Source organism: Dipodomys merriami, unplaced genomic scaffold, assembly GCF_024711535.1.
Source record: "Dipodomys merriami isolate MVZ:Mamm:240054 unplaced genomic scaffold, mDipMer1.0.p SCAF_323, whole genome shotgun sequence".
Classification (NCBI taxonomy): domain Eukaryota; kingdom Metazoa; phylum Chordata; class Mammalia; order Rodentia; family Heteromyidae; genus Dipodomys; species Dipodomys merriami.
The window spans coordinates 81,899-226,077 of NW_027204749.1; the positions used below are offsets into that span (position 1 = coordinate 81,899).

Genomic DNA, 144,179 nt, shown 5'->3' on the forward strand with positions numbered 1-144,179 from the left:
CTGAGCACCAGATTCACGTGGTACTCTTTCCTACACCACTCTCAATCACTTTGTGTTGTTGCAAGATTAAACTAATTTCTAGAAGGCATGATGAGCTGGATTGAGGAATAAGCCAGAGCATAGTTATGAGAGGGTACCTGAGGCTGTGGTTTGGGATGGTGGGGTAATTGTTATGACTGAAAGTATCTATTCATGTAGTAATCCCTAATCCTCTTCTTGCTCATTTATTCAGCCTGTTAACACTGTGATTTTTAGTATGTAATCATGCAAACTTACATTAAATGTGCCATCTATGGATTTGCTAGTGCTAGCTCTAATTGGTTGGTTGTGCTTGGTTGTACAGAAAGTTTTGGTCTGGGACATGTGGCTAAAAAGAAAATTCACAGAAGGAAACTTGAGGTAATATGTCTTACTCAAGGTTGTATGCTTTGTAGGTGTTACTTATTTTCAAGTGTGTCATGCCTATATCGATTATTTTATATTGTATCTTTAGGATGGCCAAGGTTCTTCGCATGACTGTTTAGGGAAATGAACATTAGGGACTTCTCAAACCTGGGTTTACCTCATCTTTACTCTTTTCCCTTTGGCCAAAGCATTTTAAATGGCAAATTGCTAATCATTGCATATGTGTGCAATGGGTAGAGTGAAATGTGCGATTTGACACCCACTATTGAAATAGTATAACATAAAAAATATACTCTATAAACAGTTTTATCTCTAACTTTGGGTGAAAATTACTGAGTTACATCATACATGTTATCCACAGTGTTTAAATATGTAAATGAATGAGGTAGAACACAAAATACAATGGATGCCTAGGATACTTTTGTATTAAAAAAGCAGTTCATGGGCTTGAAAGGTGGCTCAGTGGTAGAGTGCTTGCCTTGCATGTATGATGTCCTGGGTTCGATTCCTCAGCACCACAGAAGCAGAAATCGCTGGAAGTGGTGCTGTGGCTCAAGTGGTAGAGCACTAGCCTTGAGCTGAAGAGCTGAGGGACAGCACCCAGGCCCAGAGTTGCGGCATCTTGTCTGGCAAAAAAAAAAAAAAAAAAAAAAGAGGAAAAAAACCCAGTTCATACATCCTGAAGTATATTCAGTAATAATAACGTTTAGTGGAAATATATGTTTTTGCTTTCAATTATTCAATAATTTCAGTGGGAACATTCATTTTTTGAATTTACTGTGTACTTAAACAAAGAAATTAGTTGCTTTAATAATATCTAACAGGAAATTGACTGGATTTGTGTTTATTGGACACTTTAATGCTCTGCCTGAGAAATTAAAGTTTCTTTGCTTATAAAAAGGCTTTACGTTTTCAGGAAAAAATAAATGAATTTTTTTAAAAAAGTTTATGGTTTTGCATCCCATGTATCATGTTTGCAAGAGGAAATTCTGGGCCCAAAATCTCACAGATTCATTTCTGAATGCATCATTTCCCTTATATCCCAGCCATGTTTCCAGAATCTTCTGCTCATTGTCAGCAGCAAGACAGAATGAATGGATCTCTGGTGAGTTGTTTTATTATTTTCATTTGTTTTCCATTCCATTATATGAAACTAAAGATGTCCAAAAATTAAAAACATTACCAACCAGACAGATTCAGCCTCAGGAGCATATTCATAAATCAGATAAAGAGGGCTTGTAAATTAGCAGATAAAGATTGCTTGTAGGTTTCGCAGATTAAATCGTTATATTCTAAGTTGAATTCAGATTGGCTTCAGAATGTCTAGGTTTCATCTTGTTATAAAATGTAGTCATACCTGTTATTTGGTGTAATGACACCAAGCAGGTTACTTCTCATGGAAGTTGAAGGATAGATTGCCACCAGATCATTTCCTCATGAGTAATATTAAACTATCTCAATGAAATTTTCTTGGAATTGCTGAAATAATGTGGTCATACATACCTTCATGTGTTCTTAAGGAATGATTAACCTATATGTACTTAAATTACTCTCCATATATAGTTCTTGGACTGCTTCATGGTCTTGGTCTTACTTGAAACTTAGCCTGTATTTGTTGCTAAGCTTTATGGTCTTTCTACAAATTCCTGTTTGTTTTCTAAAGTATTCTCACGAGATTTCTTTCCTCTATTTTCTCTCTCTATTTTTGATTTTCTACTCACTAGTGTTGGTTATTTTTCTCTTTCTCTCTCTTTGTACCTATCTTTCTATCATTTTTTTCTTTTTTCATTCCCTCTTTCCTCCATATGTGTCTCAGATTTTCTTAGTGATCAGCTTTAAGTTGCTGACATGGCTCTTAGGATTGACATTTTTTTTACCTGTAGTATAGGAATATTATTGCCTAGAGAGTTCTACAGGATTCCAGAAACAAAGAAAATTAGAGAAACACAAAAACACAAACAGATAGATGTATGGAAAACCAGGGTTCCAAAGGCTCTCTGGCACTTTGTCCCTGTGCGCCAGAAAGCTAGCATAGTTCCTTGAGTGCACACTGGGAAGATTACCATTGATAACATGCAAAAATGAATTATCTATATTAATAGTACAATCAGAGCCACAACAGGTTGTGAGGAAAACATGTTTTCTTATTCTCCTGAAACAGTAGACTGTCACCCAGAGAAAATGCAGACATGGAGTTCACCTTACCTAGCCTTCAAGGTGAACAGCAGCTCAGTTTCAGATGCTATCTTTCCAACAGTAAGGAAAAGGCCTGCACTCCAGTCTCTTAACCCTCTCCATATTTCTCTTTTAAGCCTTCTGCAGCCAGCTCTCAGTGCTCTCAATTCTGTCAGGCTGGAATTCCAACCTCTCAAACCTTTTCCCCCTTCAGCTCAACTTCAGAGTTCCGTACAGAAAAGTACATCTTTCCCCCAATTGATAAACTACAAGGAAATTTGATTTCACCTGATTCTGTTATCTTTGGACTAACTTCATTTGTCGTGGTATTCAGTTTTGTTTTTCCATACCACTACTTTTTTTTTATATTTTAAACATAGAATTATGCGTTTTAATTTAATTATGCATTTATGTTAAAGTAGTTGTCGTGTTGTGAATCATTAAACAAAACTCTGACATGTTATATCTATCAACCATGCCTGAGGTAGCTGAGATGCCAACAAGCCTCTGACCACTTTTACAGGCAAAATGACGGTGTACAAGGAACTGTTTATGAACATATTCACTTAAGCATGTGTTTTGTTTGGCGTGCTGCATTTTGAACATACAGGCAGGTGCAGATATATTATGCAAATACCCGTATATCCCCCAGTTTTTTTTTGTTTCATAATTTTCTTTTATTTTTTTTTAATTTTTTTATTGTAAAGATACTATACAGAGGGTTACAGTTACATGAGTGAGCCATACCACTACTTTTAACTATTTCACTCACTGCCAGTATAAGATAGGTAATTTTCATAAAAAAAAATACAGTGACCAAGTTTTCCCTATTAGAAATATCATTTGTTGCAAAATCCCACATATGTTTGCTCAGGAATTGATTTTGATCTCTGAGGAATTTCGCTATTAACTAACACAAGGGAAAATGTATCCTTAGGGCTCTACTGGAGAAATGACTGAGGAATATGTAACACATTTGAGCATTTGGTCATATTTATCATTTTTGTCATCTTGAGGTTTCTTGAGCCTATATTAATTTGCCTCCACCTTCCATGAAGAACTATTAAAATGAAAATCTTCTGAAGGAACATTTTATTCTCCTCCCACCTATATTTTGTATTGTAGAATGTAGAGAAAGTTTACAAAACGTCATGATAGCAGTTCTTTTTTACATAGGAAGGAAATATCAGGGAATCTATGACCACATTTCAATATTTAGTATTTAAACCAATCATGTTGAACCTAGGATACTTTTATGTGGGAACTAAATCAAGTCTTATAAGGGCTCAATAAATCATTAGCTACTTTCTGGAGTACTGTTACTGTTTTTTAATATTCATGTGGACACTGCTTTTCCTTGATCTAGTAATGTTGTAGGTTCTGTATCCCATGTGATATCCTGAATGTGTTCTGCTTGCTTATGAGAGTACTTGTTAATAGAAGGTCTAAATAGGATTTATGGTGAAGCAGTATATGTAAATGCAGAAAAAATGTTTATTTAATTCATTTTTATGCTGATATGTACTAAAATATTACCAAAAATAATAATATAATTTTTTAGACACCACCTTAGACTTAATTTCACTATGCCAGATTATTGTCTCCTTAGAGTTTTTATCTTGTCTCTATTGCTAGCAGCAGAAATGTGTTTGCATGCATTAGGAAATCTGTAACTTTTTATTGGTCTTGGGGCTTGAATTCTAGACCTGGTTGTTGTCCCTCAGCTCTTCAGGTCAAGGTGAGTGCTCTACCACTTGAGTCACAGTGCTACTTTCAGTTTTCTGGTGGTTTATTGGAGATAAGTGTCTCATGGACTTTCCTGCCTGGGCTGGCCATGAGCCTTGATCCTCAGACCTCAGCCTCCTCAATAGCTAGGATTACAGGCATCAGCCACCAGGTGCCCTGCAAATCTGTGTATTTGAATGGCCAGGTTTATGTATTGTCAAATATTTCTAATTTGCTATTTAATTTTCGCAGTTAAAAGATAACACAGCCAGCTGCAAACATTTTATGTAAGATAAAAGCATACCTGCAGCGTAATGGAATTCCAGATTGGAATTCTCATGACTCTGGTCTAATTTCTTGATGGAAATGTGCCATTACAGAAGCTGATCTCATTTGACGATGTGGCTGTGTACTTCACCTGAAAGGAGTGTCAGGATCTGGATCCTGGACAGAGGAACCTTTATAGAGAAGTAATGCTGGAGACCTATAGCAACCTAATGTCCTTGGGTGAGCAAAGGTCACTTTTATTTGGAAGATCAAGTGCTTTTATTTTAGTAGACATTTGACTGTTTATGTTATTTAGGTATAATATTCTAGTCCATTCCCAGGTAGAAAACTGCTAGTATAAAAGCCAACCAAAGTCAGGTCTGGGAGCTTGATATTGTTTGCCTTTCACACTACTGCTTCAGCCACAACACCATTTTGGCTTTTGTTTTGGGGTATAGTTTGAATTTCCATTCCAGGTTGGTTTCAAGCCTGCCTCTTCTGATATTACCTCCTAAATGTAGGGTTAGAAGTGTAAGCCTTTGGACCATTACATTTTGTTTAAAAAAAAAAAAAGATTCCAGTCCATGGGAAGTGTCATTTCTTCGTAAGGGAAACTTCAACTTCATTATATGTAACTCAAGAGCTAATTTTATTCTCATTCTTTAACAAGGCAAATTAGTAGTTGGACAAAAGTTGTAAATTATGATCCACTAACAGGAAACTGACTTCCCAGACGTGGGGTGATTATTATAGGTGGATCTGCAGTCTAGAAAGAATATATATTACTAGTGTCAGTACGATTTGGAAATAAGTAGTTGTAAGTGTGAAAGTGTGTATTTGTAAGCCAAACCTGACATAGGTTGCATTGCTTCAAGCTTGGAATCCTAGATACTCTGGAGGTGGAAATCTCAAGATTTTGGTTTGAAGCCAGCAAGTGTAGAAAATGAACATGAGACTCTTATCTCCAATTAACCATTCCAAAACTAGAAAGGTAGCCAAGACTCAAAGTAGTAGAATGCTAGATATGAGCAAAATAGCTGAGTTCAAGCCACACAATTGGCAAAATAAATGCGTAGCTGGGGAAAAGTCCACCATGGAGCTGTTAGAATTGAGACACCATGGGTTGGGAAGGTGGCTCAGTGGTAGAGCGCTTGTCTTGCATGCTTGAGGCACTGTGTTTGATTGCTCAGCACCACATAAGCATAAAACAATCCGGAATTGGCGTTGTGGCTCAAGTGATAGAGTGCTAGCCTTGAGCTTAAGAGCTGAGAGACAGCTCCCAGGTCCAGAGTTCAGGCCCCACAACAGAACCCACCCACCAAAAAATAAAACAATTGAGAAACCAGATTTAGGAGCAACCTTGTGAGCAGGATGTCTGCAACCTTCTATTAATGATGACCCAGCAAGAACAATAGTTCTCCACTATTTCTTAATCACAGGCCTCTGTGTTCCTAAACCTAAATTGATTGTCAAGCTGCAGCAAGGTACAGATCCATGGATAAGAGAAGACTCAGAAGAGAATTTCACAGGTGAGTTAAAGCATCTTGAAGGTGATGATTGGTCCAGAGCCTATTGGTCTGTTTATCTTGAGCTGTTTAGAGGGAAATATGCCTTGTACACCTGAGTCATGTGAAGCAGAAAAGTAAGTGATCTTTTGTCTCAAGGAATTGTAAATCCAGAATTCACGTAGAGACAAACTGAATTTGGTGTGCCAGTGTAGTTAATGTTAGCAATTCTCTTTTTCTGTAGAGAAGTCATTCATAAAGAGAAAAAGACAATAAAAAATGTAGAAAGGAGATCTCATTTTCTTTTAAACTAGTATTATGAAGTTAGGAGGCAAATAGGAGTATGCTAGGGCTGCTATCCTCTGCTGTGACAATTTCTCATCAGTTATGCTGTGCATAGAGTGAGATTCAGAATGGAAGCATTAAAAGTACATAGATGAATAATTTGAGTAAATATTTCCTTGACAAAAAAGAAAAATCTGAAATACAGAAAAACATTATTTTCCATTGTAAACTGTCAGTACTACTTTCTTAATTACTACATTGTATAGAAAATATATATATATATATATATATATATTTTTTTTTTTTTTGTCGCCGTGGGGCTTGAACTCTAGGCCTGGGCGCTGTCCCTCAGCTCTTCAGCTCAAGGCGAGGGGTCTACCACTTGAGCTACAGCGCCACTTCCGGTTTTCTGGTGGTTTATTGGAGATAGGAGTCTCACGGTCTCTCCTGCCCGAGTTGGCTTTGAACCACGATCCTCATATCTCAGCCTCCTGAGTAGCTAGGATTACAGGCGTGAGCCACCAGCGCCCGGCAGAAAATATATATTCTGAATAAAGGAATGCTTTGATATTTGAAAATTTTGTAACAGAGTGTGAGAAAATACCTTTACATTAAGGAATTTATGGATCTCATTTATGTTTTTGTCTATTTTCCTGTTATTCATTTTAGATGTCCCAGAAATGGAGGATGAAATTAGCACCTGTCAGGAAAGTCACAATAAATATCTCTCTGAAGTAGCAGTCATGAATAGTAACCCAGGGGAGGAAAAAGTGAGACTTATAATAAGTTTTAATTTGAGCTCAAAACAGAAGTCAGAACTGATTAAGAATAATGGGAACTCCTTAGAGATGAGGACAGAAAAGGTCACTGGGTGTCAGAACATGGATGTTTTCAGTGAACCTGGTAAGATGTGTGCTGCATATCGTCCTCATGTGCCTTCTGTAGTTGAAGAATATAAACAATGTGAAAGGTCTTTCACTGAGAAGACATACCCTATCATCCCTCAGAGAAAACAGACAGAAGAGAAACCTTATGAATGTAACATGTGTGGAAAGATTTTCACCTGTAAGGCATACCTTACTGTGCACCTGAGAATTCACACAGGAAACAAACCATATGAATGTAATGTGTGGAAAGTCTTTCACCCAGGAGTCACACCTTACTGTCCACCAGAAAAGACACACAGGTGAGAAACCTTTTCAATGGAACATGTGTGAAATGTCTTTCACCTGGAAGTCAAACCTTACTACCCACCAGCGAACACACACAGGAAAGAAACTTTATGAATGTAACATTTGTGGAAAGTCTTTCAACTGGAAGTCAAACCTCACTGTCCACCAGAGAACACACACAGGAGAGAAACCTTATGAATGCAACGTGTGTGGAAAGTCTTTTGTCAAGAAGGCATGCCTGGCTGGGCGCTGGTGGCTCACGCCTGTAATCCTAGCTACTCAGGAGGCTGAGATCTGAGGATCCCGGTTCAAAGCCAGCCCGGGCGGGAGAGACTGTGAGACTCCTATCTCCAATAAACCACCAGAAAACCGGAAGTGGTGCTGTAGCTCAAGTGGTAGAGCGCTCGCCTTGAGCTGAAGAGCTGAGGGACAGCGCCCAGGCCCAGAGCTCAAGCCCCACGACCGACAAAAAAAAAAAAAAAAAAAAAAAAGAAGGCATGCCTTACTGTCCACCAGAGAACACATACTAGAGAGAAACCTTATGAATGTAATATGTGTGGAAAGTCTTTCACCCAGAAATCAAGGCTTACTAGACATCAGAGAACACACTGGAGAGAAACCTCATGAATGTAACAGGTGTGGAAAGTCTTTCACCAAGAAGTCATACATTACTGGCCACAAGACAACACACACAAGAGAGAAACCTTATGAATGTAACATGCGTGTCATCTATCACGTGGAAGTCAAACCTCACTGTCCATCAGAAAAGACACACAGGAAAGATACCTTATGAATGTCATATGTGTGAAAAGTCTTAGCCAGAAGCTACACCTTACTGTCCACCAGAGAGCACAAAAACAGGAGAAAAATTTTATGAATGTAAGCTATATGGAAAGTCTTTCACCCAGAACATACAACTTTCTGTCCATCAGAAAAAAACCCACCAGAGAGAAATGTTATGTATGTAGCAGGCATGGAAATTCTTTCACCTGTAAAGCACACCTTAACATCCATCACAGAACACAAGGAGAGAAACCTTATGAATGCAACCAGTGTGGAAAGACCTGGAGGTCACAGCTTAATACACATAAGTTGATTCACACAAATGAAATGATTTAGGATTGTACCAAATGGACAAAGTTTTCGATATGTTAGAAAATTGAAATTGCAATACAGAACTAATACAGGATAGAGACCTTATCATATAGCAGATGTGGAGTCCTCCAACTAGAAGACACAGCTCAGGGTTCATCACAGAACACACAAAACACACAGACAGAGACACACCCTCTCACACAAAGAGGAGAGAAATCCTAAATAGGAAAAATAAATGGAAAGGTTTTCAAGAAAAAGTCCTAACTCAGTTTGCATCAGAGAACAGACACAGATGAGAAAATACAAATGTAACAAATGTGGAAAGTCTTTTACCAAGTATTCATGGATCCAAGTTCATAGAACACACACACTGAAGAAATCTTACAAATATTACAAATGTGGAAATCCTTTGATCAGAAAGGAATACTTCATGTTCATCAGAGAACTGACTCACATAGGAGAAAAGAAAGTAGTGCATAGAACCTATGTGAAATGACTTTCAATCAGAAATGAATCCTGAGCATATGTGAGAGCATAGACAGGAAAGAAATTATGAGTATAGAAAACATTTTCCTGGAAGTCACATCTGTACAGGTTCCAGAGACCGGGACACATGGCAGAATTTCTGTAAATATAAACATGAGAGGAAGTGTTTCAACCAGAAGCCGTCCTTTAGCAATTAGTAAAACATTCACCCAGGAAAATAGCCCAATGTAGGAAAACATTTGTCATAAAACCTCTATAAATTATATAGAGAAATGCTTCCTGACAGAGGTAAGCTAGGTGTGATGCGAAACCATTCTTCACTCTTCAGCTTTCTTTGAGCCAACATTTCTCATCCTCTCATCGTGTTGAGTGGATATGGTGTCCTTCAATATTATCCAAAGCATGTGGAAAGAACCAATCACAACAAGTAATTCAGAGATTGAAGTTATTAACTTGTGTCTTTTATACTAAGGAATGGTGTGTCAGGGTAATTTGATAAACTCTTCTTAGAAACATGAGCTCTGGCCCTTTGGGACTGGATTCAGGTCATCTCCAAAATGGTTAGAGGAACAATAGATAGGTAAAGAATGTGATGATTGGAGGCAAGAACATGAGAACAACCATTTTTCTACTGCTCCCTTAAGTCTCCCTCCGTATGTGTGATCCATGCCTTATAGGACAAAGGCCTAACTTATTCCAGTTCAGTTTCTGAATGGAAGATCTAATGGAAGATATTAGTCCTTATTGCAGTACATACATAGTAGTAAATTCTTTCTCAGAGGGGTAACAATGCTCAATAGGAAATGTATTCATGACCTAACTCCTATAATGGTATAACGAATCTATATAGTATATCTACAATATATACTTTAAAAAATATGGTGGGGGGCTTGGAAGGTGGATTAGTGGTAGAGTGCTTGCCTTGCATGCATGAGGCCCTGGGTTCAATTCCTCAGCACCACATAAGCAAAAAGAAAAAAGCTGGAAGTGTTGCTGTGGCTCAAGCTGTAGAGCACTAGCCTTGAGCTGAAGAGCTGAGGGAGAGTGCACAGGCCCAGAGTTTAGGCCCCAGGACTGGATGAAAAAAAAAAAGAAGAAATGAAAAAATATGGTTGATAAATAAAACAAGAGTCTCTGCATTTTGCCTTGGGGCAGAACCCCAAAGTGTCTTCAGTGCTTGATCTTTTCTTTATTTAATCACTGTTGATGAGCAACTTGTGATTGATTCACTCTTAGCCCATTTAGTTGTTCTGCTGAGTAAGCTATAATGAAACACCAGTGTGGACGATGTGTCATGCCTGTGTTATCTCATAGAGGGCCAATGTAGATATGACATTAGGGAAAATAATCAGGCACAAAAAGATATTGATCAATCTCACAAAAATTGAACTTAAAAAAAAAATAAAACCATCTGCCACTTGAGCTACAGCATCACTTCTAGGCCCTGAGACAAGGGAAGGAAGGAGGGAAGTGAGAGAGGGAAAGAGGAAGGGAAGGAATGAGGAAGAAGGAAGAAATAAACTATTCAAAAGAAGAATGTTTAATTTTTGGTGAATGTGAGAATTATTCTTTCATAGGTGGGGCTCAAGAAAAATGGCTTTTACAAAAAGCAAATTCTTTAACTGTTTACAAAATGATAAAGAGGATGTAACATTTTGCAAATTAATTTAATAATTCAGTAATATTAAGTAAGGAAGTCAGGTGTTGCTGGTGCGCTATTTGCCACAGGGTGGTTGGTGGGGTCTGCCGTCTGGTATTTATGTTTGGGGAAGGAAATGACAACATATATCACTTGCCAACCAACAGATGGGTGTGTCTGGTTTCCTGGAAGCAGGGGTGAGCATTTGGCTGATATGTTACTCAATCTGTTCGTCTAGTGCCTGGGACTGGAATTTCCTGTAGACCTGCCTCGTTCTTAGGTCCTATTTAGGCTTGACCAGCAGTGGCACCAGATACAATGCCACATGTCTCTGTGATCATGTCCTGTGTCCTTTCCCCTGGCTTGTCTCTGGTCATCCTAGTGTCCCAATTCAACACTCTCTTGGTGCTGATTGGTTTCTTGGTGTTGGTTTTATTCTTTTTTTTTTTTCCTTTCTGTCCTATTTCCAAGCTGTCTAAGTGTATTTGTGGACTTCAAGTCTTTGTTACTACAGGCTGCTTGCAGACTGCTAGCTGTGTAATAAACACTGTAGTATTCCATTTTCCAAAATGTGGCTTCCAACAAATATACTGTCTTCTTTTACAGAAACACAAAGGTGGACCTAACATTAGAATTTCTAGAGCCAAGATAGATGCCACAGTATAGTGATGTAATTAAAGATATCCTGGAGGCATTTACAAAATATGTCTGTTACATCAGAAAGTGCTTAATTAGTAAACCAAGACCAAGACTCCAGATCCTATATAAGCCAATCATTCTAGATATGTCCAGAGCTGTTTGGTTACATGAAGAGCTCTACTTTCACACTTTCTTTTTTTTTAATTTTAATTTATAATTTTATATTGTGAAAATACTCTACAGAGGAGTTACAATTCAATGGGCGATATAATGAGTACATTTCTTATCAAGCATTGTAGCCTCTTCCTTTGTTTCCTCTTCCCATACCTTCCCTTCATCCCCGCCAGCTCCCCACCTAATCATCCCCGCTTACCCACCCTGTCCCCCCCCACCAAAGTTGTAAATTTCATTTTTCGACATAACGACTTGTACATCTCATTGTTGCAATGGGTCCACCTGTATCCCTATTTACTTTCACACTTTCACGAAGGAATGCTTTTGTGCCAATATAGGTGTTGAACTCAGGAACTGAGTTGAAGCCAAGCTGGCTTCAAAGGAGATTCTTTCATCTTGGCCTCCATAAAAGCTAGGAATCAAAGCATGAGCTCTGTGGGCTGTTCTGAAGAAATCTCTCTCTGGTAACAGGAGGTTTCCTTCAGTGCTTTACCTCATGCTTCCTGTGCCTTCAACAATTTCAGTATTTATTTTAATTGTTCAAAGAGAATCCTTAAATCCAGCTTATGATTCCATGTACAAGAAAAGGACAGTGGACTTCACATTGCAAGATTTAGCTAGTTGCTAGCTTAACCTCTTCCGTCACACTGTTCACCCTTTTGCTTTTTTGCGGGGGGGAAGATACGGTTGTGTGGCCTGAACTCTGGGCCTGGGTGCTGTCCATCAGCTCTTCAGCTCAAGATTAGCACTCTACCATTTGAGCCACAGCACCACTTCCAGCTTTTTTTTTCTTTTTGCTTATGTGGTGCTGGGGATTCGACAGGGCCTCATGCATGCAAGGCAAGCACTGTACCACTGAGCCACCTTCCCAGCCCAACACTTCTGCTTATCTACAGAGGAATAGTGAAAAAAATTGGGGGATTGGGAGGCACCTGTGCCCTTGCTCTTCCTACTTGTACCCCCCCCCACACACACACCATCCATTTGGAAATGGCTCATTCTCCCATGTTTATAAACTGGATGCTTTCTGAGAAGGGATGGTTCACAGACTGGAGTCCTACCTTGGCCTGTTTTATAGCTCAATTTATGAACCAACATACCACATTCATTTAAAGTATGCCTGATGATAACATTTTATTAATGTTTTCTATTATTTTGTTATTATCATGTGGCCAACTCTTTGCTTGAACTCACAATTTAAGGGACTTAATGCTCATTGAATTGGTAATGTACCCTATCCTTCTTTTAATTTAAGACCAGCAATTAAAAATGAGCAATTACACTCCCTCATGTGTGGAATCTTAGCAACTCAGGAAGCCGAAATTAGATAGAATTTGTAGGGTATCCCATGGAAAAGCTTAATGAAAATGGTATCTTAGCCAATAAAAGTGTGGCTCTGGTTATATGTGACTATCTTGTTTGCTACTTGTGATATGTAATTATAAAATTAGTGTGTCGAAAGGCCAAGGCAGAGAAGCAAGACCCTAATGTGAAAAATCAGTGATACAAAGGGCATCTGGTATAGAAGGTAAAGGAAGCCTCACAAATTTTTGCCCCTGAATTCACCTTGAGGACCAATAATAGGATCTGTGCAAACAATACATTCTTCCAAATATTTAGTGGAACCATTTGAATGTAGTTTACAGAATGATAGGTAAACAGTCCTTTACCAAGTAATTGCAAAAGGAACTTTGCATATGGCTATATGATGTTATGAATTTTATATCCTGTTATGTGGACACCATGAGTCCTGCTTGGATCAAGAAATTAAGATCTCCTGATCTAACAGGACACTGATGCTTCACATGTGAATAATTAGTTGCTCAATAGGATGAGCTTTAAGGATCACAATTGAAAGGCAAACTAGGTAGGAATAGCTGTAAGAGTGTTCTGGCCAATTATCACCAAATTTCCCACAAGTAGTGCTGTGAATAAAATTGATAGATTGTCAACACATTTGTTCCTTTATTACCAAAGCTCAGGGACAGTACCCGGGTCCTGAGTAGAAGGCACTCCAAGGCTAGGGAAGATATTTTGTAAAATGGGTTCTTTGGCCCTCATGCAGAAAAGTTACCATTCCTGAGAAAGCCTAAAGTCCTCCATATTGTATAGTCATTGACCTCAATTGAAGTTGATATTGAAATGTCTGATAGATTGTCATGAATAGTTTGGTATCTTTTTTCATGTGAACCCACATGCGCATAACTTTATATTTCTGACTAGTTCATAGGTCCTTGCAGAGGTTCAAGTTACTATGTAGGACAATGGGGTCCACGTGTGTAAAGTGCAGAATGAGACCTTCAAAGAGAGATCTCAACAGAAAATATGGCCAAATATTTCAGTATCCTTGAAACAGTATCATAAGAAAAGCCATTTGAAGAAAAGTAAAATTAAGAGAAAAATGGAGGAAAGAGAAGCAGAGAGAATGAAAGAGAAAAAGAGACAGAGAGAGAAATAGACAATGAGAGAAGAAAGAGAGAAATAAAACTAGTGAAGCCACATGGTGGTGGCTCATGCCTGCAATCCTAGCTAGTCAGGAGGCTGAGATCTGAGCATAGAAGTTCAAAGCCAGCCCAGGCAGGACCATCTGTGAGACTCTTATCTCCAATTAACCACTAGAAAATTGGATGTGGTGATGTGGCACCAGTGGTAGAGTACTAGCCTTGAGCTGCAGAGTTTAAGTATAGCGCCTAGGCCCAGAGTTCCAGAACTATGACTGAAAAGGAAAAAAAAAAAAAGAAAGAAGGGATGGTAAATGGAAACAAAGGAGGAGGCAACAATGTGTGATAAGAAATGTATTCACTATCTTGACCATGTAATTGTAACCTCCCTTTATGGTATTTTCACAATAAATAAATGTAATGCAAAAGAAAGAAAGCTTAATAAAGATGAAAAATAGAATGAATTGGGAAAATAGGTAAGAGAACTCCTATGAGAGCACCATAGAGAAAAACAGATATTTCTATAAATACCATCAAGCTCAGCCTAAGTTTCAAGTAAAACAAAGACCACAAAGCAGTCCAAGAGTATTTACAGAGATTACTTGAAGTACTTAAAGCTCACTCAGTCCTGTAGAATATTTGAAGTTATGTTTGACCACACTATTTCAGCAAATCCAGTAAAATTTCATTAGGATAGTTTAATATTGCATATGAGGATGTGATGTCTGAGCAGTTGCTAGCCATCCTTCACCTTCAATGAGAAGTCATCTCCTGGGTGTCACTGAATCACATAACTAGTGGGACAACTTTCTCTCACACTAGAAAATGTAGAAACAAACAAGCATATCTTCACTTAACTTGGAATGTCAGTTTTTATAATCTTCTAAATCTCCAAGCCATCTTTAGTTTTTGTTTTTGTTTTTTTTTTTGTCCATCGTGGGGCTTGAACTCTGGGCTTGGGTGCTGTCCCTGTGCTCTTCAGCTCAAGGTGAGTGCTCTATAGCTTGACCCACAGTGCCACTTCCCTTTTTCTAGTGGTTTATTGGATAAAAGAATCTCACAGACTTTCCTGCTCGGGTTGGCTCTGAACCCTGATCCTCAGCTCTCACCTCCTGAGTAGCTTGGATTACAGGTGTGAGCCACCCGCGTCTGGCTACATCTTTAGCATTTTTAGAAACATGTTCCTGAAGCTGAATCTTTTTTTTTCTCTTCATCCATCTTGGACATCCTTAGGTTCATAATGGAATGTCAAACAAAGTGAAAAATAAAAGAATCTCACTAGAGATCCTTTCATGCTTTCTTGCTGTTGACAATGAATAACGATTCTGGAACCATGGCTAGGAGTGAAGGCAAATAAGGGAGTCAGAAAAGAACCTGTGTGATTTTACCCTAGATGTTCCTGTTCAAAACATGATATGTGGCCTGGAAGAGCCTTCCTATGGGAGAAGAATCATTCCTGTCTTAAGAAGAGCATTAAATTGTCGACTAAAGACATATGCATGGGGGCTGGGAAGATGGCTCAGTGGTAGAGCACTTGCCTTGCATGCCTGAAGCCCTGGGTTCGATTCCTCAGCACCACATAATCAAAAAGAAAAAAGCTGCAAGTGGCACTGTGGCTCAAGTAGTAGAGCGCTAGGCTTCAGCTGAAGAGCTAAGATACAGGGCCCAGGCCCAGAGTTCAGGCCCCAAGACCAGACCCTCCCCCCCAAAAAAGAACAGAAAAAAAAACTAAAGCTCCTACAAAAGATTGTTGAAAAATTGAAACCAAAAAGGAAAACATGTAACGTGTTCACTAAAAGTAATTATCACTGAAATACACCTAGGGATATATAAACTATTTTTCTATTAATATAAAGATATCTTAGGACGCCATTGATTATTTGTACTCTACCTCATTTATTTACATATTCAAAGACATGTATGTTATGAACAGTATTTTCACACAAAGTTATAGAGATAAAATATATACAACACATATTTTTGTTTTAGAATATTTCAGTAATGGTTGTCATATGGCACATTACCCTTTATGCAAATAATTAGCATACCTTGGTACAATGAATTGCAATTTGAGTTTGAACCTGCTTTGGCCAAAGGTACATCAGTACTGATGATATAAACACAGATTGAGAAGTCCCTCACTTTCCTAAGTAGTCATATTAAGAATCATGTCCATTCTGCTGGAGATACAGGGCCTAATAAAGATGCAACATAAAATGCTGGTCGGAGGAGTGACAAAATCCCAGGCAACCATCCCCAGCCACGGCACCAGTAGATTGAAGTCTTATGTGTTACTAAACAATCTTAACAGAAAATACACCCCAAAATGTACATCCATCAAAATTAAAACCAACAAATTATATCACAATGTGCTTTTGCTTGTACATATTGTTTGATTACACAGGATATTCTGTTATCGAGTAGTGATGTAGTTTCTACAATTACATAGAATGGTAATTGTTAATATAAAATACATGACCTTTACAGTGACATATACAGAAAGTGAAAATCTATTCTGTATACATCATTGAGGTTGTTTTTGCTCAGAAAGACACTATGAATCCTTTAAAAGCAATACTTGCACATTACTACTCGGTTTTTCTGTCACAAGAATGTTTTCTCACTGTGAAAGACTTAAAAGAATTTATTTTAGACTAAGTGTTCACATTCACAATTCTTAAGATCAGGAGTGTTACAGATTTCAAGGTGGGGGCATTTTCTGTGTGTTTTGGGATTTGGACTGTCCTCATACACATTAGTGACTGAACATTGTGCCTTAAAACTTTCAAGTTTTCTATTTCATATTATTTCATTAGAATATAATCTGAATTTTAAAAAGAGCATTGTAACTGGGCTATCATGTGTAATAGCTGTAATCTTAGTTACTCAGAAGGCTGAGATCTGAGGAAAGTTAGTATTATCCTCACCTTTACTTCTCAGCTCCACCAAGACCTGAGCTCTTCCCAGACCTAGAGTCCCTCAGTACAGCTGGCCACTCCCTCTCTCATCTCAGACTCACCTGAGCATGTATTTAATTCACATCCTGCCCCCCAGATCCTGTTGCAACCAGAAGAGGGACAAATGCTTGTGCTCCCTGTCCTGGGAAATATGGTCCTTCTAATAAACCTTATAATAATTTTTCTCCCGTGCCTGCTTGTGGTTCCCTGGGATGGACATGAAGGAACGATACAAGGATCACAGATTGAAGCCAGGGCATATGAAAGTCTGAGAGACTTATCTCCAATACACTACCAAAGTAGTGGGAAGTGCAAATGTGGCTTAAGTGGTAGAACATTAGCATGGAACCAAATAATTTCAAGGTCATTTTCAGACCCGGAGTTCAAGAATCAGGACAGGCACACACATATCAAGTGCATTGTATTGTATTCAAATTATGTTTTAACAATTTTTTTTGGTGTACATGTATAGGAAATCTCTCTGATATTTTTTTTGTCAGTGTGGGGCCTGAACTCTGAGCCTGGGCACTGTCCCTCTGACCTTCAGCTGAAAGCTAGCACTCTACTACTTGAGCCACAGTACACTGCTGGCTTTTTCTGCTTATGTGGTTCTGAGGAATAAAACCCAGGACTTCATTCACGCAAGCCAAGCAGTCTACGACTGAACCACCTGCCCAGCTAGTCTCTCACATTTTAAGTGATGTAATATAGGCTAATTAAATTAGTGGAGAAATTGTAATTTGTCAAGAACAGACACATTAATTGGAGTATATTGGTGCCAGCAGCATTTTGAAAGTTTCAAAAGCCCTAGAAAGTGCAGAGGATGAAAAGAGGATCAATATGTTTATATAAGACTTTTTCAAGGAATGTTTACCATTCATTGACTTCAATTCAAAAAACCAAGTTCATAAAGTCATATGTGTGCATACCAGAATCTCTAGGTTCAGGAGTATAAACGCACAACTCCTGACTCTCCTTGTCTCAAAAATCAGAGTTTTGTGAGCCACTTTCTGGCACCTGGAGGAACAAGTGCTAATGGCAGCACAAACCTATGAGCTCATAAAATATCATCCACCCCAGACTGGGGAAAGATGGGAAGGGCAGACTCTGGCTAGGAGCCTCAGATCGCTTCCAGTTAAAGCTCCCAAGATCCCCTGAAAAAGAGAAGCTGGGCTTCTACCTCTTGGCTCTGACTATGGAGTGCAAAGCTCTACTTCAGAGCACTTCCAGCAGCAAGGGAAAAGCAAAGTATCCCGGATTTGCAAACTAAAAACACCAACAGTGGGCAAGGAGGGACTGGTGCCCCCTCCCCCCACCCCTGCCTCCCTGATTTCCCCCACCCCCGACCGCTACTGCCCCCTCTCCCCCACACACACTTTCAAAGGATCTATACCCCCATAGAAACTACAATTCCCTGAATGCATGCACAATTCACCTAGAGGAAGTGGTCTTGTTACAGGGTTTTGATTGGCACAAGGCACATGGTCCTAAGTGTGCAAGGATGCCTGGGGACCTTTCTCTTCCAGCTGGGGAATCTTAGGTGAGTTTCTTCTTGAAAATTCAGTTTACCAACATAAATATTGTGAGACCAATTAAAAACACAAATGTATTAGGAGCACTGCATAATTTGGCTTTTTAATTCTTAGTTCTTTTAATATAATTGAGGTTATGAAACTACGTAGTTTTTGTTTTTGTTTTTGTTCAAAAAGTACGTTCTGCTGAACGTAAATTATGTCTCTGTTTTTCCTTAAATTGTTGAATATCTCCCCTCTCATTTTACAACAGTATTTGCAGCTGGGTGCCAATGGCTCATGCCTGTAATCTTAGGTCTCAGGAACCTGAGATATGAGGATCCCAGTTCAAAGCCAGCCTGGAAAGTTCATAAGTCCTATCTCCAGCTAACTACCAAAAAAAAAAAAATGGAAGTGGACTTGTGGCTCAAGTGGTAGAGAGCTCACTTTGAGCTAAAAATGCAGGGAAAGCGCTCAGGCTGGGTTCAAGCCACAAGATCAACCAAAAAAAAAAGGTACTTGCCGACACTAAACTGATTGATTCTGGCACCATCATCCCCTGCTCTAATATATATACTGGAATAAAATAACAGAATTTAAAGACAGATATACTTTATAATCTTTGAATTAAATGGATTTGTCAAATTCTACTCATTACTTTCCAAGAAACTCCCAAATTCCATCTTTGAAATTTTAAGGAGTTTTTGGTTATTTGTGTCTGAAATTTGTCTTTCCTTATAAAGTTTTTCCCCCTTTTGTTGTTGGTCCTGTGGCTTGAACTCAGAGCTTGGGCACTCTCTGTGAGCATTTGCTGTGCTGTACTTGCCTATCTTTTATTAATTGCTTCAGGGGACTAGTGAAAACTTTTCCTCCCAAGGCGTTCTTAGAAAATGGTACTCCTCCTCCAAGACTCTTCAAAAAAAATGGTTGTGTAGGTAGATCAGGATGAATGTGGGAGGAAGTAGAGTTCAGGGCAGGTCCATGATCATGTGAAGCTTTATTACTTGCTCGAAACCAGTCTGTTTTTACTTTTCTGTTTTGCATATCCTATTTTGTTTTGCTTTTCTACCTCTTCTCGAAACCTAGAAGCTCCTGTCAGCAACTCTAGGCCACATATCTAGGGGTCTTCAGACTTGTCTTCCCATACTGTATCCATTACACTATGGAATAAATCTTTTGCCTCCCTTCCTCATATCAGACATTCTAAGCTTGTCTCTTAAGGGTTTGTTGTGATTGTTGATGATCCTTTCCCCACATCATGATTTGGAAGGATTGTGTAGGAAATTTTTATGCTTGATATTCATTCCTCCAGTGTAAGGGTTTTCCATCCCTCTTTTAGTGGACCTGAGCTTTTCCTCATGAAAATGGAGATCGTGAGGCACTTTTGGTTGTATAGACGGCAACATTGGAGCACCTATAAAATATGAAGGAAAAATAATTCTTTCTTTCTGTAAAAGTTAAAAGTAAGTTCCTGAGAAGCAAGGACATAAGGATCAGGTAAAAATGGGTGCTTCCTGGACTAGCTGTGTCCCATAGTTGTCATTGTTCTTGGTTACATTTTTCAAACATTTATTTCTAAGCATTATGTTTATTATAGTAGTTTAAATAGAATTTACTTTGTACATTATTTTTGAATTGTTCATTGCTCACAGATGTAAGTCTCATTATTATACAAATATTATATCCTCTTACTTCATTGATCACAGTTATTGACAATTGCTGATCCTGAGGTAGAAGGTACAAGTATGGTAAGGTATTCAGGGATAGATTATGGTTCTGACTTCCTCTGGAGGAAAAGGTGAACCAATGGAAAAAGATGGAGCTTATGCATAACACTTGTAGAATTCCTTAGGCAGGAGATGTCATGCATCCCTCTTGGGTTCCACTATGCCCAGTGATTCCCATGGTTGTGATGATCATAGCCCTGGATGGCCTGTGAATTTCACACCTTGTCCACAGTTCTGGTGGTAGGAGTCTCCCAGTATGTAAAGCAGGAATGGTCTCAGAGGAGTGATGTGATCAGTGGTAGCTTGCTGGCTCCCATGTTTGTCAGTTTGTATGGACAAGCTCACCCTGACATCTTGAGCCTGGCTGCTGCCATGAGGCCTATTTGAACCAATGCCTCTCACCATCCCATACCTCTGTTTCAGAGACCTGTCCTGTTTCATGGTTTTGTATCATTTACTGTGCAAGCTTGTGTTATGTATCCATACATGCTACTAGTTGGGCTGGGTATGGTTTTCAAAGGTGGGGTGGTTTTTCCTGCCTCTTGCAGGAACAATTGTGTTCTCACTAACTGCATGAGTAATCCTAGCTTACTATGCAATCCCCTTAACTTACATTGCACGTTCACTTGATAGAACAATTGTATAATAAGTTTGGGTCTCTGTTTGCTAATGAGGTTGCGAGGACTCTTAGCCATTGCTGCAGATTTTGGGGAATATGGGTTGCCCTCATTATTGCTACCGTGACACTCCTTGCTACTTCCCTCTCCACACTTTACTCCAGTCTGGGGTTTGATAATTTGCTTGAGGTTCAGGAGTTTGTGCTGTCCTTAGCTTCTGGGCCTTCAGATGCAAGAACCTGGTCCCAAATATCTGAGAGCAAGCTGGGTGATTGTCCAGACCAGGAGAGCCCAAGAGCCCTGCATTTGTATTCCAAAACCAAGGGATTCTTCTATTAACCCATGTGACTTTATTTTCTTTGCCCAGGTATAAGAGGAGTACAGGAAAAATTCTATTGAAATTGTGACAAATATGCCTGCCTTGAGTTCTCTTACATTGCACTTGTATTTGGGGCTTCTGTGTTGTTTCTCCTAGGGATAAGTTAATCTGTTTGGCTTGAGTTTTTAATCTCTTGGCTTGAGTTCACAAGCATTTGTACATGACTCTGTTTCTAGAGACAGTTGTACATGGGATATTGGAGTAGTGAGAGTTGGTCCTGTATTTTTAGGAATGAAGCCTAGCAATGTTTGAAGCAGAGCACCCTATGAATAGGAATCTCCATCCTAAATGGACAGACCTTGTCAATTCTGAGAAGCCCTAAAGGCAAGAAGCAGAGAAGCACAGTAAGAGAAAGATGTTACTAGCTTCCCTTGCCTTATGCAAAAATTGTTGCTACTTCCCTGAGCACCAGATTCACGTGGTACTCTTTCCTACACCACTCTCAATCACTTTGTGTTGTTGCAAGATTTAAACTAATTTCCAGGAATTGTGATGCGCTGAATTGAGGAATAAGCCAGTGCATAGTTACCAGTGGGTACCTGAGGCTGTGGTTTGGGATGGTGGGGTAATTGTTATGACTGAAAGTATATATTCATGCAGTAAAGTAATCCCTAATCTTCTTCTTGCTAATTTATTCAGCCTGTTACCACTATGATTTTTAGTATTTAATCATGCAAACTTATGTTAAATGTCCAATCTAAGGATTTGCTAAGGCTAGCTCTTATTGGTTGGTTTTGCTTGGTAGTAAAGAAAGTATTGGTCAGGGACATTTGGCCTTAAAAGAAAAATCACAGAAGAAAACTTGAGGTACTATGTCTTACTCAAGGTTGTATGCTTTGTAGGTGTTGCTTATCTTCAGGTGTGTCACTCCTATATGCAGTATTTTATGTTGTATCTTTAGGATGGCCAAGGTTCTTCCCAAGACTGTTAAGGGAAATGAACATTAGGGACTTCTCAAACCTGGGTTTACCTCATCTTTACTCATGTCCCCTTGGCCAAAGCATGTTAAATGGAAATTGCAAGACATTGCATAGGTGTGCAATGGGTACAGTGAAATGTGCCATTTGACAACCATTGTTGAAATATTATAACACAAGAAATATATTCTGTAGACATTTTTTCTCTAAATTGGGTGAAAACTACTGTGCTACATCATACATGCTTTCCCTGGTGTTAAAATATGTAAATGAATGAGGTAGAACACAAATTCCAATGGATTCCTAGGATACCTTTGCATTCAAAAAAGCAGTTCCTACATACCGAAGTATATTCAGTAATAAATACTTTTAGTGGAAATGTGATATGTTTTTGCTTTCAAGTATTCAATAATATTTGTGGGAATATTCATTTTTTCAAATTGAATGTGTACAAAAACATAGAAATTAGTTGGTTTAATAATATCTATCTGTCAGGAAATGGACTGCATTTGTGTTTCTTGGACACTTTAATGCTCTGCCTGGGACATTAAAGATTCTTCTAAGACAGCTTTATGGTATGGCAGTCCATGTATCATGTTTGCAAGAGAAAATTCTGGACGCAAATCTCACAGATTATTTTCTGAATATGTCATTTGCCTTATATCCCAGCCGTGCTTCTAGAGTCTTCTGTTCATTGTCAGCAGCAAGACAGAATGAATGGATCTCTGGTGAGTTTTTTTTTAATTTCTCATTTTTTCCATTCCATTATATGAACCTAAAGATTTCCAAGAATAACAAACAATACCAACCATACACATTCAGCCTCAGGAATGTATTCATAAATTAGAAAAATTTGGCATGTAGATTAGGAGATAAAGATTACTTGTAGGTTTAGCAGATTAAATGGTTATATTCTTTCTAAGTTGAATTCAGATTGGCTTCAGAATGTCTAGGTTTCATCTTGTCATAACATGTAGTCATACCTGTTATGTGATGTAGTGACACCGAGCAGTTTACATCTCGTGGAAGGTGAAGGGTACATTGCAACCAGGTCTCATTCTCATGAGTAACATTAAACTATCTCAATGAAATTTTGCTGGAATTGCTGAAATAGTGTGGTCATATCCACCTTCCTGTGTTCTTAAGGAATGATTAACCTATATGTACTTAAATTACTCTCCATATATAATTATTGGACTACTTCATGGTCTTGGTCTTACTTGAAGCTGAGGCTATATTTGTTGCTAAACTTTATGGTCTTTTTTCAAAATCTTGTTGGTTTTCTAAAGTATCCTCACAAGATTTCTTTCCTCTATAATCTCGCTCTACTTTTGGTTTTCTACTCACTTGTGTTGGTTATTTTTCTGTTTCTCTCTCTTTGTATCTATTTATGAATCATTTTTTCTTACTTTTCTTTTTCTCTCTTTCCTCCATATGTCTCTCAGTTTTTTCTTTTCTTCAATGATCTATCTGTGAACTAGTTTTTCTTTGTGATCAGCTTTATGTTGCTGACATGGCTCTTAAGATTGACATTTTTCATACCCACTGTATAGGACAATTGTTGCCTAGAGAGTTCTACAGGATTCCAGAAACAAAGAAAATTAGAGAAACACAAAAACATAAACAGATAGTCTTAGGGGAAACCAGGGTTCTGAAGCCTCTCTGGCACTTGGTCTCTGGTTGCCACCAAGCAAGCAAAGTTCCTTGAGTTCACACAGGGAAGATTACCATTGATAACATGGAAAACTGAAGTATCTATATTAATATTACAATCTGAGCCACAACACATTGCGAAGAAAACATGTTTCCTTATTCTCCTGAGACAGAAGACTGGCACCCAGAGAAAATGCAGAGATGAAGTTCACCTTACCTAGCCTTCAAGGTCAACATCAGCTCAGTTTCAGATGCTATCTTTCCAACAGTAAGGAAAAGGCCTGCACTCTAGTCTCTTAACCATCTCCAGAATTCTCTTTTAACCCTTCTGCAGCCAGCTCTCAGTTCTCTCAGTCCTGTCAGGCTGGAATTCCAAACTCTCAAAACTTTTCCCCTTTCAGCTCAACTTCAGAGTTCAATACAGAAAAGTACGTCCTTCCTCCAACTGATAAACTACAAGAAAATTTGATTTCACCTGATTCTGTTATCTTTAGTCTAACTTCATTTGTTGTGGTATTCAGTTTTGTTCTTCCATACCACTACTTTTAAATATTTTCATTCACTGCCAGTATAAGATAGGTAGTTTTGATAAAAAAAAAAATAATACAGTGATGCGGTTTTCTCTATTAGAAATATCATTTGTTGCAAAATCTCACAGATATTTGCTAGCAATTGATTTTGATCTCTGAGGAATTTCACTATTAACTAACAAAAGTGGAAATATATCCTTAGGGATCTACTGGAGAAATGACTCAGGAATATTTAACACATTTGAGCATTTGGTCATATTTATCATTTTTGTCATCCTGAGTGTTCCTTGAGTCTCTATCAATTTGCCTCCAACTTCCATGAAGGCCTATCAAAATGAAAATCTTCTCAAGGAATATGTTATTCCCTTCCCACATATATTTTGTGTTGTAGAATGTAGGCAAAGTTTACAAAACTTCATGGTACCAGTTCTTTTTTACATAAGAAGGAAATATCAGGGTATCTAAGACCTCATTTCAATATGTAGTATTTAAACCAAACATGGTTAACCTAGGATATTTTTATGTGGGAACTAAATCAAATCTTCTAAGGGCCCAATAAATCCTTAGCTACTTTCTGGAGTACTGTTACTGTTTTTTACCATTCATGTGGACACTGCTTTTCTTTGATCTAGGAATGTTGTACGTTCTGTATACCATGTGATATCTTGAATGTGTTCTGCTTGCTTATGAGAGTACTTGTTAATAGAAGGTCTAAATAGGATTTATGGTGAAGCAATAAATGTAAATGCAGAGAAAATATTTGTTTAATACATTGTTACCTACTGATACATACTAAAATTTTATCAAAAATAATAATATAATTTTTTAGACACTACCTTAGACTTAATGTCATCATGCCAGATTATTGTCTCCTTAGAATTTTTATCTTGTCTCTATTGCTAGCAGCAGAAATGTGTTTGCATGCATTAGGGAATCTGTAATTTTTTATTGGTCTTGGGGCCTGAATTCTCAGCCTGGTTATTGTCCATCAGCTCTTCAGGGCAAAGTGAGTGCTCTACCACTTGAGTCACAGTGCTACTTTCAGTTTTCTGTTGGTTTATTGGAGATAAGTGTCTCATGGACTTTCCTGCCTGAGCTGGCCATGAACCTTGATCCTCAGACCTCAGCCTCCTCAATAGCTAGGATTACAGGCATAAGCCACCAGTTCTCTGAAAATCTGTTTATTTCAGTGGCCAGGTTTATGTATTGTCAAATATTTCTAATTTGCTATTTAATTTTCCCAGTAAAAAGATACCATAGCCAGCTGCAAACATTTTATGTAAGGCAAAAGCATACCTGCAGCATAATGAAATTCCAGATTGGAATTCTCATGACCCAGGTCCAATTTCTTGATGGAAATGTGCCATTACAGAAGCTGATGTCATTTGATGATGTGGCTGTGTACTTTACCTGGAAGGAGTGGCAGGATCTGGATCCTGGTCAGAGGACCCTTCATAGAGAAGTAATGCTGGAAAATTATAACAACCTAATGTCCTTGGGTGAGCAAAGGTCACTTTTATTTGGAAGGTCAAGTGCTTTTATTTTAGTAGACATTTGACTATGTTATTTAGGTATAAGATTCCAGTCCATTCCCTTGTAAAAAAAACTGCTAGTATAAAAGCCAGCCAAATTCAGGTCTGGGAGCTTGATGTTGTTTGCCTTTCACACTACTGCTAAAGCCACAACTCTATTTTGGCTTTTGTTTTGGGGAATATTCTGAATTTCCATGCCCAGGTTGGTTTCAAGCCTGCCTCTTCTGATCTTACCTCCTAAATATAGGGTTAGAAATGTAAGCCTTTGGACCATTAAATTTTGTTTAAAAAAAAAAAAGATTCCAGTCCATGGGAAGTGTCATTTCTTCCTAGGGAAACTTCAACTTCATAATGTGTATCTGAAGAACTAATTTTATTCTCCGTCTTTAAGATTTCTAATCAGTAGTTGGACAAAAGTTCTAAACTATGATCCACTAATAGGAGACTGACTTTTCAAACTTGGGGTGATTATTATAGGTGGTTCTACACTCTAGATAGAATATACATTACTACTGTCAGTATGATTTGGAAATCAGTAGTGAAAGTGTGAAAGTGTGTATTTGTAAGCCAAACCTGACATAGTTTGCATTGCTTCAAGCTTGGAATCCTAGATACTCTGTAGGCTGAAATCTGAAGATTTTGGTTTAAAGCCAGCAACTGTAGAAAAATGAACATGATACTCTTATCTCCAATTAACCATTCAAAAACTAGAAATGTAGCCAAGACACAAACTAGTAGAATGCTAGATTTGAGCAAAAGAGCTGAGTCCAAGACACACATTGGGAAAATAAACCCAAAGCTGGGGGAAAGTACACCATGGAGCTGTTCAGAATTGAGACACCATGGGCTGGGAAGGTGCCTCAGTGGTAGAGCGCTTACCTTGCATGCTTGTGGCCCTGTGCTCGATTCCTCAGCATGAAAAAAGCAGAAAAAAAGCCAGAATTGGCATTGTGGCTCAAGTGGTAGAGTGCTAGCCTTGAGCTTAGGAGGTGTGATACAGCTCCCAGGCTCATAGTTCAGGCCCCAAAAACGATCCCACCCCCCAAAAATAAAACAATTGAGAAACCAGATTTAGGAGCAACCCAGTGAACAGGATGTCTGCAACATTGCATGAATGATGACCCAGCAAGAGCAATAGTTCTCCACTATTTCTTACTCACAGGGCACTGTATTCCTAAACCTATATTGATTGTGAAGCTGGAGCAAGGTGCAGAACCATGGATGAGAGAAGACTCAGAAGAGAATTTCACAGGTGAATTGAAGCATCTTGAATAGTGATGTTGGGTCCAGAGCCCAGTTGGTCTGTTTATCTTGAGCTGTACAGAGCAATAGTATTCCTAGTGCCCTGAGTCATGTATGGAAGAGAACTAGGTGATCCTTTGTCTCAAGGAATTGTCAATCCAGAATTCTTGTGGAGAGAAACTGAATTTGCTGTTCCAGTGTAGTTAATGTTAGCACTTCTATTTGTCTGTAGAGAAGTCATTTATAAAGAGAAAAAGACAATAAGAAATGTAGTAAGGAGATCTCATTTTAAACTAGTATTTTGCAGGAGGGAGGAAAATAGGATATGGACAATTTTGTATCAGTGGTGCTGGGCATAGAGGTAGATTCAGAATGGAAGCATTAAGAGTACGGAGATGAATAATTTGAGTAAATATGTCCTTGATAAAAATATAAAAATCTGAATTAGAGAAAAACATTATTTTCCATTGTAAAATGTCAGTACTACTTTCTTAATTACTACATTGCAGAGAAATATATATATTCTGCATAAAGCAATGCTCTGATATTTGAAAATATTGTAACAGAATGTGAGGAAATATCTTTATATTAAGGAATTTATGGATCTCATTTATGTTTTTGTTTATTTTTCATTTTAGATGTCCCAGAAATGGAGGATGTGATTAGCACCTGCCAGGAACGTCACAATAATTATCTCTCTGAAGTAGCAATCATGAATAATAACACAGGGGAGGAAAAAGTGAGACTTATAAGAAGTTTTCATTTAAGTTCAATACCGAAGTCAGAACTGATTGAGAATAATGGGAACTCCTTAGGGATGAGGATAGAAAAGGTCACTGCCTGTCAGAGCATGGGTATTTTCAGTGAACCTGGTAAGATATGTGCTGCATATAGTCCTCATGTGTCTTCTGTAGTTGACGAATGTAAACAGTGTGAAAAGTCTTTCACTGAGAAGAAACAACCTGTTGTCCCTCAGAGGACACACACAGGAGAGAAACCTTATGAATGTAACATGTGTCAAAAGTCTTTCACCAAGTAATCAAAGCTTACTGTCCACCAGAGAACACACACAAAAGAGAAAACTTTTCAATGTAACATTTGTGGAAAATCTTTCATATGCAAAGCATATCTTACTAGACACCAGAGACCACACACAGGAGAGAAACCTTATGAATGTAACAAGTGTGGAAAGTGTTTCACCGAGAAATCAAAGCTTACTGTCCACCAGAGAACACATACTAGAGAAAAACCTTATGAATGTAACGTTTGTGGAAAATCTTTCATCCAGAAATCAAAGCTTACTGTTCACCAGAGAACACACACAAAAGAAAAACCTTTTGAATGTAACATTTGTGGAAAATCTTTCTCCTGGAAGGAATATGTTACTAGACATCAGAGAACACACATAGGAGAGAAACTTTATGAATGTAACATGTGTGGAAAGTCTTTCACCTGGAAGACACACCTTACTGTCCACCAGAGAACACACACAAAAAGAAACCTTTTGAATGTAATATTTGTGGAAAGTCTTTCTCCTGGAAGGCATATCTTAATCTGCACCAGAGAACACACACAGGAGAGAAACCTTATGAATGTAAGATGTGTGGAAAATCTTTCACCAAGAAATCATATCTTAATCTCCATCAGAGAACACATACTAGAGAGAAAACTTTTCAATGTAAGATTTGTGGAAAATCTTTCATATGCAAGGCATATCTAACTAGACACCAGAGAACACACACAGGAGAGAAACCTTATGAATGTAACAAGTGTGGAAAGACTTTCATCGAGAAATCAAAGCTTACTGTCCACCAGAGAACACATACTAGAGAAAAACCCTATGAATGTAATGTTTGTGGAAAGTCTTTCATCCAGAAATCAAAGCTTACTGTTCACCAGAGAACACACACAAAAGAAAAACCTTTTGAATGTAACATTTGTGGAAAATCTTTCTCCTGGAAGGGATATGTTACTAGACACCAGAGAACACACACAGGAGAGAAACTTTATGAAAGTAACATGTGTGGAAAGTCTTTCACTTGGAAGACACACCTTACTGTCCACCAGAGAACACACACAAAAGAGAAACCTTTTGAATGTAACATTTGTGGAAAGTCTTTCTCCTGGAAGGCATATCTTACTAGACACCAGAGAACACACACAGGAGTGAAACCTTATGAATGTAACATGTGTGGAAAGTCTTTCTTGTGGAAGGCATATCTTACTCTCCACCAGAGAACACACACAGGACAGAAACCTTATGAATGTAACAAGTGTGGAATGTCTTTCACCCAGAAATCGACGCTTACTCGCCACCAGAGAACACATAATATAGAGAAACCTTATGAATGTAACGCGTGTCGAAAGTCTTTCACTGAGAAATCAAAGCTTACTCGCCACCAGAGAACACACACAAAAGAGAAACCTTTTGAATGTAACATTTGTGGAAAGTCTTTCTCCAGGAAGGCATATCTTAATCTGCACCAGAGAACACACACAGGAGAGAAACCTCATGAATGTAAGATGTGTGGAAAATCTTTCACCAGGAAATCAAATCTTAATCTCCATCAGAGAACACATACTAGAGAGAAAACTTATTAATGTAACTTGTGTTGAAAGTCTTTCACCCATAAAGGAAACCTTACTATGCACCAGAAAACACAGACATTAGAGAGACCTTATGAATGTAACACGTGTGGAAAGTCCTTGTCTTAGAAGTCAAGCATCAATGTCCATCAGATAATACACACAGGAAAGAAACCTTATGAATGTAACATGTGTGGAATGACTTTCACCTGGAAGTCAAACCTCACTGTCCATCAGAAAATACACAGGAAAGAAACCTTATGAATGTCATATTTGCAGAAAGATTTTCAGCCAGAAGCTACAACCTACTATCCACCAGAGAGCACACACAGGAGAGAAATTTTATGAATGTGACCTATGTGGAAAATCTTTCATGCAGAACATACACCTTTCTGTCCATCAGAAAAAAACCCACGAGAGAGAAATGTTATGTATGTAGCAGGCATGGAAATTCTTTCACCTGGAAGGCACAACTTAACATCCATCACAGACACAAGGAGAGAAACCTTATGAATGTGACCAATGTGGAAAGACAGCTTAACACACATAAGTTGATTCACACAAATGAAATAACTTAGGATTGTACCAAATGGGAAAGTCTTTGATCTGTAAGAAAACTGAAATCGCAATACAGAACCAATACAGGATAGAGACCTTATGATATAGCAGATGTGGAGTCCTCGAACTACAAGACACAACTCAGGGTTCATCACAGAACATACAAAACACACAGACACACACAAACCGTCACACACAAAGAGGAGAAAAATCATATGTAGAAAAAATGGAAAGGTTTTCTAGAAAAAGTCATAACAGTAGTAAAGTCTTTCTTGGAGGGGTAACAATGCTCGATAGAAAATGTATTAATGACCTAACTCATATTATGGTATAACCAATCTATACAGTATCTTTACAATAAAATATATATTTAAAAAATATGATGGATTAATAAAGACTAGAATCTCTGCATTTTGTTTGTTTGTTTTTGGGTCCGGTCGTGGGTCATGAACTCTGGGCCTGGGCGCTGTCCCTCAGCTCTTTAGCTCAAGGCTAGTGCTCTACCACTTGAGCCAGAGCACCACTTCCCGCTTTTTTTTCTTTTTGCTTATGTGGTTCTGAGGAATCGAACCCAGGGCCTCGAGCATGCAAGGCAAGCACTCTACCACTGAGCCACCTTCGCAGCCCTGCTTTTTGTCTTGGGGGAGAACCCCAAAGTGTCTTCAGTGCTTGCACTTTTCTTTAATTAATCACTGGTGATGAAAAACTTGTGATTGATTCACTCTTAGCCCATTTAGTTGTTCTGCTGAGTGAGGTATAATAAAAGACCATGTGGACGATGTGTCGCACCTGTGTTATATCATAGAGGGCCAAAGTAGATATGACATTAGGGGAAATAATCAAGTACACAAAGATATTGATCAATCTCTCACAAAAATTGAAATTAACAAAGAAATAAAACCATGTGCCACTTGAGCTACAGCATCACATCTAGACCCTGAGAGAAAGGAAGGAAAGAGTAGGGAAGTAAGAGATGAAAAGAGGAATTGAAGGAATGAGGAAGAAGGAAGAAATAAACTCTTCAAAAGACGAATGTTTAATTTTTGGTGAATGTGAGAATTATTGTTTCAGAGGTGGAGCTCAAGAAATATGGCTTTTACAAAAAGCAAATTTTTGAATGTTTACAAAACGATAAAGAGGATGTAACATTTTATAAATTGATTTAATAATACAGTAATATTAAGTAAGGAGGTCAGGTGTGGCTGGTGCCCTTTGGCCACATGGGGTCTGGCATCTTGTTTTTATGCAGGGGGAAGGAAATGCCCCATCCATCACTTACCTCCCAACTGATGGGTGTGGCTGGATCCCTGCAAGCAGGCATGGGCATTTGGCTGATATGTTACTCAATCTGATAGTCCAGTGCCTGGACTGGGAATTTCCTGTAGACGTGCCTCCTGCTTAGGCCCTATTTAGGCTGGCCTGTTGCTACCGCCTCGACCAGCAAGGAAGACGCGACACCGGACTCTTCTCTCTGCAGTTTATTCAGGACCTTTGAGTAATCTTCTGACCCCCACCCCGGGGAGAATTCCCCACAGCCTTAAGTACCGCTGGGTAGCCAACCCTGATACGCCACGTGGGAACCACCAATAGGTTCAGGTGCGCGGAAGCAAGCCAGATTCTTTGCCTTAGCCATATAAGGAGTTGTTTATAACAGAAAGCACTCGCCATCGGGAAGGCGGAGGGCGGAAGCCAGCGCCATCTTCCAGGTGCGGCCTCTCGCAGGTCTCTACAGTTCCCCCATTTTTTGTTTAAAGAATACAGATGAGAACAGAGGTCTGATCCCTGTTGTGCAATGCAAGGACTGCATACAAGCCTTCTCCCAGAGGGTACTTTCTCTAGGGATGACTCAGCCTGTCCATTGATTCGTTTTTCACAAGGACGGGAAAAGGTGAATCGAACCCGTGTGCAATCAAACATGCTCTCCTCGAGGGCAAAACTCACGCCTCTCAACTGCAGTACTTTGGCTTTGCAATCTGTGTTCATTGTTTTAGGGTGGCAAGCCACGCTTGGGGGGACTGACCTGCTCCAATGACTGTAAAGGCTTGGATAATCATGGCTGCACTGCGACGCTGAGAACCTCTAATTTGGCAAATGCACCACAGACATACCAAGGAGGTTAACACCAGGAGGCCTGTCAGGGCTCCCAAACCCGCCCATTCCTTAAGATGATTCATAGCAGCGGAGATCCATGAAGATAACCCCTTCGCCAATCCGGCATCCACTTGGGTGGAGTTCACCATGAGGATAGCAACCCTGAGCTGTTCCATCAGGCTGTCGAACTCCCCAGTTCAATTACCTAAAAGATAACTAGACAACTGTTTAGACAAATTTGCAGCGATTTTTGAATAGGTTTTTTTCCTGGGCCTGAACTCTGGGTCTGGGCACTGTCCCTCAGCTCTTCAGCTCAAGGCCAGCGCTCTACCACTTGAGTCACAGCGTCACTTCTGGCTTTTTTCATTTCTTTTTGCTTATGTGGTGCTGAGGAATCGAACCCAGGGCCTCATGCATGCAAGACAAACGCTCTACCACTGAGCCACCTTCCCAGCCCCTTTCTTCTGGGTTAATTGCACCACAGCAGCAGCTAATCCAGCATTAGTTAGTGGTCCACCCAGCTCTCTGCAAACTTTCATCCATGCTTCTAGTCCCCTATTCTTATATGGGGTTATGGCGGCTCTGCATTCCTTAGTGCACTGCTCATAAACAAGCTGTTTAATTAATGGCATGGCTGCGTCTGGGTCACCAAAAATTCTGCCAGCAGCCTCGACCATATGAGCAACAAAGTCCGAAAACAGCTCTGTAGAGCCCTGCAGGATTTTGGTGAGATTGCTACTCACCTCGCCTTTATTTGGTAAGGCCTTCCATGCCTTTATGCCAATTTTATTGATTTGTTCATAAACTTGAACCGGGTAGCCTATCTGCTGATTGGCGAATCTCCCCTGTCCAAGCAGCACATCTCTGTCCCAAGCTGGGTTTCCCGCAGCCTGATTGGCTGCAGCCTCTTCACTAGCAAATTCAATCAAAAAGGCCTTCCAATCTAAATACTGACCTGGGCTCAAACAAGCTCCTGCAAGCCCACTCCAATCACCGGGTGTCATGCAGTGTCTGTTTAGGGCCTCCACCTGGGCTACAGTAAAGGAGGCCGTGATTCCGTATGTCCGCACAGACTCCGCTAAAGATTTTATAACCTTAAAATCTAAGGGTTCATGATACTGCTGTCCCTGTGGATCCTGAAATATTGGACAGGCTAGATGTAACTCGGTTCTGACCGCTTTCCACACGCCTGGGCTGAAAGAACAGCCGGGGCTGCCACTTCCGGGGTCCTCCGCATAGAGCTGAGGGGCCGAAGGTGTGGGGCGGTGCATGGAGGGCGTGCATTCGTCTTTATCTGGGTCCTCTCTCTCCTTCCCTTTCCTCCTCTTTCTTATCTTTGTTTTTTCTATTTGTTCTATGAGTGATTGTAGTTCCTCTGAGTCTGTAGACTCAGAGGTCTCTAGTTCGGCAAAATCAGGGTATAACTCCCCCTGCTCTCCTCCTTTTCACTGTCTGCCCTTTCCGATCTTTCTTCCTGCAGCATTTCTAAGGCGGCCTGACCATTCTCTACCGCCTCACTGCAACGCTGGTCCTCGAGACAGCCTCTTATCAGTTTCCATATTGGTCTCACTCCGCTCTTAAGCGTTCCTTGTTCAGAGGCAAAATCTAGGTCCCTCCCTAGTTTCTCCCAAGAGGTCACCTTGAGGCTTCCGGAGACAGCGAACCACGGGGCAACGATGTCACATTCATTCAAAAATCTCTCTAAAGTACTCTTTTTTATTTTTAACTTTTTTGAGTGCAGTAGCTCATTGAGAGCCAAAAAAATTGGGTGCGAAGAAGAAGCGCCCATGTTTTAAACATTTAAAGCTGGTAAACAAACTTTTACTTTCACTTTTGGCTACTCTACTGACTAGCCCCGGGTTCTCACTCTCTCTATCTACCGAGAAGAGCAAAAATCCCCCCGCTCTTGTCGCGGATTCCCCTTTTACCTGGGAACTTACTCCCCGCTCTTGTCGTGGATTCCCCTTTTACCTGGGGACTTACCCCGCTTTTGTTGAGGATTCCCCTTTTACCTGGGGACTTACCCCCGCTTTTGTCGCGGATTCCCCTTTTACCTGGGAACTTACCGGTGCACCACACTGACCGCAGAGAGTTCTGAGTCCTCGTTGGGGTTATGGCTGAGTTCCCCGTACGGGCCACCACGTGTCGCTACTGCCTCGACCAGCAAGGAAGACGCGACACCGGACTCTTCTCTCTGCAGTTTATTCAGGACCTTTGAGTAATCTTCTGACCCCAACCCCGGGGAGAATCCCCCACAGCCTTAAGTACCTGCTGGGTAGCCAACCCTGATATGCCACGTGGGAACCACCAATAGGTTCAGGTGCGCGGAAGCAAGCCAGATTCTTTGCCTTAGCCATATAAGGAGTTGTTTATCACAGAGAGCACTCGCCATCGGGAAGGCGGAGGGCGGAAGCCGGCGCCATCTTCCAGGTGCGGCCTCTCGCAGCTCTCTACACCTATATAAGTTGTTTCTGTTACATTTTATCGATCTACATTTTGGAGTGTATTTTCTGTTAATACTGTTCAGTAATACATAAGACTTCAGTCTTCTGTGGATTTGTCTTTAGAGGAGACTTTAAAGCTCTACATGATTCAGGAATGTTTCTTCTCGCATAAGAAGGCTTTATGCTTTTCCAGTCCACCTATCATGATCTGACCAGAAGCTTCTAGGGTAAAATCACACAGGTTCTTTCTGACTCTCTCATTTGGCTTCTCTCCACACCATGGTTCCAGAATCTTTACTCATGGTCAATAGCAAGAGAGAAGAAAGGATCTCTGACGAGATTCTTTTCTCACTCTGTTTGACATTCCATTTTATGAACCTAACTGTGTCCAAGATTAAAAAACAGAAAAAAAAAAAGATTCGGCTTTAGGAACATGTTTCTAAAAAAGCTAAAGATGACTTGTAGATTTAGCAGATGATCAAATCTTGCCTTCTAGTTAAGTGCAGATTTGCTTTAGTTTGCTTCTCATTTTTTAATTTGACCACAATGTTGCCTCACTTTTTTGGGATTCAATGACACCTAGGAGGTAAGTTCTCATGGATGGTAAAGGTTGCCTAAAATCTTGTCAGACATCACATTCACATAACATTAGACTATCCTAATGAAGTTTTAATGGATTTGCTGAAAAAGTGTGGTCAAACATAATTTTGACTGCTGTACAGGACTGAGTGTGTTATAAGTAGTTCAATAAATCTCTGTAAAGACTCTTGGACTTCTTTGTGGTATTTGTCTTTCTTGAAACTTAGTCCGTATTTGATGGTATTTATAGAAATCTTTGTTTTTCTCTAAGTTATGTACAAGTGTAGAAGTACTGGACAATATTTCTATGTAATTCTATATTCAGTTCTTTTTAGGACTTTTCGTCCCATCTTTGATAGTTTTACATACCGGAGAGAAATGCACCAAGTTCACATTGTTGTCACATCTTTCCTAGATTTTGTTAGACTTTGGAAGGATTTTCGTTGTTTTGTTTAAAACTATGGCCACACTAACATGTATGAAATTGTTATTTTATTGTACTTTTGATTGGAATTTTTCTCATGAGTATTGATACTACTTTTATATGTTAATCTTCACAATAAAATTTTTTTAGAATGCAAAAACAAGAGAAACACAGAGTAAGTTCTCCAGTGGATGTAGGTAGCAGTTGCTGCAGGGAGGGAGAGCAGACATGGTAAAGGAGAGGAATATGGTTTGATAAAAGTCTACTTGTGTATGTGTGTCTATGTGTGTGTTTGTGTGTGGTGTTTATCAATGAAACTTGCTGACATGGGGTTTTTTGTTTTCATTTGCTCATTTCATCTTCTTTCTGTTGGTCTTGTTTGACATTCCTGGGGCTAGAACTCAGGGCTTGAAAACTGTTCCTGAATTTCATTATGATGAAGGCTACACTCTACCATTTCAGCTACAACACCAGTGCTTCTAGAGGTATTTGGGGGCTGTTGTTGTTTATTAGGTACCGAGATATCAAAATTAGTGCTCCATGCATGCTAGGCAATCACTTTATCACTAACCCACATTGCCAGCCCCATCCACACTGTTTTAAGAAAGGAGACAGGGCTGCGAGTGTGGCTCAATGGTAGAGGGTTTGCCTTGCATACATGAGGCACTGGGTTCCACTCCTCAGCACCACATCAGCAGAAAATTCATTGTGACTTATCACCAATTAAATGCCAGAAAACTAGAAGTGACATTCTGGCTGGAAGTGGTAGCATGCCAGCTTTCAGTGAAAAGCATAGGGAATATACCAGGCCCTCCCTGAGTTTAAACCCCACAGCTAACAATTGAAAGAAAAAAGAAATAATCCCAAACAAACAAAAACCTAATTACTGGCTCATTGCCTTTGTTCTTCTACTTTTCTTTGTAGTTGTAACTGTATACTTCCTGTCATTCCATTTTCTACTTTCTTCCTTTCACTTGAGGGGTTGAGCCTTCAGACTTTCACATGGAAAGTGGATACTACATACAAACCTATTCTTTCTTCTTTTAACACAAAAAGTCTGTTTACAGGACAGGGAAGGTAGCTAAGTGGTACAGTGCTAGTATCGCAGGAATGAGAAGCTGGGTTCTATTCCTCAGGTTCTCATACACAGAAAAAGCCAGAAGTGGTGCTGTGGCTCAAGTGGTAGAGTTCTACGCTTGAGCAAATGCAGCTCAGGGACAGCACCTGACCCCTGGGTTCAAGCCTAAAGACCAGCAAAACAAAAAGTCTGCTCATTTAAATTAATCAATGCTTCCTCTGGAATTTAAAAGACAAACTTACAAGTGACATAAGTTCACTTCCAATAGTATTGCCCTCCTTTCCAGAGAGTTCAGGGACCGCAAACAGAACTCTGCTGTCATTTATAAACTAGCTGTTGTACAACATTAAGCATTAACGCATACATTTCTGTTATTATTTTGAACACAATGGGATTTGTAAGGGTTGGTAAAAATAAGTGAAGGAAACCCTTCCTTTTCACCTATTTGTTGTGATAATAATGGATCTATTTTGCTGTGCACTCAAGTCCCAGACTTGTCATTGAATTTCTCTCTGAACTACTTTTCAATTTCTTTTCTTCTTAGGGCACACACATTCACACACACACCCTGAAGAATTTTTACTAGTTCATCTAACAATGTTTTACTACCAATTCTTCTAGTCCACAAGTAATTGTATCATCTACATAGGACAAGACTATTACATTAGGCCACTGACTGCTCTGACAGGTCCCTGTGTCAACAGTCAGCCCTGCAGGAAACACGTGTGCACCTTGGCCCATGCTGCAGGTGCCATGCTGTGCTGGTGGTGGACTGATGAGGAGCACATACCCTGCTCTGGGCTTCTCACTCCTGTCCCAAGGGGCTTGCCAGGTTTGCCTATTGCATGAAGACTTTGGCACTGCTCTCCTCTCCTCAGCTGGCTCCTTACCAAACTTTTTTTTCCTGTACCTTCCATTTTGAGTTCTGGCATAGACCATGAGCCGAACCAACTTCCACCACATCAGATGAAGTCTCCACATTAAACTTTTGGTAAAAAAAAAAAAAAAAAAAACATTTAAGTTAGAATGTACATATACAGTTTTGGCTGGGTTTTTCTCAGATCCCATATACAAGTGAGGCAAAGATGGTTGGCTGTGGATGCTCCAGGTAGTCATCTACTCAAAGTACTGAGACGTCTATAACAGAGACTTCATACAAGGGTGTAAGTGATCCAGAAAAATGAAAGATAATTTTAAAAGAAGTTCTCAATTCATTTAGCAAACAAAAAAATGTACACTTAATATTAAGCTAATTATGGGAGGAAAAATGACCTAGAGCTGGACAAACATAAAGATATAAGTGCTCAAGGTAAAGCAAGGGGGCCTTGGGTGGTCCCTGAGGGTCTCGTGAAAATCCTGTGATAGCCTTGTTCAGTACCCACTGTGCTCAGTATCCCAGCTTCTTTCCCTTCCAGTCACTCTGAGGTATATCATTCCAGGTTAACCTGAGGAAGAAACAAGGGTTCACCTAACATTTTGTTCTCTCATTAGGGTTCATATAGCTAGGGAATTAGAGGTTCTTGGTTAAATATTTAGATCTCTGGAGAGCAGAATCTTTGGGTCCTCAATTTGAGTCATATTAACTGCCCCTGCTGATGACATCAGAATTTTCTCTAAAATAAATATGAGTTTATTTGTATACTTTATCCAGTAATATTCACTGAATGGCTATTGAAAATAATCTAATTTAGAACTGAAATATTCATACAAAGGCAGAACTCTTAAAAAGCCTAATTTTGAAAAGGGCGACAGGATGAACCGTGTGGTAGGACTCTTGACATTTTGAAAACTTGTGTAACTTAACCCACTCTTAGTGATTATGTCTAGGGTGAATATGTACTCATCATGGATGACCACTTCTCTTCTGAGGACATAGCTTTTAGAATGAGCTGAAACTAAATATCCTGTCATTCGCACCTGGGAGTGGCCTTGAAATAAAGTGCAATCAGAAAGGGAAAAACAACAAAAATGGTCTGAACAGCTCAGACTAAAAAGAGGTTTTCTCCTACATCTATGTACACACAGCAAAAGACCACAGTCTTCTCGTTCAAATATATTATTATTCTGGGACCTTAAATCATCACTACTTGATTCCTTCTTTTCTTATAATACTGTTTCAAGTATACTGAAATATTTGGCCACATTTTATATGTTGGGTTCTTTCTTTGAAGGTCTCATTGTCCTGCATAGTAACTTGAACCTCTGCAAGGACCTATGAACTAGTCAGAAACATAAAGATATGTGCATGTGAATTCACATGACAAAAGATAGCCAACTATTCATAACACTCTATCATTACCCTGGCTAATAAGATATTTCAAAATCAACTTCAATTGAGCACAATGACTATACCCTATGGAGGACTGTAGGCTTATACAAGAATGGTAACTTTTCTGCACAAGGGCCAAAAATCCATTTTACAAAATATCTTCCCTGGCCTTGGAGTGCTTTCTACTCAGGGCCTCGGTAATGTCACTGGGCTTTGGTAACAAAGGGACAAAATTGTTGACACTACTTGTAGGAAATATGATAATTGGCCATAACACTCTCACAGCAAATCCTACCTAGTTTGCCTTTCAATTGCGATCTTTAATCCTCTTACTCTTGGGCAACTAAGAATTCTGATGTGAAGCACCAGTGCCCTGTTAGATCAGGAGATCTTAATTACTTGATCCAAGCAGGACTCATGGTGTCCACATAACAGGATGCAGGTCCTTTTGCAATCACTTGGTAAAGGACTGTTTACTTATCATTCTGTAATCCATATCCAAATTCTTCCACTAAATATTTGGAAGAATGTATTGTTTACACAGATCATATTATTGGTCCTCAGGTTGAATTCAGGGCAAAAATTTGTGAGACTTCCTTTACCTTCTATACCAGATGCCCTTTTGTATCACTGATTTTTCACCTTAGGGTCTTGCTTCTCTGCCTGGGCCTTTCGACACACTAATTTTATAATTACCTTTCACGGGTAGTAGAAAAAGATAGGCACATATGACCAGAGCCATACTTTTATTGGCTAAGATACCATTTTCATGAAGATTTTGCATGGGATGGCCTAATAATACTATCTAATTTCAGCTTCCTGAGTAGCTAGGATTCCACACATGAGGCAGTTTAATTGCTCATTTTTAATTGCTGGTCTTAAATTAAAAGGAGGAAAAAGTATTTTACCCATTCAGTGAGTATTAAGTCCCTTAAATTCTGAGTTCAAACAAAGTGTTGGCCAAATGAAAATAACAAAAATAATACAAAACATTAATAAAATGTTATCATCAGGCATACTTTAAATAAATATGTTGGTTCATAATTTGAGCTATATCACAGGCCTAGGTAGGACTCCAGTCTGTGAAACATCCCTTCTCAGAAAGCATTGTTTGTAAACATGAGAGAATGAGTGATTTCCAAATGGATGGTGTGTGTGCGTGTGTGTGTGTGTGTGTGTGTGTGTGTGTGTGTGTGTGTGTGTGTGTGTGTGTGTGTGTGTGTGTGTGTGTGTGGTACAAGTAGGAAGGCCAAAGGCACACACAAGTGCCTCCCAATCCCCCTATTTTTTTGGGGGGGGGGTCCGGTCGTGGGGCCTGAACTCTGGGCCTGGGCGCTGTCCCTCAGCTCTTCAGCTCAAGGCTAGTGCTCTACCACTTGAGCCACAGTGCCACTTACGGCTTTTTGCTTTTTGCTTATGTGGTGCTGAGGAATCCAACCCAGGGTCTCAGGCATGCAAGGCAAGTTCTCTACCACTGAGCCACCTTCCCAGCCCAAAATTACATTAATTTTTTTTTTTTGGTCGGTCATGGGGCTTGAACTCTGGGCCTGGGTGCTGTCCCTCAGCTCTTCAGCTCAAGGCAAGCGCTCTACCACTTGAACTACAGTGCCACATCCCCTATTTTTTTTTTACTAGGCCTCTGTAGATAAGTAGAAGTGTTGGGCTGGGAAGTTAGTTCACTGTTAGAGCACTTGCCTTGCATGCATGAGGTCCTGGGATCAATTCCCCAGCACCACAAAAATGAAAAGAAAAAAAATTCTGGAAGTGGCCCTGTGGCTCAAGTGGTAGAGTGCTAGCCTTGAGCTGAAGAGCTGAGGGACAGCACCCATGCCCAGAGTTCAGGCCACAAGACTGGACCTCCCCCTCCCCACACACACAAAAAAGCAGAAGGGTGAATAGTGTGAGGGAAGAGGTCAAGGGAGCAACTAGCTAAATCTTGCAATGTGAAGTCCACTGTCCTTATCTTATAAATAGAATCATAGACAGGATTTAAGGATTCTTTTTTTATTGTGAAAATACTGTAAAGAGGAGTTTTATTTTTGAACAATTGAAATAAATACTGAAATTTTTGAAGCCACAGGAAGCCTGAGCTGAAGCACTGAAGGAAACCTCCTGCTCCCAGAGGTAGATTTCTTCAGAACAGCCCACAGAGATCATGCTTTGATTCCTAGCTTTTATAGAGGCCAAGATGAGAGAATCTCATCTTGAAGCCAGCTCCACCTGGCTTCAACTCAGTTCCTGAGTTCAACACCTGATATTGGAACAAAAACATTCCTTCATGAAAGTGTGAAAGTAGAGCTCTTCATGTAACCAAACTGCTCTGGACATATCTAGAATGATTGGCTTATATAGGATCTGGAGTCTTGGTCTTGGTTTACTAATTAAGCACTTTCTGATGTAACAGACATTTTTTTCTAAATGCCTCCAAGATATCTTTAATTACATAACTATACAATGGCATCTATCTTGGCTCTAGAAATTGTAATGCTTGGTCAACCTTTGTGTTTCTGTAAAAGAAGACAGTATATTTGTTGGAAGCCACTTTATGGAAGATGGAATACTGGAGTCTATTACACAGCTAGCAGTCTGCAAGCAGCCTGTTGTAACAAAGACTTGCAGTCCACAAATACACTTAGACAACTTAGAAACAGGACAGAAAGGAAAAAAGGAATAAAAACTACACCCAGAAACCAATCAGCACCAAGAGATTGATGAATTGGGACACTAGGATGACCAGAGACAAGCCAGGAGACAGGACACAGGATATGATCACAGGGACATGTGGCATAGCATCTGGTGCCACTGCTGGTGCAGCCTAAATAGGGCCTAAGCAGGAGGCAGGGCTACAGGAAATTCCCAGTCCCACAAACTGAACTAACAGATTGAGTAACATATCAGCCAAATGTCCATGCCTGCTTCCAGGGATCCAGCCACACCCATCATTTGGGAAGCAAGTGATGGATGGGGAATTTCCTTCCCCCTGCATGAAGACAAGATGCCAGACCCCACCATCTACCATGTGGCCAATAGGGCACCAGCCGCACCTGACCTCCTGTGTGTGTATGTGTGTGTGTGTGTGTGTGTGTGTGTGTGTGTGTGTGTGTGTGTTTCGTGTGTTCTGTGATGAACCCTGAGCTGTGTCTTGTAGTTGGAGGACTCCACATCTGCTATATCATAAGGTCTCTATCCTGTATTGGTTCTGTATTGCAATTTTAATTTTCTTACAGATCAAAGACTTTCCCATTTGGTACAATCCTAAGTTATTTCATTTGTGTGAATCAACTTATGTGTGTTAAGCTGTGACCTCCAGGTCTTTCCACACTGGTTGCATTCATAAGGTTTCTCTCCTTGTGTTCTGTGATGGATGTTGTGCCTTCCAGGCGAAAGAATTTCCATGCCTGCTACATACATTTCTCTCTGGTGGGTTTTTTTCTGATGGACAGAAAGGTGTATGTTTTGGGTGAAAGAATTTCCACAAGCTTACAAGCATAAAATTTCTCTCCTGTGTGTGCTCCCTGGTGGACAGTAACTTGTAGCTCTTGGCTGAAATACTTTCCACACATATGAGATTCATAAGGTTTCTTTCCTGTGTGTTTTCTGATGGGCAGTAAGGTATGACTTCTTGGTGAAAGACTTTCCACACATGTTACATTCATAAGGTTTCTTTCCCGTGTGTGTTCTCTGTTGGACAGTAAGGTTTGACTTCTTGGTGAAAGACTTTCCACACATGTTACATTACATTCATAAGGTTTCTCTCATGTGTTTTCTCTGGTGGACAGTAAAGTGTAGCTTCTGGGTGAAAGACTTTCCACACACGTTACATTCATAAGGTTTCTTTCCTGTGTGTGTTCTCTGGTGGACAGTAAGGTTTGACTTCCAGGTAAAAGACCTTTCACACATGTTACATTCATAAGGTTTCTTTCCTGTGTGTGTTCTCTGGTGGACAGTAAGATGTGCCTTCTGGGTGAAAGACTTTCCACACACGTTACATTCATAAGGTTTCTTTCCAGTGTGTGTTCTCTGGTGGACAGTAAGGTGTGCCTTCTGGGTGAAAGACTTTCCACACACGTTACATTCATAAGGTTTCTTTCCTGTGTGTGTTCTCTGGTGGACAGTAAGGTTTGACTTCTTGGTGAAAGAATTTCCACACATGTTACATTCATAAGGTTTCTCTCCTGTGTGTGTTCTCTGGTGTACAGTAAGGTGTGCCTTCTGGGTGAAAGACTTTCCACACATGTTACATTCATATGGTTTCTTTCCTGTGTGTCTTCTCTGGTGGACAGTAAGCTCTGACTTCCGGATAAAAGACTTTCCACACATGTTACAGTCATAAGGTTTCTTTCCTGTGTGTCTTCTCTGGTGGTAAGTAAGGTGGGACTTCTGGGTGAAAGACTTTCCACACACGTTACATTCATAAGTTCTCTTTCCTGTGTGTATTCTCTGATGGACAGTGAGAGTTGACTTCAGGGTGAAAGAGTTAACACACATGTTACATTCAAAAGGTTTTTCTTTTGTTTGTGTTCTCTGGTGAACAGTAAGCTTTGATTTCTGGGTGATAGACTTACCACTCATGTTACATTCAAAAGGTTTCTCTCTAGTATGTGTTCTCTGGTGGATAGTAAGCCATGCCTTTTTGGCGAAAGACTTTCCACACATGTTACATTCATAAGTTTTCTCTTCTGTGTGTGTTCTCTGGTGGATAGTGAGGTTTGATTTCCAGGTGAAAGATTTTCCACAAATGTTACATTCATAAGGTTTCTTTCTTGTGTGCGTTCTCTGGTGGAGAGTTAGGTTTGACTTCGAGGTAAAAGACATTTCACACATGTTACATTCAAAAAGATTCTCATTTTTGTGTCTTCTCTGGTGGACAGTAAGATATACCTTACTGGTGAAAATCTTTCCACACATTTTACTTTCATATGGTTTCTCTCCTGTGTATGTTCTCTGAGGGACAATAGGGTGTGTCTTCTCGGTGAAAGACCTTTTACATTGTTTATATTCTTCAACTACAGAAGAGAAATGAGGACTATATACAGCATACATCTTACCAGTTTCACTGAAAACACTCATGTTCTGACTCCCAGTGACCTTTTCTGTCCTCATTCCTAAGGAGTTCCCATTATTCTTAATCAGTTCTGACTTCTGTTTTGAGCTCAAATTAAAACTTCTTATAAGTCTCACTTTTTCCTCCCCTGGGTTACTATTCCTGACTGCTACTTCAGAGAGATATTTATTGTGACTTTCCTGACAGGTGTTAATCACATCTTCCATTTGTGGGACATCTATAATGCATAACAGAAAAATAGACAAAAACATAAATGAGATCCATAAATTCCTTACTGTAAAGGTATTTTCTCACATTTTAAGTGTTACAAGATTTTCAAATATCAAAGCATTGTTTTAGGCAGAAAATAAAACTTTTCTCTGCAATATACTAACTATGAATGTAGTACTGACATTTTAAAATGGAAAATAATGTTTTTCTGTATTTCAGATTTTTCTACTTTTTTCTAGGAAATATTTACTCAAATTATTCATCTACGTACTCTTAATGCTTCCATTCTGAATGTCACTCTATGCCCAGCACAACTCATAAGCTATTGTCCTGATGAGACAATAGCAGCACTACCATTCTCCTATTTTCCTCCTACCTGCACAATACTAGTTTAAAAGAAAATGAGATCTTTTGTACATGTCCTATTGTCTTTTGCTCTTAAAGAATGACTTGTCTACAGACAAAGAGAGTTGCTAATATTAACTACACTGGCACACCAAATTCAGTTTGTCCCCAGTGAATTCTGGATTGACAATTCCTTGAGACAAAGGATTACCTAGTTCACTGCCATACATGACTCAGGGGCATTATGAATACTATCGTTCTGTACAGCTGAAGATAAACAGATCAACTGGGCTCTGGACCCATCATTAGCATTGTAGATGCTTTAACTCACCTGTGAAATTCTTGTCTGAAGCTTCTCTTATCCATGGTTCTGAACCTTGTTCCAGCCTCACAATCAATTCTGGTTTAGATACACAGTGCCCTGTGAATAAGAAATAGTAGAGAACGATTTATCTTGGCTGGGTCATCATTAACGTAAGGTCGCAGACATCCTGTTCACAAGGTTGCTCCTAAATCTGGTTCCTCAATTGTTTTTGTGGGGACAGTCTGGTTGTGGGACCTGAACTCTGGTCCTGGGCGCTGTCCGGCAGATCTTCAGCTCAAGGCTAACACTGTATCACATGAGCCACAATGCCAATTCCGGCTTTTATTTTCTGCTTATGTGCTGCTGAAGAATCGAACACAGGGCCTCATGCAGGGAAGGCAATTCCTCTACCACTGAGTAAACTTCCAAGCCCATGGTTTCTCAATTCTTAACTGCTCCATTGTGGAGTTGCATCCAGCTTTGGGTTTATTTTGCCAAATGTGTGGCTTGAACTCAGCTCTTTTGCTAAAAGCTAGCATTCTACTAGTTTGAGTCTTCACTACATTTCGAGTTTTTGAATGGTTAATTGGAGACAAGAGTCTCATGGTCAATTTTTTACAGCTGCTCATTTCAAACTGAAACCTTCAGATGTCACCTCCGGAGTATCTAGGATTTGTAGCTTGAAGCACTAACCCCTGTATCAGGTTTGGTTTACAAATACACACTTTCACCTACTGATTTCCAGAGCATACTGTCAGTAGTAATGTACGTTCTAGACTGCAGATCCACCTATAATAATTACCCAAGTCTGGCAAGTCAGTCTCCTATTAGTGGATCATAGCTTAGAACTTTTGTCCGACTACTGATTTGCCTTCTTAAAAAATGAGAATAAAATTAGCTCTTGTGTTAGATATAATGAAGTTGAAGATTCCCTTAGAAAAAAATGACACTTCCCATGACTCCTAATCTTTTTTTTTTTTTTTTTTTTGAAAATGTAATGGTCCAAAGGCTTACACCTGTAATCCTACATTTAGGAGGTGAGATCAGAAGAGGCAGGCTTGAAACCAACCTGGGCACGGAAATACAGAATATACCCCAAAACAAAAGCCAAAATAGAATTGTGGCTCAAGCACTAGTGTGAAAGACAAACAGCACCAAGCTCTCAGACTCAAATTTGACTGGCTTTTATACTAGCAGTTTTTTACCTGGGAATGGACTGGAATCTTCTCCCTAAATAACATAGTCTAATGTCTACTAAAATAAAAGCACTTGATCTTCCAAGTCAAAATAACCTTTGCTCACCCAAGGACATGAGGTTGCTATAGATCTCCAGCATTACATCTCTATGAAGGGTCCTCGACCAGGATCCAGATCCTGCCACTCCCTCCAGGTGAAGTTCACAGCCACATCATCAAATGATAAATTCTGTAATGGCACATTAACATCAAGAAATTAGACCTGGCTTATGAGAATTCCAACCTGGAATTTCATTATGCTGCAGGTATGCTTTTGTCTTACATAAAATGTTTGCAGCTAGCTTTGTTAGCTATTCACTGGGAGAATTAAATACCAAACTAGAAATATTTGACAATACATAAACCTGGTCATTGAAATACACAGATTTGCAGGGCGCTGGTGGCTTATACCTGTAATCCTAGCTATTCAGGAGGCTGAGGTCTGAGGATCAAGGTTCAAGACCAGCCCAGGCAGGAAAGTCCATGAGACACTTATCTCCAATAAACCACCAGAAAATGAAAGTAGCACTGTCACTCAAGTGGTAGCACTCACCTTGACCTGAAGAGCTGAGGGAAAATAAACAGACCCAGAATTCAAGCCCCAAAAGAAATAAAAAATTACAGTTTCCATAATGCATGCAATCACATTTCTGCTGCTAGCAGTAGAGACAAGATAAAAACTCTAAGGAGACAATAATCTGGCATGATAACATTAAGTCTAAGGAGGTGTCTGAAAAATTATATTATCATTTTTGATAAAATTTCAGTACATACCAGGGTAAAAATGAATTAAACCAATATTTTTCCTCATTTAAACATACTGCTTCACTATAAATCCTATTTAGACCTTCTATTAATAAGTACTCTCAAAAGCAAGCACCACACATTCAGAATATCACATGGAATACAGAACATAGAGCATTGCTAGATCTATGAAACGCAGTGTCCACATGAATGTTCAAAAAACAGTAACAGTACTCCAGAAAATAACTAATGATTGATTGGGCCCTTATAAGATTTAATTGTGGCTCTGATTGTACTATTAATATAGATACTTCATTTTTGCATGTTATCAATGGTAATCTTCCCAGTGTGCACTCAAGGAACTATGCTAGCTTTCTGGCGCACAGGGACAAAGTGCCAGAGAGCCTTTGAAACCCTGGTTTCCCGTACGTCTATCTTTTTGTGTTTTTGTGTTTCTCTAATTTTCTTTGTTTCTGGAATCCTGTAGAACTCTCTAGGCAATAATTTTCCTATACTACAGGTAAAAAAAAATGTCAATCCTAAGAGCCATGTCAGCAACTTAAAGCTGATCACTAAGAAAATCTTGTTCCACATAGATCATTTGAAGAAAAGAAACAACTGAGACACATATGGAGGAAATAGGGAATGAGAAAAGAAAAAAATGATAGAAAGATAGATACAACGAGAGAGAAAGAGAAAAATAAACTACACTAGTGAGTAGAAAATCAAAAATATAGAGAGAAAATAGAGGAAAGAAATCTCGTGAGAATACTTTAGAAAACAAACAGGAATTTGTAGAAAGACCATACAGCTTAGCAACAAATACAGGTGAAGTTTCAAGTAAGACCAAGACCATGAAGTGGTCCAAGAACTATATATGGAAAGTAATTTAAGTACATATAGGTTAATCATTCCTTAAGAACACACGAAGGTGTGCATCACCACACTATTTCAGCAATTCCAAGAAAATTTCATTGAGATAGTTTAATGTTACTCATGAGGAAGTGATCTGGTGGCAATCTATCCTTCACCTTCCATGAGAACTAACCTGTTTGGTGTCATTACATCAAGTAACAGGTATGACTACATTTTATGAGAAGATGAAACCTAGACATTCTGAAGCCAATCTGAATTCAACTTAGAAACAATATCACCATTTAATGTGCTAATCCTAGAAGCAATCTTTATCTGCTAATTTATAAGCCTTCTTTATCTAATTTATTAATATGCTCCTGAGGCTGAATCTGTGTGGTTGGTATTGTTTTTAATTCTTGGACATCTTTAGGTTCATATAATGGAATGGAAAACAAATGAAAAATAATAAAACAACTCACCAGAGATCCATTCATTCTGTCTTGCTGCTGACAATGAGCAGAAGATTCTGGAAGCATGGCTGGGATTTAAGGGAAATGATGCATTCAGAAATGAATCTGTGAGATTTTGGGCCCAGAATTTCCTCTGGCAAACATGATACATGGACTGGAAAACTGTAAATCCTTCTTTTTTTAATTTTTATTTATTTTTATTGTGAAAACGTAAAGCCTTCTTATAAGCAAAGAATTTTTAATGTCTTAGGCAGAGTGTTAAACTGTCTAATAAACACAAATCCAGCCCATTTCCTGATAGATAGATATTATTAAACCTACTAATTTATATATTTATGTACACACTAAATTGGAAAAAATGAATGTTCCCACTTAAATTATTGAATAATTGAGAGCAAAAACATATATTTCCACTAAAAGTCATTCCTTATTACTGAATATACTTCAGGATGTATGAACTGCTTTTTTTTCCTTTTTTTTTTTTTGACAGTCCTGGTTCCTGAACTCTGGGCCTGGGTGCTGTCCCTCAGCTCTTCAGCTCAAGGCTAGTGCTCTACCACTTGAGCCACAGCACCACTTCCAGCCTTTTCTGATTATGTGGTGCTGAGGAATCGAGCCCAGGGCCTCATGCATGCAAGGCAAGCACTCTATCACTAAGCCAACTTTCCAACCCATGAACTGCTTTTTTAATGCAAAAGTATGCTAGGCATCCATTGTATTTTGTGTTCTACCTCATTCATTTACATATTTAAACACCATGGAAAGCATGTATGATGTAACTCAGTAATTTTCACCCAAAGTTAGATAGAAAAATGTATATAGAATATATTTCTGCCGGGCGCTGGTGGCTCACGCCTGTAATCCTGGTGGACAGTAAGATATGCCTTACAGGTGAAAATCTTTTCACACATTTTACATTCATAAGGATTCTCTCCTGTTTGTGTTCTCTGAGGGAGAATAAGGTGTGTCTTCTCGGTGAAAGACCTTCCACACTGTTTATATTCTTCAACTACAGAAGACACATGAGGTCTATATGCAGCACATATCTTACCAGGTTCACTGAAAGCATCCATGTTCTGACACCCAGTGAGCTTTTCTATCCACATCCCTAAGGAGTTCCCATTATTCTTAATCAGTTCTGACTTCTGTTTTGAGCTCAAATTAAAACTTCTTATAAGTCTCACTTTTTCCTCCCCTGTGTTATTATTCATGATTGTTACTTCAGATAGATATTCATTGTGATTTTCCTGACAGGTGCTAATCACATCCTCCATTTCTTGGACATGTTAAATGAATAATAGAAAAATAGACAAAAACATAAATGAGATCCATAAATTCCTTAATGTAAAGATATTTCCTCACATTCTGTTACAAGATTTTCAAATAATAAAGCATTGTTTTATGCAGAATATATACTTTTCTACACAATGTAGTAATTAAGAAAGTAGTACTGCCATTTTACAATAGAAAACAATGTTTTCTGTTTTTCAGATTTTTCTATTTTTATCCAAGAAATATTTACTCAAATTATTCATGTATGTACTCTTAATGCTTCAATTCTGAATCTCACTCTATGCCCAGCACCACTGACAAGAAATTGTCCTGATCAGAGGATAGCAGCCCTAGCATACTCCTATTTTCCTCCCACCTGCATCATACTAGTTTAAAGGAAAATGAGATCACCTTTTCTACATTTCTCATTGTGTTTCTTTCTTCAAGAATGACTTCTCTAAAGACAAGAGAATTGCTAACATTAACTACACTGGCATACCAAATTCAGTTTGTCTCCACGTAAATTCTGGATTGACAATTCCTTGAGACAAAGGATCACTTACTTCTCTGCCATACATGACTCAGCAGCACTAGGAATACTATTGCTCTGTACAGCTCAAGTTAAACAGACCAACTGGGCTCTGGACCCATCATTACCATTCAAGATGCTTTAACTCACCTGTGAAATTCTCTTCTGAGCCTTCTCTTATCCATGGTTCTGCACCTTGCTCCAGCTTGACAATCAGTTTAGGCTTAGGAACACAGAGCCCTGTGATTAAGAAATAGTGGAGAACTATTGCTCTTGCTGGGTCATCATTAATGTAAGGTCGCAGACATCCTGTTTCCAAGGTTGCTACTAAATCTTATTTCTCAATTGTTTTTTTTTTTGTGGGGGGGTGTGTGTTGGGAGTCAAAAGTTAAGTCTCTCAACATAATAGGCTTAACTATCTCACTGGAATATCTTGAGGCTGAGTTTACAGATCCCACCTTTTCACCCCGCCCTAAGTAAACACCCTGCAGCTACTAACAACCACCTTTTCACCTTGCCCTAAGCAAACACCCTGCAGCTGCTTCGGCCAAGGAAAAAGCTTACTTATTCCAAGCATATAAATACCCTTGTGTGAAAAATAAAAATTGGCAGCTTGATCAGAATCCCTGTCTTGGTGTCATTCTATCACTTGAGCCACAGCATCACTTCCAGCTTTTTTTTCTGCTTATGTGGTACTGAGGAATCAAAGCACAGGGCCTCAAGCATGCAAGGCAAGCGCTGTACCACTGAGCCACCTTCCCAGCCCATGGTTTCTCAATTCTTAACAGCCCAATTGTGGAGTTTCCCCAACTTTGGTTTATTGTGCCAATTGTGTGGCTAGAACTCAGCTCTTTTGCTCAAAGATAGCATTGTACTAGTTTGAATCTTAGCTACATTTCTAGTTTTTGAATGGTTAATTGAAGATAAGAGTCTCATGGTCATTTTTCTACAGTTGCTGGCTTCAAACCAAAATCTTGAGATTTCAGCCTCCAGAGTATCTAGAATTCAAAGCTTGAAGCACTAAACTCTATATCGGGTTTGGCGTACAAATACACACTTTCAACTACTGATTTCCACATCATAATCAGTAGTAATGTATATTCTATCTAGACTGCAGATCCACCTCAATAATCATTCCAAGTCTGGGAAGTCAGTCTCGTATTAGTGGAACATAGTTTAGGATTTTTTTCCAACTACTGATTTGCTTTCTTAAATAGTGAGAATAAAATTAGCTCTTGAGTTACATATAATCAAGTTGAAGTTTCCCTTAGAAAGAAATGAAACTTCCCATGGACTGGAATCTTATCTCTAAATAACCTAAACAGTCTAATGTCTAATAAAATAAAAACACTTGATCTTCCAAGTAAAAATGACCTTTGCTCACCCAAGGACATGAGGTTGCTATAGGTCTCCAGCATCACATCTCTATGAAGGGTCCTCTGACCAGGATCCAGATCCTGCCACTCCTTCCAGGTGAAGTCCACAGCCACATCATCAAATGATAAATTCTGTAATGGCACATGTCCATCAAGAAATCAGACCTGGGTTATGAGAACTCCAATCTGGAATTTCATTATGCTGCAGGTATGCTTTTGTCTTACATAAAATGTTTGCAGCTTGCTGTGTTATCTATTCACTGGGAGAATTAAATAGCAAATTAGAAATATTTGACAATATATAAACCTGGTCATTAAAATACACAGATTTGTAGGGTGCTGGTGGCTTATGCATGTAATCCATACTACTCAGGAGGCTAAGTTCTGAGGATCATGGTTCAAGGCCAGTGCAGGCAGGAAAGTCCATGAGACACTTATCTCCAATAAACCACCAGAAAACTGAAATTAGCACTGTAACTCAAGGGGTAGAGCACTCACCTTGACCCGAAAAGTTGATTGACAACAGCCAGGCCCAGAATTGAAGCCCAAGACCAATAAAAAATTACAGTTTCCCTAATGCATGCAAACACATTTCTGCTGCTAGCAATAGAGACAAGGTAAAAATTCTACGGACAGCTGGGAAGGTGGCTCAGTGGTAGAGCACTTCCCTTGCATGCATGAGGCCCTGGGTTCTACTCCTCAGCACCACATAAGCAAAAAGAAAAGAGCCAGAAGTGGCGCTATGGCACAGGTGGTAGAGCAATAGCCTTGAGCTGAAGAGTTGAGGGACAGCGCCCAGGCCCAGAGTTCAGCCCCAGGACCAGACCCCCCGCCAAAAAAAAAAAAAATTCTAAGGAGACAATAATCTGTCATGACAACCATAAGCCTAAGGTGGTATCTTAAAAATTATATTATCATTTTTTGATAAAATTTTAGTACATATCAGGGTAACAATGAATTACACAAATACTTTTCCTGCATTTACATGTACTACATGACCATACATTCTATTTAGATCTTCTATTAACAAGTATTATAATAAGCAAACAGAACATATTCAGAATATCACATGGAATACAGAACATAGAACATGACCAGATCTATGAAAAGCACTGTCCACATGAATGTTAAAAAACAGTAGCAGTACTGCAGAAAGAAGCTAATGATTTTTGGGGCCCTTATAAGATTTGATTTAGTTCCCATATAAAAATATCCTAGGTTGGGCTCAGTGGTAGAGCGCTTGCCTTGCATGCCTGAGGCCCTGGGTTTGATTCTTCAGCACCACATAAGCAAAAAGAAAAAGCCTGAAGTGGCACTGTGACTCAAGTGGTAGAGTGCTAGCCTTGAGCTGAAGAGCTGAGGGATAGCGCCCAGGCCCAGAGTTCAGACCCCACGACTGGACCCCCCCCCAAAAAAAAGAAAAAAATATCCTAGGTTAACCATGTTTGGTTTAAATACTAAATATTGAAATGTGGTCATAGATACCCTGATATTTCCTTCCTACATAAAAAAGAACTGCTACCATGAAGTTTTGTAAAGTTTGCCTACATTCTACAATACAAAATATAGTTGGGAGGGGAATAAAATGTTCCTTGACAAGATTTTCATTTTAATAGGCCTTCATGGAAGGTGGAGGCAAATTTATGCAGGGTCAAGGAACACTCAAGATGACAAAAATGATAAATATGACCAAATGATCAAATGTGGCACATATTCCTGAGTCATTTCAACAGTAGATCGCTAAGGATATATTTCCACTTTTGTTAGTTAATAGTGAAATTCCTCAGAGATCAAAATAAATTCTGGAGGAAACATCTGTGAGATTTTGCAACAAGTGATATTTCTAATAGAAAAGACCTCATCACAGTATTATTTTTTTTTATCAAAAGTACTTCAAATCTTAAACTGGCAGTAAATTAAAATATTCAAAAATAGTGGAAAGGAAAAACAAAACTGAATACCACATCAAATGAAGTTATACCAAAGATAACAGAAGCAGGAGAAATCTGATTTTCTTGTAGAGTATCAATTGGGGGAAGGAACTACTTTTCTGTATGGAACTCTGAAGTTGAGCTGAGGGGGAAAAGGATGGAGAGGTTGGAATTCCAGCCTCACAGCACTGAGAGCACTGAGAGCTGGCTGCAGAAGGCTTAAAAGAGAATTCTGGAGAGGGTTCAGAAACTGGAGTGCAGGCCTTTTCCTTAGTTTTGGAAAGATAGCAGCTGAAACTGAGGTGCTGTTGACCTTGAGGGCTAGGTAAGGTGAACGTCATGTCTGCATTTTCTCTGGGTACCAGTCTCTGTCTCAGGAGAAAAAGGAAATATGTTTCCCCCACAACCGGTTGTGGCTCTGATTGTAATATTAATATAGATACTTCATTTTTACATGTTATCAGTTGTAATCTTCCCTATGTGCACTCAAGGAAATATTCTTGCTTGCTGGCACCCAGGGACCAAGTGCCAGAGAGCCTTCAAAACCCTAATTTCCCCTAAGTCTATCTGTTTATGTTTTTGTGTTTCTCTAATTGTCTTTGGTTCTGGAATCCTGTAGAACTCTCTAGGAAACAATTTTCCTAAACAATGAGTAAGAAAAATGCTAATCATAAGAGCCATGTCAGCAAAGTAAAACTGATTACTAAGAAAAACTAGCTCCCAGATAGATCATTTGAAGAAAAGAAACAACTGAGACACATATGGAGGAAAGATGGAATGCAAAAAGCAAAAAAAAAAAATGATTCAAAGATAGATACAAAGAGTGAGGAAGAGAAAAATAACCAACACTAGTGAGTAGAAAATCAAGAATGGAGGGAGAATATAGAGGAAAGGAATCTTGTGTGGATACTTTAGAAAACAGGGTTTTGTAGGAAGACCATAAAGTTTAGCAACAAATATAGTTTCAAGTAAGACCAAGACCATGAAGTAGCTCAAAAAGTAGATATGGAGATTAATTTAAGGACATATAGGTTAATCATTCCTTTAGAACACATGAAGTTCTGTGTGACCAGACTATTTCAGCAATTCCAGGAAAATGTCATTGAATTAGTTTAATGTTACTCATGAGGATGTGATCTGGTTGCAATCTATCCTTCACCTTTCATGAGATATAACCTCCTTGGTATCATTACATCACATAACAAGTGTGAATCAACTTTATGACAACACAAAACATAGACATTCTGAAACAAATATGCATTCAACTTAAAAAGAATATAACCATTTAATCTGCTAAATCTACAAGCCATCTTTATCTGATTTAAGAATATGTTCCTGAGGCTGAATCTGTGTGGCTGGTATTGTTTTCAATTCTTTTTTTTTGGGGGGGGTCCAGTCGAAGGGCCTCAACTCTGGGTCTGGGCGCTGTCCCTCAGCTCTTCAGCTCAAGGCTAGCAATCTACCACTTGAGCCACAACTTCCGGCTTTTTTCTTTTTCCTTATGTGGTGCTGAGGAATGGAACCCAGGTTCTCATGCATGCAAGGCAAGCGCTCTACCACTGAGCCACCTTCCCACCCCCTTGTTTTTTAATTCTTGAACATCTTTAGGTTTATATAATGGAATGGAAAACAAATGAGAAATAAAAACTGAAAAAAAAACTCACCAGAGATCCTTTCATTCTTTCTTGCTGCTGACAATGAACAGAAGATTCTGGAAGGATGGCTGAGATATAAGGCAAATGACATATTCACAAAAGAATCTGTGAGTATTTTGCCCCAGAATTTCCTCTTGCAAACATGATACATGGTCTGGAAAAGCATAAAGCTTTCTAATAAGTGAAGAATCTTTAATGTCTCAAGAACATTAATTTCTCCTATAAACACAAATCCAGCCCATTTCCTGATACATAGATATCATTAAAGCAACTAATTTCCATGTTTATATACTCACTAAATTTGTAAAAATGAAAGTTCCCCCCAAAAATGAATAATTGAAAGCAAAAACATATCACATTTGCACTAAAAGTAGTTATTACTGAATGTACTTCAGGATGTATGAATTGCTTTCTTTTAATGCAAAGGTATCCTAGGAATCCATTGGAATTTATGTGCTACCTCATTGATGTACATATTTAAACTCCATGGAATGCATGTCTGATGTAACTCAGTAGTTTTTATCAAATGTTATAAAGGAAAATATATACAGAACATATTTCTGGTGTGATCTTATTTCAATAATGATTGTCAAATGGCAAATTTCACTGTACCCATTGCACACCTATGCAATGACTTGTAATTTGACATTTAGCATGCTTTGGCCACAGGAACATGAGTAAAGATGATGTAAACCCTGGATTGAGAAGTTCCTACTGGTCACTTTCCTAAACAGTCATGGGAAGAACCTTGGCCATCCTACTGGTGATAAAGGGCTAAAAAAATGTACAGCATAAAATACACAATATAGGAGTGACACAACTGATGATAGGCAACATCTACAAAGCATACAACCTTGAGAAGACATATTACCCCAAGGTTTCTTCTGTGATTTTTCTTATAAGACCAAAGGTCCCTGACCAACCTGAACTACCAGGCACAACCAACTGATTAGAGCTAGCATTAGCAAATCCACAGACGGCATATTTAAGAGAAGTTTCAATGATTACATACTAGAAGTCTTAGTGGAAACAGGCTGCATAAATTAGCGAGAAGATTAGGGATTTGTACATAAATAAATACTTTCAGTCAAAATCCTTGCCCAACCATCCCAAACCACTGCCTCAGGTACCCTGTGATAACTACGCTCTGGTTTATTCCTCAATCCATCACATCACACTGCAAGAAATTAGTTTAAATGTTTCAACAGCAAAAAGTGATTGAGAGTGGTGTAGGAAAGAGTACCAGGTGAATCTGGTACTCAGGGAAGTGGCAACAATTTTTGCATAAGGCAAGGGAAGCTAGCAACATCTTCCCCTTCCTGTGCTTTTCTGCTTCTGCTCTATATGGCTTCCCAGAATTGACCAGGTCTGTTCATTTAGGATGGAGATTCCTTTTCATAGGGTGCTCTGCTTCAAACATTGCTAGGCTTCATTCCTAAAAATACAGGCCCAGTACTCACTACTCCAATATCCCATGTACAACTGTCTCTAGAAACAGGATTGTGTACAAACGCTTGGGAACTCAAGCCGGGAAAATAAAAACTCAAGCCAAATAGATTAAAACATGTCTAAGAGAAACAATACAGAAGCCCCAAATACAACTGCAGTGTAAGAGGACTCAGGCAGGCACACACCTCACAATTTCACTAGAATTCTTCCTGTACTCCTCTTACACCTGGGCAAAGCAAATAAAGTCACATGAGTTAATAGAAGAATCCCTTGGTCTTGGAGTACAAATGCACAGCTCTTGGGCTCTCCTAGTCTGGACAATCACCCAGCTTGCTCTGAGACATTTGGGAATCAGGCTCTTGCATCTGAAGACCCAGAGGCTAATGGCAGCACAAACTCCTGAACCTCAAGCAAATTATCAACCCCACACTGGAGAAAAGCGTGGAGGGAAGTAGGCGCTTTGGCTCAAGTGTAAAGCTCTCCCTCTGAGCTGAGGAGCTCAGGAATGCTGCTTGCAGGCCCAGAGTTCACGCCCCACCAAACAAACAGAAACAGAAAAAGAAACAGAAACCCATGGAGGGGAGACTCCCCAGCAATTGCACAGTTCCTACCTGACATCAGTTCCAAAGCCTGAGATTCCCTCAAGTTACAGCTCCCAAGCTCCACTGCACAGAGCTGGGCGCCGGACTCCTGGCTCCCAAGGCCAAACTATACTTCAGGGCACTTCCAGCGACAAGGCAAAGAAAAGAATCCTGAAGAGGCAGACTTAAAAGGCCTATGGTGGGTGGGGAGACGGATGCGCAAAAGCATCTTCTGCCCCACCTCCACCCTCCGGAAAACAAAAACAAACCAGGACTTTCAAAGAAAATATCCTCCACGGAGACTATAATTCCTACAATGCTCGGTGCCACCCTGCTACATACCTGGGAACAAGTGGCTTGTGTGCATTGGGACTTTTCTCTCCCTGCTGTGGGAGTTAAGCTCAGTTTCTTCTTGAAAACCACTGTTTCCTCTTGACATACATAAGACCACCCAGAAAACGGATTTATATGGGGAGAATTGGATGTATAGGCTTTTTGATTCTTAGTTCTAATAATGAACTTGAGGTTATGAGATGGCGTTGCTTATACCTTTCAGTTTATTCAATGCCTGCCTTCTGCTGAATGTAAATTACATCTCTGTTTTGTCTTAAATTTTTTAATCCATCCCCTCTTACTTTACAAAGGTATTCACCACCACTAAACTTATACCTGGGTCATTTCCCATTGCTGAAATGTATACACTGGCATAAAATAGTGAGCTTGTTAGGTAAATATGCAGCATAATACTACTGGTGATTTGGATTTCACAAAATCTAACAATTAATTTTCCAGAAACTCCCCAATTCTATCTATTAAATCAAATGAGTTTTTATTTTTTTGCTGAATTTTGCATTTCATTTAAGGATTTTATGTTTTGTTTTGTTGTTGGTCCTGTGGCTTGACCTCACAGTTCAGGCATTGTCTGTGAGCATTTGCTATGCCCTATTTGCATTTCCTTTAATAATTTCTTCAGGTAACTAGTGAAAAGTTCCCACACAGGGATTCGTATGAATATGGCACATCACCTCCATTTCCCTTCAAAGAGATAGTTGATAGGGGGGTCAGGGATGAATGGAGGAGAGATAGAAGAGTAAAGTTTAGGCTAGGCTATGTTGATGTGAAGCTTAATCACTTGCAAACCAGTCTGCTTTTGTCTTTTCATTTTGCATGTGAAAATCTCTTTAGAATTCTTACCTCTTCTCTGATCCTAACAGTTCCTCTCAGTAGCTTTAGGCTACATATCTAGGGGAACTCAGACTTGTCTTCTCAAACCTTAACCATTAAAGTATGCAGTAAATCTTTGTCTCCTGCCCCAATGCCATCAGAGCACAAGCAAGGCTCTGAGAGCCAATGGGATGATAATTAAGGAGACAGAGAGATGGCTGATGGCACAATTCTGCTATATTTCTCAAATGCTTGGGTAATGTTGGTCTAGACCCACTGTGCCCAAAAGTGCAAACAGCACACATCTTTCCTAATTTTATTTCAATACATCTTTTCCACCCAAGCCTCCAGACAGTTAAAGCCCCAGGCCAAAAGCTAGAACACACACTTCCTCAAACCAAGAAAGGGCAAGGACTTGCAGTCCTGAGGGTGGGAGTTAATGGCTCTGAAGCTTTTGCTCCCATTTTGCCTGCTCCTGGCAGGCACCCCAGGGTCTACAACAGTCTCCCTCTCTCTTATCAGAGAACCTACACTTGTCTCTTAGGTGTTTATTGTGATATTTTGAAATCCCTTCCATAAAAAATAATTGGGAAAGACTGGATTGGAAACTTTCATGTTTGATTTTAGTTCTTCAGTGTATGGGTTCTCCATGTCTCTATTGTGGAGCTGAACTATTCCTCATGAAAATGGGAATCAAAGAGCATATTTGAATGTATAGACTTCAACTTAAAAGCACCTCTAACAATATAAAGAAAAAATAATTTCATCTTTAAAAATAAATTCCTGGGAAGTGGCACTGTGGCTCAAATGGTAGAGCGCTCGCCTTGAGCTGAAGAGCTGAGAGACAAGTGCTAAGTCCAGAGTTCAAGCCCCACAACCACAAAAAATAATCCTCCCTAAAACTAAATTCCTGAGAGACAAAGTGATAAAACTGGGGTGCTTCCAACAGTATCTGTGAAATGTAGTTTTCTTTTCTTTTCTTTTCTTTTGTTGGTCATTGGGCCTGAACTCTGGGACTAGGTACTGTTCCTCGGCTCTTCAGCTGAAGGCTAGTGCTCTACCACTTAAGCCACAGTGCCACTTCTGGCTTATTCTGCTTATGTGGTGCTGAAGAATCGAACCCAGGACCTCATGCATGCAAGGCAAGCACTCTACCACTGAACCGTCTTTCCATCCCTGAAATATAGTTTTCATTGTTCAAGCCTACATTTATGATGAATTTCTTTATTCTTTTATCCTTTTGTTTGGTTTGGTTTTGTTTTTGGTTATGCCACTTGAACTGTGAGCCTAGGAACCATCCCTTAGCCGTTCAGCTCAAGCCAAGTGCTCTACAATGTGAGCTAAAGCACCAGTTCTGGTTTTCTGGTTTTTATTGGAGATAAGTGTCTCACAGACAATGCTGCCCAGGCTGACTTTGGACTGCGATCCTCAGGTTTCAGCCTTTTGAATAGCTAGGATTAAAGACATGAGGTACCAGCACCCAGCTTGCATTTCTTTTCTTTTATGTCCCAGCCTTGGGGCTTGAACTCAGTGCCTGGACACTGTCCCTAAATTTTTGCTCCAAACTAGCACCCTAGTACTGGAGCCACAATTCCACATTTGGCTTTTTCTATGTATGTGGTACTGAGGACTTGAACCAGAGCTTCATACATGTTAGGTAAGCACTCTACCACTGTTGCGGGACAGCCACAACACCAACAGTGCTCTGGAAGGGCAATGGGATGATAATGGAACAGACTGAGAGAAGGCCAATGATGAATCTCTCTTAATTTCAGCAATAACCTTAGCTGTAGACACTTTCTAGATTGGTCCAGTGCTTGCATCACATTGTTCTAGTACTCACTGAGTCAACAAGTGCAGACCATATGCATCTTTCCTCATTCTAGTTCAACCTTAGTCCAACAAACACCTAGAGGTAAGCCCCTAGGCCCAGAAGCTAAAAGGAACACACCCTCCTATGACAAGGGCAAGTACTTATAGCCCTGAAGATTGGAGTCTGTGGTTGTGGAGCTTTTACTCACACCTTTACAGCTCTTGGCACCTCAGGGTCTGCACCACTTCCCCCTTTTTCATTTTGTAAATTGAGCAAGTGTTTATCAGCCTGAACCTGGAAAATCAGCAGATCATACATCTCAGGAAGAATGGAAGAGTAAAGAAATACCAAAACAATAAACAGGAAAATGCCTACGAAATAACAAAAAGAGTGCTATTTCCCCAGGTGAATCCCTATAGGTAATGGAGAAGTGATACAGCTAAGCCTGCATGGTGGAGTGACCAATACCAGATACCTGGAAGCTGCATAATGCCTAAGCTTAAATGATCAGAGGGCAAGGTTCCTCAAATATGTCACTGGATATTGGTACAAGTCATATTTCCATCATATTCAAGAGGGATAACACAGATGTACTGACAATTAGCATGACACATCATTTTTAACTGTGTCTTTGGCAGGTCTATGTGATTATCAACATACAACATTGCTGTTTCTAAATCATAAAACATATCACAATCATTTTATCTACTCCCACCTGAATATCAAGGGTAAAACAGAAACATTTCAAGCTAAAGTATTAACACGTTTTTCTGTATATATGGTTTCTACAAGGGTCTCAGGAGAAGCAGTAGCACTAGCAATAAGAGTCTGGGTAGCAATAATGTGGGCAACCAATATTCCCCAAAATCTGCAGCAATGGCAAAGAATCCTCTGAACCCCGATAGCAAACAGAGACCCAAAATTATGATACCAAGGTTCTATCAACTGAACATGCAATGTAAGTTAAGGGGATTGCATAGTAAGCTAGGATTACTCATGCAGTTAGTGAGAACACAATTGTTCCTGCAAGAGGCATGAAACACCACCTCAACCATGAAAACCATACCCAGCCCAACTACTAGCATGTATGGATACATAACACAAGCTTGCACAGTAAATGAAACAAAACCATGAAACTGGACAGGTCTCTGAAACAGAGGTATGGGATGGTGAGAGGCATTAACTTGAGCCAGGCTCAAGTTGTCAGGGTGTGCTTGTCCACACAAACTGACAAACATGGGAGCCAGCAAGGTACCACTGATCACATCACTCCTCTGAGACCAGTCCTGCCTTACATGCTGGGAGACTCCTACCACTAGAACTGTGGACAAGTTGTGAAATCCACAGGCGATGGATCATCGAAACCATTGGAATCGCTGGGTATAGTGGAACCCAAGAGGGATGCACCACATCTCCTGCCTAAGGAATTCTACAAGTGTTATGCATAAGCTCCATCTTTTTCCATTGGTTCACCTTTTCCTCCAGAGGAAGTCAGACCCATAATATATCCCTGAATACCTTACCATATTTTTACCTTCTACCTCAGGATCTGCAATAGTCAATAACTGTGATCAATGAAGTAGAGGATATAATATTTGTATAATAATGAGACTTACATCTGTGAGCAATGAACAATTCAAAAATAATGTAGGAAGTAAATTCTATTTATACTAGTACAATAAACATAAAACATAGAAGTGAATGTTTTAAAAATGTAACCAAGAACAATGACAACTATGGGACACAGCTAGTCTAGGAAGCACCCATTTTTGCCTGATCCTTATATCCTTGCCTCTTAAGAACTTACTTATAACTTTTACAGAAAGAAAGAATTCTTTTTCCTTCATATTTTGTAAGTGCTCCAGTGTTGCCGTCTATACATCCAAACGTGCCTCACGATCTCCATTTTCATGAGGAATAGCTAAGGCCCACTAAAAGAGGGATGGAAAACCCTTACACTGGAGGACTGAATATCAGGTATGAAAGTTTCCTACACAATCCTTCCCAATGTGGAGAAAGGATCATCTTCAATCACAATAAACCCTTAAGAGACAAGCTTAGAATGTCTGATATGAGGGAGGGAGGCAAAAGATTTATTCCACAGTGTAATGGATACAGTCTGGGAAGACAAGTCTGAGGTCCCCTAGATACGTGGCCTAGACTTGCTGACAGGAACTTCTAGGATCAGAGAAGAGGTGGAAAATCAAAACAAAATAGGATATGCAAAACAGAAAAGAAAAAAAACAGGCTTGTTTGGAGCAAGTAATCAAGCTTCACATGAACATAGACCTGCCCTGAACTATACCTCGTCCCACATTCATCCTGATCTACCTACACAACCATTTTTTTGAAGAGTCTTGGAGGAGGAGTACCATTTTCTAAGAAACCCCTAGGAGGAAACTTTTCACTAGTCTCCTGAAGCAATTAATAAAAGAAAGGCAAGTACAGCACAGCAAATGCTCACAGACAGTGCCCAAGCTCTGAGTTCAATCCACAGGACCAACAACAAAACAGGGGAAAACTTTATAAGGAAAGGCAAATTCAGACATAAATAACCAAAAACTCCTTAAAATTTCATAGATGGAATTTGGGAGTTTGGGGGAAAGTAATGAGTAGAATTTGACAAATCCATTTAATTCAAAGATTATAAAGTATATCTGTCTTTAAATTCTTTTATTTTATTCCAGTATATATATTAGGGCAGAGGAAGATGATGCCAGAATCAATCAGTTTACTGTCTGCAAGTACTTTTTTTTTTTTTTTTTGGTTGATCTTGTGGCTTGAACCCTGCCTGAGCACTGTCCCTGCGTTATTCAGCTCAAATTGATCTCTCTACGACTTGAGCCACAAGGCCACTTCCATTTTTTGGTAGTTAGTTGGGGATAAGACTTATGGACTTTCCTGCCCAGGCTGGCTTTGAACTTGGATCCTCATATCTCAGCTTCCTGAGTACCTAGGATTACAGGCATGAGCCATTGGCACCCAGCTACAAATACCTTTGTAAAGTGACAGGGGAGATATTCAAAACTTTAAGGAAAAACAGAGACATAATTTACATTCAGCAGAACGTACTTTATGAACAAAAACAAAAATAAAAACTAAGTAGATTCATAACCTCAATTATATTAAAAGAACTAAGAATTAAAAAGCCAAATTATGCAATGCTCCTAATACATTTGTGTTTTTAATTGGTCTCACAATATTTATGTTGGTAAACTGAATTTTCAAGAAGAAACTCACCTAAGTTCCCGCAGCTGGGAGAGAAAGGTCCCCATGCATCCATGCACACTTAGAACCAAGTGCCTTGTGCCAGTCAAAACCCTGTAACAAGCCCACTTCCTCCAGGTGAATTGGGCATTGCATTCTGGGAATTGTAGTTTCTATGGAGGAATAGATCCTTTGAAAGTTTGGGGGTGGGGTGGGGGATGGGGTGTGGAGGGAGGAAGAGGTGCCAGTTCCTCCTTGCTCACTGTGTTTTTATTTTGCAAATTCGGGTTACTTTGCTTTTCCCTTGCTGCTGGAAGTGCTCTAAAGTGCAGCTTTGCACTCCATAGTCAGAGCCAAGAGGTAGAAGCCCAGATTCTGTTTTTCAGGGGAACTTGGGAGCTGTAACATGAAGCAATCTGAGGCTCCTAGCCCGAGTCTGCCCTTCCCATCTTTCCCCAGTCTGTGGTGGATGATATTTTATGGGCTTATAGGTTTGTTCTGCCATTAGCACTCCAGGTGCCAGAAAGGGGTTCACAAACCTCTGATTTTCGAGACAAGGAGAGTCAGGAGTTGTGCGTTTATACTCCTAAACCTAGAGATTCTGGTACTCAGCCATGTGATTTTATAAACTAGCTTTTTGTGAATTGAAGCCAATGAATGGTAAACATTCCTTGAAAATGTCTTATATAAACAGTGATCTTCTTTTCACCCTCTGCACTTCCTATGGCTTTTGAAACTTTCAAAATGTTGCTGGCAAGATATACTCCAATTGATGTGTCCGTTCTGACACGTTATAATTTCTCCACTAATATAATTAGCCTATTTTACATCACTTAAAATGAGAGAGACTGGCTGGGCAGGTGGTTCAGTGGTAGAGTGCTTGCCTTGCATGAATGAAGCCCTGGGTTTGATTCTCAGAACCACATAAGCAGAAAAAGCCAGCAGTGTACTGTGGCTCAAGTGGTAGAGTGCTAGCTTTGAGCTGAAGGTCAGAGGGACACTGCCCAGGCTCAGAGTTCAGGCCCCAAACCGACAAAATAAATGAGAGAGATTTCCTATACATGTACACCAAAAACAATTGTTAAAATATGACTATTGTTAAATATAACAATTGTTAAAATATGTTAAAATTTGAGTACAATACAATGCCCTTTTATGTGTCTGCCTGTCTTGATTCTTGAACTCAAGGTCTGGAAACTGACCTTGAAATTATTTGGTTTAATGATAATGTTCTACCACTTAAGCCACATTCACACTTCCCACTCCTTTGCTAGTGTATTGGAGATAAATCTCTCAGACTTTCATATCCTCCTAACTTCAATCTGTGATCCTTGTAGGGTTCCTTCATGTCCATCCCAGGGGACCACAAGCAGGCACAGGAGAAAGATTATTATAAGCTTTATTAGAGGGACCATATTTCCCAGGAGAGGGAGCACAAGCATTTGTCCCTCTTCAGGTTGCAACAGGATCTGGGGGGGCAGGAAGTGAGATAAGTACATGTTCAGGTGAGTCTGAGATGACAGAGGGAGTGGCCAGCTGTATGGAGGGAACTCTAGGTCTGGGAGGAGCTCAGGTCTGGGTGGAGCTGAGGACTAAAGGTTGGGATAATACTAACTTTCCTCAGATCTCAGTATTCTGAACACTTAAGATTACAGCTAATAGACATGATAGCCCAGTTACAATGCTGTTTTTAAAATACAGATTATATTCTAAAGAAATAATATGAAATAGAAAACTTAAAAATTTTAAGGCAGGATGTTCAGTCACTAATGTGTATGAGGACAGTCCAAATCCCAAAACACACAGAAAATGCCCCCACCTTGAAATCTGTATACTCTTGATCTTAAGTATTGTGAATGTGAACACTTAGTCTATAATAAATTCTTTTAAGTTTTTCAAAGTAAGAAAACATTCTTGTGACAGAAAAACCCAGTAGTAATGTGAAATTATTGCTTTTAAAGGATTCATAGTGTCTGTCTGAGAAAAAACAACCTCAATGATGTATACAGAATAGATTTTCACTTTTTGTATATGTCACTGCAAAGGTCATGTATTTTATATTAACAATTACCATTCTACGTAATTGTAAAAATTACACCAGTACTCTGAATAATAGAATATCCTGTGTAATCAACCAATAAGTACAAGCAAAAGCACATTGTGATATAATTTGTTGGTTTTAATTTTGATGGATCTACATTTTGGGGTGTATTTTCTGTTAATATTGTTTAGTAACACATAAGACTTCAATCTACTGGTGCCTTGGCTGGGGATGGTTGACTGGGATTTTGTCACTCCTCTGACCAGCATTTTATGTTGCATCTTTATGAGGCCCTGTATCTCCAGCAGAATGGTCATGGTTGTTAATATGACTACTTAGGAAAGTGATGGACTTCTAAATCTGTGTTTATGTGATCATTACTGATGTACCTTTGGCCAAAGCAGGTTCAAACTCAAATTGCAAGTCATTGTACCAAGGTATGGTAATTATTTGCATAAAGGGAAACATGCCATTTGACAACCATTATTGAAATATTATAAAACAAAAATATGTGTTGTATATATTTTATCTCTATATCTTTGTGTGAAAATACTGTTCCTAACATACATGTTTGAATATGTAAATAAATGAGGTAGAGTACAAATACTCAATGGAGGCCTAAGATATCTTTATGGTACATTAATAGAAAAATAGTTTATATCACTAGGTGTATTTCAGTGATAATTACTTTTAGTAAACAGGTGGCATGGCATGTTTTCCTTTTTTGGTTTCAATTTTTCAACAATCTTTTGTAGGAGCTTTAGTTTTTATGTGATCTATAAGCATATTAACCTAGCTATCAATTGCTTTTATACTGTGGATCTACCTGCTAATTGACCGTGCATATGTCCTTTTTGGGGGGGGTGGGGTGGTCCGGTCGTGGTGCCTGAACTCTGGGCTAGGGCACTGTCCCTTAGCTCTTCAGCTCAAGGCTAGCGCTCTACCACTTGAGCCACAGGGCCATATCCGGCTTTTTTTTTCTGCTTATGTGGTGCCGAGGAATCGAATCCAGGGCCTCATGCATGCAAGGCAAGCGCTCTACCAATGAGCCACCTTCCCAGCCCCTGTGCATATTTCTTTAGTTGACACTTTAATGCTCTTCTTAAGACAGGAATGATTCTTCTCCCATAAGAAGACTTTATGCTTTTCCAGCCCACATATCATGTTTTGAGCAGGAACATCTAGGGTAAAATCACACAGGTTCTTTTCTGACTTCCATATTTGCCTTCGCTCCTAGCCATGGTTCCAGAATCTTTATTCATTGTCAAGAGCAAGAAAGAATGAAAGATCTCTAGTGAGATTCTTTGATTTCTCATTTTGACATTCCATTATGAACTTAAGGGTGTCCAAGATTGAAGAAGAGAAAAAAAAAGATTCAGCTTCAGGACCATGTTTCTAAAAATGCTAAAGATGTAACCAGGCACCAGTGTCTCACACCTGTAATCCTAGCTACTCAGGAGTTGAGAGCTGAGGATCAGGGTTCAGAGCCAGCCCAGGCAGGAAAGTCTGGGAGACTCTTATCTCCAATAAACCAGTAGAAAACCAGAAGTGGTGCTGTGGCTCAAGCTGTAGAGCCCTTCCCTTGAGCTGAAGAGCACAGGGACAGTGCCCAAACCCAGAGTTCAAGCCCCACGACCGACAAAAAAAAAATAAATAAAGATGGCTTGGAGATTTAGCAGATTATAAAATCAGATATTCTATATTAAGAGCAGATATGCTTCAGTTTGTTTCTACTTTTGCGAGTGTGAGAGAAAGTTGTCCCACTAGTTATGTGGTTCAGTGACACCTAGGAGATGACTTCTCATAGAAGGTGAAGGATGGCTAGCAACTGCTCAGACATCACATCCTCATATATAATATTAAACTATCCTAATGAAATTTTACTGGATTTGCTGAAACAGTGTGGTCAAATATAACTTCAAATATTCTAAAGGACTGAGTGAGCTATAAGTACTTCAATTAATCTCTGTAAATACTCTTGGACTGTTTTGTGCTCTTTGTTTTACTTGAAACTTAGGCTCTATTTGATTGTACTCATAGAAATCTCTGTTTTTCTCTATGGTGCTCTCATAGGAGTTCTCTTACCTATTTTCACAATTAGTTCTGTTTTTCATGTTTATTAGCTTTCTTTCTTTCTTTTGCATTACATTTTATTTATTGTGAAAATACCATACAGAGAGGTTACAATTACATGGGTAAGATAGTGAATACATTTCTTATCAAGCATTGTTGCCTCCTCATTTGTTTCCCTTTACCATCCCTTCTTTCTTTCTTTCTTTTTTTTTTTTTCAGTCGTAGGTCTGGAACTCTGGGCCTAGGTGCTATACTTAAACTCTGCAGCTCAAGGCTAATACTCTACCACTGGTGCCACATTGCCACTTCTAGTTTTCTAGTGGTTAATTGGAGATAAGAGTCTCACAGATGGTCCTGCCTGGGCTGGCTTTGAACTTCTATGCTCAGATCTCAGCCTCCTGAGTAGCTAGGATTGCAGGCATGAGCCACCACCATGTGGCTTCACTAGCTTTATTTCTCTCTTTCTCTCTCTCATTGTCTATTTTTCTGTCTCTTTTTCTCTTTCATTCTCTCTGTTTCTCTTTCCTCCAATTGGCTCTTAATTTTACTTTTCTTCAAATGGTTTATCTGGGAAGTAGATTTTATTACTGGTATATGTAGAATTGATATGCAACCTAAACTGAAATAGTTTATCTTTCAAATTAAGTGTTGTATTGTGTTTCTAACCATTGTAACCGTTCTAACTGTGGTAGATTTTCTTCACTAAGCAAATCGTTTATGCTGGAGGTAGTGTTTTATAATTAATGTAATTTGATGTTATTATGGAAGTCATGTTTACAGAGATTATAATGACATGAGTCAGGTAATAAATACCTTTCCTTTCATACAGTGTCTTCCATGTTTTCACTATCTCACAATCCCTTCCTCCTATCTCTACTCTTGAGTTGTATACTTCACTTTCATCACCCTCTTTCCCTCATATTCTATGGCTCTGCCATACCCGCCAGAAGATATACATGTGAAAACACCATACATAATTGAAAGCAATTGTTTTTATTTCACAAGTGAAGAAAGTGGCTCCCTTTAATATTGAATAAATCACAATGATAGCATACATTTTTACATATCCATTCTAGTTTCCTTCTGTTTGTTTTACTGTTAGATTATTAGCAACATATTGTTGGATTTCATTGTACTTATATCATAGATTTATTTGTCTTACTGATTTCAAGACAATTTGTCTTCAGATCTATTCTCAGTGTGTCTGTCTTGGTAAATATAATTGCATAGTGCTTTATAAACAGCATTTTGTAAAGATAATGTCATCCATGTGTCTCTGGTGACCTTTTGTCTAGTTATTCAGTCATTAAGAGGAGTATTACTTCTCCCATCATAATGATACATTAAAGAAATTATCATTCTTTGTCCTTTTAATCATGTCTTTGTAGACTTTACTTTTCAGAATAGAACTTTTGTTATACAGATTTATAATTTGCCTGTTATTATCAATGCTCTGTATCTGTGGTAACACAATTTGTGCTGAGGTTCTTTTCCTTTCCTATTATGACTACTTGTATTTTTCAGTATTGATTGTTGCTTATGGTATGTTTATACTGATTTACTTTTATTTCTCAATAATTAATGTATGTCTTTTTGGCTTATTGAGTTTTTTGAGTATGTTTTCTTCTGTTCAAATCAGACAGTACCTGATATATTTACTATTTTTATATTACAATATTAACATGGTTTCATTTTAGTGATTACTTTGCTATTTATTATGTTTGTCTCATCTGATGTGTATTTCTTAGTTTGTTTTCATGTAACCTGCACACATCGTTCTACACAGTGCAAATCACCTCTAATATAATTTCCAGGGAATATTATATACACCGTAAATCACCTCTGATACCTATTACAATTTAAATCCTACTAAATAGTTGTTACAATTCATTGTTCATCAGATAATGGCAGTTTTTCAAAGGCTGCATGTTTACTATAGGTACCATACTTTGTCAAGTGTTTGGGTTCTATGGTTTTTTGAATCTGTGCAACAAACAAATATCTAAGGCCTAATATATTCCTTTGAAAATGCTACTGTAGGGGCTAGAAAGGTGGCTCAGTGGAGAGTGCTTACCTTGCATGCATGAGGCCCTGGGTTTGGTTGCTCAGCACCACATAAACAGAAACTCTTATCTACAATTAATCACCTAAAAATCCAGGGGTAGAAATTGATAGATGGCTCCAGTGATAGATCCTTAAGATAAAATGGTCAGGGACAGCATCCAGACAATGAGATCAATGCCTAATATTGGTATATTTTACTGTGTTATATGGAAATAAATGCTGCTTTCCAAAGGGGATGGAAATGTACAAAAATGCATATTGTTCAACAAGTAATGAAATCAATTGAGTAATCAATCAAGTAATGAAATCAATACCTGGGTTATGTAACTTTGACATACATATATACATCTATGTATATATACATATATACACACATATGTATATATACATAGGTATATATATATGTATATGTGTATATATACACAGAGGTATATATGTATACACACATATGTATGTATACATAGATGTAAATATATATGATATACATACATATGTATATGTATGTACATACATATGTATATGTACATATATATGTATATATAGACAGATATATGTATGTACAGATGCATATGTATATATATATCACCTTTACAATAATTTTTTGGGGGGGGGTCTGGTCATGGGGCTTGAACTTGGGGCCTGGGCCATGTCCCTCAGGTCTTCAGCTCAAGGCTAGCACTCTACCACTTGAGCCACAGTCCCATTTTCAGCTTTTTATTTTCTTTTTGCTTATGTGGTGCTGAGGAATTGAACCCAGGGCCTCAGGCATGTAAAGCAAGCACTCTACCACTGAGCCACCTTCCCAGCCCCCACAATAATTTTTATAAGAATGCAAAAACAACAGAAACATAGAATAAGTTCTCCTATGGATGTAGGTAGCATTTGGAGCTGGGAGGGTGAGCACACACAGTAAAGGAGGTGAATATGGTTTTAAAAAAAAGTGTGTGTGTGTGTGTGTTTGTGTGGTGTTTATCAATGAAACTTGCTGACACTGGGTTTTTTGTTTTCATTTGCTCATTTGTTGTTGTTGTTTGACATTCCTGAGGCTTGAACTCAAGGTGTGGGAACTGTTCCTGAATTTCATTATGCTGAAGCCTACCAATCTACCACTTGAGCTACAACACCAGTGCTTCTAGGGGTGTCTGGTAGTTTTTGTTGTTTGTTAGGTATTGAGATATCAAACTTGGTGCCCCATGCATGGTAGGCAAGCACTTTATCACTAAGCCACATTGCCAGCCCCAACCACACTATTTTCAGAAAAGAGGCAGGGCTGGGAGTGTGGCTCAGTGGTAGAGAGCTTGCCTTGCATACATGAGGCACTGGGTTCCACTCCTCAGCCCCACATCAGCAGAAAATTCATTGTGACTTATCACCAATGAAATGCCAGAAAACTAGAAGTGACATTCTGGCTGGAAGTGGTAGCATGCCAGCGTTTAGTGAAAAACCTAAGGAATATGCCAGGCCCTCCCTGAGTTTAAACCCCACAGCTAACAATTAAAAGAAAAAAGAAACAATTATGAACAAACAAAAACCTAAAAACTTGCTCATTGCCTTTGTTCTTCTATTTTTCTTTGTTCTTGTATCTGTATAGTTCATATCATTCCATTTTCTACTTTCTTCCTTTCACTTTGGGGGATTGAACCTTGGGACTTGCACATGGAAGGTGGATACTACGTACCAACCTATTCTTTCTTCTTTTAACATAAAAAGTCTGCTTATAGGACAGGCAAGGTAGCAAAGTGGTATAGTGCTTGCATCGCATGAATGAGGAGCTAGGTTCTATTCCTCAGGTCCACATGCACAGAAAAACCTGGAAGTGTTGCTGTGGCTCAAGTGGTAGAATGCTACACTTTAGCAAAAGCAGCTCAGGGACAGCACCTGGCCTCTGAGTTGAAGCCTAAGGACCAGCAAAACAAAAAGTCTGCTCATTTAAATTAGTCAATGCTTCCCTGCAATTTAAAAGACAAACTTACAAGTGACTTAGTTCACTTCCAATACTACTGTCCTCCTTTCCAGTGAGTGCAGGGGCCGCATACAGAAGAGACTCTATGCCTCTGCTGTCACTTGTAAACTAGCTGTTGTACAACCGTAAGCATCAACACATACATTTCTGTTCTTATTATCTTGAACACAATGGTCTTTGTGAAGGTAGGTAAAAATAAGTGAAGGAAACCTTTCCTTTTCACTTATTGGTTGTGATTGTAAAGGATCTATCTTGCTGAGGAATTAAGTCTGACAATCTTGTCATTTGAGTTCTCTCTGAATTACTTTTCAATTTCTCTTTAGGACACACACACACACACACACACACACACACACACACACACACACACACACACACACACACACACACAAATATCCTGAAGAATTTTAACTAGTTCACCACACAATAGTTTTATTACCAATTCTTCTTGTCCACAACAATTGTATCATCTACACAAGACAAGACAATTACATTAGGCCACTGGCTTAACTTGACTAACAGGTCCCTGTGTCAACAGTCAGCCCTCCTAAAACCTGGGCACACCATGTCCCATGCTGGAGGTGCCATGTGGTGCTGGTGGTGTACTGATGGGTAGCACAGGCCCTGTTCTGGGCTCCTCACTCCTGTCCCAACGGGCTTGCCAGGCTTGCATATTGCATGAAGACTTTGGCACTGTGCTCCTCTCCTCGGCTGGCTCCTCACCAATCTTTTCTTTCCTGTACCTTCCATTTTGAGTTCTGGCCTAGACTATGAGCCCAAACAACTTCCAACACACCTGATGAAGTCTCTACATCAAACTTTTGGTAACAAACATTTAAGTTAGAATGCACATATAAAGATTTTGTCTTGGTTTTGCTCAGACCCCATGGACAAGTGAAGAAAAGATGGTTAGCTGTGGATGCTCCAGGTAGTGATTTTCTCAAAGTACTGACTTTATAACAGGGACTTCACACAAGGATGTTTCTGATCCAGAACCTTGAACAAAAAAAATTTAAAAGAACCTCAGAATTCATTGAGGAAACAGAAAAGAGAGGTTAGGGTAAGATGTTTCTCAAAGGAGCAGGAAAATTGTACACTTAATACTATGCTAATTATGGGAGGAAAAATGACCTAGAGGTGGACAACACTAAAGATATAAGTGCTCAAGCTAATGGAAGGAGGCCTTGGGTGGTCCCTGAGGTTCTAGTGAAAATCCTATGAGAGCCTTGTTCAGTACCCACTGTGCTCAGTATCCGGCTTCTGTCCCTTCCAGTCACTCTGAGATGCATCATTCCAGGTTAACCTCAGGAAGAAACAAGGATTCACCTAAAATCCTGCTCTCTCATTGGGATCAAGATTGCTTGGGAACTGGAGGTTTTGGGTTAAATACTTAGATCTCTGGGGAGCAGACTCTTCAGGGTCATGACTTTGGGTCATATGAATTGCCCCTGCTGATGATATCACAATGTTCTGTAACATAGATGTGACTATGTTTGTATACTTTATCCAGTAACATTCAATGAATGCCTATTGAAAATAATCTAATTTAGAGTTGAAATCTTTGAAGAAAGGGGGACCTCTTCTAAAGCCTAACTTTGGATATTGCTTCAGGATGAACCTTGTGGTAGGACCATTGACATTCTGAAAAATTATAGAACTTAACCCACTCTTAGTGATTAGGTCTAGGGTGGATATGTACCCAAATCATGGTTCACCACTTTTCTTCTCAGGACATAGTAGCTTTTAGAATGAGCTGAAACTAAACATCCTGTCATTCACCCCCGGGAGTGGCCTTGAAATAAAGTGCAATCCATAAGGGAAGAACAACAAAATTGCTTCTACACATCTGGACAGAATAGACTGAAAAGATTCTTTCTCCTACATCTGTGTGCACACAGTAGAAGACCATTGTTTTCTCATTCAAATATATTGGTATTCTGGGATCTTAAATGATCACTATTGACTCCTTCTTTTCTTATGATACTGTTTCAAGTATATTGAAATATTCGGCCACATTTTATATGTTGAGATCTCTCTTGGAATGTCTAATTCCTACACATGTGGACCACATTGTCCTACATAGTAACTTGAACCTCTGCAAGTATGTATGAACTAGTCAGAAATATAAAGGTATATACATGTCTATTCACATGACAAAAGATACCAAACTATTTGTGACAATTTATCATTACCCAGGCTTTAAGACATTTCAATATCAACTTCAATTGAGGGACCATGACTATACCCTATGGAGTATTTCAGATTCCTATAGGAGTAGAAACTTTCCTGCATGAAGGCCAAAGAACCCATTTTAAACAATATCTTCCCCGGCCTTGAAGTTCTTTCTACTCAGGACCTGGGTACTGTCCCTGAGATTTTGTAATAAAGGACCAAAAGTGATGACAGTCTATCAACATGATTCACAGCACTACTTGTGGGAAATTAGGTGAAAACAGTCTCAGAGCATTTCCTACCTAGTTGGCCTTTCAATTGTGATTTTAAAACTCATACTCTTGAGCAATTAAGAATTCCAATGTGAAGCACCAGTGCCCTGTTAGATCAGAAGATCTTAATTACTTGATCCAAGCAGGACTCATGGTTTCCACAGAATAGGATAAAAAATTCATATAGACATATGCAAAGGTCCTTTTGCAATCTCAGTTGAGGTCTGTTTACCTATCATTCTGTAAACCACATCCAAATTCTTTCACTAAATATTTGAAAGAATGCATTGTTTGCAAAGATCATATTAGTGGTCCTCAGGTTGAATTCAGGGACAAAATTTGTGAGGCTTCCTTCACCTTCTATACTAGATGCCCTTTTGTATCACTGATTTTTCACCTTAGAGTCTTGCTTCTTTGTCTGGGCCTTTCAACACACTAATTTTATACTTACATATCACAAGTAGCAAACAAGAGAGGCACATATGACCAGATCCATCCTTTTATTGGCTAAGAAACCATATTCATGAAGCTTTTGCATTGGATGGCCTACAAATACTACCTTTCTAATTTCAGCCTCCTGAATAGCTAAGATTCCACACATGAGGGAGTGTCATTGCTCATTTTAATTGCAGGTTTTAAATTAAAAGAAAGAAAGGGTACTTTACCAACTCAGTGAGCAGTAAGTCCCTTAAATTTTGAGCTCAAGCAAAAGTATTTGCCAAATGATAATATTGAATGACACCATCCCCACTCAACACGATGAGAGGATGAGAAATGTTGGCTCAAAGAAAGCTGAAGAGTGAAGAATGGTTTCCCTTCACACCTAGCTTACCTCTGCCATGAAGGATTTCTCTGTATATTTATAGAGGTTTTCTGACAAAGATTTTGCTACGTTGGGCTTCTTTCCTGGGTGAATGTTCTAATACTTGCTGAAGGTTGGCTTCTGGTTGAAAGACTTCCTCTCATGTTTATATTTACAGAGATTCTGTCATGTGTCCAGGTCTCTGATACCTGTACAGATGGGACTTCGGGCAAAATGTTTTCTATTCTCATAATTTCTTTCCTGTCTCTGCTCTCACATATGCTGAATACCCAGTTCTGATTGAAAGTCATTTCACATATGTTCTATGCACTACTTTCTTTTCTCCTATGTGAGTCAGTTCTCTGATAAACATGAGGTATTTCTTTCTGATCAAAGGATTTCCACATTTGTAATATTTTTCATTTTATTTTTTTGTGAACATACTGTACAGAGGGGTTACAATTACATGGGCAAGATAATGAGTACATTTCCTTTCAAGCATTGCAGCCTCCTCCTTTGTTTGCCCTTCACATCCCTTTTCAGCCTCCCCCCGCCCCACCACCCTATTCTCCCCCCCACCCAAAGTTCTAAAGTTCATTTTCGACTTGACAACTTGTACTTCTCATTGTTGCAACAGGTCCACTTGTATGCTTAAATGACTTGTTTTCCCCCTTCTCCTCCACAAATTATACTGACATCAAATATAGTAAAAGCAGGAATTATACTGTGGGGGAGGGACATACAAAGCAACAAAGAAATAATCTTATAAATGCATTAGAAAGAAATGCATGAAAGAAAAGAAAAAAACAGCTGGGCACTGGTGGCTCATTCCTGTAATCCTAGCTACTCAGGAGGCTGAGATCTGAGGATCGAGGTTCCAAGCCAGCCCGGGCAGGAGACACCGTGAGACTCCCATCTCCAATAAACCACCAGAAAACCGGAAGTGGCACTGTGGTTCAAGTGGTAGAGCACTCGCCTTGAGCTGAAGAGCTGAGGTACAACACCCAAGCTCAGAGTTCAAGCCTCACCACCGACAAAAAAAAAAAAAAAAAAAAAAAAAAAAAAAAAACATTTAAATACATAGCTAAGGGTTCATTTTCCTAACACCACATTATCTGACCTTTTCTGCTTGACTCATACATATAATAGATATTGCAAATAATAGGTCCCATGGTTTCCCTTATTCACATTTGTAATATTTTTAAGATTACTCCGCTGTGTGCCTCCTATGAACTTGGATCCATGAATACTTGGTAAAGGACTTTCCACAATTGTTACATTTGTATATTCTCGCCTGTGTCGGTTCTCTGATGCAAACTGAGGTAGGACTTTTTCTTGAAAACCTTTCTGTTTATTTTTCCTACATAGGATTTCTCTCCTCTTTGTTTGTGAGGGTGTGTGTGTGTCTGTGTGTCTCTGTGTTTTGTGTGTTTTATGATGAACCCTGAGCTGTGTCTTACAAGTCAAAGACTTTCCCATTTGGTAAAATCCTAAGTTATTTCATTTGTGTGAATCAACTTATGTGTGTTAAGCTGTGACCTCCAGGTCTTTCCACACTGGTTGCATTCATAAAGTTTCTCTCCTTGTGTTCTGTGATGGAGGTTAAGTTGTGCCTTCCAGGTGAAAGAATTTCCATGCCTGCTACATACATAACATTTCTCTCTGGTGGGTTTTTTTCTGATGGACAGAAAGTTGTATGTTCTGGGTGAAAGACTTTCCACATAGCTTACATTCATAAAATTTCTCTCCTGTGTGTGCTCTCTGGTTGACAGTAACGTATACATCTTGGCTGAAATACTTTCCACACATATGAGATTCATAAGGTTTCTTTCCTGTGTGTTTTCTGATGGGCAGTGAGGTATGACTTCTTGGTGAAAGACTTTCCACACACGTTGCATTCATAAAGTTTCCCTCCTGTGTGTGTTCTCTCATGGACAGTAAAGTTTAGCTTCTGGGTGAAAGACTTTCCACACACGTTACATTCATAAGGTTTCTTTCCTGCATGTGTTCTCTGGTGGACAGTAAGGTTTGACTTATTGGTGAAAGACTTTCCACACATGTTACATTCATAAGGTTTATCTCCTGTGTGTGTTCCCTGGTGGACAGTAAAGTGCAGCTTCTGGGTGAAAGACTTTCCACACATGTTACATTCATAAGATTTGTTTCCTATGTGTGTTCTCTGGTGAACAGTAAGGGGTGACTTATTTGTGAAAGACTTTCCACACATATTACATTCATAAGGTTTCTCTCCTGTGTGTGTTCTCTGGTGGTCAGTAAGGTTTGACTTCTTGGTGAAAGACTTTTCACACATGTTACATTCATAATGTTTCTCGCCTGTGTGTCTTCTCTGGTGGACAGTGAGAGTTGTCTTCTGGGTGAAAGACTTTCCACACATGTTACATTCATAAGGTTTCTTTCCTGTGTGTATTCTCTGGTGGACAGTGAGGTGTGACTTCTGGGTAAAAGACATTCCACACATGTTACATTCATAAGGTTTCTTTCCTGTGTGTATTCTCTGATGGACAGTGAGAGGTGACTTCTTGGTGAAAGACTTTCCACACATATTACATTCATAAGGTTTCTCTCCTGTGTGTGTTCTCTGGTGTACAGTAAGGTCTGACTTCTTGGTGAAAGACTTTCCACACATGTTACATTCATAAGGTTTCTCTCCTGTGTGTGTTCTCTGGTGGTCAGTAAGATATGCCTTGCAGGTGAAAGACTTGCCACAAATGTTACATTCAAAATGTTTCTCTTTTGTGTGTGTTCTCTGATGGACAGTAAGATCTGCCTTACTGGTGTAAATCTTTCCACACATTTTACTTTCATATGGTTTCTCTCCTGTGTGTGTTCTCTGAGGGACAATAGGGTGTGTCTTCTCAATGAAAGACCTTTTACATTGTTTATATTCTTCAACTACAGAAGACACCTGGGGACTATGTACAGCACACATCTTACCAGGTTCACTGAAAACACCCATGTTCTGACACCCAGTGACCTTTTCTGTCCTCATCTCTAAGGAGTTCCCATTATGCTTAATCAGTTCTGACTTCTGTTTTGAGCTCAAATTAAAACTTCTTATAAGTCTCACTTTTTCCTCCTCTGGGTTACTATTCATGATTGCTACTTCAGAGAGATACTTATTGTGACTCTCCTGACAGGTGCTAATCACATCCTCCATTTGTGGGACATCTAAAATGCATAACAGAAAAATAGACAAAAACATAAATGAGATCCATAAATTCCTTACTGTAAAGGTATTTTCTCACATTTTAACTGTTACAAGATTTTCAACTATCAAAGCATTGTTTTATGCAGAATATAAACTTTTCTCTGCAACGTACTAACTATGAATATAGTACTGATATTTTACAATGGAAAATAATGTTTTTGTGTATTTCAGATTTTTCTATTTTTTTCTAGGAAATATTTACTGAAATTATTCATCAACGTACTCTTAATGCTTCCATTCTGAATCTCACTCTATGCCCATCACAACTCATAAGCTATTGTCCTGATGAGAGAATAGCAGCACTACCACTCTCCTATTTTCCTCCTACCTGCATAATACTAGTTTAAAAGAAAATGAGATCTCCTTTTGTACATTTCTTATTGTCTTTTTCTCTTTAAGAATGACTTCTGCCGGGCAGTGGTGGCTCACGCCTGTAATCCTACCTACTCAGGAGGCTGAGATCTGAGGATCGCGGTTCAAAGCCAGCCCGGGCAGGAGAGACCGTGAGACTCCTATCTCCAATAAACCACCAGAAAACTGGAAGTGGCACTGTAGGTCAAGCGCCTTGAGCTGAAGAGCTGAGGGACAGCACCCAGGCCCAGAGTTCAAGTCCCACGACCGACAAAAAAAAAAAAGAATGACTTCTCTACAGACAAAGAATTGCTAACATTAAATACATTAGCACACCAAAGCCAGTTTGCCTCCATGTGAATTCTGAATTGACAATTCCTTGAGACAAAGGATCACCTAGTTCCCTGCCACACATGACTCAGGGGCACTAGGAATACTATCACTCTGTACAGCTCAAGATAAACAGACCAACTGGGCTCTGGACCCATCATCACCATTCAAGATGCTTTAACTCACCTGTAAAATTCTTGTCTGAGGCTTCTCTTCTCCATGGATCTGCACCTTGTTCCAGCATCACAATCAATTTAGGTTTAGGAACACAGTGTCCTATGATTAAGAAATACTGGAGAATTATTGCTCTTGCTGGGTCATCATTAACGTAAGGTCGCAGACATCCTGTTCACAAGGTTGCTCCTAAATCTGGTTCCTCAATTGTTTTTTGGGGGTTGGGGGTCCAGTTCTGGGGCCTAAACTCTGGTTCTGGGCACTGTCGGGCAGATCATCAGCTCAAGGCTAGCACTGTATCACAGGAGCCACATAGCCAATTCTGGCTTTTTTTTTTTTCTGCTTATGTGGTGCTGAGGAATCCAACACAGGGCCTCATGCATGGAAGGCAATTCCTCTGCCACTGAGCCACCTTCCCAGCCCATGGTTTCTCAATTGTTAACAGCTCCATGGTGGAGTAGCATCCAGCTTTGTGTTTATTTTGCCAACTGTGTGGCTTGAACTCAGCTCTTTTGCTAAAATCTAGCATTCTACTAGTTTGAGTCGTGGCTACATTTCTAGTTTTTGAATGGTTTATTGGAGATAAGAGTCTCATGGTCATTTTTCTACAGCTGCTGGTTTCAAATTGAAACCTTCAGATGTCAGCCTCCAGAGTATCTAGGATTGGTAGCCTGAAGCACTAAACCCTGTAGCAGGTTTGGCTTACAAATACACACTTTTACTTAATGATTTCCAGAGCATACTGTAAGTAGTAATGTATGTTCTATTCTAGACTGTAGATCCACCTATAATAATTACCCAAGTCTGGGAAGTCAGTCTCCTATTAGTGGATCATAGCTTAGAACTTCTGTCCAACTATTGATTTGCCTTCTTAAAGAACGAGAATAAAATTAACTCTTGTGTTACATATAATGAAGTTGAAGTTTCCCTTAGAAAAAAATAACACTTCCCATGGCCTCTAATCTTTTTTTTTTTTTTTTTAAGAAATTGTAATGGTCCAAATGCTTACACCTGTAATCCTACAGTTAGGAGGTGAGATCAGAAGAGGCAGGCTTGGAACCCACCTGGGCACGGAAACTCAGAATATACCCCAAAACAAAAGTGAAAATAGAATTGTGGCTCAAGCACTAGTGTAAAAGACAAACAACACCAAGCTATCAGACTCAAATTCGACTGGCTTATATACTAGCAGTTTTTTACATGGGAATAGACTGGAATCTTCTCCCTAAAGAACATAAATAGTCTAATGTCTACTAAAATAAAAGCACTTGATCTTCCAAATAAAAGTGACCTTTGCTCACCCAAGGACATGAGGTTGCTATAGGTTTCCAGCATTACATCTCTATGAAGGGTCCTCTGACCAGGATCCAGATCCTGCCACTCCTTCCAGGTGAAGTACACAGCCACATCATCAAATGACATCAGCTTCTGTAATGGCACATTTCCATCAAGAAATCAGACCTGGGTTATAAGAATTCCAACCTGGAATTTCATTATGCTGCAGGTATGCTTTTGTCTTACATACAATGTTTGCAGCTAGCTTTGTTAACTATTCACTGGGAAAATTAAATACCAAACTAGAAATATTTGACAATACAAAAACCTGGTCATTAAAATACACAGATTTGCAGGGCGCTGGTGGCTTATGCCTGTAATCCTAGCTATTCAGGAGGCTGAGGTCTGAGGATCAAGGTTGAAGGCCAGCCCAGGCAGGAATGTCCATGAGACACTTATCTCCAATAAACCACCAGAAAATGAAAGTAGCACTGTCACTCAAGTGGTAGCACTCACCTTACCCTGAAGAGCTGAGGGAAAACAACCAGACCCAGAATTCAAGCCCCAAGACCAATAAAAAATTACAGTTTCCATAATGCATGCAAACACATTTCTGCTGCTAGCAATAGAGACAAGATCAAAACTCTAAGGAGACAATAATCTGGCATGATAACATTAAGTCTAAGGAGGTGTCTGAAAAATTATATTATCATTTCTGATAAAAATTTCAGTACATACCAGGGTAAAAATGAATTAAACCAATATTTTTCCTGCATTTACACATACTGCTTCACCATAAATCCTATTTAGACCTTCTATTAACAAGTACTCTCAAAAGTAAGCAGCACACATTCAGGATATCACATGGAATACAGAACATAGAACATTGCTAGATCTATGAAAAGCAGTGTCCACATGAATATTAAAAAAAAATAGTATCAGTACTCCAGAAAGTAACTAATGATTGATTAGGCCCTTATAAGATTTAATTGAGTTTCCACATAAAAATATCCGTGGTTTAACATGTTTGGTTTAAATGCTAAATATTGAAATATGGTCATAGATACCCTGATATTTCCTTCCCATGTAAAAAAGAACTGCTACCATGAAATTTTGTAAACTTTGCCTACATTCTACAATACAAAATAAAGGTGGAGGGAAAAAAATGTTCCTTACAAGGTTTTCATTTTAATAGCCCTTCACGGAAGGTGAAGGCAAATATAGAGAGGCTCAAGGAACACTCAAGATGACAAAAATGATAAATACGACCAAATGCTTAAATGTGTTACATATTCCTGAGTCCTTTCTCCAGTAGATCTCTAAGGTTATATTTTCACTTGTGTTAGTTAATAGTGAAATACCTCAGAGATCAAAATCAATTAGTGAGCAAACATCTGTGAGATGTTGTGACAAGTGATATTTCTAATAGAGAACATCTCGTCACTGTATTATTTTTTTTCAACACTAGTTCCAATCTTATACTGGCAGTGAATTAAAATATTCAACAGTAGTGGGAAGGAAAAACAAAACTGAATACCACATCAAATGAAGTTAGACCAACACAAAATCTGGAGAAAACAGATTTTCTTGTAGTGTATCAATTGGTAGAAGGAAGTACTTTTCTGTAGGGAACTCTGAAGTTGAGCTGAAGGGGAAAAGGTTTGAGATGTTGGAATTCCAGCCTGACACCACTGAGAGAACTGAGAGTTGGCGGCAGAAGGGTTAAAAGAGAATTCTGGAGAGGGTTAAGAGACTGGAGTACAGGCCTTTTCCATACTGTTGGAAAGATAGCATCTGAAACTGAGCTGCTGTTCACCTTGAAAGCTAGGTAAGGTGAACTCCATGTCTGCATTTTCTCTTGAAGCCAGTCTTCTGTCTCAGGAGAATAAGGAAACATGTTTTCCTCACAACCTGTTGTGGCTCTGATTGTACTATTAATATAGATACTTCATTTTGGCATGTTATCAATGGTAATCTTCCCTGTGTGAACTCAAGGAACTATGCTAGCTTGCTGGCGCCCAGGGACAAAGTGCCAAAGCGCCTTCGAAACCCTGGTTTCCCCTAAATCTGTTTATGTTTTTGTGTTTCTCTAATTTTCTTTGTTTCTGGAATCCTGTAGAACTCTCTAGGCAACAATTTTCCTATATTATGGGTAAGAAAAATGTCAATCCTAAGAGCCATGTCAGCAACATAAAGCTGATCACTAAGAAAATCTACTTCCAGATAGATCATTTGAAGAAACAACTGAGACACATATGGAGGAAAGAGGGATTGAAAAAAGAAAAAAATGATAAAAGATAGATACAAAGAGAGAGTAAGAAAAATAACCAACACTAGTGAGTAGAAAATCAAAAATGGAGAGAGAAAATAGAGGAAAGAAATCTTGTGAGAATGCTTTAGAAAACAAACAGGAATGTGTAGAAAGACCATAAAGCTTAGCAACAAATATAGGCTAAGTTTCTAGTAAGACCAAGACCATGAAGCAGTGCAAGAAGTATATATGGAGAGTAATTTAAGTACATATAGGTTAATCATTCCTTAAGAAAACACGAAGCTGTGCATGACCACACTATTTCAGCAATTCCAGGAAAATTTTATTGAGATAGTTTAATGTTACTCATGAGGAAGTGATCAGGTGGCAATCTATCCTTCACCTTCCATGAGAAGTAACCTGCTCGGTGTCATTACATCACATAACAGATGTGACTACATTTTATGCAACCATTCTGAAACCAATCTGAATTCAACTTAGAATATAACCATTCAATCTGCTAAACCTACAAGCAATCTTTATCTGCTAATTTACAAGCCTTCTTTATCCGATTTTTGAATATGTTCCTGAGGTTGAATCTGTGTGGTTGGTATTGTTTTTAATTCTTGGACATCATTAGGGTGATATAGTGGAATGGAAAACAAATGAAAAATAAAAAAAAATTAACTCACCAGAGATCCATTCATTCTTTCTTGCTGCTGACAATGAGCAGAAGATTCTGGAAGCATGGCTGGGATTTAAGGGAAATGATGCATTCAGAAATGAATCTGTGAGATTTTGGGCCCAGAATTTCCTCTGGCAAACATGATACATGGACTGGAAAACTGTAAATCCTTCTTTTTTTAATTTTTATTTATTTTTATTGTGAAAACGTAAAGCCTTCTTATAAGCAAAGAATTTTTAATGTCTTAGGCAGAGTATTAAAGTGTCTAATAAACACAAATCCAGCCCATTTCCTGATAGATAGATATTATTAAACCTACTAATTTATATATTTATGTACACACTAAATTGGAAAAAATGAAAGTTCCCACTGAAATTATTGAATAATTGAGAGCAGAAACATATATTTCCACTAAAAGTCATTCCTTATTACTGAATATACTTCAGGATGTATGAACTGCTTTTTTTTCCTTTTTTTTTTTTTTTTTGCCAGTCCTGGTGCCCGAACTCTGTGCCTGGGTGCTGTCCCTCAGCTCTTCAGCTCAAGGCTAGTGCTCTACCACTTGAGCCACAGCACCACTTCCAGCCTTTTCTGATTATGTGGTGCTGAGGAATCGAGCCCAGGGCCTCATGCATGCAAGGTAAGTACTCTACCACTAAGCCAACTTTCCAGCCCATGAACTGCTTTTTTAATGCAAAAGTTTCCTAGGAATCCATTGGATTTTGTGTTCTACCTCATTCATTCACATATTTAAACACCATGGAAAGCATGTATGATGTAAATCAGTAATTTTCACCCAAAGTTAGATAGAAAAATGTATATAGAATATATTTCTACCGGGCGCTGGTGGCTCATGCCTGTAATCCTAGCTACTCAGGAGGCTGAGATCTGAGGATCGCGGTTCAAAGCCAGCCAGGGCAGGAGAGACCATCAGACTCCTATCTCCAATAAACCACCAGAAAACCGCTGTAGCTCAAGTGGTAGAGCGCTCGCCTTGAGCTGAAGAGCTGAGGGACAGCGCCCAGGACTAGAGTTCAAGCCCCATGACTGACAAAAAAAAAAAAAAAAAAAGAATATATTTCTTATGTTATACTATTACAATAATGGGTGTCAAATGGCACATTTCACTCTAACCATTGCACACCTATGCAATGATTAGCAATTTGCCATTTAAAATGCTTTGTCCAAAGGGCCTTGAGTAAAGATGAGGTAATCGAGGTTTGAGAAGTCCCTAACGTTCATTTCCCTAAACAGTCATGCGAAGAACCTTGGCCATCCTAAAGATACAACACAAAATAATCGATATAGGCGTGACACACCTGAAGATAAGTAACAACTACAAAGCATACAATATTGAGTAAGACATATTGCCTCAAATTTTCTTCTGTGAATTTTCTTTTTAGGCCACATGTCCCAGACCAACACTTTCTGTACTACCAGGCATAACCAACTGATTAGAGCTAGCATTAGCAAATCAATAGATGGCACAATTAATGTAAGTTTGCATGATTACATACTAAAAATAACAGTGTTAACAGGATGAATAAATTAGCAAAAACAAGATTAGGGATTACTACAAGAATAGATACTTTCAGTCATAACAATTACCCCACCATCCCAAACCACAGCCTCAGGTACCCTCTCATAACTATGCTCTAGCTTATTCCTCATCACGCCACCTAGAAATTAGTTTACTCTTGCAACAACACAAAGTGATTGACAGTGGTGTAGGAAAGAGTACCACGTGAATCTGGTGCTCAGGGAAGTAGCAAAAATTTTTGCATAAGGCAAAGGAAGCTAGCAACATCTTCCCTTCCTGTGCTTTTCTGCTTCTTTCCTTTAGGGCTTCTCAGAATTGACAAGGTCTGTCCATTTAGGATGGAGATTCCTATTCATAGGGTGCTCTGCTTCAAACATTGCTAGGCTTCATTCCTAAAAATACAGGACCAGCACTCACTACTCCAATATCCCATGTACAACTGTCTCTAGAAACAGAGTCGAATACAAACGCTTGTGAACTCAAGCCAGGAGATTAAAAACTCAAGCCAAACAGATTAAAATATCTCTAGGAGAAAAATCACAGAAGCCCCAAATACAACTTCAATGTAAGAGGACTCAAGGCAGGCACACACCTCACAATTTCACTAGAATTCTTCCTGTACTCCTCTTACACCTAGGCAAAGCATATAAAGTCACGAGTTAATAGAAGAATCCCTTGGTCTTGGAGTACAAATGCACAATTCTTGGGCTCTCCTGGTCTGGACAATCACCCAGCTTGCTCTCAAACATTTGAACCTCAAGCAAATTATCAACTCCATACTGGAGAAAAGTATGGAGAGGGAAGTAGGCGCTTTGGCTCAAGTATCAAGCTCTCCCTCTGAGCTGAGGAGCTCCGGAATGCTGCTTGCAGGCCCAGAGTTCACCCCCCACCAAACAAACAGAAACAGAAAAACAAACAGAAACCCGTGGAGGGGAGACTCCTGCAGCAATCACACAATTCCTACCTGACATCAGTTCCAAAGCCTGAGATTCCTTCAAGTTACAGCTCCCAAGCTCCACTGCACAGAGCGGGGTGCAGGGCTCCTGGCTCACACCTATGGAAGGCAAAACTGTATTTCTGAGCACTTCCAGGGGCAAGGCAAAGGAAAAGAATCCGGAAGACGCAGACTTAAAACGCCCATTTTGGGCGGGGAGACGCATGTGCAAAAGCATCTTCTGCCCCACCTCCACCCTCCAAAAAACAAAAACAACCCAGGACTTTCAAAGAAAATATCCTCCATGGAGACTACAATTCCCACAATGCTCGGTGCCACCCTCCTACATACCTGGGAACAAGTGTGCTTGTGTGCATTGGGACTTTTCTCTCCCTGCTGTGGAAGTTAAGTTCAGTTTCTTGAAAACCACTGTTTCCTCTTGAAATACATAAGACCAACCAGAAAATGGATATATATGGGGAGAATTGGCTTTTTGATTCTTAGTTCTAATGATGAAATTGAGGTTATGTGACTGCGTTGCTTATACCTTTCTGTTTATCAATGCCTGCCTTCTGCTGAATGTAAATTACATCTCTGTTTTGTCTTAAATTTCTTTTAATACATCCCCTCCTACTTTACAAAGGTATTCACAGCCACTCAACTTATACCTGGGTCACTTCCCATTGCTGTAATGTATACACTGGCATAAAATAGTGAGATTGTTAGGTAAATATGCAGAATAATACTTCTGGTGATTTGGATTTCACAAAAGCTAACAATTAATTTTCCAGAAACTCTCCAATTGTATCTATTAAATCAAATGAGTTTTTGTTCTTTTCTGAATTTTGCATTTCATTTAAGGATTTTATGTTTTCTTCTGTTGTTGGTCCTATGGCTTGAACTCAGAGCTTGTGCACTATCTGTGAGCATTTGCTGTGCTCTATTTGCATTTCCTTTAATACTTTCTTCAGGTAACTAGTGAAAAGTTCCCACACAGGGATTCTTATGAACCAGGCACATCACCTCCATTTCCCTTCACAGAGATAGTGGTGAGGGGGGTCAGGATGAATGCAGGAGAGATAGAAGAGTAAAGTTTAGGCTAGGCTATGTTGATGTGAAGCTTAATCACTTGCAAACCAGTCTGCTTTTGTCTTTTCATTTTGCATGTGAAAATCTCTTTAGAATTCTTACCTCTTCTCTGATCCTAACAGTTCCTCTCAGTAGCTTTAGGCTACATATCTAGGGGACCTCAGACTAGTCTTCTCAGACCTTAACCATTAAAGTATGCAGTAAATCTTTGTCTCCTGCCACAATCCCATCAGAACACAAGCAAGGCTCTGAGAGCCAATGGTATGATAATTAAGGAGACAGAGAGATGGCTGATGGCACAATTCTGCTATATTTCTCAAATTCGTGCGTAATATTGGTCTAGACCCACTGTGCCCAAAAGTGCAAACAGCACACATCTTTCCTCATTTTATTTCAATACATCTTTTCCACACAAGCCTCCTGTCAGTTAAAGCCCCAGGACAAAAGCTAGAACACACTTCCTCAAACCAAGAAAGGGCAAGGACTTGCAGGCCTGAGGGTGGGAGTCAATGGCCCTGAAGCCTTTGTTCACATTTTGTCTGCTCCTGGCAGGCACCTCAGGGTCTGCAACAGTCTCCCTCTCTCTTATCAGAGAACCTACACTTGTCTCTTCGGTGTTTATTGTGATATTTTGTAATCTCTTCCATAAAAAATAATTGGGAAACACTGGATTGAAAACTTTCACGTTTGATTTTAGTGTAAGGGTTCTCCATGTCTCTATTTTGGACCAGAAATATTCCTCATGAAAATGGGAATCAAAGAGCATATTTGAATGTATAGACTTCAACTTAAAAGCACCTCTAACAATATGAAGAAAAAATAATTTCATTCTTTAAAACTAAATTCCTGGGAAATGGGGCTGTGGCTCAAGTGGTAGAGCACTCACCTTGAGCTGAAGAGCTGAGGGACAAGTGCTCAGGCCCAGAGTTCTAGCCTCAGGACCAAAAAAAAAATCCTCCCTAAAACTTGATTCCTGAGACACAAAGAGATAAGGATCAGGTAAAAACTGGGGTGCTCCCAAGAGTACCTGTGAAATGTAGTTTTCTTTTCTTTATCTTTTTGTTGGGGGGAGGGGGTCCAGCCGTGGGGCCTGAACTCTCGACCTGGGCTCTGTCCCTCAGCTCTTCAGCTCAAGGATGGCGCTCCAGCACTTGAGCCACAGCGCCTCTTCCACCTTTATTATTTTAGTTTATGTGGTGCTGAAGAATCAAACCCAGGACCTCATGCATGCAAGGCAAGCGCTCTACCACTGAGCCACCTTCCCATCCCTCTTTTTTTTTTTTTTTTGGGGGGGGTAGTCATGGGTCCTGAAGTCTGGGCCTATGTACTGTTCCTTGGCTCTTCGGTTCAAGGCTAGTGCTCTACCACTTAAGCCACAGTGCCACATCTGGCTTATTCTGCTTATGTGGTGCTGAGGAAACGAACCCAGGGCCTCATGCATGCAAGGCAAGCACTCTACCACTGAACCACCTTCCCATCCCTGAAATATAGTTTTCATTGTTCAAGCCTACATTTGTGATGAATTTCTTTATTCTTATACCCTTTTGTTTTGTTTTGTTTTGTTTTGGGTCATGCCACTTGAACTGTGAGCCTAGGAACCATCCCTCAGCCCTTCAGCTCAAGTCAAGTGCTCTACATTGTGAGCTAAAGCACCAATTCTGTTTTTCTGGTTTTTATTGGAGATAAGTGTCTCACAGACAATGCTGCCCAGGCTGACTTTGGACTGTGATCCTCAGGTTTCAGCCTTTTGAATAGCTAGGATTAAAGACATGAGGCACCTGCACCTATCTTGCATTTCTTTTCTTTTATGTCCCAGCCTTGGGGCTTGAACTCAGTGCCTGGACACTGTCCCTAAAATTTTGCTCAAAACTAGCACCCTACTCCTGGAGCCACAAATTCACATTTGGCTTTTTCTATGTATGTGGTACTGAGGACTTGAACCAGGGCTTCATGCAGGTTAAGTAAGCACTCTACCACTGTTTTAGGACAGCCACAACACCAACAGTGCTCTGGAAGGGCAATGGGATGATAATGGAACAGACTGAGACAAGGACAATGATGAATCTCTCTTTATTCCAGCAATAACCTTAGCTATTGACACTTTCTAGATCTGTCCAGTGCTTGCATCACATTTTTGAAGGACTCACTGTGCCAACAAGTGCAGACCATATGCATTTTTCCTCATTCTATTTCAACCTTTGTCCACCAAACACCTAGAGGTAAGCCTCCAGGCCCAGAAGCTAAAAGGAACACTCCCTCCTACAAAAAGGGCAAGTACTTATAGCCCTGAAGGTTGCAGTCTGTGGTTCTGGAGCTTTTGCTCACACCGTGCCAGCTCTTGGCACCTCAGGGTCTGCACCACTTCCCCCTTTTTCATTTTGTAAATTGAGCAAGTGTCTATCAGCCTGAACCTGGAAAATCAGCAGATCATACATCTCAGGAAGAATGGAAGAAAAAAGAAATACCAATACAAGAACCAGGAAAATGCCTAAGAAATAGCAAGAAGAGTGCTAGTTCCCCAGGTGAATCCCTGAAGGTAATTGAGAAGTGATACAGCTAAGCCTGCATGGTGGAGTGACCAATACCAGATATCTGACCCTGAAGCTGCATAATGCCTAAGCTTAAATGATCAGAGGGCAAGATTACTCAAATATGTCACTGGATATTGGTACAAGTCATATTTCCATCATATTTAAGAAGGATAACACAGATGTATTGACAATTAGCATGACACATCATTTTTAACTGGCTCTTTAGCAGGTCTATGTGATTATAAACATACATCATTGCTGTTTCCAAATCATAAAACATATCACAATCATTTTATCTACTCCCACCGGAATACCAAGGGTCCAAAACATTTCAAACTAAAGCATTAACATGTTGTGCTGTATATATGGTTTCTACAAGGATCACAGGAGAAGCAGTAGCGCTAGCAAGAAGAGTCAGGGTAGCAATAATGAAGGCAACCTATATTCCCCAAAATCTGCAGCAATGGCTAAGAGTCCTCTGAACCTCAAAAGCAAACCAAGACCCAAACTTATTATACCATGGTTCTATCAACTGAACATGCAATGTAAGTTAAGGGGATTGCATAGTAAGCTAGGATTACTCATGCAGTTAGTGAGAATATAATTGTTCCTGCAAGAGGCATGAAACACCACCCCACCCTTGAAAACCATACCCAGCCCACTACTAGCCTATATGGATACAAACACAAGCTTGCACAGTAAATGATACAAAACCATGAAACAGGACAGGTCTCTGAACAGAGGTATGGGATGGTGAGACGCATTAGTTCAAATAGGCCTCATGGCAGCAGCCAGGCTCAAGATGTCAGGGTGAGCTTGTCCACACAAACAGACAAACATGGGAGCCAGCAAGGTACCACTAATCACAACACTCCTCTGAGACCAGTCCTGCCTTACATACTGGGAGACTCCTACCACCAAAACTGTGGACAAGGTGTGAAATCCACTGGCCCTCCTGGGTGATGGATCATCACAACCATGGGAATCACTGGGCATAGTGGAACCCAAGAGGGATGCACCACATCTCCTGCCAAAGGAATCCTATAAGTGTTATGCATAAGCTCCATCTTTTTCCATTGGTTCACCTTTTCCTCCAGAGGAAGTCAGAAACATAATCTATCCCTGAATACCTTACCGTACTTGTACCTTCTACCTCAGGATCTGCAATAGTCAATAACTGTAACTAATGAAATAAGAGGATATAATATTTGTATAATAATGAGGCTTACGTCTGTGAGCAATGAACAATTCAAAAATAATGTAGGAAGTAAATTCTATTTATACTAGTATAATAAACATAATACTTAGAAATGAATGTTTGAAAAATGTAACCAAGAACAAGGACAACTATGGGACACAGCTAGTTTAGAAAGCACCCATTTTTACCTCATCCTTATGTCCTTGCCTCCCAGGAACTTACTTTTAACTTTTCAGAAAGAAAGAATTATTCTTCCTTCATATTTTATAGGTGCTCCAATGTTGCCATCTATACATCCAAATGTGCCTCACGATCTCCATTTTCAGGAGGAATAGCTAAGGTCCACTAAAAGAGGGATGGAAAACCCTTACACTGGAGGACTGAATATAAGGCATGAAAATTTCCTACACAATCCTTCCCAGTCATGATGTGTAGAAAGGATCATCAACAATCACAACAAACCCTTAAGAGACAAGCTTAGAATGTCTGATATGAGGGAGGGAGGCAAAAGATTTATTCCACAGTGTAATGGATGCAGTCTGGGAAGACAAGTCTGAGGACCCCTAGATATGTGGCCTAGACTAGCTGACAGGAACTTCTAGGTTCAGAGAAGAGGTCGACAATCAAAACAAAATAGGATATGCAAAACAGAAAAGTAAAAACACACTGGTTTGGAGCAAGTAATGAAGCTTCAAATGAACATGGACCTGCCCTGAACTCTACCTCCTCCCACATTCATTCAGATCTACCTAGAAAACTATTTTTTTAAGAGTCTTGGAGGAGGAGTAACATTTTCTAAAAATCACTTGGGAGGAAACTTTTCACTACTCCCCTGAAGCAATTAATAAAAGAAAGGCAAGTACATTACAGCAAATGCTCAGACAGTGCCCAAGCTCTGAGTTCAAGCTACAGGACCAACAACAAAATGAGGGATATTCTTTATAAGGAAAGGCAAATTTCATATGCAAATAACCAAAAACTCCTTAAAATTTCATAGATGGAATTTGGGAGTTTCTGGGAAAGTAATGAGTAGAATTTGACAAATCAATTTAATTCAAAGATTATAAAGTATATCTGTCTTTACCTTCTGTTATTTTATTCCAATATATATATTAGAACAGGGGTAGATGATGCCAGAATTAATCATTTTACTGTCTGCAAGAACTTTTTTTTTTTTTTTTTGGTCGATCTTGTGGCTTGAACCCAGCCTGAGCAGTGTCCCTGCGTTTTTCAGCTCAAAGTGAGCTCTCTCCCACTTGAGCCACAAGGCCACTTCCATTGTTTTGGTAGTTACATGGAGATAGGACTTATGAACTTTCCTGCCCAGGCTGGCTTTTAACAGGGATCCTCATATCGAAGCTTCCTTAGTACCTAGGATTACAGGCATGAGCCATTGGCACCCAGCTGCAAATACCTTTGTAAAGTGACAGGGGAGATACTCAAAACTTTAAGGAAAAACAGAGACATAATTTACATTCAGCAGAACGTACTTTTTGAACAAAAACAAAAAAAACTTCGTATTTCATAACCTTAATTATATTAAAATAACTAAGAATTAAAAAGCCAAATTATGCAATGCTCCTAATACATTTTTGTTTTTCAATGGTCTCACAATATTTATGTTGGTAAACTGAATTTTCAAGAAACTTACCTAAGTTTCCGCAGCTGGGAGAGAAAGGTTCCCATGCATCCTTGCACACTTAGGACCAAGTGCCTTGTGCCAGTCAAAACCCTGTAACAAGCCCACTTCCTCTAGGTGAATTGTGCATGCATTCTGGGAATTGTAGTTTCTATCGGGGCATAGACCTTTGAAAGTGTGTGGGGGAAGATCACAGGGGGTAAATCAGGAGAGGTGGGGGTGAGGGGAACAGGCACCAGTGCCTCTTTGTCCACTGTTCGTGTTTTTGGTTTGCAAATTTGGGTTACTTTGCTTTTCCCTTGCTGCTGGAAGCGCTCTGAAATACAGCTTTGCACTCCATAGTCTGAGCCAAGAGGTAGAAGCCCAGCTTCTCTTTTTCAGGGGAACTTGGGAGCTGTAACTGGAAGCAATCTGAGGCTCCTAGCCAGAGTCTGCCCTTCCCATCTTTCTCCAGTCTGCGGTGGATGATATTTTATGGGCTCATAGGTTTGTGCTGCCATTAGCACTTGTTCCTCCAGGTGCCAGAAAGTGGCTCACAAACCTCTGGTCCTCTTGACAAGGACAGTCAGGAGTTGTGCGTTTATACTTCTGAACCTAGAGATTCTGGTACTCACCCATGTGACTTTATGAGCTTCCTTTTTGTGCATTGTAGCCAATGAATGGTAAACATTCCTTGAAAATGTCTTATATAAACATATTGATCCTCTTTTCATCCTCTGCACTTCCAATGACTTTAGAAACTTTCAAAATGCTGCTGGCACAGATATACTCCAATTGATGTGTCTGTTCTGACAAATTACAATTTCTCCCCTAATTTAATTAGCCTATTTTACATCACTTAAAATGAGAGAGACTGGCTGGGCAGGTGGTTCAGTGGTAGAGTGCTTGCCTTGCATGAATGAAACCCTGGGCTTGATTACTCAGAACCACATAAGCAGAAAAGACCAGCAGTGTACTGTGGCTCAAGTAGTAGAGTGCTAGCTTTGAGCTGAAGGTCAGAGGGACAGTGCCCAGGCTCAGAGTTCAGACGCCACACCGACAAAAAAAAATGAGAGAGATTTCCTATACATGTATACCAAAAACAATTGTTAAAATATAATTTGAATACAATACAATGCCCTTGATATGTGTCTGCCTGTCCTGATTCTTGAACTCAAGGTCTGGAAACTGACCTCGAAATTATTTGGTTCAATGCTAATGTTCTAACACTTAAGCCACATTTTCACTTCCGACTACTTTGGTAGTTTATTGGAAATAAGTCTCTCAGACTTTCCTATCCCCCTGACTTCAATCTGTGATCCTTGTAGGGTTTCTTCATGTCCATCCCAGGGGACCACAAGCAGGCACAGGAGAAAGATTATTATAAGGTTTATTAGTAGGACCATATTTCCCAGGAGAGGGAGCACAAGCATTTGTCCCTCTTCTGGTTGCAACAGGATCTGGGGGGCAGGAAGTGAGTTAAGTACATGCTCAGGTGAGTCTGAGATGAGAGAGGGAGTGGCCAGCTGTACTGAGGGAACTCTAGGTCTGGGAGGAGCTCAGGCCTGGGTGGAGCTGAGGACTAAAAGTGAGGATAATACTAACTTTCCTTAGATCTCAGCCTTCTGAATACCTAAGATTACAGCTATTAGACATGATAGCCCCGTTACAATGCTTTTTTTAAAAATTCATATTATGTTCTAATGCAATAATATGAAATAGAAAACTTGAAAGTTTTAAGGCAGGATGTTCAGTCACTAATGTGTATGAGGACAGTCCAAATCCCAAAACACAGAAAATGCCCCCACCTTGAAATCTGTAACACTCCTGATCTTAAGAATTGTGAATGTGAACACTTAGTCTAAAATAAATTCAAGTTTTTCAAAGTAATAAAACATTCTTGTGACAGAAAGACCCAGTAGTAATGCACAAGTATTGCTTTTAAAGGATTCATAGTGTCTTTCTGAGCAAAAACTACCTCACTGAAGTAAACAGAATAGATTTTCCCTTTTTGTATATGTCACTGTAAAGGTGATGTATTTTATATTAACAATTACCATTCTACATAATTGTAAAAACTACATCACTACTCGATAACAGAATATCCTGTGTAATCAACCAATAAGTACAAGCAAAAGCACATAGGGATATAATTTGTTGGTTTTAATTTTGATGGATCTACATTTTGGGGTGTATTTTCTGTTAATATTGTGTAGTAACACATAAGACTTCAATTTACTGGTGCCTTGGCTGGGGATGGTTGACTGAGATTTTGTCACTCCTTTGACCAGCATTTTATGTTGCATCTTTATGAGGCCCTGTATCTCCAGCAGAATGGACATGATTCTTAATATCACTGCTTAGGCAAGTGATGGACTTCTCAATCTCTGTTTATGTGATCATTACTGATGTACCTTTGGCCAAAGCAGGTTCAAACTCAAATTGCAAGTCATTGTACAAGGTATGCTAGTTATTTGCATAAAGGGAAATGTGCCATATGACAACCATTACTGAAATATTATAAAACAAAAAATATGTGTTGTATATATTTTATATCTATAACTTTGTATGAAAATACTGTTCATAACATACATGTGTTTGAATATGTAAATAAATGAGGTAGAGTACAAATAATCAATGGAATCCTAAGATATCTTTACCTTAATAGAAAAATAGTTTACATATCCCTAGGTGTATTTCAGTGATAATTACTTTTAGTTAACAGGTGGCATGTTTTCCTTTTTTGGGTTCAATTTTTCAACAATCTTTTGTAGGAGCTTTAGTTTTTTATTTCTTTTTTTGGGGGGGGGGAGGGGGGTCTGGTGGTGGGGCCTGAACTCTGGGCCTGGGCCCTGTACCTTAGCTCTTCAGCTGAAGGCCAGCGCTCTACTACTTGAGCCACAGTGCCACTTGCAGCTTTTTTTCTTTTTGATTATGTGGTGCTGAGGAATCGAACCCATGGCCTCAGGCATACAAGGCAAGTGCTCTACCACTGAACCACCTTCCCAGCCCCCGTGCATATGTCTTTAGTGGACACTTTAATCCTCTTCTTAAGACAGGAATGATTCTTGTCCCATTGGAAGGCTTTTCCAGCCCACATATCATGTTTTGAGCAGGAACATCTAGGGGAAAATCCCACAGGTTCTTTTCTGACTCCCTTATTTGCCTTCACTCCTAGCCATGGTTCCAGAATCTTTATTCATTGTCAACAGCAAGAAAGAATGAAAGGATCTCTAGTGAGATTCTTTTATTTCTTATTTTGTTTGACATTCCATATTATGAACCTAAGGGTGTGCAAAAATGAAGAAAATAAAAGAAAAGAAAAAAGAATCAGCTTCAGGAACATGTTTCTAAAAAAGTTAAGATGTAGCTGGACGCCAGCGGTTCACACTTGTAATCCTAGCTACTCAGGAGGCTGGGAGCTGAGGATCAGGGTTCAGAGCCAGCCCAGGCAGGAAAGTCTGTGAGACTGTTATCTCCAATAAACCACTAGAAAACCAGAAGTGGTGCTGTGGCTCAAGCAATAGAGCACTCGCCTTGAGCTGAAGAGCACAGGGACAGAACCAAAGCCCAGAGCTGAAGCCCCAGGACCGCCAAAAAAAAAAAAAAAAAAAAAAAAAAAAAAAAAGAGCTGAAGATGGCTTGGAGATTTAGCAGATTATAAAATCAGTCATTCTAAGTGAAGATATGCTTCAGTTTGTTTCTACTTTTTCTAGTGTGAGAGAAAGTTGTCCCACTAGTTAATGTGATTCAGTGACACCTAGGAGATGACTTCTCATAGAAAGTGAAGGATGGCTAGCAACTGCTCAGACATCACATCCTCATATGTAATATTAAACTATCCTAATGAAATTTTACTGGATTTGCTGAAATAGTGTGGTCAAACATAACTTCAAATATTCTACAGGACTGAGTGAGCTAAAAGTACTTCACTTAATCTCTGTAAATACTCTTGGACTGCTTTGTGCTCTTTGTTTTACTTGAAACTTAGGCTGAGTTTGATGGTATTTATAGAAATCTCTGTTTTTCTCTATGGTGCTCTCATAGGAGTTCTCTTTCCTATTTTCCCAATTCATTCTATTTTTCATGTTTATTAGCTTTTTTTCTTTCTTTTGTATTACATTTATTTATTGTGAAAATACCATAAAGGGAGGTTACAATTACATGGGCAAGATAGTGAGTACATTTCTTATCATGCATTGTTGCCTCCTCCTTTGTTTCCCTTTACCATCCTTCTTTCTTCTTTTTTTTCTCAGTTGGAGGTCTGGAACCCTGGGCCTACTCGCTATACTTAAACTCTGCAGCTCAAGGATAGTACTCTACCAGTGGTGCTACATTGCCACTTCCAGTTTTCTAGTGGTTAATTGGAGATGCAAGTCTCACAGATAGTCCTGCCTGGGCTGGCTTTGAACCTCTATGCTCAGATCTCAGCCACCTGAGTAGCTAGGCTTACAGGCATGAGCCACCACCATGTGAGTTCACTAGCTTTATTTCTCTCTTAATTTTTCTTTTCTTCAAATGTTTTATCTGGGAAGTAGATTCTCTTACTGATCAGTTTTCTTTTGGTGACATGGCTCTTAGATTTGACATTTTTGTTATTCATTATACAGGAAAATTGTTCCTAAACATAAAATAATTTGAGTTTCCAGATTCTATTATCTGTCTCTTGTTTAACCTTATTTGATGTGGTTCCTGCAGTTTTCCTTTTTCTTCTTGCTCTGCTTGAATATTTGCATTCACTGATATTATAACATAGAAGCTGGTTGTGAAAATAAACATACAGTGACTATGGTTTTCGTATTGGAAATATCACTAATGGCAAATTCTGACATACATTTGCTAAGTAGTAAACTTTAATCTCAGGAACTTCAATACTAAATAGCATGTGTGGCAATGTATCCTCGGGAATCTAGTGGAAGAAATGGTTCAGGAATATGTGACACATTTGAGCAATAGTCAGTGAAATCATCTTTTAAACCTACACAGATTATAATAATTTGTATTTTTGTCCATGTGTGTTTGTTATTAATGCTATTTGTAGTGTGTATTTCCAACTAAACACTGTTTGAGCATGTGTTCAAACACTTTCAGTTTGTTTGTTATTTTACTAGGTAAAATAGATATGTTTGTCACCCATATGTCTTCACAGAATCCAAAATTTGATTTTTCCATGTTTCTTTGGATGATAGGTCTATCTATGTAGTCCAGCAAGCTCTTATTTGTTAAATAAGTTTATTTATTGTGAAAATACCATACAGAGGGGTTACACTTACATGAACAAGATAATGAGTACATTTCTTATTAAGCATTGTTGCCTCCTCCTTTGTTTTTCCCCTACCATCCCAGCCCTCCCATCTCCTGGACTACACTCCCCCACCCACCTCCAAGCAAGCTCTTCATCTTTTTATGTAGCCTAGGCTGGCAAATAATCTTTCTTGAGTTTCCCAAGTCCAGGGAGAATACTTGTGTTTCAGACTGTGTGTGCCTACATTAGCCATTCTTATGTGTACAATTCATTGATAAAACACTGGGCCACACTGTTGTGAAGCCATTCCATCCATCCAGCTACAACACTTTTCATCTTCCATCTGTGAAGCTGTTTAATCATTGAATAGGCAGCCCCTGTTCCTCTCTATCCCAGTCTCTGGAATCATCCTACATTTGGGCTCCACAAATTTGTTGATCCTTGAAAGCTCAGTAAGGGCAATTATACCATGGCTGTTCCTTTATGATTGGTGTGTTTTATTTAGCTAATTTTACTTAAAGTTCATTCCTGCCATAAAATGTAGTAAAGTTTTCTCCTTTGAACACATTTATTGGTTTACATGCTTCAATGTTTTGCTTATTGTGAGTAGATTTTGAGAAGTGATTCTCCAAGCATTTGTTGTACTCCCTGCTTTATCTGCTGTTGCACACAAGCATAGAAATGCTGGACCATATTCCTATATAATTCTATGTTTAGTTCTTTTTAGGACTCTTCGTACCCTCTTTGATAGATTATTTGTTTGTTTGTTAGGTCGATCAAGGGGCTTGAACTCAGGGCCTGAGCCGTACTCCCTCAGCTCTTTAGCTCACGGCTAGCGCTCTACCACTGGAGCCACAGCAACATTTCTGGTTTTCTGGTGGTTTTATTGGAGATAAGAGTTTCACGGATTTTCCTGCCCATGCTGGCATTGAACCGTGATCCTCAAATCTCAGCCTTCTGAGTAGATATGATTACAGGTATGAACCACGGGTACCTGGCTTCATCTTTGATATTTTTATATACATGACAGAAATGCACCAAGGTTCACATCCTTTTCACATCTTTCCTAGCTTTTTTGAGACTTTTGGAGTATTTTTGTTGTTTTTATTTAAAACTATGTCCATACTAGCATGCATCAAATGTTATTTTATTGGAATTTTGATTTGAATTTTTCTCATGACTACAGATATTAAACTATTTTTTATTTTAATGTACTACATGTGTATGTCATTTTTAGAAAAATCTCTTCAATCTTTTTCCAACTTTAAAATTAGATTTTGTTGTCTGCATTACTTGAAGGATTTTCTTTATATTTTCTAATTCATATTGGTTAGCAATCCATTTAGAGATATATGCAAATATTTCTCACATACATGCTTTTTTTCCTTTATTGGTAGTGTTTTTCAATATACAAGGTTTTCATTTGTATTTATTTATTAGTTATTTATTTATATATTGTAGGTCATGGGGCTTGAACTCTGGGCCTGAATGCTGTCCCTCAGCTCTTAAATTCAACACTAGCACTCTACCACTTTGGCCACAGCACCATTTCTGGTTTTCTTTTGATTTACTGGAAGTAAGAGTTTCACAGCTATACCTGCTCAGGCTGACTTTGAGACCCGATCTTCAGATCTCACCCTCTTGAGTACCTAATATAACAGGTGTGATCCACCAGAGACTCACATTGTTTGTTTGTTTCTTTGTTTTTTCCAAGAGGTAGTTTTGGAGTTTTATTTATGGGGTTACTGTCAAATCTTGCTTTATTTTTTTTTTTCTTTTCTTTTTTCTCAGCAGTAAGTCCTGAACTGTAGGCCTGGGTGCTGTCACTCAGCTGTTCAGCTCAAGGTGAGTACATTACAGATTGAACCAAAGGAACACTTCCAACATTTTGCTTATGTGGTACTGAGGAATTAAACCCAGGGCCTTATGCATGATAAGCAAGCACTCTACCACTGAGCAATCTTCCCAGACCAGTTACTGTCAAATCTGATGCCATGAAACTTTCCTCCCCATCTCTCTTCTCTTCTTTTCCCTTTCCCTCTTTTCCCCTCCTCTCCACTATTCTCTTGTCCTCTCTTCTTCCTTCTTTTTCCTGACCTTTGCTTCCCTTCTCTCCCTCCTCCACTCATCTTCTTTTCCCTTTATATCTGAGATGAAGACTTGCTAGTATCACTACAGTTAGGTTTCTAACTTAGAAACACAGTAATAAACATACCTCATGGTTTTCTTGAGCTACTATTGGAGCTTGAACTTCAGGTCTCATAGTCAGTCAACTTCCTCACTCACTGTTGGCACTATCACTTGAGCCATACCTCTAACCTGTTCATTAGCTGCTTAGTTTGAGTTGTCTATCCAGGCTGGCTTGCAGACCTCAGTTTCCTCCTTAGTAGCTAGGCTAAAATGACAGTCTGAGCAAGAAGTACTTGCCTTGATTTTTCTTACTTCAACATTTAACATTAATACTTAATTGGATACTACAATGAAATAATTTCTTGTTTCTGGTTTATGTAGAGTTATTTTGCAACCTAAACTGAAATAGTTTATCTTTCAAATTAAGTGTTGTATTGTTTTTCTAACAACTGTACCTGTTCTACCTGTGGTAGATTTTCTTCACTAAGCAGATCGTTTATGCTGGAGGTATTGTTTTATAATTAATGTAATTTAATCTTATTATGGAGGTGATGTATAGAGAGATATGTCATGAGTGAGGTAAAAAATACCCTTCGTTTCATACAGTGTCTTCCATGCCTTCATTCTCTCCCAATCTCTCCCTCTTATCTCTACTCTTGAGTTGTATATTTTACTTTCATCATCCTATTTCCCTCACATTCTATGACAATGCCACACCCACCAGAAGATATACATGTGAATACACCATACATAATTGAAAACAACTGTTTTTATTTCACAAGTGAAGTAAGAAAGTAGCTCTCTTTAATAAATCACAATGATAGCATACATATATTTTTACATATTCATTCTAGTTTCCTTCTGTTTATTTTACTGTTAGATTATTGGAAACATATTGTTGGATTTTTTTGTATTTATATCATAGATTTATTTGTCATACTGATTTCTAGACAATTTGTCTTTAGATCTATTGTCAGTGTGTCTGTCTTGGTAAATATAACTGCATAGTGCTTTATAAACAGCATTTAGTAAAGATAATGCTATCCCTGTGTGTGTTTCTAGTGACCATTTGTCTAGTTATACAATCATTAAGAGGAAAATTACTTCTCCAATCATAATGATAGATTAAAGAAATTATCATTCTTTGTCCTTTTAATCATGTCTTTGTAGACTTTACTTTTCAGAATAGAACTTTTGTTATACAGATTTATAATTTGCTTGTTATTATCAATGCTCCGTATCTGTGGTAACACAATTTGTGCTGAGGTTCCTTTCCTTTCATATTATGACTACTTGTATTTTTCAATAATGATTGTTGCTTATGATATGTTTATATTGATTTAATTTTATTTCTTGATAATTAATGTATGTCTGTTTGGCTTATTGAGTTTTTTGAGTATGTTTTCTTCTGTTCAAATCAGACAGTACCTGATATATTTACTATTTTTATATTACAATATTAACATGGTTTCATTTTAGTGATCACTTTGCTATTTATTATGTTTGTCTCATCTGACATGTATTTATTAGTTTGCTTTCATGTAACCTGCACACATCGTTCTATACCATGCAAATCACCTCTAATATAATCTCCAGAGAATCTTCTATACACTGTAAATCACCTTTGACTTCGGGCAAAATGTTTTCTATACTCATAATTTCTCTGCTGTGTTTGATCTCACATATGCTGAGGACTCAGTTCTGATTGAAAGTCATTTCACATATGTTCTATGCACTACTTTCTTTTCTCCTATGTGAGTCAGTTCTCTCATGAACACTGAGATATTCCTTTCAGGTCAAAGAGCTTCCACATTTGTAATATTTTTAAGATTTCTCTGCTGTGTGTTATATGAACTTGGATCTATGAATACTTAGTAAAGGACTTTCCACATTTGATATATTTGTATTTTCTCATCTGTGTCTGTTCTCTGATGCAAACTGAGTTAGGACTTTTTCTTGAAAACCTTTCCATTTTTTCCTACATATGATTTCTCTCCTCTTTGTGTGTGAGAGCATGTGTCTCTGTTTCTGTGTGTTTTGGGTGTTCTGTGATGCACTCTGAGCTGTGTCTTGTAGTAGGAGGACTCCACATCTGCTATATCATAAGGTTTCTATCCTGTATTGGTTCAGTATTGCAATTTCACTTTTCTTACAGATCGAAAACTTTGTCCATTTGGTACAATCCTAAGTTATTTCATTTGTGTGAATCAACTTATGTGTGTTAAACTGTGAACTCCAGGTCTTTCCACACTGGTTGCATTCATAAGGTTTCTCTCCTTGTGTTCTGTGATGGATGTTAACTTTGCCTTCTAGATGAAAGAATTTCCATGCCTACTACATACATAACATTTCTCTCTGGTGGGTTTTTTTCTGATGGACAGAAAGGTGTATGTTCTGGGTGAAAGAATTTCCACATAGGTTACATTCATAAAATTTCTCTCCTGGTGTGCTCTCTGGTGGACAGTAAGGTGTAGCTTCTAGCTGAAAATATTTCCACACATACAACATTCATAAGGTTTCTTTCCTGTGTGTTTTCTGATGGACAGTGAAGTTTTACTTCCAGGTGAAAGCCTTTCCACACATGTTACATTAATAAGGTTTCTCTCCTGTGTGTGTGTTCTCTGGTGGCGAGTAAGCTTTGATTTCTGGATGAAACACTTTCCACACAAGTTACATTCATAAGGTCTCTCTCCTGTGTGTGTTCTGTGGTGGACAGTAAGGTACACCTTTCGGGTGAAAGTCTTTCCACACACATTACATTCATAAGGTTTCTTTCCTGTGTGTGTTATCTGATGGACAGTGAGGGCTGACTTCCAGGTAAAGGACTTTCCACACAAGTTACATTCATAAATTTTCTCTCCTGTGTGTGTTCTCTGGTGGGTAGTAAGATATCCCTTGCGGGTGAAAAACTTTCCGCAAATCTTACATTCAAAAGGTTTCTCTTTTGTGTGTGTTCTCTGGTGGCAAGTAAGCATTGATTTCTGGGTGAAACACTTTCCACACAGGTTACATTCATAAGGTCTCTCTCCTGTGTGTGTTCTGTGGTGGACAGTAAGATTTGATTTCTTGGTGAAAGACTTTCCACACATGTTACATTCATAAGGTTTCTCTCTAGTGTGTGTTCTCTGGTGGACAGTAAGGTATGCCATCCTGGCGAAAGACTTTCCACACATGTTACATTCATAAGGTTTCTTTCCTGTGTGTGTTATCTGATGGACAGTGAGAGTTGACTTCCAGGAGAAGGACTTTCCACATAAGTTACATTCATAAATTTTCTTTCCAGTGTGTGTTCTCTGATGTCTAGTAAGATATGCCTTGCAGGTGAAAGATTTTCCACAAATGTTGCATTGAGAAGGTTTCTCTTTTGTGTGTGTTCTCTGGTGGACAGTAAGCTTTGATTTCTGGGTGAAAGACTTTTGACACACGTTACATTCATAAGGTTTCTCTCTTGTGTGTGTTCTCTGAGGGACAACATGGTGTGTCTTCTCAGTGAAAGACTTTTCACATTGTTTATATTCTTCAACTACAGAAGACACATGAGGACTATAGGCAGCACACATCTTACCAGGTTCACTGAAAACACCCATTTTCTGACAGCCAGTGACCTTTTCTATCCTCATCACTAAGGAGTTCCCATTATTCTTAATCAGTTCTGACTTCTGTATGGAGCTCAAATGAAAACTTTTTATAAGCCTCACTTTTTCCTCCCCTGGGTTACTATTCATGACTGCTACTTCAGAGCGATATTTATTGTGACTTTCCTGACAGGTGCTAATCACATCCTCCATTACTGGGACCTCTAAAATGAATAATAGAAAAATAGACAAAAACATAAATGAGACCCACAAATTCCTTACGATAATGATATTTCCTCACATTCTGTTACTACATTTTCAAATATCAAAGCATTGCTTTATGCAGAATATATACTTTTCTCTGTAATGTAGTAATTAAGAAAGTAGTACTGACATTTTACAATGCAAAATAATGTTTTTCTATATTTCAGATTATTATATGTTGTCCCAGGAAATATTTCCTGAAATTATTCATCTCCATACTCTTAATGCTTCCATTCTGAATCGCGCTGTATGCCCAGCACCACTGATAAGAAATTGTCCCCATCAGAGGATAGCAGCCCTAGCATACTGCTATTTTCCTCCTACCTGCATAATACTAGTTTAAAAGAAAATGAGGTCTCCTTTCTACATTTCTTATTCTCTTTTTCTCTTTATGAATGATTTCTCTACAGAAAAAGGGAATTGCTAACACTGCCTACACTGGCACACCAAATTCAGTGTGTCTCCACGTGAATTCTGGATTGACAATTCCTTGAGACAAAGGATCACCTAGTTCTCTGCCACACATGACTCAGGGGCACTAGGAATACTACTGCTCTGTACCGCTGAATATAAACAGACCCACTGGGCTCTGGATCCATCATCACCATTCAAGATGCTTTAACTCACCTGTAAAATTCTTGTCTGAGCCTTCTCTTATCCATGGTTCTGCACCTTGCTCCAGCTTCACAATCAATTCAGGTTTAGGAACACAGTGCCCTGTGAATAAGAAATAGTGGAGAACAATTGCTCTTGCTGGGTCATCATTAATGTAAGGTCACAGACATCCTGTTCACAAGGTTGCTCCTAAATCTGGTTTCTCAATTGTTTTTGTGGGGGGCCACCGAGTTGTGGGGCCTGAATTCTGGGCCTGGGAGCTGTCTCTCAGCTCTTAAGCACAAGGCTAGCACTCTATCACTTGAGCCACAACACCAATTCTAGCTTTATTTCCCTGCTTATGTGGTGCTGAGATATCAAACACAGGGCCTCAAGCATGCAAGGCAATCACTCTACCCCTGAGCCATCTTCCCAGCCCATGGTTTCTTTATTCTTAATAACTCCATGGTGGAGTTTCCCCCAGCTTTGAGTTTATTGTGTCCATTGTGTGGCTTGAACTCAGCTCTTTTGCTCAAAGCTAGCATTCTACTAGTTTGAGTCTTGCCTACGATTCTAGTTTTTGAATGGTTAATTGGAGATAAGAGTTTCATGGTCACTTTTCCACAGTTGCTGGCTTCAAACCAAAATCTTCACATTTCAGCCTCCAGAGTTTCTAGAATTCCAATCTTTATGCACTAAACTCTGTGTCAAGTTTGGCTTACAAATACACATGTTCACCTACTGATTTCCAGATCATACTGTCAGTAGTAATGTATATTCTATCTAGACTGTAGATCCACCTATAATAATTACCCCAGTCTGGGAAGTCAGTCTCCTATTATTGGATCATAGTTTAGAACTTTTGTACAACTATTGATTAGAAATGTTAAAGATTGAAAATAAAATTAGCTCTTGAGTTACATATACTGAGTTGAAGTTTCCCTTACAAAGAAATGACACTTGCCATGGACTGGAATCTTTTTTAGTTTTTTTGTTGTTGTTGTTGTTTTAGAAAATGTTATGGTTCAAAGGCTTACAACTTTAATCCTTCATTGACGAGGTGAGATCAGAAGTGGCAGGCTTGAAACCAACCTGAGCATGGAAACCCAGAATATACCCCAAAACAAAAGCCAAAATGGAGTTGTGGTTCATGCAGTAGTGCGAAAGGCAAACAACACCAAGCACCCCGACCTGAATTTGGCTGGCTTTTATACTAGCAGTTTTCTACCTGGGAATGGACTAGAATATTATACCTAAATAACATAAACAGTCAAATGTCTACTAAAATAAAAGCACTTGATCTTCCAAATAAAAGTGACCTTTGCTCACCCAAGGACATGAGGTTGCTATAGGTCTCCAGCATCACATCTCTGTGAAGGGTCCGCTGACCAGGATCCAGATCTTGCCACTCCTTCCATGTGAAGTACACAGCCACATCATCAAATGACATCAGCTTCTGTAATGGCACATTTCCATTAAGAAATTAGACCTAGGTCATGAGAATTCCAATCTGGAATTTCATTATGCTGCAGGTATGCTTTTGTCTTACATAAAATGTTTGCAGCTTGCTGTGTTATCTATTCACTGGGAAAATTAAATAGCAAATTAGAAATATTGGACAATATATAAACCTGGTCATTAAAACACACAGATTGGCAGGGCACTGGTGGCTTATCCTCCTAGTTATTCAGGAGGCTGAGGTCTGAGGATCTAGGTTCAAGGCCAGCCCAGGCAGGAAAGTCCCTGAGACACTTATCTCCAGTAAACCACCAGAAAACTGAAAGTAGCACTGTGACTCAAGTGGTAGAGCACTCACTTTGACCTGAAGAGCTGAGGGATAACAACCAGGCCCAGAATTCAAGCGCCAAGACCAATAAAAAATTACAGTTTCCCTAATGCATGCAAACACATTTCTGCTGCTAGCAATAGAGACAAGGTAAAAACTCTAAGGAGACAATAATCTGGCATGACAACAATAAGTCTAAGGAGGTGTCTGAAAAATTATATTATCATTTTTTGATAAAATTTTTGTACATATTAGGGTAACAATGAATTAAACAAATATTTTTTCTGCATTTACATATACTGCTTCACCATAAATCCTATTTAGACTTTCTATTAACAGGTACTCTCATCAGCAAGCAGAACACATTTAGGATATGACATGGAATACAGAACATAGAACATTACTAGACCTATGAGAAGCAGTGTCCACATAAATATTAAAAAATACTAACAATACTCCAGAAAGTAGCTAATGATTTATTTTTCCCATAAAAGATTTAATTGAGTTCACACATAAAAATATCCTAGGTTAACCATGTTTGGTTTAAATACTAAATATTGAAAAGTGGTCACAGATACCCTGATATTTACATCCTATGTAAAAAAAGAACTGCTACCATGAGGTTTTGTAAACTTTGCCTACATTCTACAATACAAAATATATGTGGGAGGGGAATAAAATATTCTTTACAATATTTTCATTTTAATAGGCTTCATGGAAGGTGGAGGAAAATGTATAGAAGCTCAAGGAATACTCAATATGACAAAAATGATAAATATGAACAAATGCTCCAACGTGTCACATATTCCTGAGTCATTTCTCCAGTAGATCCCTAAGGATATATTTCCACTTATGTTAGTTAATAGCAAAATTCCTCAGAGATCCAAATCAATTCCTGAGAAATCATCCGTGAGATTTTGCAACAAGTGATATTTCTAATAAAGAACACCTTGTCACTGTATTTTGTTTTTTAATCAAAACCAGTTCCTATCCTATACTGGCAGTGAATTAAAATATTCAAAAATAGTGGGAAGGAAAGACAAAACAGAATACCACATCAAATGAAGTTAGACCAAAGATAACAGAATCAGGAGAAAACTGATTTTCTTGTAGTTTATAAGCTGGGCGAAGGAAATACTTTTCTGTGGAAACTCTGAGGTTGAGCCAAGGGGGAAAAGGTTTGAGAGGTTGGAATTCGAGCCTGACCTCAATGAGAACACTGAGAGCTGGCCACAGAAGGGTTAAAAGAGAATTCTGGAGAGGATTAAGAGACTGGAGGGCAGGCCTTTTCCTTACTGTTGGAAAGATAGCATCTGAAACTGAGCTTCTGTTCACCTTCAAGGCTAGGTAAGGTGAACTTCATGTCTGCATTTTCTCTGGGAGCCAGTCTTCTGTCTCAGGAGATTAGGAAACATGTTTTCCTCACAACCTGTTGTGGCTCTGATTGTACTATTAATATAGATACTTCATTTTTGCATGTTACCAATGGTAATCTTCCCTGTGTGCACTCAAGGAACTATGCTTGCTTGCTGGCACCAAGGGACCAAGTGCAGGAGAGCCTAGGAACCCTGGTTTTCCCTAAGTCTATCTGTTTATGGTTTTGTGATTTTCTAAGTTTGTTTCTGGAATCCTGTAGAACTCTCTAGGCAACAATTTTCCTATATAATGGGTAAGAAAAATGTCAAACCTAAGAGCCATGTCAGCAAAGTAAAAATGATCACTAAGAAAAACTAGCTCCCAGATAGATCATTTGAAGAAAAGAAACAACTGAGACACATATGGAGGAAAGAGGGAATGAGAAAAGTAAGAAAAAATGATAGAAAGATAGATACAAAGAGAGAGAAAGAGAAAAATAACCAACACTAGTGAGTAGAAAATCAAAAATAGACAGATAAAATAGAGGAAAGAAATTTTGTGAGGATACTTTAGAAAACAAACAGGAATTTGTAGAAAGACCATAAAGTTTAGCAACAAATATAGCCTAAGTTTCAAGTATGACCAAGACCATGAAGTCGTACAAGTACTATATATGGAGAGTAATTTAAGTACATATAGATTAATCATTCCTTAAGAACACATGAAGGTATGTATGACCACACTATTTCAGCAATTCCAGGAAAATTTCATTGAAATAGTTTAATGTTGCTCATGAGGATGTGATCTGTTTACAAGCTATCCTTCACCTTCCATAAGAAGTAACCTGCTGGGTGTCATTACATCACATAACAGATTTGATTACATTTTATGACAACATGAAACCTAGACATTCTGAAGCCAATCTGCATTCAACTTAGAAAGAATATAACCATTTAATTTGCTAAACCTACAAGCAATCTTAATCTGATAATCTATAAGCCATATGAATATGTACCTGGGGCTAAATCTGTGTGGTTGGACTTCTTTTAAATTCTTGAACATCTTTAGGTTCATATAATGGAATAAAACCAAATGAGAAATAAAAAAACAACTCACCAGAGATCCATTCATTCTGTCTTGCTGCTGACAATAAGCAGAAGATTCTGGAAGCATGGCTGGGATACAAGACAAATGATGTATTCAGAAATGAATCTGTGAGACTTTTGGCCCAGAATTTCGTCTTGCAACATAATACAAGGGCTGGAAAACGGCAAAGACTTCTTATAAGTGAAGAATCTTTAATGTCTCGGGCAGAGCATTCAAGTCTCCAATAAATACAAATCCAGTCCATTTCGTGGTAGATAGATAATATTAAACCAACTAATTTCTATGTTTATGTACATACTATATATAAAACTGAATTTTCCTACAAAAATATTGAATAACTGAAAGCAAAAACATATCACATTGCCACTAAAATTAATTATTACTGAATATACTTCAGGAATGTATGAACTGCTTTTTTAATGCAAAGGTATCCTAGGAATCCAATGGAATTTGTTTTCTGCCTCATTCATTTACATATTTAAACATCATGGAAAGCATGTATGATGTAACTCAGTAGTTTTCACCCAAAGTTACAGAGGAAATTATGTACAGAATATATTGCTTGTGCTATACTATTTCAATAATGGTTGTCAAATGGCACATTTCACTGTATCATTGCAAACATATGCAATGATTTGTAATTTGCCATTTAACATGCTTTGGCCAAAGGAACATGAGTAAAGATGAGGTAAACCCAGGTTTGAGAAGTCCCTAATGTTCATTTCCCTTAACAGTCTTGGAAAGAACCTTGACCATCCTAATGCTACAACATAAAATACTCCATATAGAAGTGACACACCTGAAGATAAGCAACACTTACAAAGCATACAACCTTGAGTAAGACATTACCTCAAGTTTTCTTCTGTGATTTTTCATTTAAGGCCAAATGTCCCCGACCAACACTTTCTGAACTACGAGGCACAGCCAACACATGAGAGCTATTATTAACAAATCCATAGATGGGACATTTAAGATAAGTTTCAATGAATACATACTAAAAATTATAGTGGTAATGCAGGCTGAATAAATTAGAAAGAAGAGGATTAGGGATTGCTATATGAATAGATATTTTCAGTCATAACAATTACCCCACCTTCCCAAACCACTGTCTCAGGTACCTTCTGATAACTAGCCTCTGGGTTATTCCTCAAGCCAGCTCATCACGACTCCTAGAAATCAGTTTAAATCTTGCAACAACACAAAGTGATTGAGAGTGATGTAGGAAAGAGTACCACGTGAATCTGGTGCTTAGGGAAGTAGCAACAATTTTTGCATAAGGCAAGGGAAGCTAGCAACATCTTCCCCTTCCTGTGCTTTTCTGCTTCTTCCCTTTTGGGCTTCTCAGAATTGAAAAGGTCTGTCCATTTAGGATGGAGATTCTTATTCATAGGGTGCTCTGCTTCAAACATTGCTAGGCTTCATTCCTAAAAATCCAGGACCAGCACTCACTACTCCAATATCCCATGTACAACTGTCTCTAGAAACAGGATGGTGAACAAACATCTGTGAACTCAAGCCAGGAGATTAAAACTTCAAGCCAAAAAGATTAAAATTTGTCTTGGAGAAACAACACAGAAGCCCTAAATACAACTTCCATGTAAGAGGACTCAAGGCAGGCACACACCTCACAATTTCACTAGAATTTTTCCTGTACTCCTCTTCCACCTGGGCAAAGCAAATAAAATCACATGAGTTAATAGAAAAATCCCTTGGTCTTGGAGTACAAATGCACAGCTCTTGGGCTCTCCTTGTCTGCAGAATCACCAAGCTTGCTCTCAGACATTTGGGAAACAGGTTCTTGTTTATCAACCCCAGACTGCAGAAAAGCGTGGAGGGGAAAACAGGTGCTTTGGCTCAAGTGTAAAGCTCTCCTTATGAGCTGACGAGCTCAGGAACATTGCTTGCAAGCCCAATGTTCAAGCCCCACCAACGACCAAGAAAAAACAGAACCAGAAAAGAAACCCATGGAGGATAGACTCCAGCAGCAATCCCACAGTTCCTACCTGATATCAGTTCCAAAGCTTAAGATTCTTTCAAGTTACAACTCCCAAGCTTCACTGCACAGAGCTGGGCGCCTGCCTCCTGGCTCCCACCTATGGAAGGCCGAACTTTACTTCAGGGCACTTCCAGGAGCAAGGCAAAGGGAAAGAATCTAGAAGGGGCAGACTTAAAACACCCCAGATGGGCGGGGAGGTGCATGCGCAAAAGGATCTCTGCGCCACTTCCGCCCTCCCAAAACAAAAACAACTCAGGACTTTCAAACCAAAAGCCCTCCACGGAGACTACAATTCCCATAATGCTCGGCGCCACCTTGCTTCACCTCTGGTTAGAAGAGTGCTTGGATGCATTGGGACTTTTCTCTCCCTGCTGTGGGAGCTGAGTTTCTTCTTCAAAACCACTGTTTCCTTTGTGAAATATTGTAAGACCAACCAGAAAATGGATATACATGGGGAGAATTAGATGCATTGACTTTTTGGTACTTAGTTCTAATAATGAAATTGAGGTTATGAGACTGTTTCTCATACCTTTCTTTTTGTTCTATGCCTGTGTTCTGCTGAGTGTAAATTATATCTCTGTTTTGCTTTACATTGTTTAATACCTCCCCTCTCATCTTACAAACATACTCATAGACACTGAACTTATACCGGGTCATTTTCCGTTAGTGTAATGTACACATTGGCATAGAATAAGAAGATGGTTATGTACATATGAATCATAATCCTTGTGTTGATTTAGATTTTGCAAAATCAAACAATTAATTTTCCAGAAAATCCCCAATTCTATCTATTAAATGGAATTGAGTTTTTGGCTGTTTCTGAATCTTGCTTTTTCATTTAAGGGTTTTATGATTTTTCTTTTTCTGTTCGTCCTGAGGCTTCAACTCAGAGCTTGGTCACTGTCTGTGAGCATTTGCTGTGCTCTACTTGGATTTCTTTAATAATTTCTTCAGGTAACTAGTGAAAAGTTTCCTCACAGGGATTCTTAAGATCATGGCACATTTCCCTAATTTTCCTACAAAGAGAGTGGTTTGGGGGTCAGAATGAATGCAGGTGAGTAGAAGAGTTAAGTTTAGTGTAGGTCTATGTTGATGTGAATCTTAATCATTTACAAACCAGTCTGCTTTTGTCTTCTCATTTTGATTGTGAAAATCTCTTTAGAATTTTTTTTTGGGGGGGGGTCCGGTCGTGGGGCCTGAACTCTGAGTCTGGGCACTGTCCCTCAGCTCTTCAGCTCAAGGCTAGGGCTCTACCACTTGAGCCACAGCACCACTTCCGGCTTTTTCTTTTTGCTTATGTGGTGTTGAGGAATCGAACCCAGGGCCTCAGGCATGCAAGGCAAGCACTCTACCACTGAGCCACAGCACTAGTTTAGAATTCTTTAGAATTCTTCCTCTTCTCTGATCCTAACAGTTCCTCTCAGTAGCTTTAGGCTACATATCTAGGGGACCTCAGACTTGTCTTCCCAGACCTTATCCATTAAGCTGTGGAATAAATCTTTGTTTTCTGTCACAGTCCTAACAGAGCACAAGCAAGACTTCTGTGGGCCAATGGGATAATAATTAAGGAGACAGAGAGATGGCTGATGGCACATTTCTGCTATATTTCTCAAATGCTTGTGTAATATTGGTCTAAGCCCACTGTGTCAAAAAGTGCAAACAGCACACATCTATCCTCATTCTACTTCAATCTATGTTTTCCACCAAAGCCTCCCTTCACTTAAAGCCCCAGGCCAAACAGCTACAACACACACTTCCTCTAAACAAGAAAGGGCAAGGACTTGCAGCCCTGAGGGTGGGAGTCAATGGCCCTTAAGCCTTTGTTCACAGTTTGCCTGCTCCTGGCAGGCACCCCAGGGTCTGCAACAGTCTCCCTCTCTCATATTCAGAGATCCTATACTTGTCTCTTAAATATTTATTGTGATTTTTAGTGATCCTTTACATACAATATAATTGAGATGGTTTGGATTGGAAAGTTTCATGCCTGGTTTTAGCTCTCCAATGTATAGGTTTTCCATATCTCCTTTGTGGACCTGAATTATTCCTCATGAAAATGGAAATCAAAGGGCATATTTGGATTTATAGACTTCAACTTACAAGCACCTCTAATAATATAAAGAAAAATTAATTTCATTCTATAAAAGTAAATTCCTGAGAGGCAAGGAGAAAAGGATCAGAAAGAATTGGAGTACTTCCAAGACTACATGTGAAGTGTAGTTTTCATTGTTCAAGCCTATATTTCTGATGCATTTACTTATATTTTTATCTTTTTGTTTTTTTGTCAGTCGTGGCACTTGTACTTTGAACTTGGGAACCACAACACACTTCTGGATTTCTAATTGTCTCTGGAGATAAGTGTCTCACACATGTTGGTGGCCAGGCTGACTTTGAATTGGGATCCTCAGGTTTCAGCCTTTTCAAAAGCAATGATTACAGACATGAGGAACCAACACCCAACTTGCATTTCTTGTGTTTTATGTCCCAACCCTGGGGCTTGAACTCAGTGCATGGACACTGTCACTGAACTTCTTTTGCTCAAAATTATCATACTACTACTTGAGCCACAATTCCACATTTTGTGTTCCTGTGTATGTGGTAGTGAGGACTTGAACCAGGGATTCTAGGTAAGCATACTACCACTGCTGGGGGCCAGCCACAACACCAGCAGTGCTCCAGAAGAACAAAGGGATGATAATAGAAGAGACAGAGACCAGGCCAATGATGAATCTCTCTTTATTTCAGCAATATTCTTAGCTATAGACACTTTCTATATCTGTCCAGTTCTTGCATCACATTGTTCTAGGACTCAATGTGGCAACAACTGCAGATCATGTGAATCCTTCCTCATTCTAGTTCAACCTTTGTCCACCAAACTCCTACAGGTAAGGCCCCAGGCCCAGAAGCTAAAAGGAACACTCCCTCCTATGAAAATGGCAAGTACTTACAGCCCTGAAGGTTGCAGTCCATGGTTGTGGAGCTTTTGCTCACACCTTGACAGTCCTGGCACCTCTGAGTCTGCAACAAGTCCTCCTTTTTATTTTGTAAATTGAGCAAGTGTCTATCAGCCTGAGCCTGGAAAATGCAGCAGATCCTACATCTCAGGAAGAATGGAAGAAAAAGGAATACCAAAACAAGAAACAGGAAAATGCCTAAGGGATGGAAAAAAGATTGCTATTTCCCAGGCTGAATCCCTGTATATAATGGAGAACTGATGCAGCTAAATCTGCAGGGTGTGCTACCTATAGGGTGGATTGACCAATATCAGATTTCTGACCCTGTAGCTGCCTAATGTCTAAGCTTAATTTATCAAAGGAGGGCTGGGAAGGTGGCTCAGTGGTAGAATCCTTGCCTTGCATGCATGAGGTCCTGAGTTCAATTCTCCAGCACCACATAGGCAAAAAGAAAAAAGCAAGAAGTGGCGCTGTCGCTCAAGTGGTAGCCCGCTAGCCTTGAGGTGAAGAGCTGAAGGATAGTACCCAGGCCCAGAGTTCAGCCCTATGACCAGATCCCCAAAAGAAAAAATTATCAAAGGGCCAGATTCCTCAAATATGTCACTGGATATTGGCCCATATCATATTGAGGGATAACACAGACGTACTAACCATCAGCATGTCACATCATTTTTGTTGGGGGGGGTCTGTTCATGGGGCCTGAACTCTGGGTCTGGGCGCTATCCCTCAGCTCTTCAGCTCAAGGCTAGCACTCTACCGCTTGAGCCACAACACCACTTCCGGCTTTTTTATTTTTGTTTATATCGTGCGGAGGAATTGAACCCAGGGCCTCATGCATGCAAGGCAAGTGCTCTACCACTGAGCCATCTTCCCAGCCCCTGTCACATCATTTTTAACCGGGTCTTTAGCACGTCTACTTGATTATCAATATACATCATTGCTGTTTCCAAATCATAACACATATCACAAACTTATCTAAGCCCACCTGCATCCCAGGGCACCAGAAACATATCAAGCCAAACTATTAACATGTTGTGTTGTATATATGGTTTGGATACGTTTCATAGCAGAAGTAGTAGCACTAGCAAGAACATTTAGGGTAGCAAAAATGCTGGCAACCAATATTCCAAAAAATCTGCAGCAATGGCTAAGGGCCTATAAACCTCAATAGCAAACAGAGACCCAAACTTATTATACCATAATGGTTATATCAGGAGAACAGGCAACATAAGATGATTGCATAGTAATCTCAGAGTATTTATGCAGTTAGTGAGAACACAATTGTTCCTGCTAGAGGCATCAAAAACTACTCCACCCTTGAAAACCATACCTAGCTCTACTAACTGCATGTATGGATACATAACACAACCTTGCACAGTAACTGATACAAAACCATGAAACAGGACACGTCTCTGATATAGTGGTCTGGGATGTAGACAGGCATTAGTCCAAAAGGCCTCAGCAGCAACCAGTTGCAGATGTCAGGGTGAGCTTGTCAAAACAGGCTGACAAACATGGGGGCCAGCAAGGTAGCACTGATCACGTCACTCCTTGAGCCCAGTTATGCAGTGCATATTGGAAGACTTCCACCAGTACAACAGTAGACAAGATGTGAAATCCACAGGCTCTCCATAATGCACATGCCCTCCATGGTGGTGCATCATTGCAACCACAGGAATCTCTGGGCATAGTGGAACCCATGAGGGGTGCACCACATCTCCTGCCAAAGTGTTATCCATGAGCTACATGTTTTCCATTCGTTCACCTTTTCCTCCAGAGGACATCAGAACCATAATTTATCCCTGAATACCATACCATACTTGTACCTTCTACCTCAGCATCTGGAACAGTCAATCATTGAGATGAATGAAGGAAGAGGATATAATATCTGTATAACAAATAATGAGACTTACTCTGTGAGCATTGAACAATTCAAAAATAATGTAGGAAATGAATTCTATTTCTACTAGTACAATGAACTTTTAACTTTTAGAGAAAGAAAGTATTATTTTTCCTTCATATTTTATAGTTGCTCCAAAGTTGATGTCTATATATCCAACTGTGCCTCATGATCTCCATTTTAATGAGGAATAGCTCAGGTCCACTAAAAGAGGCATGGAAGGACCCATGCACTGGAGGACTGAATATCAGGCATGAATATTTCCTACACAATCCTTCCCAATCATGATGTGGGGAAAGGATCATCAACAAGCACAACAAATCCTTAAGAGAAAAGCTTAGGATGTCTGACATGAGGGAGGGAGGCAAAAGGTTTATTCCACAGTGTAATGGATACAGTTGGGAAGACAATTCTGAGGACCCCTAGCATGCAGAAACTTCTAGGATCAGAGAACAGGTAGAAAATCAAAACAACAGGATATGCAAAACAGAAAAGTAAAAACAGACTGGTTTGGATCATGTTATCAAGCTTCACATGAACATAGACCTACCCTGAACTCTATCTCCACCCACATTCACCCTGATGACCCTAGACAACCATTTTTGAAAGAGTCTTGGAGGAGGAGTACCATTTTCTAAGAAACCCCTGGGAGGAAAGTTTTCACTAGTTTCCTGAAGCAATAATAAAAGAAAGGCAAGTACAGCACTGCAAATGCTCACAGACAGTGCCCATGCTCTGAGTTCAAGCCACAGGACCAACAACAAAAGGAGGGAAAAAATTATTAAAGAAAAGGCAAATTTCATATGCCAAAAACCAAAAACTCCTTAAAATTTCATAGAGGGAATTTTGCAGTTTCTGGAAAAATAATGGGTAGAGTTTGACCAATGTATTCAATTCTAAGATTATAAAGTATGTCTACCTTAAAATTCTGCTATTTTATTCATATATATGTATATATACATATATGTTATATATTATATATACATATATGTATTAGGGAAGGGGAAAATAATTCCAGAATCAATCAGCTAAGTGTGTGGAAGTACCTGATCTTGTGGCTTGAACTCTGGGCCTGAGCAATATCCGTGAGCTGTTCTGCTGAAGGGGAGCTATACACCACCTGAACCACAAGGCCACTTCCGTATTTTTGGTGGTTAATTGGAGAGAAAGCTCATGAATGTTCTTGCCTGAGTTGGCTTTGGACCAGCATCCTCAGATCTCAGCATCCTTAGTACATAGGATTACAGGCTGAGCTACTGGCACCCAGCTGCAAATACCTTTTTAAAGTGAGAGGGGAGATATTCAAATTTTGAAGGCAAAACAGCAACCTAATTTATATTCAGAGGAACATACTTTTGAACAAAAACAAAATCAATAACCATGGAATCTCATAACCTCAATTACATTAATAAAACTACGAATTAAAAAGCCAAATTATCTAATGATCCTAATACATTTCTTTGTTTTGGTTGATCTCACAATGTTTCAGGAGGTAAACTGATTTTTCAAGAAGAAACTCACCTTGTTCCCGCAGCTGGGAGAGAAAGGTTTTCATGCATGCATGCACACTTAGGACCAAGTGTCTGGTGCCAGTCCAAACCCTGTAACAAGCCCACTTCCTCTAGTTGAATGCATTGTGTTATGGGAATTGTAGTTTCTATTGAGGCACAAATCCTTTGAAAGAGTGGAGGGCTGCCGGGGTAAGGCGCTTGAACCTGCTTGGCCACTGTTGGTGTTTTTACTTTGTAAATTCAAGTTTCTTTCCTTTTGCCTTGCTGCTGGAAGTGCTCTGAAGTACAGCTTTGCATTCTATAGTCAGAGCCAAGAGGAAGAAGCCCAGTGTCTCTTCTTCAGAGAAACTTGGGAGCTGTAACTTGAAGCGATCTGAGTCACTAGCCAAAGTCTGACCTTACCATCTTTCCCCAGTCTGAGGTTGATGATATTTTTTGGCCTAATGGAATTGTGCTGCCATTAGCACTTGTTCCTGCAGGTGCAAGAAACTGGCTGAGAATCCTCTGGTTCTCTAGACAAGGAGAGTCTAGAGACTGAACCTAGAGATTCTGGTACTCACCCATGTGGCTTTATCAACTTGGTTTTTGTGCTTTGAAGCCAATGAATGGTAAACATTCCTTGAATATGTCTTATATAAACATAGTGATCTTCTTTTCACCCTCTGCACTTCCTATGGTGTTTGAAAATTTCAAAATGCACCTGGCACAGATATACTCCAATTATTGTGTCCTTTCTTGACAAATTACAATGTGTCCATTAATATAATTAGTCTATTTTACATCAGTTAAAATGAGAGAGACTGGCTGGGCAGGTGGTTCAGTGGTAGAGTTCTTGCTTTGCATGAATGAGACCCTGAGTTTGATTCCTCAGAACCACAGAAGCAGGAAAAGCTGGCAGTGCACTGTGGCTCAAGTAGTAGAGTGCTAGCTTTGAGTTTAAGAGCTTAGGAACAATTCCCAGGCTCAGAGTTCAGGACCAAAAAACAATAAAAAAGGAGAGAGAGAGAGAGACTTCCTATCCATGTATTCCAATTTAATTGTTAAAATATAATTTGAATACAATACAATGACCTTGATATATGTGTGCTTGTCCTGATACTTGAACTCAAGGTCTGGAAAATGACCATGAAATTATTTGGTTCAATGATAATGTTGTACCACTTAAGCCACACCTCCCCTTCCAGCTACTTTGGCTATTTTATTGGAGATAAGTCTCTCATACATTCTTTTACCAATGGCTTCATTTTGTGATCCTTGTAGGGATCCATCATGTGCATCCCAGGGGACCAGAAGCAGGCACAGGAGAAAGATTATTATAAGGTTTACTAGAAGGACCATATTTCCCAGGAGAGGGAGCACATGCATGTGTCTGTCTTCAGGTAGCCACAGGAGCTGGGGGCAGGAAGTGAGGTAGGTGCATGCTCAGCTAGGTGTGGGTAGAGGGAGGGAGTGGTCAGCAGTATGGAGGGAACTCTAGGTCTGGGAGGAGCTCAAGTCTTGGTGGAGCTGAGGAGCAAAAGTGGGGATAATATTAACTTTCCTCAGATCTCAGTCTTCTGAGAAGCTAAGATTACAGCCATTAGACATGAGAGCCCAGTTACAATGTCCTCTTTTAAATTCAGATTATATTCTAATAAAATAAGATGAAATAGAAAACTTGACAATTTTGAGGCAGATTGTTCAGTCACTAATGTGGATGAGGACAGTCCAAATCCCCAAACACACAAAAATATCCCACTTTGAAATGTGTAACACTCCTCATCTTAAGTATTGTGAATGTGAACATTTAGGCTACAATAAATACGTTTTAAGTTTTCTCTTTTTTTGGGGGGGGGTCTAGTGGTGGGGCCTGAACTCTGGGCCTGGGTGCTGTCCCTCAGTTCTTCAGCTCAAGTCTAGCCCTCTAACCACTTGAGCCATAGTGTCATTTCCAGCTTTTTCTTTTTGCTTATGTGGTGCTGAGAAATGCAACCCAGGGCCTCTGGCATGCAAGACAAGCATCTACCACTGAGCCACCTTCCCAGCTCCACTTTAATTTTTCAAAGAAAGAAAATATTCTTATGATGTAGAAAACCCCAGTACTAATGTGCAAACACTTCTTTTAAAAGATTCATATTGTGTTTCCTATCAAAAACCACCTCACTGAAGTAAACAGAATAAATCTTTTCACTTTTTGTAAATGTCACTGTAAAGTTCATGTATTTTATATTAACAATTACCATTGTGGGTAAATGGGAAAAAAAGACAGAACGCTGGATAACAGAATTTCCTGTGTCATCAACCAACAAGTATAAGCAAAAGCACATCCCTATATAAGTTGTTTCTTTTAAATTTTATGGATCTACATTTTGGTGTGTATTTTCTGTTAATATTGTTTAGTAACACATAAGGCTTTAGTCTTCTGTGGATTTGTCATTACTGGATACTTTAATGTTCTACTTGATTCAGGAATGTTTCTTCTCCCATAAGAAGGCTTTATGCTTTTCCAGCCCACCTATCATCATGTTCTGAGCAGGAACTTCTAGGGTAAAATCACACAGGTTCTTTCTGACTCTCATTTGGCTTCTCTCCAAGCCATGGTTCCAGAATCTTTATTCATTGTCAACAGCAAGAAAGAATGGCAGGATCTCTGATGAGATTCTTTTATTTCTCACTGTTTGACATTCCATTTTATGAATCTAAGTGTTTCCAAGATTGAAGAACATTAAAAAAAAAAGATTCAGCTTCAGGAACATGTTTCTAAAAAAGCTAAAGATGGCTTGGAGATTTAGCAGATTATCAAAACTTGCCTTCTAAGTTAAGAGCAGATTTGCTTTAGTTTGTTTCTCATTTTTTATTGTGAGGACAAAGTGGTCCCACTTGTTATGTGATTCAATGACACCTAGGAGGTAACTTCTCATGGAAGGCAAAGGTTGGCTAGAAACTGGTCAGACATCACATTCTCATACACACATTAGACTATCCTAATGAAGTTTTACTGGATTTGCTGAAATAGTGTGTTCAAACATAACTTTGATTGTCGTACAGGACTGAGTGTGTTACAAGTACTTCAATTGTCTCTGTAAATACTCTTAGACTGCTTTGTGGTATTTGTCTTTCTTGAAACTTAGGCTGTATTTTTGATGGTATTTATAGAAATCTCTGTTTTTCTCTAAGGTATGTACAAGTGTAGCTGGACCATATTTCTATGTAATTCTATATTAAGTTCTTTTTAGGACTCTTTGTGCCATCTTTGATACTTTTACATACTTGAGAGAAATGCACCAAGGTTCACATTGTTGTCACAACTTTCCTAGGTTTTGTTGGAGTTTGGAAGGATTTTTGGTATTTTTTTTTAAAACTATGGCCATACTAACATGTGTAAAATAGTTATTTTATTGTAATATTGATTTGAATTATTCTCATGACCATTGATTCTACTTTTATATTTTAATCAGCTATTTGTGTATGTCCTTTTTAGAAAAGTCTCTTCAATCTTTTTCCTATTTTAAAATTAGATTTTGTTGTGTGGGGGTTACTTGTAGGATTTTCTTTATATTTTCTTATTCAGATTTGTTAGAAATCTATTTAAAGACATATGTAAATATTTTCTCCTACCATGCTTTTGCTTCTTCCTTGATAGTTCTTTTCATTATACAAGATTATGATTATGTGCACTTAATCTGGTTTGTTTTTTTATTTTTTGGTTTTGTATTTATTTTTTAATTTTTACTTATTCATTTTCTTGGCTTTGTTTTGTTTTGTTTTGTTTTGTTGGTCAGTTCTGGGGCCTGAACTCTGGGCCTGGGTGCTATCCCTCAGCTATTCAGCTCAAGGCTAACACTCTACCACTTAAGCCACAGCACCCACTTCTGACTTTTTCTGCTTATGTGGTACTGAGTAATGGAACCCAGGGCTGATGCATTCGAGGCAAGCACTCTACCACTGAGCCACCTTCCCAGCCCTTATTCATTAATTTATTTATTGTCAGTCATGTGGCTTGAAGTCTGGGTCTGAGCTTGTGCGTCAGCCCATCAGTTCAAGCCTAGCACTCTACCATTTGGGCCACTGCACCACTTCTGGCTTTCTGGTGCTTCATTGGAGATAAGATTTCACAGGTTTTCCTGCCCAGGCTGGCTTTGAACCATGATCCTCAGATCTGACTCTCCTGAGTAGTTAGGATTCCAGGTGTGAGCCCCGAAAGCCTGGCACTTGTTTGTTTGCCTCTTTGTTGCATGAGTCACTTTTGGTGTCCTATTTAAGATTTACTGTCAAATCTAATGCCAGAAGGCTTTCTTCCTCTCCTGTTTTCTCCTCCTCCTTTCCCTTTTCCTCTTTTTCCCTTCTCTCCAGTACTCTCTTGTCTCCTCTTCTTCCACCTTTTCCCTGACTTTTGGCTTCCCTTCTCTCTCTCCTCCACTCATTTTCTTTTCTCTTTATGTCTGAGATGAAGACTTGCCAGTTTTCACAACCATTAGGTTTCTAATTAAAAACACATGTAATACACATAACTCAGACTCCACCATAGGTTTCTAGAGCTACTATTGGAGCTTGAACTCCAGGTCTCACAGTCAGTCAGCTTCCTCACTCACTGTTGGCACTATCACTGGAGCCATACCTCTAACCTGTTCATTAGCTGCTTAATTTGAGTTGTCTATCTAAGCTGGCTTCCAGACCTCAGTTTCCTCCTTAATAGTTAGGGTAAAATGACAGTCTTGAACGCCAGAAGTGCTTGTCTTGTTTTTTCTTACCTCAACATTTAACATTAACACTTAATTGAATACTACAATGAAACAGATTATTGTTATTGGTTTATGTAGAATTAATATTCAACCTAAATTGAAATAGTTTATCTTTCCATTTAAGTGTTGCATTATATGTCTAATAATTGAAACTGTTCTTCTAACTATGGTAGATTTTGATCACCAAGCAAATGGTTTATGCTAGAGGTATTATTTTATTATTAATGTAATTTAATGTTATTATGGAGGTAATGCATACAGAGATTAATACTTTTATTTTTATACAGTTTCTTCCATTCCTTCACTCTCTCCCAATCCCTCCCTCCTATCTCTACTCTTGAGTTGTATACTATATTTTCATCTGCCTATATCCCTCAAATTCTATGGCTCTGCCACACCCTCCAGAAGATATACATGTGAATACACCATACATAATTGAAAGCACTTGTATTTATTTCACAACTTAATTAAGAGAGTGGCTCCCTTTAATATTCTATAAATCATAGTGATAGCATACATTTGTTACAGATCCATTCTAGTTTCCCTCTGTTTGTTTTACTGATAGATCATTAGAAACATATTGTTGGATTTTATTGTGTTTATAACATAGATTTCTTTCTCATACTGATTTCTGAAGAGCTAAAGTAACTCTATTTTAAGGTCAAGCCCCTTGAGCTGTGCTGCGCTCAGAGTAACCACCAAAGAGAGCTGTGCTGCCAAAGGAAAAAATAGTTCTCAGAAAAACCACAGGTTGCCACCAACCCTGCCCAACCTTAAGGAACAGAACAGTTGCCCAGGTGTTCCATCAGAAAAAGGGAAGTACAGTCCGGGTGTACTTAAAACCCCTGAACTTATGAACTTGCTTGTGTGGAAACCCCCCTGAACTTGCTTGTGTGGAAACCCCCTAAACTTGTGAACTTGTTTAATACTATAAAAGTTGTACTAATTTTGTGCTCGGGGCCTCTTAGCATTACCAGTTACTGAGTGCACGGAGGACCAAGCTCAAGTTTGCAAAAAATGACTCTTTGTTGTTTGCATTGTTCGTGGTCTCTGGTGGTCTGTGAGGGGGCATCTGAAACCAGGTACTTCAATTTCTAGAAAATTTGTCTTCAGATCTATTCTCAGTGTGTCTGTCTTGGTAAATATAACAGCATAGTGCTTTATAAACATCATTTAGATAAAGATAATGCCTTCCACATGTGTGTGTGATGACCATTTATCTGGTTGTTCAGTCATTAAGAGGAGTATTAGATGCCAGGCCCCGGTGGCTCACACCTGTAATCCTAGCTACTCAGGAGGCTGAGATATGAGGATCACAGTTCAAAGCCAGCACGGGCAAGAATGTCCATGAGACTCTTATCTCCAATAAAGCACTAGAAAACCGGAAGTGGCAGTGTGGCTCAAGTGGTAGAGCACTCACCTTGATATCAAGTTGAGGGATAGCATGCAAACCCTGAGTACAAGCCCCATGACCAACAAAAAAAAAAGAGGAGTATTAATTCTACAATCATAATTATAGATTAAAGAAATTAACATTCTTTGGCCTTTTAACCATACCTTTGTACACTACTTTTCAGAATAAAATTTTTATTATATAGATTGATGATATACCTGTTATTATCAATGCTCTGTATCTGTGGTAACACAATTTGTGCTGATGTTTATTTCCTCTCATATTATCAGTATTTTACTTTTCATTATTGCTTTTTGCTTCAGGTATCATTATTGATTTATTTTGATTTCTTAATAATTAATGTATATTTCTTTGGATGGCTTATTGAGTTTTTTGAGTATATTTTCTTCAGTTTAAATCAGAAATTACCTGATATATTTAGTATTTTTGGATTACAATATAAATATGATTTCATTTTAGTAATTACTTTGCTATTTATTATGTTTGCTATTTATTATGTCTCATCTGATTCTTCTTTCTTAGTTTGCTTTCATGTAACCTACAGACAGCATTCTATACAGTGCAAATCACCTGTAATATCATTTCAGGCAATCTTCTATACACTGCAAATCACCTCTGATACCTATTACATTTTAAATCCTACTAAATAGTTGTTATACTGCATGGTTCATGATAATGCCAGTTTTATCAAAGACTCCATGTTTACTATAGGTGCCATACTTTGTCAAGTATTTTGGTTCTATGGTTTGTTGAATCTGTGAAACAAACAAATATGTAAGTCCTAATATACTCCTTTGAAAATGCTACTAGAGGGGCTGGGAAGGTGGCTCAGTGGTAGAGTGCTTGCCTTTCATGCATGAGGCCCTGGGTTCGATTGCTCAGCACCACATAAACAGAACAAGCTGGAAGTGGTGCTGTGGTTCAAGTGGTAGAGCAGTAGCCTTGAGCCGAAGAGATAAGGGACAGAGCCCAGGCCCAAAGATCAAGCCCCGTGACTGATGAAAAGAAAAAATAAAAAAATGCTCTTATACAGTAGCTGTAACCTAATCTTGTAGTTTGACTGTTTATTTAATAAAGAAGTAACCCCAAGCAAATCGTTTAAATGGGGATGCAGGTGGACCCATTGCAACAATGAGATATACAAGTCGTTATGTCAAAAAACGACCTTTACAACTTTGGTGGCGGGGGAGGATTGGGTAGGAGGGTCGGGGGAATGGGCAGGGATGGGAAGGGGAAACTAAGGAGGAGGCTACAATGCTTGATAAGAAATGCTCATTATCTTGCCCATGTAATTGTAACCCCTCTGTACAGTATTTTCACAATAAAAATAAATAAATAAAATCTAAAAAAAAAAAGAAGTTACCACAAATTTTGTGTACAGAATAAAGACCATCCTTAGGATGAAGCACAGAACTTCTAAATATGTAAAACATGCATCATAATTGTTGCTATACTATAGAACTGCAAGAAAGTAAATTTCCCAAACAGTCTGATTTTTCTTATGACAGACACATAGGTAGTTAAGTTACTGGAGGTACTGCATTGCATTATTACTAGGTACTCTAAGAGTTTACAATATTCTCACAATACTAGCCTATGACATTATATAATATAGTTACTTTTCAATGGAATAATTCCATTGAAAATCTGAATCAATTACACTTTTTAATTTTTTGTTGGTATTCTTTGAACACTGGTCCTCATATTTGCCAGGCAAGTACAGTACTAATTAATGCATATTACTAATCCACATACTTTGTTTTGATTACACTTATTTTTTTATTGAATCTTCATGCTTTAAGAATCATGAATATGGTGCTGTGTTTTCCCTTCACAAATCATTTTAGACAGATTACATTAAATATATGTTCTATACATTCCTTTATATTACCTACACATTTATAATTTTCATGTGTAGTTTCATGTTGACATTTTCTGATTGTCTTGAAGCAGGATAAATTTCTTGTAACACTTTCAGAGAGAGATGTGTTATTAATTAATTACCTTTCCTGAAAATAGCCATAATTTGCATTTTTAGAAGTGTGAATTGACTAAGAAAGAAAAACTTAAACACAGAAAAATATTATTTTCCATCATAAAATATCATTATTACTTTCATAATACCTTAGAGAGAAAGGCATATAATTCTCATAAATCAATTCCAACTTTGCTATTTTAAAATCTTAAATTTAAAAAGATAATGTGTCATCTTTACAATGAAGAGTTTTGGGATATCAATTAAGTTTTTGTATTTTTTTTCCTATGAATCATTTTAGAGGTGCAAAAAAATAGATGCTGTGATTAAGTCTTTCCAGGATAAATCTCTGTGTGAAATAGTCACAACTACTGATACAGTTGAAGGAAGAGTGTGATTAGGAACAACTTTTATTTTGAGCTCAAAATATAAGGAAGAGCTGACTAGGACTAATGGGAACCCTGAAGGATGAGGACTGAGGATTTCAGTGAACCTAATGAGATGCATGCCCAGGGTGTCTACTGAAGTTGAAGAACCCCACAGATATTTTGAGCATTTTTATCCAAAATTGTGAGAATCCAAATGAGCTGCAACATTTGAATATGGTAGAGAATGGAAGGTAGTACAATAAGAGACCATATTCTTTAGACAGTATTGGAGGACACTCCAGTAAACATAATGAATATAGAGAAGAGTGTGATAATTCTACTGTCCTTGCCCAAGAAATATTTCAGGGAGGGAGGAAAACACCTGAATGTACTGTATGTGCAAAATCATTCCACTTAAGACCTACAGTAGGGCTGGGAAGGTGGCTCAGTAGTAGAGCACTTGCCTTGCATGCCTGAGGCCCTGGGTTTAATTCCTCAGCACCACATTAGCAAAAAGAAAAAAGCCAGAAATGTCACTATGGCTCAAGTGGTAGAGCGCTAGCCTTGAGCTGAAGAGCTGAGGAACAGCACCCAGGCCTAGAGTTCAGGCCCCCATGACTGGAGCCAAAAAAAAAAAATACCTACAGTCAGTTCACATAAAAAAATGTACACAGGAGAGAATCTTTATATTTGTACTGGATTTGCAAAATCTTTCAATAAGGACATACACCTAACAAAACCTCAGAGGATGTATCCACAGGAGAAGCTTGATGAGCATCAGCAGTGTCCAAAATCTATGTCTGAGAAAACAGAACTGATTTTCCCTCCACAAGAGCCCACAGTAGAGAAACCCTATAAATATGAGGAATGTAAGAAAATTTGATGTACAAGTCAGTTCTCAGCACGCACCACAGAATTCACACAGAAGAGAAACCTTATTTTTTATTTTATTTTATTTTTATTTATTTGTTTTTTTGGGTCTGGTCGTGGGGCCTGAACTCTGGGCCTGGGCGCTGTCCCTCAGCTCTTCAGCTCAAGGCTAGTGCTCTACCACTTGAGCCAAAGTGCCACTTCCGGCTTTTTTCTTTTGGCTTATGTGGTGCAGAGGAATTGAACCCAGGGCCTCATGCATTCAAGGCAAGCGCTCTACCACTGAGCCACGTTCCCAGCCCAAAACCTTATGAATGCAAGAAATGTAGAACTCACTTTTGCATCAGAGAGCACACAGGAGACCAAAATTATGAATGTAACAAATGTGGAAAGTCTTTCCACCATTAAGTCAAACCTTCATGTTCATCAGAGAATGAACATACGACTATCAGGAAAGTAGAAAGTCTTTCAACTGGAAGGTACAACTTGCATTTCATCAGAGAACACATAAAGAAGAGAAACCTTATGATTGCAACAAATGTGGAAAATCCTTCAAGCAGAGGTCACAGCTTTGCAGCCATAATAGAATTCACACAGGTGAGAAACCTTATGAATGTAACAAATGTTGAAAGTCCTTCTCCTGGAATTCAGATTGCAACACACATAAGAGAATTCACACTGGAGAGAAACCTTATGAATGTAACAAATGTGGAAGTCCCTTCAGATTGAAATGAAAGCTTACTTTGCATCAGAGAACACACATGAGAGAAACCTTATGCATGTAAGAAATGGGTAAGTCCTTCACCCTGAATTCACACCTCCATTCACCTATGAGGATTCACACACCTGAGAAACCTTAGGAATGTAATAAATGTGGGAAGTCTCACCTGGAAGATAACTCATTTTGCATCAGAGAAACCAAACAGGTTACAACAAGTCTTACAGCTTGAACTTAGAGACTAGGCACTTTACGTTTTTAATTGGGCTTGGGTCTTGAACTCTGGGCATGGGCACTGTCCATGAGCTCTTCAGCTCAACGCTACTGCTCTACCACTTGAGGAGCCTCACCACTTCGGGTTTTCTGAGTTGTTTATTGCAGATAAGAGTCTCCTAATCTTTTCTTGCCCAGTCTTGCTTTGAAACATGATCCTCAGATCTCAGTCTGCAGAGAAGGTAGGATTAGAGGCCTGAGACACTGGTGCCTAGCAACACTTTCCTGAATCATTTCTTCTCAAGGCTAACAATGCTCTACCACTTGAACCATAGCTACACTTGCACTTTCTTGTGATAAAGACAAGAGTCATAAGCATTTGGTTTTGGATTAGTAACCAAATGGACTTCAGTGCTTACTTTATATTTAATTAATCACTAGTGATGAGCCTCTTATGATTGATTCACTCTTAGCCCATTGTTTTGTTCTGCTGAGTGAGTTATAATGAAACACCAGAGTCCCTGATGTGTTTTCTTACTTTCCTAGAGGGTGAAAGTGAGTTCTCAGGAGGATGAACGTCCCCCTTCCACCACTACTATTCCTTTCTCCAGCTCCCTTTTGATAGTTGTACAAAAACACAATTAAGACATAGTAGCAGTAAAAAAAAGTAATGTAAAATATTGGAAATATGTTAAAAATAAAGTGCAGAAGCTAGCTAGAAGATGGTTACAGGAATCCATAAATTGAGAGACACTAACAGATAGATGTAGGATTGTTCTTAGATATTCGATAGGTAAAATACAGGTAAAAAGTGATCCTCATCATTTTGTATTCCACAAATAGGTAAATACAGTATTTTGAAGTATAACTGGATGTTGATCCATCATGCCTACAATCCTAGCTACTCTTGAGGCTGAGCTCTGAGGATCACAGTTCAAAGCCAGCCTGGGCAGGGAAGTCTGTGAGACACAGATCTCAATTAATCACCAGACAAGCAGAAATGGTGCTGTGGCTCAAGTGGTAGAGTGCTCACCTTGAACTGAAGAGCTCTGGGACCACTTAGGACCTTTAGTTCAAGCTCAGGACCAGCACAAAAACAAACAAAAAATTCATTACTAAATACCACAAATAACATAGTACATGTAATAATATTTAAAGGTGCTGGACACAAGTGTCTCATGGTGGTAATCCTGAGATCTGAGGATTGAGCTCTGATCCAGCCCTTTCAGAAAAGTCAATGAAACTCTTATCTATAATAAATCGCCTAAAAATACAGGAGTAGAAAGAGTGAAAGAGCCTTAAGATAAAATGGTCAGAGATACCACCCAGACAATGAGATCAATACCTAATATTGGTACTTTTAATGTGATATATGGAAATAAATGCCAGTTTTAATAAGTGGGTGGAATTGTGCAAAAATGCATACTGGCTCATGTAATTTTCACCCATATATATATATATATATATATATATATATATATATATATATATATCTCTCGATACGTGTGTGTGTGTGTGTATAAAATCTTCAGAAAAAATTTTTAAGAATGAAAAAACAACAGAAACATAGAATAAGTTCTCCTGTGGATGTAGGTAGCAGTTGGAACAGGGAGGGTGAGCAGACAGGGTAAAGGAGGTGAATATGGTTTTTAAAAAGTGTTTGTGTAGGTGTGTGTGTGTGTGTGTGTGTGTGTGTGTGTGTGTGTGTGTATGTGTTATGTTTATCAATGAAACTTGCTGACATTGGTTTTTTTGTCTTCATTTACTCATTTGTTGTTGTTGTTGATGATGTTGTTTGATATTCCTGGGGCTTAAACTCAGGGCTTAAGAACTGTTCCTGAATTTTGTTATGCTGAAGACCTCCACTCTCCCACGTGAGCTACAGCACCACCTCTAGGGGTGTTTGGTGGTTGTTGTTGTTTATTAGATACTGAGAAATCAAACCCAGTGTTCCATGTATGCTAGGCAAGCACTTTATCACTAAGCCATATTGCCAGCCCCAACCACACTATTTTAAGAAAGGGGGCGGGGCTGGGAGTGTGGCTCAGTGGTAGTGTGTTTCCCTTACATTCATGAGGCACTGGTTTTCATTCCTCAGCAGCACATCAGCTGAAAATTCATTGTGACATATCACCAATTAAATGCTAAAAGACTAGAAGTGCCGTTGTGGCTGGAAGTGGTAGCATGCCAGCCTTTAGTGAAAAGCTTAGGGAATATGTCAGGCCCTCCCTGAGTTTAAAGTTCTCACACAACAATTGAAAGAAGAAACAAATGGTCCCAAACAAACAAAAACCTAATTACTTGCTCATTGCCTTTGTTTTTCTATTTTTCTTTGTAGTTGTAACTGAATACTTCATGTCATCCCATTTTCTACTATCTTCCTTTCACTTTGGGGGACTGAACCTTGGGAATTGCACATGGAAGGTGGATAGTACATACCAACACATTCTTTCTTCTTTTAACATAAAAAGTCAGCTTATAGGACAGGGAAGGTGGCTAAGTGGTACAGTGCTTGCATCACATGAATGAGGAGCTGGGTTCTATACCTCAGGTTCACATACCCAGAAAAAGCCAGAAGTGGTGCTGTGGCTCAAGTGGTAGAGTGCTACCCTTGAGCAAAAGCAGCTCAGGGACAGCACCTGGGCCCTGAGATCGAGCCCGAGGACAAGCAAAACAAAAAGTCTGCTCATTGAAATTAGTAAATGCTTCCTCTGCAATAAGTGGCTTTAGTTCACTTCCAATAGTACTGTCTTTCCAGTGATTGCAGGGGACACTCACAGAACAGACCTTATGCCTCTGCTGTCACTTATAAACTAGCTGTCGTACAACAGTAAGCATCAACAGATACATTTCTGCCCTTATTATTTTGAACACAATGGGATTTGTAAGGGTAGGTAAAAATAAGTGAAGAAAACCATTCCTTTTCACTTATTTGTTGTGATTGTAATGGATCTATCTTGCTGTGCACTCAAGTCCCACATTCTTGTCATTTGAGTTCTCTCTGAACTACTTTTCAATTTGTTTTCTTCTTAGGACACACACAAACACACACTTCCTGAAGAATTTATACGAGTACACCTAACAATTGTTTTACTATGAATGCTTCTTGTCCACAAGCAATTGTATCATCTACATAGGACAAGACTATTACATTAGGCCACTGACTTGTCTTACAGGTCCCTGTGTCCACAGTCAGCCCTGTAAGAAACATATGCACAACTTGGCCCATGCTGCAGGTGCCATGCTGTGGTGGTGATGGACTGATGGGTAGCACAGGCCCTGCTGTGGGCTTCTCACTCCTGTCCCATGGGGCTTGCCAGTCTGGTCTCTTGCATGAAGACTTTGGCACTGCCCTCCTCTCCTCAGCTGGTTCCTTACCAAACTTTTCTTTTTCTGTACCTTCCATTTTGAGTTCTAGCCTAGACCATGAGCCCAACCAACTTCCACCACACCAGATAAAGTCTCCACATCAAACTTTTTGTAAGAAATATTTAAGTTAGAATGTTTTGGCTGGGATTTGCTCAGACTTCATATGCAAGTGAGGCAAAAGATGGTTGACTGTGGATGCTCCAGGTAGTCATGTACTCAAAGTACTGAGACTTCTATAACAAGAACTTCATACAAGGGTGTAAGTGATCCAGAAAACTTAAAGAATAAAATTTAAAAGAAATTCAATATTCATTGATGGAACAAAAAAATGTACACTTAATGTTAACCTAATTCTGGGAGGAAAAATGACCTAGAATTTGAGAATCATAAAGATATAAGTGTTCAAGGTAATGCAAGGGAGTCTTGGGTGGTCCCTGAGGGTCTAGTGAAAATCCTATGATAGCCTTGTTCAGTATCCACTGTGCTCAGTATCCCAGCTTCTGTCCCTTCCAGTCACTCTGAGGTGCATCATTCCAGGTTAACCTGAGGAAGAAAAAAGGTTCACCTGACATCCTGCTCTCTCATTGGGGTCAAGATTGCTTGGGAACTGGAGGTTCTTGGATAAATACTTAGATCTCTGGAGAGCAGACTCTTCAGGGTCATGATTTTGGGTCATATTAACTGACCCTGATGATGATAACACAATTTTCTATAACATAAATATGATTTTATTTGTACACTTTATCCAGTAACATTCAATAGATGGCTGTTGAAAATAATCTAATTTAGAGCTGAAATCTTCATACAAAAGCTGAACTCTTCTAAGGCCTAACTTTGGAAATTACTACAGGATGAAAGTTGTGGTAAGACCCTTGACATTCTGAAAAATTATATAACTTAACCCACTCTTAGTGATTGGGTCTAGGGTGAATATGTACCCAAGTCATGGTTCACCACTTCTCTTCTCAGGACATAGGAGCTTTTAGAATGAGCTGAAACTAAATATCCTGTCACTCACCCCTTGGAGTGGCCTTGAAATAAAGTGCAATCAGAAAGGGAAAAACAAGAAAAATGCTTAAATACATCTCACAGATCAGACTGAAAAGAGTATTTCTCCTGCATCTATGTGCACCTAGTACAAGACCACAGTCTTCTCGTTCAGATATATTGGTATTCTAGGATCTTAAATCAACACTATTTGCCTCCTTCGTTTCTTATGATACTGTTTCAAGTATACTGAAATATTTGGCCACATTTTATATGTTGAGATCTTTCATTGAAGGTCTCATTCCACTCCATACAGACATGGACCACATTGTCCTACACAGTAACTTGAACCTCTGCAAGGACCTATGAACTAGTCAGAAACATAAAGGTATATGCACGTCCATTCACATGACAAAAGATACCCAAATATCCGTGACAATCTATCATTATCCTGGCTTATAAGACATTTCAATATCAAATTCAATTGAGGGACAATGACTATACCCTATGGAGTACATTAGGCTTACACAGGAATGATAACTTTTCTGCACAAGGGACAAAGAGCCCATTTTAAAAAATATCTTCCCTGGCTTTGGAGTTTTTCTACTCAGGCCTGGGTACTGTCCCTGAGCTTTTTAAATAAATAACCAAAAGTAATGATAATCTATCAACTTGATTCACAGCACTACTTGTGGGAAATTTGGTGATAATTGGCGCTAACACCTTCACAGCATTTCCTACCTAGTTTGCCTTTCAATTGTTATCCTTAAAACTCATACTCTTGAGCAACTAAGAATTCAGATGTGTAGCACCAGTGGCCTGTTAGATCAGTAGATCTGAACTACTTGATTCAAGCAGGAGTCATGGTTTCCACACAATAGTATATAAATTTTATAACATCATATAGACATATGCAAAGGTCCTTTTGCAATCACTTGGTAAAGGACTGTTTACCTATCATTCTGTAAACCACATCCAAATTCTTCTACTAAGTATTTAGAAGAATGTATTGTTTGCACAGGTCATATTAGTAGCCCTCAGGTTGAATTCAGGGGGAAAATTTGTAAGTCTTCCTTTACCTTCCATGCCAGATGCCCTTTTGTATCACTCAATTTTCACCTTACAGTCTTGCTTCTCTGCCTGGGCATTTCTAGACTAATTTTTATAATTACATGTCACAAGGAGCAAACAAGATAGGCACATATCACCAGATCCACCCTTTTATTGATTAAGATACCATTTTCATGAAGGTTTTGCATAGGATGGCCTACAAATATTACCGTTCTAATTTAGCTTCCTGAGTAGCTAAGATTCCACACTTGAGGGAGTGTAACTGGCTAGTTTTTAATTGCTGGTCTTATATTAAGTGAGCAGTAAGTCTCTTAAATTTTGAGCTTAACCAAAAGTATTGGCCAAGTGATAGTAATAAAAATGATTAAAGCAATAATTAAATATGTTATCATCAGACCTATGTTGAATGAATGAGGTATTTTGGTTCCCGCCTTTTAATTTCAGCTATATGACAGGCCTAGGTAGAAGGACTCCACTCTGTGAACCATCCCTTCTCAGAAAGCATCCAGTGTGTAAACATGGGAGAATGAGCTATTTCCAAATGCTTGGTGTATATGCCTCTGTGTGTGTGTGTGTGTGTGTGTGTGTGTGTGTGTGTGTGTGTGTGTGTGTGTGTGTGTGTGTGTGTATGTGTGCCACAAGTAGGAAGGCCAAGGGCACAAGTGCCTCCCAATCCCTCCATTTTTGTACTAGGCCTGTATAGACCACCAGAAGGGTGAACAGTGTGAGGGAAGGAGTTAAGCTAGCAACCTAGCTAAATCTGGCAATGTGAAGTCCACTGTCCTTATCTTGTAAATGGAATCGTGGCCAGGATTTAAGGATTCTCTTTGAACAATAAAAACAAATACTGAAATTGTTGAAGGCACAGGAAGCCTGAGGTGAAGCACTGAATGAAACCTCTTGTTCCCAGAGAGAGAAGATTTCTTCAGAAAAGCCCACAGGGCTCATGCTTTGATTCCTAGCTTTTATAGAGGCCAAGATGAGAGAATCTCCTTTGAAGCCAGCTCTGGCAGAAAAGACAGTAGAAATATCTCTACTTAACCACCAAAAATCAAGATGTGGCACAAGTGGTAGAGTGATAGTGTTGCTTTAAAAAAAGAGAAAATATCAAGTATGTTAAATCAGTTCCTGAGGTGAAGACCTCATATTGGAACAAAAACATTTGTTCATGAAAGTGTGAAAGTAGAGCTCTTCATGGAAGCAAACAGCTCTGGACTTATCTAGAATGACTGGATTATATAGGATCTGGAGTCTTGGTCTTGGTTTACTAATTAAGCACTTTCTGATGTAACACAGACATTTTTTCTAAATGCATCCAGGCTATGTTTAAGTACATAACTATACAGAGGGATCTATCTTGGCTCTAGAAATTCTAACTTTAGGTCAAACTTTGTGTTTATGTAAATGAAGACAGTATACTTGTTGTAAGGTGAATTATCCCAGAAGTCACATTTTTTATTGTATAAATGATGTAATTAGGCTCTCGGTAAGTTTAGAACACTACTTTGTAAAAATATGAAACACTTCACGAATGTACGTGTCATCCTTGCACAGGGGCCATGCTAATCTTCTCTGTATCGTTCCAATTTCAGCCAATGTGCTGCTGAAGTGAGCACAGAAGCCACATTTTGGAAGACGGAATACTGGAATCTTTATTACACAGGTAGCAGTCTGCAAGCAGCCCATTATAACAAAGGATTGCTGTCGACAAATACACTTAGACAGCTTGGAAACAGGCCAGAAAGGAAAAAAAGAGTAAAAACAATACCAACAAACCAATACAGCACTGAATTGGGACACCATGATTAACAGAGACAAGCCAGGAGACAGGACACAGGACAGGATCACAGAGACATGTGGCATGGTGTCTGGTGCCACTGATGGTCCAACCTAAATAGGGCCAGAGCAGTGGGCAGGTCCACAGGAAACTCCCAGTCCCAGGCACTGGACTAACAGATTGAGTAACATATCAGCCAAATGCTCACCCCTGCTTCCAGGGATCCAGGCACACACATCATCTGGGAGGCAGGTGATGGATGATGTCATTTCCTTCCCTGATCATGAAGACAAGATGGCAGACCTCACCATCTACCCTGTGGCCAGTATGGCACCAGCCAGGCCTGACCTCCTTACTTAATATTACTGATTTTATTAAATCACTTTATTAAATGTTACAGACTCTGCATCATTTTCTAAATAGATAAAGAGTATACTTCTTGTAAAAGCCATTTTTTTACTTTTTTTTTGTTGTTGTGAAAATATCAAACCCAAGGGTTACAATTACAGGAGCAAAGTAATGAGTACACTTCCTATCTAGTATTGTTGCCTCCTCCTTTGTTTCCTCTTACCATCCCTGCCCTCCCATCTCCCACACCCCCCACCAAACTTGTAAAATTCATTTTACAACATAACATCTTGTACTTTTCATTGTTGGAATGAGTCCACCTATATCTCTATTTAAACAATTTTTCCCTTCCCCTCCACAAATTATATCAATATCAAATACAGTGAAAACAAGGATTATACCATGGGAGAGACATACAAAGCAACAAAGAAATCATCTTATATATATATTAGCAACAATAGGAAGCAAGAAAAAACATTGGTGTCCTTATCTTCAGTTTTATTTCCCCTAACATCAACTTATCTAACCGTTTCTGCTTGTCTCACACATATACCAGTTATTATAAGGGAAACCATGGAACCTATGTTTCTTTGGGCCTGGCTTACTTCACTCACTATAATTTTTTCCAAGTCTTTCCATTTCCTAATAAATGGGGCAATTTCATTCTTACTGATGGAGGCATAGAATTCAATTATGTGACACATTTTCTTGATCCATTCATCTACTGAGGTGCATCAGGGTTAGTTCCTTATATTAGCTATGATAAATAATGTTGCAATAAATGTAGTCATTCTGGTAGCTTTAGGATATTCTTTTTTGTGATCATTTGGGTAAATGCCCCAAAGTGGGATTACTGCATCACAGGAGAGCTCTATGTGTAGTCTTTTGAGGAACTTCTATAAATCTAAAATATACCTGGAATACAAAAAATGAAATCCCCCAACAACACATCCTCAAAGAAACAACGGCCTAATAAATAGGTGGGCTAAAGTCTTAAAGAGAAAATTCTCTGAAGAGGAAAGGATGGCCAATAGACAAATGAAGAAATGTTCAACATCCCTAGCCATAAAAAAATGCAAATCACAATATTGAAATACCACCTACATTTTGGGGTGTATTTTCTGTTAATATTGTTTAGTAACACTTAAGACTTGACTCTTCTGTGGATTTGTCTTTAGTGGATACTTTAAAGCTCTACTTGATTCAGGAATGTTTCTTCTCCCATAAGAAGTCTTTATGCTTTTCCAGCCCACCTATCATGTTCTGACCAGGAACTTCTAGGGTAAAATCACACAGGTTCTTTTCTGACTCTCTCATTTGGCTTCTCTCCAAGCCATGGTTCCAGAATCTTTACTCATGGTCAATAGCAAGAAAGAAGAAAGGATCTCTGATGAGATTCTTTTATTTCTCACTCTGTTTGACATTCCATTTTATGAACCTAACTGTGTACAAGATTGAAGAACAGAAAAAAAAAAAGATTCAGCTTCAGGAACATGTTTCTGAAGAAGCTAAAGATGGCTTGGAGATTTATCTGATTATCAAATCTTGCCTTCTAAGTTAAGTACAGTTTTGTTTTAGTTTGTTTCTCATTTTTTAATGCAAGGACAAAGTTGCCTCACTTTTTATGTGATTCAATGACACCTAGGAGGTAACTTCTCATGGAAGGTAAAGGTTGGCTAGAATCTGGTCAGCCATCACAGCCTCGTACATAACATTAGACTATCCTAATGAAGTTTTAATGGATTTGCTGAAATAGTGTGTTCAAACATAACTTTGACTGTTGTATAGGACTGAGTGTGTTATAAGTACTTCAATTAATCTCTGTAAATACTCTTGGACTGCTTTTTGGTATTTGTCTTTCTTGACTCTTAGGCTGTATTTCACGGTAATTATAGAAATCTCTGTTTTTCCCAAAGGTATGTACAAGTGTAGTAGTACTAGATGATATTTCTATGTAATTCTATATTCGGTTCTTTTTAGGACTCATTGTCCCATCTCTGACAGTTTTACATACCTGAGGGAAATGCACCAAGGTTCACATTGTTGTCACATCTTTCCTAGCTTTTCTTACACTTTGGAAGGATTTTTGTTGTGTTGTTTAAAACTACGGCCACACTAACATGTATAAAATAGATACTTTATTGTAATTTTGATTTGAATTTGTCTCCTGATTATTGATACTACTTTTACATTTTAATCAGCTATTTGCGTATGTCCTTTTTAGAAAAGTCTCTTCAATATTTTTCCCAATTTAAATTAAATTTTTTTGTGGGGGGTTTACTTGTAGGATTTTCTTTATATTTTCTAATTCAGATTTGTTAGGAATCTATATAAAGACATATGCAAATATTTTCTCCTACCATGCTTTTGCTTCTTCGTTGATAGATCTTTTCAGTATACAAAGTTTTCATTGTATGCACTTAATCTTGTTTTGTTTGGTATTTATTTTTTTTTGTTCACTTATTTATTTACTGTCGCTCATGGGGTTTGAACTCTGGGTGTGAGCTTGTACCTCAGCCCTTCAGTTCAAGGCTAGCACTCTACCACTTGAGCCATGCCTGCACTTCCACTTTCTTTGCTGATAAAAACAAGAGTCATAAGCATTTGGATTTTGATTAGTAACCCCAAAAGGATTTCAGTGCTTACTTTATGTTTAATTAACCACTGTGATAAGCCACTTGGATTGATTCACTCTTAGCCCATTTTGTAGTTCTGCTGAGTGAGTTATAATGAAACACAGGTGTGCCTGATGTGAAGAATTTGTTTTTTCTCACCTTTCCAGAGGCTGAAACTTAGTTTTCAGGAGGATAAACCTCTCTCTACCACCACTACTATTCCTTGCTCCAGCTCCCTTTTGATAATCGTACCAAAACAAAATTAAGACATGGTAGCAGCACAGAAATGTAATGAAATGATTAGAAATATGTTAAAAAAAAATTGAAGTGCACAAACTAGCTAGAAAATGGTTACAGAAATCCATGGAATGAGAGACACAAAGAGACAGAAGTAAGATTGTGCTTAGATATTCGATAGGTCAAATACAGGTAAATAGTGATCCTCATCTTTTTTTTTTTTTTTTTTTTTTTTTTTTTGCAGTCCGGTCATGGTGCATGAACTCTGGGCCTGGGTGCTGTCCCTCAGCTCTTCAGCTCAAGGCTAGCGCTCTACCACTTGAGCCACAGCACCACTTCTGGCTTTTTTCTTTTTGCTTATGTGGTCCTGAGGAATCGAACCCAGAGCCTCATGCATGCAAGGCAAGCACCTTACCACTGAACCACCTTCCCAGCCCCATTTTGTATTCCAAAATAGGTAAATACATTATTTTGAAGTACAACCAGATGCTGATGGATCACGCCTGCAATTGTAGCTAGTCTGGAGGCTGAGATCTGAAGATCACAGTTCAAAGCCAGCTTGGGCAGGGAAGTCATGACACTCTTATCCCCAATTAATCACAGGAAAAAGAAAGTGGTGCTGTCGCTCAAGTGGTAGGGTGCTCACCTTGATCTGAAGAGCTCTGGGACAGCTCTGGGAACATTAGTTCAAGCCCAGGACCAGCACAAAAACAAACAAAAGTCCACTACTAAACACCACAAACAACATAGTGCATGTAATACTATTTAAATGTGCTGGACACAAGTTTCTCATGGTGGTAAACCTAGGATCTGAGGATTGAGTTTTCATCCAGTCCTTTCAGAAAAGTCAATGAAACACTTATCTACAATTAATCACCTAAAAATCTACAAGTAGAAATGGTGATAGAGCCTTAAGGTAAAATGGTAAGGGATATCACCCAGACAATGAGATCAATACCTTACATTGGTACATTTTAATGTGATATAGGGAAATAAATGCCAGGTATAATAACTGGGTGGAATTTTGCAAAAATGCATACTGGCTTATGCAATTTTCACTCATATATATGTATATATATAATCTTCACAATAATTTTTTATGAATGCACAAACAACAGAAACATAGAATAAGTTCTCCAGTGGATGTAGGTAGCAGTTGGAGCAGGGAGGGTGAGCAGACAGGGAAAAAGAGGTGAATATGGTTTAATAAATGTGTATTTGTGTGTGTGTGTGTATCTATGTGTGAGTGTTTGTGTGTTGTGTTTATCAATGAAACTTGCTGACATTGGGTTTCTTGTTTTCATCTACCATTTCATCGTGTTGTTGTTGTTCTTGTTTGACATTCCTGAGGCTAGAACTCAGGGCTTGAGAACTGTCCCTGAATATCATTATGCTGAAGGCTACCACTCTACCATTTGAGTTACAGCATCAGTGCTTCTAAGGGTATTTGGGGGCTGTTGTTGTTTATTAGGTACTGAGATTTCAAACTTAGTGCTCCATGCATGCTAGGCAAGCACTTTATCACTAAGCCACAGTGCCAGCCCCAACCACACTGTTTTAAGAAAGGAGGCAGGGCTGGGAGTGTGGCTCAGTGGTGGACTGCTTGCCTTGCATACATGAAGCACTGGTTTCTATGCCTCAGCACCACATCAGCAGAAAATTCATTGTGACTTATCACCAATTAAATGCCAGAAAACTAGAAGTGACGTTCTGGCTGGAAGTCGTAGCATGCCAGCCTTTAGTGAAAAGCAGAGGGAATATGCCAGGCCTTCCCTAAGTTTAAACCCCACAGCTAACAACTGAAAGAAAAAAGAAACAATCCCAAACAAAAACCTAATTACTTGCTCATTGCCTTTGTTCTTCTATTTTTTTTTTTTTGTAGTTGTAACTGAATACTTCTTGTCATTCCATTTTCTACTTTCTTCCTTTCACTTTGGGGGGTTGAAATTTGGGACTTGCACATGGAAAGTGGATACTGCCTACCAACCTATTCTTTCTTTGTCTTCTTCTTTTTTGGGGGGGGGGCGGTCGTGGGGCCTGAACTCGGGGCCTGGGCGTTGTCCCTCAGCTCTTCAGCTCAAAGCTAGCGCTCTACCACTTGAGCCACAGCGCCACTTCTGGCTTTTTCCATTTTGCTTATGTGGTGCTGAGGAATCGAACCCAGGGCCTCAGGCATGCAAGGCAAGTGCTCCACCACTGAGCCACCTTCCCAGTCCCTATTCTTTCTTCATTTAACATAAAAAGTCTGCTTATAGGACAGGGAAGGTAGCTAAGTGGTACAGTGCTTGCATTGCATGAATGAGGAACTGGGTTCTATTCCTCAGGTTCTCATACACAGGAAAAGCCAGAAGTGGTGCTGTGGCTCAAGTGGTAGAGTGCTACCCTTGAGCAAAAGCAGCTCAAGGACAGCACCTGTCCCCTGAGTTCAAGCCTAAAGACCGCAAAACAGAAAGTCTGCTCATTTAAATTAGTCAATATTCCTCTGGAATTTAAGTGACAAACTTAAAAGTGACATAAGTTCACTTTCAATAGTATTGTCCTCTTTTCCAGAGAGTTCAGGGACAGCACACAGAAGAGACCCTAGGACTACGCTGTCATTTATAAACTAGCTGTTGTAAAACATTAAGCATCAACACATACATTTCTGTTCTTATTATTTTGAACACAATGGGAAATGTAAGGGTTGGTAAAAATAAGTGAAGGAAACCCTTCCGTTTCACCTATTTATTGTGATAGTAATGGGTCTATTTTGCTGTGCACTCAGGTCCCACACTTGTCATTGAATTTCTCTCTGAACTACTTTTCAATTTCTTTTCTTCTTAGGGCACACACATTCACACACATCCTGAAGAATTTTTACTAGTTCATCTAACAATGTTTTACTACCAATTCTTCTAGTCCACAAGTAATTGTATCATCTACATAGGACAAGACTATTACATTAGGCCACTGACTGCTCTGACAGGTCCCTGTATCAACAGTCAGCCCTGCAAGAAACATGTGTGCACCTTGGCCCAAGCTGCAAGTGCCATTTTGTGCTGGTGGTAGACTGATGGGTAGCACATACCCTGCTCTGGGATTCTCACTCCTGTCCCAAGGGGCTTGCCAGGTTTGCCTATTGCATGAAGACTTTGGCACTGCCCTCCTCTCCTCAGCTGGCACCTTACCAAACTTTTCTTTCTTGTACCTTCCATTTTGAGTTCTGGCATAGACCATGAGCCCAACCAACTTCCACCACATCAGATGAAATCTCCACATCAAACTTTTGGTAACAAACATTTAAGTTAGAATGCACATATAAAGTTTTGGCTGGGGGGCTGGGAAGGTGGCTCAGTGGTAGATCGCTTGCCTTGCATGCCTGAGGCCCTGGGTTCGATTCCTCAGCACCACATAAGCAAAAAGAAAAAAGCCGGAAGTGGCGCTATGGCTCAAGTGGTAGAGCACTAGCCTTGAGCTGAAGAGCTGAGGGACAGTGCCCAGGCCCAGAGTTCAGGCCCCACGACCGGACCCAAAAAAAAAAAAAAGTTTTGGCTGGGTTTTGCTCAGATCCATATACAAGTGAGGCAAAGATGGTTGGCTGTGGATGCTCCAGGTAGTCATCTACTCAAAGTACTGAGACCTGTATAACAGGGACTTCATACAAGGGTGTAAGTGATCCAGAAAAATGAACGAGAATTTTAAAAGAACTCCATTCATTGAGGGAACAGAAAAAAATGTACACTTAATGTTAAGCTAATTATGGGAAGAAAAATGACCTAGAGCTGGATAAACACAAAGATATAAGTCCTCAAGGTAATGAAAGGTGTCCTTGGGTGGTTCCTGAGAGTCTAGTCAAAATCCTATGATAGCCTTGTTCACTACCCACTGTGCCCAGTATCCCAGCTTCTTTCCCCTTCCAGTCACTCTGAGGTGCATCATTCCAGGTTACCCTGAGGAAGAAACAAGGATTCATCCAACATCTTGTTCTCTCATTGGTATCTAGATTGATTGAGAATTGGAGGTTCTTGGTTAAATACTGAGATCTCTGGAGAGCAGACTCTTCATGGTCCTGACTTTGAGTCATATTAACTACCCCTGCTGATGATATCAGAATTTTCTCTAAAATAAATATGACTTCATTTGTATACTTTATCCAGTAACATTCACTGAATGACTATTGAAAATAATCTAATTTAGAGCTGCAATCTTCATACAAAGGCAGAACTCTTCTAAAGCCTAATTTTGAAAAGGGTTATAGGATGACCCGTTTGGTAGGACCCTTGACATTCTGAAAACTTATGTATCTTAACCCACTCTTAGTGATTGTGTCTAGGGTGAATATGTACCTAAGTCATGGTTCACCACTTCTCTTCTGAGGACATAGCTTTTAGAATGAGCTGAAACTAAATATCCTGTCATTCACGCCTGGGAGTGGCCTTGAAATAAAGTGCAATCAGAAAGGGAAAAACAAAAAAAATGCTTAAACACATCTGAAGAGCTCAGATTGAAAAGAGGTTTTCTCCTACATCTATGTGCACACAGCACAAGATCACAGTCTTCTCGTTCAAATATATTGGTATTCAGGGACTTTAAATCAATTCTACTTGATACTTCTTTTCTTATGATACTGTTTCAAGTATACTGAAATATTTGGCCACATTTTATATGTTGAGATCTCTCTTTGAAGGTCTCATTCCGCACTTTACAGACGTGGACCACATTGTCCTGCATAGTATCTTGAACCTCTACAAGGACTTATGAACTGGTCAGAAACATAAAGATATGTGCATGTGGATTCACTTGATAAAAGAAACCAAAATATTCATACAATCTATCATTACCCTGGCTTATAAGACATTTCAATATCAACCTCAATTGAGGACAATGACTATACCCTATTGAGGACTTTTGGCTTAAACAAGAATGGTAACTTTTCTGCACGAGGGCCAAAAACCCATTTTACAAAATATCTTCCCTGGCCCTGGAGTTCTTTCTACTCAGGGCCCGGGTACTGTCCCTGAGCTTTGGTAATAAAGGAACAAAAGTGTTGACAGTCTATCAACTTCATTCACAGCACTACTTGTGGGAAATTTGGTGATAATTGGCCATAACACTTTTACAGCTCTTCCTACCTAGTTTGCCTTTCAATTGTGATCTTTAACCCTCATACTCTTGAGCAAGTAAGAATCCCGATGTGAAGCACCAGTGCCCTGTTAGATCAGGAGATCTTAATTACTTGATCCAAACAGGACTCATGGTGTCCACATAACAGGATATAAAATTCATAACATCATATAGAAATATGCGAAGGTCCTTTTGTTTTTTGTTTTTTTTTTGTAGAGATACTATACAGAGAGTTACAGTTACATGAGTGAGGTATTGAGTACACTTCCTCTTGAACATTGTTACCCCCTCCATTGTTTTACCCCTGCCATCCCCCCCTTCCTCCCTTCCCCAAGGTTCTTTTTTTTTTAATTGTGATTAAGTGATTACATAATTTCCGGAATTTCCAGTATTGTGGAATAATGATGTTCATTTAACGTAACAAGTTCATTCTAACTTTCCTGGAGCAAATTGTCTATCACAGTCTGTAACATATAACGGTGTTCACATGTTATATACCATATATGTGATCAGCAGCATGGGGATATTTAGTAGTGGTTCAACCAGATGAGTCGGAGTTCTTTGTTTCTTAAGCCCTGTTAGTTTTGTCATATCGCCTAACATTTTGGATTTAGCATCCGCTTATCAGGGATACCATGTACCGTTTGTCTCTTCTTTCTTGGCTTACCTCGCTCAACATGATTCCTTCTAGCTCCATCCATTTCCCTGCAAGTTCCATTATTTTGTCATTTCTAATGGCTGCATAATATTCCATTGTGTATAGATACCACAATTTTTGGATCCATTCATCTGTGGTGGGGCATCTAGGTTGTTTCCATATCCTAGCTATTGCGAACAGTGCTGCAATAAACATGGAGGTGCACGTGTCCTTGTATATTGGTTCCTGTTTTTCAGGGTAAATGCCCAGAAGTGGTATGACTGGGTCGTAAGGGAGGTCAATCTTTAGCTTTCTAAGGACCCTCCAGACTGCTTTCCAAAGTGGTTGTATAAGTGTAGATTCCCACCAGCAGTGTAATAGCGTTCCTCTTTCTCCACATCCCCTCCAGCATTTGTCGTTGGCTGATTTGTGGATGTGGGACATTCTGACGGGGGTAAGGTGGTATCTCAGGGTTGTCTTTATTTGCATTTCCTTCACCACCAGGGATGATGAACATTTCCTCATGTGTTTTTTTGCCATTTTTATTTCTTTATTTGAGAAGTCCCTCCTTAGTTCCCTTGCCGATTTATTAATTGGTTTGTTAGGTTTGGGAGGGATTAGTTTCTTGAGCTCCCTGTATATACAGGATGTTAACCCCTTGTCTGATATATTGCTGGTAAATATTTTTTCCCAATTAGTTGGTTGTCTTTCTAGGTTAGTTGCGATAGATTTAGCTGTGCAGAAGCTTTTTATTTTAACCTAGTCCCATTTGTCGAGTCTCTCTCCAACTTGTTGTGACCCTGGGACTTTGTTTAGGAAGTTCCTTCCTGTGCCTATTAGTTCAAGTGTCTCTCCTATTCTGTCCTGCAGTAGTTTCAGAGATTCAGGTTTAATGTTAAGGTCTTTAATCCATTTTGAGTTGATGTTGGTGCATGGTGATAGGCTGAGGTCCACTTTTAGTTTTCTGCATGTGGCTGCCCAGTTTTCCCAGCACCAGCGGTTGAAGAGGCTGTGTTTCTTCCATTGTATGTCTTTGGCTCCTTTATCCAATATCAGCTGGCTGTAGGCTTGTGGATTCATTTCTGGGTCTTCTATTCTGTTCCATTGGTCTTCGGGTCTGTTTTTGTGCCAGTACCATGCTGTCTTTGTTATTATAGCTCTGTAGTAGAGTTTGAAGTTCGGCATGGATAGCCCTCCCATATTGTCTTTATCCCCTAGAATTGTTTTGGCTATTCTAGGTCTTCTGTTGTTCCATATGAATTTTTGGACTGTTTTCTGTATTTCAGTGATGTACATCATTGGTATTTTAATAGGAATTGCATTGAATTTGAATATTAGTTTTGGAAGTATTACCATCTTTACCTATTATTGGGTAAACCACACCCAAATTCTTCCACTAAATATTTGGAAGAATGTATTGGTTACACGTACCTCATTATTGG

General features: G+C 39.1%; 3 protein-coding genes, 1 non-coding gene and 1 pseudogene across 4 annotated transcripts; 2 read left to right on the forward strand and 3 right to left on the reverse strand.

Annotated features, from left to right (window-relative positions):
* The first annotated feature begins 1,453 nt into the window (after positions 1 to 1,453).
* LOC138841612 (zinc finger protein 829-like) lies at positions 1,454 to 28,112 on the forward strand. The gene is made up of 7 exons (XM_070042389.1): positions 1,454 to 1,510; positions 2,718 to 2,906; positions 4,731 to 4,812; positions 6,012 to 6,101; positions 7,209 to 7,427; positions 25,544 to 25,798; positions 27,712 to 28,112. Exons 1-7 carry the CDS (start codon positions 1,454 to 1,456, stop codon positions 28,110 to 28,112), a joined length of 1,293 nt encoding a protein of 430 aa, XP_069898490.1.
* Positions 28,113 to 28,672: 560 nt separating this feature from the next.
* LOC138841613 (zinc finger protein 180-like) lies at positions 28,673 to 29,674 on the forward strand. The gene is made up of 2 exons (XM_070042390.1): positions 28,673 to 29,008; positions 29,093 to 29,674. The coding sequence occupies exons 1-2, from the start codon at positions 28,673 to 28,675 to the stop codon at positions 29,672 to 29,674; spliced, it is 918 nt and encodes a 305-aa protein (XP_069898491.1).
* Positions 29,675 to 71,976: 42,302 nt separating this feature from the next.
* LOC138841614 (zinc finger protein 568-like) lies at positions 71,977 to 110,609 on the reverse strand. Its single transcript, XM_070042391.1, has 8 exons — positions 110,573 to 110,609; positions 107,966 to 108,024; positions 105,037 to 105,163; positions 85,494 to 85,583; positions 82,997 to 83,055; positions 80,080 to 80,206; positions 78,791 to 78,880; positions 71,977 to 72,444 (listed from the first exon to the last, which is right to left on the reverse strand). Exons 1-8 carry the CDS (start codon positions 110,607 to 110,609, stop codon positions 72,389 to 72,391), a joined length of 645 nt encoding a protein of 214 aa, XP_069898492.1. The 3' UTR covers positions 71,977 to 72,388.
* Positions 72,775 to 77,704, reverse strand: LOC138841628 (zinc finger protein ZFP2-like; annotated as a pseudogene).
* A 22,920-nt stretch (positions 110,610 to 133,529) lies between the features above and the next one.
* On the reverse strand, positions 133,530 to 133,636 carry LOC138841630 (U6 spliceosomal RNA). The gene has a single exon (XR_011376468.1). It is a non-coding gene; the product is annotated as a U6 spliceosomal RNA (small nuclear RNA).
* Positions 133,637 to 144,179: the final 10,543 nt, after the last annotated feature.

Excerpts from the sequence above, each read along its gene's own strand:
- LOC138841612 (XM_070042389.1), top strand. The coding sequence starts at position 1,454 with ATGTTTCCAGAATCTTCTGCTCATTGTCAGCAGCAAGACAGAATGAAT. Across the intron at positions 2,907-4,730 it reads GACTAACTTCATTTGTCGTG|GAGTGTCAGGATCTGGATCC; the intron begins GTATTCAGTTTT and ends TTCACCTGAAAG. Across the intron at positions 4,813-6,011 it reads TAGCAACCTAATGTCCTTGG|GCCTCTGTGTTCCTAAACCT; the intron begins GTGAGCAAAGGT and ends TCTTAATCACAG.
- LOC138841613 (XM_070042390.1), top strand. The coding sequence starts at position 28,673 with ATGTGTGGAAAATCTTTCACCAAGAAATCATATCTTAATCTCCATCAG. Across the intron at positions 29,009-29,092 it reads AAAAACCTTTTGAATGTAAC|ATGTGTGGAAAGTCTTTCAC; the intron begins ATTTGTGGAAAA and ends TATGAAAGTAAC.
- LOC138841614 (XM_070042391.1), bottom strand. The coding sequence starts at position 110,609 with ATGACCCGGTATAAGTTCAGTGTCTATGAGTATGTTT. Across the intron at positions 105,164-107,965 it reads ACAGAATGAATGGATCTCTG|AAGCTGATGTCATTTGATGA; the intron begins GTGAGTTGTTTT and ends GTGCCATTACAG. Across the intron at positions 72,445-78,790 it reads CTCAGACAAGAATTTTACAG|GTTCTGGATCAGAAACATCC; the intron begins GTGAGTTAAAGC and ends TTTTTGTTCAAG.